Below are 144,179 nucleotides of genomic sequence, written 5' to 3'. Positions count from 1 at the left end.
AGCATTGAAAGTTGGGTGGTTTTTTGAAGTTTAGATTTTGGTCTTCTGAAGTGCTTATCTCACTGAAATAAGCATTTCAGTGAACACAGCATCGAAATTTGAGTGGTTTGGTGATGTTGAGATTTTGGTCTTCTGATGTGCATATCTGACTGAAAGAAGCATTTCAGTGAAACCAGTATTAAAAGTTGAGTCGTTTGGTGAGGTTGGGATTTTGGCATTCTGAAGTGCTTATCTCACTGAATTAAGCACTGCAGTGAGCCCAGCATCGAAAGTTGAGTGGTTTTGTGAAGTTGAGTTTTTGGTCTTCTGAAGTGCTTATCTCACTGAAATAAGCACTTCAGTGAACCCAGCAACGAAATTTGAGTGGTTTTGTGATGTTGAGATTTTGGTCTTCTGAAGTGCTTATCTCACTGAAATAAGCACTTCAGTGAACCCAGCATTGAAAGTTGGGTGGTTTTTTGAAGTTTAGATTTTGGTCTTCTGAAGTGCTTATCTCACTGAAATAAGCATTTCAGTGAACACAGCATCGAAAGTTGAGTGGTTTGGTGATGTTGAGATTTTGGTCTTCTGAAGTGCTTGTCTCACTGAAATAAGCATTTGGGAAAGTCCAGGATCGAAAGTTGGGTGGTTTGGTGAGGTTGAGATTTTTGCCTTCTGATGTGCATATCTGACTCAAAGAAGCATTTCAGTGAAACCAGCATCAAAAGTTGAGTCGTTTGTTGAGGTTGAGATTTTGGCCTTCTGAAGTGCATATCTCACTCAAATAAGCATTTGGGTAAATCCAGGATCGAAAGTTGGGTGGTTTACTGAAGTTGAGATTTGGGCCAATTGAAGTGCTTATCTGAGTGAAAGAAGCATTTCAGTGAAACCAGCATCAAAAGTTGAGTCGTTTGTGAGGTTGGGATTTTGACATTCTGAAGTGCTTATCTCACTGAAATGAGCACTTCAGTGAGCACTGCATCGAAAGTTGAGTGGTTTGGTGAAGTTTAGAATTTTGTCTTCTGAAGTGCTTATCTCACTGAAATAAGCATTTGTGTAAATCCAGGCTGGAAAGTTGGGTGGTTTGTTGAAGTTGAGATTTTGGCCTTCTGATGTGCATATCTGACTGAAAGAAGCATTTCAGTGAAACCAGCATCAAAAGTTGAGTCGTTTTTTGAGGTTGGGATTTTGGCTTTCTGAAGTGCTTATCTCGCTGAAATAAGCACTGCAGTGAGCTCAGAATCGAAAGTTGAGTGGTTTTGTGAACTTGGGATTTTGGCATTCTTCAGTGCTTATCTCGCTGAAATAAGCACTGCAGTGAGCCCAGCATCGTAAGATGAGTGGTTTTGTGGAGGTGAGGTTTTGGCCATCTGAAATGCTTATCTCAATGAAATAAGCAATTCAGTGAAACCAGCATCAAAAGTTGAGTCGTTTGGTGAGGTTGGGATTTTGGCATTCTAAAGTGCTTATCTCTCTGAAATAAGCTCTTCAGTGAACAAGGCATCATAAGTTTTGTGGTTTGGTGAAGTTGGGATTTTGGACTTCTGAAGTGCTTATCTCACTGAAATAAGCACTTCAGTGAATCCAACATCGAAAGTTGAGTGGTTTGGTGATGTTTAGATTTTGGTCTTCTGATGTGCTTATCTCACTGAAATAAGTATTTCGGTAAATCCAGGATCGAAAGTTGGGTGGTTTTGTGAAGTTGAGAATTTGGCCTTCTGAAGTGCTTATCTGACTGAAAGAAGCTTTTCAGTGAAACCAGCATCAAAAGTTGAGTCGTTTGGTGAGGTTGAGATTTTGGCATTCTAAAGTGCTTATCTCCCACTGAAATAAGTGTTTGTGTAAATACAGGATCGAAAGTTGGGTGGTTTGGTGAAGTTGAGATTTCGGCCTTCTGATGTGCATATCTGACTGAAAGAAGCATTTCAGTGAAACCAGCATCAAAAGTTGAGTCGTTTGGTGAGGCTGAGATTTTGGCATTCTGAAGTGCTTATCTCGCTGAAATAAGCACTGAAGTGAGCCCAACATCGAAAGTTGAGTGGTTTTCTGAAGTTGAGATTTTGGCCTTCTGAAGTGCTTATCTCACTGAAATAAGCACTTCAGTGAACACAGCATCGAAAGTTGAGTGATTTGGTGATGTTGAGATTTTGGTCTTCTGAAGTGCTTGTCTCACTGAAATAAGCATTTGAGTAAATCCAGGATCGAAAGTTGGGTGGTTTGGTGAAGTTGAGATTTTGGCCTTCTGATGTGCATATCTGACTGAAAGAAGCATTTCAGTGAAACCAGTATCAAAAGTTGAGACGTTTGGTGAGGTTGGGATTTTGGCATTCTGAAGTGCTTATCTCTCTGAAATAAGCACTGCAGTGAGCCCAGCTTCGAAAGTAGAGTGGTTTTGTGAAGTTGAGATTTTGGCTTTCTGAAGTGCTTATCTCACTGAAATAAGCACTTCAGTGAACCCAGCATCGAAAGTTGAGTGGTTGGTGAAGATTAGATTTTGGTCTTCTGAAGTGCTTAACTCACTGAAATAAGCATTTGAGTAAATCCAGAATCGAAAGTTGGCTGGTTTTGTGAAGTTGCGATTTTGGCCTTCTGAAGTGCTTCTCCGACTGAAAGAAGCATTTCAGTGAAACCAGTATCAAAAGTTGAGTCGTTTGGTGAGGTTGGGATTTTGGCATTCTGAAGTGCTTATCTCACTGAAATAAGCACTGCAGTGAGCCCAGCATCGAAAGTTGAGTGGTTTTGTGAAGTTGAGTTTTTGGTCTTCTGAAGTGCTTATCTCACTGAAATAAGCACTGCAGTGAGCCCAGCATCGAAAGTTGAGTGGTTTTGTGAAGTTGAGTTTTTGGTCTTCTGAAGTGCTTATCTCACTGAAATAAGCACTTCAGTGAACCCAGCATCGAAATTTGTGTGGTTTTGTGATGTTGAGATTTTGGTCTTCTGAAGTGCTTATCTGACTGAAATAAGCACTTCATTGAACCCAGCATTGAAAGTTGGGTGGTTTGGTGAAGTTTAGATTTTGGTCTTCTGAAGTGCTTATCTCACTGAAATAAGCACTTCATTGAACCCAGCATTGAAAGTTGGGTGGTTTGGTGAAGTTTAGATTTTGGTCTTCTGAAGTGCTTATCTCACTGAAATAAGCACTTCATTGAACCCAGCATTGAAAGTTGGGTGGTTTGGTGAAGTTTAGATTTTGGTCTTCTGAAGTGCTTGTCTCAATGAAATAAGCATTTGGGTAAATCCAGGATCGAAAGTTGGGTGGTTTGGTGAAGTTGAGATTTTGGCCTTCTGATGTGCATATCTGACTGAAAGAAGCATTTCAGTGAAACCAGTATCAAAAGTTGAGTCGTTTGGTGAGGTTGGGATTTTGGAATTCTGAAGTGCTTATCTCAATGAAATAAGCACTGCAGTGAGACCGCCATCGAAAGTTGAGTGGTTTTGTGAAGTTGAGATTTAGGTCTTCTTAAGTTCTTATCTCACTGAAATGAGCATTTGGGTAAATCCAGTATCGAAAGTTGGCTGGTTTTGTGAAGTTGCGATTTTGGCCTTCTGAAGTGCTTATCTGACTGAAAGAAGCATTTCAGTGAAACCAGTGTCAAAAGTTGTGTCGTTTGGTGAGGTTGGGATTTTGGCATTCTGAAGTACTTATCTGACTGAATTAAGCACTGCAGTGAGCCCAGCATCGAAAGTTGAGTGGTTTGGTGAACATTAGATTTTGGTCTTCTGAAGTGCTTATCTGACTGAAAGAAGCATTTCAGTGAAACCAGTATCAAAAGTTGAGTCGTTTGGTGAGGTTGGGATTTTGGCATTCTGAAGTGCTTATCTCACTGAAATAAGCACTGCAGTGAGCCCAGCATCGAAAGTTGAGTGGTTTTGTGAAGTTGAGTTTTTGGTCTTCTGAAGTGCTTATCTCACTGAAATAAGCACTTCAGTGAACCCAGCATTGAAAGTTGGGTGGTTTTTTGAAGTTTAGATTTTGGTCTTCTGAAGTGCTTATCTCACTGAAATAAGCATTTCAGTGAACACAGCATCGAAATTTGAGTGGTTTGGTGATGTTGAGATTTTGGTCTTCTGATGTGCATATCTGACTGAAAGAAGCATTTCAGTGAAACCAGTATTAAAAGTTGAGTCGTTTGGTGAGGTTGGGATTTTGGCATTCTGAAGTGCTTATCTCACTGAATTAAGCACTGCAGTGAGCCCAGCATCGAAAGTTGAGTGGTTTTGTGAAGTTGAGTTTTTGGTCTTCTGAAGTGCTTATCTCACTGAAATAAGCACTTCAGTGAACCCAGCAACGAAATTTGAGTGGTTTTGTGATGTTGAGATTTTGGTCTTCTGAAGTGCTTATCTCACTGAAATAAGCACTTCAGTGAACCCAGCATTGAAAGTTGGGTGGTTTTTTGAAGTTTAGATTTTGGTCTTCTGAAGTGCTTATCTCACTGAAATAAGCATTTCAGTGAACACAGCATCGAAAGTTGAGTGGTTTGGTGATGTTGAGATTTTGGTCTTCTGAAGTGCTTGTCTCACTGAAATAAGCATTTGGGAAAGTCCAGGATCGAAAGTTGGGTGGTTTGGTGAGGTTGAGATTTTTGCCTTCTGATGTGCATATCTGACTCAAAGAAGCATTTCAGTGAAACCAGCATCAAAAGTTGAGTCGTTTGTTGAGGTTGAGATTTTGGCCTTCTGAAGTGCATATCTCACTCAAATAAGCATTTGGGTAAATCCAGGATCGAAAGTTGGGTGGTTTACTGAAGTTGAGATTTGGGCCAATTGAAGTGCTTATCTGAGTGAAAGAAGCATTTCAGTGAAACCAGCATCAAAAGTTGAGTCGTTTGTGAGGTTGGGATTTTGACATTCTGAAGTGCTTATCTCACTGAAATGAGCACTTCAGTGAGCACTGCATCGAAAGTTGAGTGGTTTGGTGAAGTTTAGAATTTTGTCTTCTGAAGTGCTTATCTCACTGAAATAAGCATTTGTGTAAATCCAGGCTGGAAAGTTGGGTGGTTTGTTGAAGTTGAGATTTTGGCCTTCTGATGTGCATATCTGACTGAAAGAAGCATTTCAGTGAAACCAGCATCAAAAGTTGAGTCGTTTTTTGAGGTTGGGATTTTGGCTTTCTGAAGTGCTTATCTCGCTGAAATAAGCACTGCAGTGAGCTCAGAATCGAAAGTTGAGTGGTTTTGTGAACTTGGGATTTTGGCATTCTTCAGTGCTTATCTCGCTGAAATAAGCACTGCAGTGAGCCCAGCATCGTAAGATGAGTGGTTTTGTGGAGGTGAGGTTTTGGCCATCTGAAATGCTTATCTCAATGAAATAAGCAATTCAGTGAAACCAGCATCAAAAGTTGAGTCGTTTGGTGAGGTTGGGATTTTGGCATTCTAAAGTGCTTATCTCTCTGAAATAAGCTCTTCAGTGAACAAGGCATCATAAGTTTTGTGGTTTGGTGAAGTTGGGATTTTGGACTTCTGAAGTGCTTATCTCACTGAAATAAGCACTTCAGTGAATCCAACATCGAAAGTTGAGTGGTTTGGTGATGTTTAGATTTTGGTCTTCTGATGTGCTTATCTCACTGAAATAAGTATTTCGGTAAATCCAGGATCGAAAGTTGGGTGGTTTTGTGAAGTTGAGAATTTGGCCTTCTGAAGTGCTTATCTGACTGAAAGAAGCTTTTCAGTGAAACCAGCATCAAAAGTTGAGTCGTTTGGTGAGGTTGAGATTTTGGCATTCTAAAGTGCTTATCTCCCACTGAAATAAGTGTTTGTGTAAATACAGGATCGAAAGTTGGGTGGTTTGGTGAAGTTGAGATTTCGGCCTTCTGATGTGCATATCTGACTGAAAGAAGCATTTCAGTGAAACCAGCATCAAAAGTTGAGTCGTTTGGTGAGGCTGAGATTTTGGCATTCTGAAGTGCTTATCTCGCTGAAATAAGCACTGAAGTGAGCCCAACATCGAAAGTTGAGTGGTTTTCTGAAGTTGAGATTTTGGCCTTCTGAAGTGCTTATCTCACTGAAATAAGCACTTCAGTGAACACAGCATCGAAAGTTGAGTGATTTGGTGATGTTGAGATTTTGGTCTTCTGAAGTGCTTGTCTCACTGAAATAAGCATTTGAGTAAATCCAGGATCGAAAGTTGGGTGGTTTGGTGAAGTTGAGATTTTGGCCTTCTGATGTGCATATCTGACTGAAAGAAGCATTTCAGTGAAACCAGTATCAAAAGTTGAGACGTTTGGTGAGGTTGGGATTTTGGCATTCTGAAGTGCTTATCTCTCTGAAATAAGCACTGCAGTGAGCCCAGCTTCGAAAGTAGAGTGGTTTTGTGAAGTTGAGATTTTGGCTTTCTGAAGTGCTTATCTCACTGAAATAAGCACTTCAGTGAACCCAGCATCGAAAGTTGAGTGGTTGGTGAAGATTAGATTTTGGTCTTCTGAAGTGCTTAACTCACTGAAATAAGCATTTGAGTAAATCCAGAATCGAAAGTTGGCTGGTTTTGTGAAGTTGCGATTTTGGCCTTCTGAAGTGCTTCTCCGACTGAAAGAAGCATTTCAGTGAAACCAGTATCAAAAGTTGAGTCGTTTGGTGAGGTTGGGATTTTGGCATTCTGAAGTGCTTATCTCACTGAAATAAGCACTGCAGTGAGCCCAGCATCGAAAGTTGAGTGGTTTTGTGAAGTTGAGTTTTTGGTCTTCTGAAGTGCTTATCTCACTGAAATAAGCACTGCAGTGAGCCCAGCATCGAAAGTTGAGTGGTTTTGTGAAGTTGAGTTTTTGGTCTTCTGAAGTGCTTATCTCACTGAAATAAGCACTTCAGTGAACCCAGCATCGAAATTTGTGTGGTTTTGTGATGTTGAGATTTTGGTCTTCTGAAGTGCTTATCTGACTGAAATAAGCACTTCATTGAACCCAGCATTGAAAGTTGGGTGGTTTGGTGAAGTTTAGATTTTGGTCGTCTGAAGTGCATATCTCACTGAAATAAGCACTTCATTGAACCCAGCATTGAAAGTTGGGTGGTTTGGTGAAGTTTAGATTTTGGTCTTCTGAAGTGCTTGTCTCAATGAAATAAGCATTTGGGTAAATCCAGGATCGAAAGTTGGGTGGTTTGGTGAAGTTGAGATTTTGGCCTTCTGATGTGCATATCTGACTGAAAGAAGCATTTCAGTGAAACCAGTATCAAAAGTTGAGTCGTTTGGTGAGGTTGGGATTTTGGAATTCTGAAGTGCTTATCTCAATGAAATAAGCACTGCAGTGAGACCGCCATCGAAAGTTGAGTGGTTTTGTGAAGTTGAGATTTAGGTCTTCTTAAGTTCTTATCTCACTGAAATGAGCATTTGGGTAAATCCAGTATCGAAAGTTGGCTGGTTTTGTGAAGTTGCGATTTTGGCCTTCTGAAGTGCTTATCTGACTGAAAGAAGCATTTCAGTGAAACCAGTGTCAAAAGTTGTGTCGTTTGGTGAGGTTGGGATTTTGGCATTCTGAAGTACTTATCTGACTGAATTAAGCACTGCAGTGAGCCCAGCATCGAAAGTTGAGTGGTTTGGTGAACATTAGATTTTGGTCTTCTGAAGTGCTTATCTGACTGAAAGAAGCATTTCAGTGAAACCAGTATCAAAAGTTGTGTCGTTTGGTGAGGTTGGGATTTTGGCATTCTGAAGTGATTATCTCACTGAAATAAGCACTGCAGTGAGCCCAGCATCGAAAGTTGAGTGGTTTGGTGAACATTAGATTTTGGTCTTCTGAAGTGCTTATCTGACTGAAAGAAGCATTTCAGTGAAACCAGTATCAAAAGTTGAGTCGTTTGGTGAGGTTGGGATTTTGGCATTCTGAAGTGCTTATCTCACTGAAATAAGCACTGCAGTGAGCCCAGCATCGAAAGTTGAGTGGTTTTGTGAAGTTGAGTTTTTGGTCTTCTGAAGTGCTTATCTCACTGAAATAAGCACTTCAGTGAACCCAGCATTGAAAGTTGGGTGGTTTTTTGACGTTTAGATTTTGGTCTTCTGAAGTGCTTATCTCACTGAAATAAGCATTTCAGTGAACACAGCATCGAAATTTGAGTGGTTTGGTGATGTTGAGATTTTGGTCTTCTGATGTGCATATCTGACTGAAAGAAGCATTTCAGTGAAACCAGTATTAAAAGTTGAGTCGTTTGGTGAGGTTGGGATTTTGGCATTCTGAAGTGCTTATCTCACTGAATTAAGCACTGCAGTGAGCCCAGCATCGAAAGTTGAGTGGTTTTGTGAAGTTGAGTTTTTGGTCTTCTGAAGTGCTTATCTCACTGAAATAAGCACTTCAGTGAACCCAGCAACGAAATTTGAGTGGTTTTGTGATGTTGAGATTTTGGTCTTCTGAAGTGCTTATCTCACTGAAATAAGCACTTCAGTGAACCCAGCATTGAAAGTTGGGTGGTTTTTTGAAGTTTAGATTTTGGTCTTCTGAAGTGCTTATCTCACTGAAATAAGCATTTCAGTGAACACAGCATCGAAAGTTGAGTGGTTTGGTGATGTTGAGATTTTGGTCTTCTGAAGTGCTTGTCTCACTGAAATAAGCATTTGGGAAAGTCCAGGATCGAAAGTTGGGTGGTTTGGTGAGGTTGAGATTTTTGCCTTCTGATGTGCATATCTGACTCAAAGAAGCATTTCAGTGAAACCAGCATCAAAAGTTGAGTCGTTTGTTGAGGTTGAGATTTTGGCCTTCTGAAGTGCATATCTCACTCAAATAAGCATTTGGGTAAATCCAGGATCGAAAGTTGGGTGGTTTACTGAAGTTGAGATTTGGGCCAATTGAAGTGCTTATCTGAGTGAAAGAAGCATTTCAGTGAAACCAGCATCAAAAGTTGAGTCGTTTGTGAGGTTGGGATTTTGACATTCTGAAGTGCTTATCTCACTGAAATGAGCACTTCAGTGAGCACTGCATCGAAAGTTGAGTGGTTTGGTGAAGTTTAGAATTTTGTCTTCTGAAGTGCTTATCTCACTGAAATAAGCATTTGTGTAAATCCAGGCTGGAAAGTTGGGTGGTTTGTTGAAGTTGAGATTTTGGCCTTCTGATGTGCATATCTGACTGAAAGAAGCATTTCAGTGAAACCAGCATCAAAAGTTGAGTCGTTTTTTGAGGTTGGGATTTTGGCTTTCTGAAGTGCTTATCTCGCTGAAATAAGCACTGCAGTGAGCTCAGAATCGAAAGTTGAGTGGTTTTGTGAACTTGGGATTTTGGCATTCTTCAGTGCTTATCTCGCTGAAATAAGCACTGCAGTGAGCCCAGCATCGTAAGATGAGTGGTTTTGTGGAGGTGAGGTTTTGGCCATCTGAAATGCTTATCTCAATGAAATAAGCAATTCAGTGAAACCAGCATCAAAAGTTGAGTCGTTTGGTGAGGTTGGGATTTTGGCATTCTAAAGTGCTTATCTCTCTGAAATAAGCTCTTCAGTGAACAAGGCATCATAAGTTTTGTGGTTTGGTGAAGTTGGGATTTTGGACTTCTGAAGTGCTTATCTCACTGAAATAAGCACTTCAGTGAATCCAACATCGAAAGTTGAGTGGTTTGGTGATGTTTAGATTTTGGTCTTCTGATGTGCTTATCTCACTGAAATAAGTATTTCGGTAAATCCAGGATCGAAAGTTGGGTGGTTTTGTGAAGTTGAGAATTTGGCCTTCTGAAGTGCTTATCTGACTGAAAGAAGCTTTTCAGTGAAACCAGCATCAAAAGTTGAGTCGTTTGGTGAGGTTGAGATTTTGGCATTCTAAAGTGCTTATCTCCCACTGAAATAAGTGTTTGTGTAAATACAGGATCGAAAGTTGGGTGGTTTGGTGAAGTTGAGATTTCGGCCTTCTGATGTGCATATCTGACTGAAAGAAGCATTTCAGTGAAACCAGCATCAAAAGTTGAGTCGTTTGGTGAGGCTGAGATTTTGGCATTCTGAAGTGCTTATCTCGCTGAAATAAGCACTGAAGTGAGCCCAACATCGAAAGTTGAGTGGTTTTCTGAAGTTGAGATTTTGGCCTTCTGAAGTGCTTATCTCACTGAAATAAGCACTTCAGTGAACACAGCATCGAAAGTTGAGTGATTTGGTGATGTTGAGATTTTGGTCTTCTGAAGTGCTTGTCTCACTGAAATAAGCATTTGAGTAAATCCAGGATCGAAAGTTGGGTGGTTTGGTGAAGTTGAGATTTTGGCCTTCTGATGTGCATATCTGACTGAAAGAAGCATTTCAGTGAAACCAGTATCAAAAGTTGAGACGTTTGGTGAGGTTGGGATTTTGGCATTCTGAAGTGCTTATCTCTCTGAAATAAGCACTGCAGTGAGCCCAGCTTCGAAAGTAGAGTGGTTTTGTGAAGTTGAGATTTTGGCTTTCTGAAGTGCTTATCTCACTGAAATAAGCACTTCAGTGAACCCAGCATCGAAAGTTGAGTGGTTGGTGAAGATTAGATTTTGGTCTTCTGAAGTGCTTAACTCACTGAAATAAGCATTTGAGTAAATCCAGAATCGAAAGTTGGCTGGTTTTGTGAAGTTGCGATTTTGGCCTTCTGAAGTGCTTCTCCGACTGAAAGAAGCATTTCAGTGAAACCAGTATCAAAAGTTGAGTCGTTTGGTGAGGTTGGGATTTTGGCATTCTGAAGTGCTTATCTCACTGAAATAAGCACTGCAGTGAGCCCAGCATCGAAAGTTGAGTGGTTTTGTGAAGTTGAGTTTTTGGTCTTCTGAAGTGCTTATCTCACTGAAATAAGCACTGCAGTGAGCCCAGCATCGAAAGTTGAGTGGTTTTGTGAAGTTGAGTTTTTGGTCTTCTGAAGTGCTTATCTCACTGAAATAAGCACTTCAGTGAACCCAGCATCGAAATTTGTGTGGTTTTGTGATGTTGAGATTTTGGTCTTCTGAAGTGCTTATCTGACTGAAATAAGCACTTCATTGAACCCAGCATTGAAAGTTGGGTGGTTTGGTGAAGTTTAGATTTTGGTCTTCTGAAGTGCTTATCTCACTGAAATAAGCACTTCATTGAACCCAGCATTGAAAGTTGGGTGGTTTGGTGAAGTTTAGATTTTGGTCTTCTGAAGTGCTTATCTCACTGAAATAAGCACTTCATTGAACCCAGCATTGAAAGTTGGGTGGTTTGGTGAAGTTTAGATTTTGGTCTTCTGAAGTGCTTGTCTCAATGAAATAAGCATTTGGGTAAATCCAGGATCGAAAGTTGGGTGGTTTGGTGAAGTTGAGATTTTGGCCTTCTGATGTGCATATCTGACTGAAAGAAGCATTTCAGTGAAACCAGTATCAAAAGTTGAGTCGTTTGGTGAGGTTGGGATTTTGGAATTCTGAAGTGCTTATCTCAATGAAATAAGCACTGCAGTGAGACCGCCATCGAAAGTTGAGTGGTTTTGTGAAGTTGAGATTTAGGTCTTCTTAAGTTCTTATCTCACTGAAATGAGCATTTGGGTAAATCCAGTATCGAAAGTTGGCTGGTTTTGTGAAGTTGCGATTTTGGCCTTCTGAAGTGCTTATCTGACTGAAAGAAGCATTTCAGTGAAACCAGTGTCAAAAGTTGTGTCGTTTGGTGAGGTTGGGATTTTGGCATTCTGAAGTACTTATCTGACTGAATTAAGCACTGCAGTGAGCCCAGCATCGAAAGTTGAGTGGTTTGGTGAACATTAGATTTTGGTCTTCTGAAGTGCTTATCTGACTGAAAGAAGCATTTCAGTGAAACCAGTATCAAAAGTTGAGTCGTTTGGTGAGGTTGGGATTTTGGCATTCTGAAGTGCTTATCTCACTGAAATAAGCACTGCAGTGAGCCCAGCATCGAAAGTTGAGTGGTTTTGTGAAGTTGAGTTTTTGGTCTTCTGAAGTGCTTATCTCACTGAAATAAGCACTTCAGTGAACCCAGCATTGAAAGTTGGGTGGTTTTTTGAAGTTTAGATTTTGGTCTTCTGAAGTGCTTATCTCACTGAAATAAGCATTTCAGTGAACACAGCATCGAAATTTGAGTGGTTTGGTGATGTTGAGATTTTGGTCTTCTGATGTGCATATCTGACTGAAAGAAGCATTTCAGTGAAACCAGTATTAAAAGTTGAGTCGTTTGGTGAGGTTGGGATTTTGGCATTCTGAAGTGCTTATCTCACTGAATTAAGCACTGCAGTGAGCCCAGCATCGAAAGTTGAGTGGTTTTGTGAAGTTGAGTTTTTGGTCTTCTGAAGTGCTTATCTCACTGAAATAAGCACTTCAGTGAACCCAGCAACGAAATTTGAGTGGTTTTGTGATGTTGAGATTTTGGTCTTCTGAAGTGCTTATCTCACTGAAATAAGCACTTCAGTGAACCCAGCATTGAAAGTTGGGTGGTTTTTTGAAGTTTAGATTTTGGTCTTCTGAAGTGCTTATCTCACTGAAATAAGCATTTCAGTGAACACAGCATCGAAAGTTGAGTGGTTTGGTGATGTTGAGATTTTGGTCTTCTGAAGTGCTTGTCTCACTGAAATAAGCATTTGGGAAAGTCCAGGATCGAAAGTTGGGTGGTTTGGTGAGGTTGAGATTTTTGCCTTCTGATGTGCATATCTGACTCAAAGAAGCATTTCAGTGAAACCAGCATCAAAAGTTGAGTCGTTTGTTGAGGTTGAGATTTTGGCCTTCTGAAGTGCATATCTCACTCAAATAAGCATTTGGGTAAATCCAGGATCGAAAGTTGGGTGGTTTACTGAAGTTGAGATTTGGGCCAATTGAAGTGCTTATCTGAGTGAAAGAAGCATTTCAGTGAAACCAGCATCAAAAGTTGAGTCGTTTGTGAGGTTGGGATTTTGACATTCTGAAGTGCTTATCTCACTGAAATGAGCACTTCAGTGAGCACTGCATCGAAAGTTGAGTGGTTTGGTGAAGTTTAGAATTTTGTCTTCTGAAGTGCTTATCTCACTGAAATAAGCATTTGTGTAAATCCAGGCTGGAAAGTTGGGTGGTTTGTTGAAGTTGAGATTTTGGCCTTCTGATGTGCATATCTGACTGAAAGAAGCATTTCAGTGAAACCAGCATCAAAAGTTGAGTCGTTTTTTGAGGTTGGGATTTTGGCTTTCTGAAGTGCTTATCTCGCTGAAATAAGCACTGCAGTGAGCTCAGAATCGAAAGTTGAGTGGTTTTGTGAACTTGGGATTTTGGCATTCTTCAGTGCTTATCTCGCTGAAATAAGCACTGCAGTGAGCCCAGCATCGTAAGATGAGTGGTTTTGTGGAGGTGAGGTTTTGGCCATCTGAAATGCTTATCTCAATGAAATAAGCAATTCAGTGAAACCAGCATCAAAAGTTGAGTCGTTTGGTGAGGTTGGGATTTTGGCATTCTAAAGTGCTTATCTCTCTGAAATAAGCTCTTCAGTGAACAAGGCATCATAAGTTTTGTGGTTTGGTGAAGTTGGGATTTTGGACTTCTGAAGTGCTTATCTCACTGAAATAAGCACTTCAGTGAATCCAACATCGAAAGTTGAGTGGTTTGGTGATGTTTAGATTTTGGTCTTCTGATGTGCTTATCTCACTGAAATAAGTATTTCGGTAAATCCAGGATCGAAAGTTGGGTGGTTTTGTGAAGTTGAGAATTTGGCCTTCTGAAGTGCTTATCTGACTGAAAGAAGCTTTTCAGTGAAACCAGCATCAAAAGTTGAGTCGTTTGGTGAGGTTGAGATTTTGGCATTCTAAAGTGCTTATCTCCCACTGAAATAAGCGTTTGTGTAAATACAGGATCGAAAGTTGGCTGGTTTTGTGAAGTTGCGATTTTGGCCTTCTGAAGTGCTTATCTGACTGAAAGAAGCATTTCAGTGAAACCAGTGTCAAAAGTTGTGTCGTTTGGTGAGGTTGGGATTTTGGCATTCTGAAGTACTTATCTGACTGAATTAAGCACTGCAGTGAGCCCAGCATCGAAAGTTGAGTGGTTTGGTGAACATTAGATTTTGGTCTTCTGAAGTGCTTATCTGACTGAAAGAAGCATTTCAGTGAAACCAGTATCAAAAGTTGTGTCGTTTGGTGAGGTTGGGATTTTGGCATTCTGAAGTGATTATCTCACTGAAATAAGCACTGCAGTGAGCCCAGCATCGAAAGTTGAGTGGTTTGGTGAACATTAGATTTTGGTCTTCTGAAGTGCTTATCTGACTGAAAGAAGCATTTCAGTGAAACCAGTATCAAAAGTTGAGTCGTTTGGTGAGGTTGGGATTTTGGCATTCTGAAGTGCTTATCTCACTGAAATAAGCACTGCAGTGAGCCCAGCATCGAAAGTTGAGTGGTTTTGTGAAGTTGAGTTTTTGGTCTTCTGAAGTGCTTATCTCACTGAAATAAGCACTTCAGTGAACCCAGCATTGAAAGTTGGGTGGTTTTTTGACGTTTAGATTTTGGTCTTCTGAAGTGCTTATCTCACTGAAATAAGCATTTCAGTGAACACAGCATCGAAATTTGAGTGGTTTGGTGATGTTGAGATTTTGGTCTTCTGATGTGCATATCTGACTGAAAGAAGCATTTCAGTGAAACCAGTATTAAAAGTTGAGTCGTTTGGTGAGGTTGGGATTTTGGCATTCTGAAGTGCTTATCTCACTGAAATAAGCACTGCAGTGAGCCCAGCATCGAAAGTTGAGTGGTTTTGTGAAGTTGAGTTTTTGGTCTTCTGAAGTGCTTATCTCACTGAAATAAGCACTTCAGTGAACCCAGCAACGAAATTTGAGTGGTTTTGTGATGTTGAGATTTTGGTCTTCTGAAGTGCTTATCTCACTGAAATAAGCACTTCAGTGAACCCAGCATTGAAAGTTGGGTGGTTTTTTGAAGTTTAGATTTTGGTCTTCTGAAGTGCTTATCTCACTGAAATAAGCATTTCAGTGAACACAGCATCGAAAGTTGAGTGGTTTGGTGATGTTGAGATTTTGGTCTTCTGAAGTGCTTGTCTCACTGAAATAAGCATTTGGGAAAGTCCAGGATCGAAAGTTGGGTGGTTTGGTGAGGTTGAGATTTTTGCCTTCTGATGTGCATATCTGACTCAAAGAAGCATTTCAGTGAAACCAGCATCAAAAGTTGAGTCGTTTGTTGAGGTTGAGATTTTGGCCTTCTGAAGTGCATATCTCACTCAAATAAGCATTTGGGTAAATCCAGGATCGAAAGTTGGGTGGTTTACTGAAGTTGAGATTTGGGCCAATTGAAGTGCTTATCTGAGTGAAAGAAGCATTTCAGTGAAACCAGCATCAAAAGTTGAGTCGTTTGTGAGGTTGGGATTTTGACATTCTGAAGTGCTTATCTCACTGAAATGAGCACTTCAGTGAGCACAGCATCGAAAGTTGAGTGGTTTGGTGAAGTTTAGAATTTTGTCTTCTGAAGTGCTTATCTCACTGAAATAAGCATTTGTGTAAATCCAGGCTGGAAAGTTGGGTGGTTTGTTGAAGTTGAGATTTTGGCCTTCTGATGTGCATATCTGACTGAAAGAAGCATTTCAGTGAAACCAGCATCAAAAGTTGAGTCGTTTTTTGAGGTTGGGATTTTGGCTTTCTGAAGTGCTTATCTCGCTGAAATAAGCACTGCAGTGAGCTCAGAATCGAAAGTTGAGTGGTTTTGTGAACTTGGGATTTTGGCATTCTTCAGTGCTTATCTCGCTGAAATAAGCACTGCAGTGAGCCCAGCATCGTAAGATGAGTGGTTTTGTGGAGGTGAGGTTTTGGCCATCTGAAATGCTTATCTCAATGAAATAAGCAATTCAGTGAAACCAGCATCAAAAGTTGAGTCGTTTGGTGAGGTTGGGATTTTGGCATTCTGAAGTGCTTATCTCTCTGAAATAAGCTCTTCAGTGAACAAGGCATCATAAGTTTTGTGGTTTGGTGAAGTTGGGATTTTGGACTTCTGAAGTGCTTATCTCACTGAAATAAGCACTTCAGTGAATCCAACATCGAAAGTTGAGTGGTTTGGTGATGTTTAGATTTTGGTCTTCTGATGTGCTTATCTCACTGAAATAAGTATTTCGGTAAATCCAGGATCGAAAGTTGGGTGGTTTTGTGAAGTTGAGAATTTGGCCTTCTGAAGTGCTTATCTGACTGAAAGAAGCTTTTCAGTGAAACCAGCATCAAAAGTTGAGTCGTTTGGTGAGGTTGAGATTTTGGCATTCTAAAGTGCTTATCTCCCACTGAAATAAGTGTTTGTGTAAATACAGGATCGAAAGTTGGGTGGTTTGGTGAAGTTGAGATTTCGGCCTTCTGATGTGCATATCTGACTGAAAGAAGCATTTCAGTGAAACCAGCATCAAAAGTTGAGTCGTTTGGTGAGGCTGAGATTTTGGCATTCTGAAGTGCTTATCTCGCTGAAATAAGCACTGAAGTGAGCCCAACATCGAAAGTTGAGTGGTTTTCTGAAGTTGAGATTTTGGCCTTCTGAAGTGCTTATCTCACTGAAATAAGCACTTCAGTGAACACAGCATCGAAAGTTGAGTGATTTGGTGATGTTGAGATTTTGGTCTTCTGAAGTGCTTGTCTCACTGAAATAAGCATTTGAGTAAATCCAGGATCGAAAGTTGGGTGGTTTGGTGAAGTTGAGATTTTGGCCTTCTGATGTGCATATCTGACTGAAAGAAGCATTTCAGTGAAACCAGTATCAAAAGTTGAGACGTTTGGTGAGGTTGGGATTTTGGCATTCTGAAGTGCTTATCTCTCTGAAATAAGCACTGCAGTGAGCCCAGCTTCGAAAGTTGAGTGGTTTTGTGAAGTTGAGTTTTTGGTCTTCTGAAGTGCTTATCTCACTGAAATAAGCACTGCAGTGAGCCCAGCATCGAAAGTTGAGTGGTTGGTGAAGATTAGATTTTGGTCTTCTGAAGTGCTTAACTCACTGAAATAAGCATTTGAGTAAATCCAGAATCGAAAGTTGGCTGGTTTTGTGAAGTTGCGATTTTGGCCTTCTGAAGTGCTTCTCCGACTGAAAGAAGCATTTCAGTGAAACCAGTATCAAAAGTTGAGTCGTTTGGTGAGGTTGGGATTTTGGCATTCTGAAGTGCTTATCTCACTGAAATAAGCACTGCAGTGAGCCCAGCATCGAAAGTTGAGTGGTTTTGTGAAGTTGAGTTTTTGGTCTTCTGAAGTGCTTATCTCACTGAAATAAGCACTGCAGTGAGCCCAGCATCGAAAGTTGAGTGGTTTTGTGAAGTTGAGTTTTTGGTCTTCTGAAGTGCTTATCTCACTGAAATAAGCACTTCAGTGAACCCAGCAACGAAATTTGAGTGGTTTTGTGATGTTGAGATTTTGGTCTTCTGAAGTGCTTATCTCACTGAAATAAGCACTTCAGTGAACCCAGCATTGAAAGTTGGGTGGTTTTTTGAAGTTTAGATTTTGGTCTTCTGAAGTGCTTATCTCACTGAAATAAGCATTTCAGTGAACACAGCATCGAAAGTTGAGTGGTTTGGTGATGTTGAGATTTTGGTCTTCTGAAGTGCTTATCTCACTGAAATAAGCACTGCAGTGAGCCCAGCATCGAAAGTTGAGTGGTTTTGTGAAGTTGAGTTTTTGGTCTTCTGAAGTGCTTATCTCACTGAAATAAGCACTTCAGTGAACCCAGCATTGAAAGTTGGGTGGTTTTTTGACGTTTAGATTTTGGTCTTCTGAAGTGCTTATCTCACTGAAATAAGCATTTCAGTGAACACAGCATCGAAATTTGAGTGGTTTGGTGATGTTGAGATTTTGGTCTTCTGATGTGCATATCTGACTGAAAGAAGCATTTCAGTGAAACCAGTATTAAAAGTTGAGTGGTTTGGTGAGGTTGGGATTTTGGCATTCTGAAGTGCTTATCTCACTGAAATAAGCACTGCAGTGAGCCCAGCATCGAAAGTTGAGTGGTTTTGTGAAGTTGAGTTTTTGGTCTTCTGAAGTGCTTATCTCACTGAAATAAGCACTTCAGTGAACCCAGCAACGAAATTTGAGTGGTTTTGTGATGTTGAGATTTTGGTCTTCTGAAGTGCTTATCTCACTGAAATAAGCACTTCAGTGAACCCAGCATTGAAAGTTGGGTGGTTTTTTGAAGTTTAGATTTTGGTCTTCTGAAGTGCTTATCTCACTGAAATAAGCACTTCAGTGAACCCAGCATCGAAATTTGTGTGGTTTTGTGATGTTGAGATTTTGGTCTTCTGAAGTGCTTATCTGACTGAAATAAGCACTTCATTGAACCCAGCATTGAAAGTTGGGTGGTTTGGTGAAGTTTAGATTTTGGTCTTCTGAAGTGCTTATCTCACTGAAATAAGCACTTCATTGAACCCAGCATTGAAAGTTGGGTGGTTTGGTGAAGTTTAGATTTTGGTCTTCTGAAGTGCTTGTCTCAATGAAATAAGCATTTGGGTAAATCCAGGATCGAAAGTTGGGTGGTTTGGTGAAGTTGAGATTTTGGCCTTCTGAAGTGCTTATCTGACTGAAAGAAGCTTTTCAGTGAAACCAGCATCAAAAGTTGAGTCGTTTGGTGAGGTTGAGATTTTGGCATTCTAAAGTGCTTATCTCCCACTGAAATAAGTGTTTGTGTAAATACAGGATCGAAAGTTGGGTGGTTTGGTGAAGTTGAGATTTCGGCCTTCTGATGTGCATATCTGACTGAAAGAAGCATTTCAGTGAAACCAGCATCAAAAGTTGAGTCGTTTGGTGAGGCTGAGATTTTGGCATTCTGAAGTGCTTATCTCGCTGAAATAAGCACTGAAGTGAGCCCAACATCGAAAGTTGAGTGGTTTTCTGAAGTTGAGATTTTGGCCTTCTGAAGTGCTTATCTCACTGAAATAAGCACTTCAGTGAACACAGCATCGAAAGTTGAGTGATTTGGTGATGTTGAGATTTTGGTCTTCTGAAGTGCTTGTCTCACTGAAATAAGCATTTGAGTAAATCCAGGATCGAAAGTTGGGTGGTTTGGTGAAGTTGAGATTTTGGCCTTCTGATGTGCATATCTGACTGAAAGAAGCATTTCAGTGAAACCAGTATCAAAAGTTGAGACGTTTGGTGAGGTTGGGATTTTGGCATTCTGAAGTGCTTATCTCTCTGAAATAAGCACTGCAGTGAGCCCAGCTTCGAAAGTTGAGTGGTTTTGTGAAGTTGAGTTTTTGGTCTTCTGAAGTGCTTATCTCACTGAAATAAGCACTGCAGTGAGCCCAGCATCGAAAGTTGAGTGGTTGGTGAAGATTAGATTTTGGTCTTCTGAAGTGCTTAACTCACTGAAATAAGCATTTGAGTAAATCCAGAATCGAAAGTTGGCTGGTTTTGTGAAGTTGCGATTTTGGCCTTCTGAAGTGCTTCTCCGACTGAAAGAAGCATTTCAGTGAAACCAGTATCAAAAGTTGAGTCGTTTGGTGAGGTTGGGATTTTGGCATTCTGAAGTGCTTATCTCACTGAAATAAGCACTGCAGTGAGCCCAGCATCGAAAGTTGAGTGGTTTTGTGAAGTTGAGTTTTTGGTCTTCTGAAGTGCTTATCTCACTGAAATAAGCACTGCAGTGAGCCCAGCATCGAAAGTTGAGTGGTTTTGTGAAGTTGAGTTTTTGGTCTTCTGAAGTGCTTATCTCACTGAAATAAGCACTTCAGTGAACCCAGCAACGAAATTTGAGTGGTTTTGTGATGTTGAGATTTTGGTCTTCTGAAGTGCTTATCTCACTGAAATAAGCACTTCAGTGAACCCAGCATTGAAAGTTGGGTGGTTTTTTGAAGTTTAGATTTTGGTCTTCTGAAGTGCTTATCTCACTGAAATAAGCATTTCAGTGAACACAGCATCGAAAGTTGAGTGGTTTGGTGATGTTGAGATTTTGGTCTTCTGAAGTGCTTATCTCACTGAAATAAGCACTGCAGTGAGCCCAGCATCGAAAGTTGAGTGGTTTTGTGAAGTTGAGTTTTTGGTCTTCTGAAGTGCTTATCTCACTGAAATAAGCACTTCAGTGAACCCAGCATTGAAAGTTGGGTGGTTTTTTGACGTTTAGATTTTGGTCTTCTGAAGTGCTTATCTCACTGAAATAAGCATTTCAGTGAACACAGCATCGAAATTTGAGTGGTTTGGTGATGTTGAGATTTTGGTCTTCTGATGTGCATATCTGACTGAAAGAAGCATTTCAGTGAAACCAGTATTAAAAGTTGAGTGGTTTGGTGAGGTTGGGATTTTGGCATTCTGAAGTGCTTATCTCACTGAAATAAGCACTGCAGTGAGCCCAGCATCGAAAGTTGAGTGGTTTTGTGAAGTTGAGTTTTTGGTCTTCTGAAGTGCTTATCTCACTGAAATAAGCACTTCAGTGAACCCAGCAACGAAATTTGAGTGGTTTTGTGATGTTGAGATTTTGGTCTTCTGAAGTGCTTATCTCACTGAAATAAGCACTTCAGTGAACCCAGCATTGAAAGTTGGGTGGTTTTTTGAAGTTTAGATTTTGGTCTTCTGAAGTGCTTATCTCACTGAAATAAGCACTTCAGTGAACCCAGCATCGAAATTTGTGTGGTTTTGTGATGTTGAGATTTTGGTCTTCTGAAGTGCTTATCTGACTGAAATAAGCACTTCATTGAACCCAGCATTGAAAGTTGGGTGGTTTGGTGAAGTTTAGATTTTGGTCTTCTGAAGTGCTTATCTCACTGAAATAAGCACTTCATTGAACCCAGCATTGAAAGTTGGGTGGTTTGGTGAAGTTTAGATTTTGGTCTTCTGAAGTGCTTGTCTCAATGAAATAAGCATTTGGGTAAATCCAGGATCGAAAGTTGGGTGGTTTGGTGAAGTTGAGATTTTGGCCTTCTGATGTGCATATCTGACTGAAAGAAGCATTTCAGTGAAACCAGTATCAAAAGTTGAGTCGTTTGGTGAGGTTGGGATTTTGGAATTCTGAAGTGCTTATCTCAATGAAATAAGCACTGCAGTGAGACCGCCATCGAAAGTTGAGTGGTTTTGTGAAGTTGAGATTTAGGTCTTCTTAAGTTCTTATCTCACTGAAATGAGCATTTGGGTAAATCCAGTATCGAAAGTTGGCTGGTTTTGTGAAGTTGCGATTTTGGCCTTCTGAAGTGCTTATCTGACTGAAAGAAGCATTTCAGTGAAACCAGTGTCAAAAGTTGTGTCGTTTGGTGAGGTTGGGATTTTGGCATTCTGAAGTACTTATCTGACTGAATTAAGCACTGCAGTGAGCCCAGCATCGAAAGTTGAGTGGTTTGGTGAACAATAGATTTTGGTCTTCTGAAGTGCTTATCTGACTGAAAGAAGCATTTCAGTGAAACCAGTATCAAAAGTTGAGTCGTTTGGTGAGGTTGGGATTTTGGCATTCTGAAGTGCTTATCTCACTGAAATAAGCACTGCAGTGAGCCCAGCATCGAAAGTTGAGTGGTTTTGTGAAGTTGAGTTTTTGGTCTTCTGAAGTGCTTATCTCACTGAAATAAGCACTTCAGTGAACCCAGCATTGAAAGTTGGGTGGTTTTTTGAAGTTTAGATTTTGGTCTTCTGAAGTGCTTATCTCACTGAAATAAGCATTTCAGTGAACACAGCATCGAAATTTGAGTGGTTTGGTGATGTTGAGATTTTGGTCTTCTGATGTGCATATCTGACTGAAAGAAGCATTTCAGTGAAACCAGTATTAAAAGTTGAGTCGTTTGGTGAGGTTGGGATTTTGGCATTCTGAAGTGCTTATCTCACTGAATTAAGCACTGCAGTGAGCCCAGCATCGAAAGTTGAGTGGTTTTGTGAAGTTGAGTTTTTGGTCTTCTGAAGTGCTTATCTCACTGAAATAAGCACTTCAGTGAACCCAGCAACGAAATTTGAGTGGTTTTGTGATGTTGAGATTTTGGTCTTCTGAAGTGCTTATCTCACTGAAATAAGCACTTCAGTGAACCCAGCATTGAAAGTTGGGTGGTTTTTTGAAGTTTAGATTTTGGTCTTCTGAAGTGCTTATCTCACTGAAATAAGCATTTCAGTGAACACAGCATCGAAAGTTGAGTGGTTTGGTGATGTTGAGATTTTGGTCTTCTGAAGTGCTTGTCTCACTGAAATAAGCATTTGGGAAAGTCCAGGATCGAAAGTTGGGTGGTTTGGTGAGGTTGAGATTTTTGCCTTCTGATGTGCATATCTGACTCAAAGAAGCATTTCAGTGAAACCAGCATCAAAAGTTGAGTCGTTTGTTGAGGTTGAGATTTTGGCCTTCTGAAGTGCATATCTCACTCAAATAAGCATTTGGGTAAATCCAGGATCGAAAGTTGGGTGGTTTACTGAAGTTGAGATTTGGGCCAATTGAAGTGCTTATCTGAGTGAAAGAAGCATTTCAGTGAAACCAGCATCAAAAGTTGAGTCGTTTGTGAGGTTGGGATTTTGACATTCTGAAGTGCTTATCTCACTGAAATGAGCACTTCAGTGAGCACAGCATCGAAAGTTGAGTGGTTTGGTGAAGTTTAGAATTTTGTCTTCTGAAGTGCTTATCTCACTGAAATAAGCATTTGTGTAAATCCAGGCTGGAAAGTTGGGTGGTTTGTTGAAGTTGAGATTTTGGCCTTCTGATGTGCATATCTGACTGAAAGAAGCATTTCAGTGAAACCAGCATCAAAAGTTGAGTCGTTTTTTGAGGTTGGGATTTTGGCTTTCTGAAGTGCTTATCTCGCTGAAATAAGCACTGCAGTGAGCTCAGAATCGAAAGTTGAGTGGTTTTGTGAACTTGGGATTTTGGCATTCTTCAGTGCTTATCTCGCTGAAATAAGCACTGCAGTGAGCCCAGCATCGTAAGATGAGTGGTTTTGTGGAGGTGAGGTTTTGGCCATCTGAAATGCTTATCTCAATGAAATAAGCAATTCAGTGAAACCAGCATCAAAAGTTGAGTCGTTTGGTGAGGTTGGGATTTTGGCATTCTAAAGTGCTTATCTCTCTGAAATAAGCTCTTCAGTGAACAAGGCATCATAAGTTTTGTGGTTTGGTGAAGTTGGGATTTTGGACTTCTGAAGTGCTTATCTCACTGAAATAAGCACTTCAGTGAATCCAACATCGAAAGTTGAGTGGTTTGGTGATGTTTAGATTTTGGTCTTCTGATGTGCTTATCTCACTGAAATAAGTATTTCGGTAAATCCAGGATCGAAAGTTGGGTGGTTTTGTGAAGTTGAGAATTTGGCCTTCTGAAGTGCTTATCTGACTGAAAGAAGCTTTTCAGTGAAACCAGCATCAAAAGTTGAGTCGTTTGGTGAGGTTGAGATTTTGGCATTCTAAAGTGCTTATCTCCCACTGAAATAAGTGTTTGTGTAAATACAGGATCGAAAGTTGGGTGGTTTGGTGAAGTTGAGATTTCGGCCTTCTGATGTGCATATCTGACTGAAAGAAGCATTTCAGTGAAACCAGCATCAAAAGTTGAGTCGTTTGGTGAGGCTGAGATTTTGGCATTCTGAAGTGCTTATCTCGCTGAAATAAGCACTGAAGTGAGCCCAACATCGAAAGTTGAGTGGTTTTCTGAAGTTGAGATTTTGGCCTTCTGAAGTGCTTATCTCACTGAAATAAGCACTTCAGTGAACACAGCATCGAAAGTTGAGTGATTTGGTGATGTTGAGATTTTGGTCTTCTGAAGTGCTTGTCTCACTGAAATAAGCATTTGAGTAAATCCAGGATCGAAAGTTGGGTGGTTTGGTGAAGTTGAGATTTTGGCCTTCTGATGTGCATATCTGACTGAAAGAAGCATTTCAGTGAAACCAGTATCAAAAGTTGAGACGTTTGGTGAGGTTGGGATTTTGGCATTCTGAAGTGCTTATCTCTCTGAAATAAGCACTGCAGTGAGCCCAGCTTCGAAAGTAGAGTGGTTTTGTGAAGTTGAGATTTTGGCTTTCTGAAGTGCTTATCTCACTGAAATAAGCACTTCAGTGAACCCAGCATCGAAAGTTGAGTGGTTGGTGAAGATTAGATTTTGGTCTTCTGAAGTGCTTAACTCACTGAAATAAGCATTTGAGTAAATCCAGAATCGAAAGTTGGCTGGTTTTGTGAAGTTGCGATTTTGGCCTTCTGAAGTGCTTCTCCGACTGAAAGAAGCATTTCAGTGAAACCAGTATCAAAAGTTGAGTCGTTTGGTGAGGTTGGGATTTTGGCATTCTGAAGTGCTTATCTCACTGAAATAAGCACTGCAGTGAGCCCAGCATCGAAAGTTGAGTGGTTTTGTGAAGTTGAGTTTTTGGTCTTCTGAAGTGCTTATCTCACTGAAATAAGCACTGCAGTGAGCCCAGCATCGAAAGTTGAGTGGTTTTGTGAAGTTGAGTTTTTGGTCTTCTGAAGTGCTTATCTCACTGAAATAAGCACTTCAGTGAACCCAGCATCGAAATTTGTGTGGTTTTGTGATGTTGAGATTTTGGTCTTCTGAAGTGCTTATCTGACTGAAATAAGCACTTCATTGAACCCAGCATTGAAAGTTGGGTGGTTTGGTGAAGTTTAGATTTTGGTCGTCTGAAGTGCTTATCTCACTGAAATAAGCACTTCATTGAACCCAGCATTGAAAGTTGGGTGGTTTGGTGAAGTTTAGATTTTGGTCTTCTGAAGTGCTTGTCTCAATGAAATAAGCATTTGGGTAAATCCAGGATCGAAAGTTGGGTGGTTTGGTGAAGTTGAGATTTTGGCCTTCTGATGTGCATATCTGACTGAAAGAAGCATTTCAGTGAAACCAGTATCAAAAGTTGAGTCGTTTGGTGAGGTTGGGATTTTGGAATTCTGAAGAGCTTATCTCAATGAAATAAGCACTGCAGTGAGACCGCCATCGAAAGTTGAGTGGTTTTGTGAAGTTGAGATTTAGGTCTTCTTAAGTTCTTATCTCACTGAAATGAGCATTTGGGTAAATCCAGTATCGAAAGTTGGCTGGTTTTGTGAAGTTGCGATTTTGGCCTTCTGAAGTGCTTATCTGACTGAAAGAAGCATTTCAGTGAAACCAGTGTCAAAAGTTGTGTCGTTTGGTGAGGTTGGGATTTTGGCATTCTGAAGTACTTATCTGACTGAATTAAGCACTGCAGTGAGCCCAGCATCGAAAGTTGAGTGGTTTGGTGAACATTAGATTTTGGTCTTCTGAAGTGCTTATCTGACTGAAAGAAGCATTTCAGTGAAACCAGTATCAAAAGTTGAGTCGTTTGGTGAGGTTGGGATTTTGGCATTCTGAAGTGATTATCTCACTGAAATAAGCACTGCAGTGAGCCCAGCATCGAAAGTTGAGTGGTTTGGTGAACATTAGATTTTGGTCTTCTGAAGTGCTTATCTGACTGAAAGAAGCATTTCAGTGAAACCAGTATCAAAAGTTGAGTCGTTTGGTGAGGTTGGGATTTTGGCATTCTGAAGTGCTTATCTCACTGAAATAAGCACTGCAGTGAGCCCAGCATCGAAAGTTGAGTGGTTTTGTGAAGTTGAGTTTTTGGTCTTCTGAAGTGCTTATCTCACTGAAATAAGCACTTCAGTGAACCCAGCATTGAAAGTTGGGTGGTTTTTTGACGTTTAGATTTTGGTCTTCTGAAGTGCTTATCTCACTGAAATAAGCATTTCAGTGAACACAGCATCGAAATTTGAGTGGTTTGGTGATGTTGAGATTTTGGTCTTCTGATGTGCATATCTGACTGAAAGAAGCATTTCAGTGAAACCAGTATTAAAAGTTGAGTCGTTTGGTGAGGTTGGGATTTTGGCATTCTGAAGTGCTTATCTCACTGAATTAAGCACTGCAGTGAGCCCAGCATCGAAAGTTGAGTGGTTTTGTGAAGTTGAGTTTTTGGTCTTCTGAAGTGCTTATCTCACTGAAATAAGCACTTCAGTGAACCCAGCAACGAAATTTGAGTGGTTTTGTGATGTTGAGATTTTGGTCTTCTGAAGTGCTTATCTCACTGAAATAAGCACTTCAGTGAACCCAGCATTGAAAGTTGGGTGGTTTTTTGAAGTTTAGATTTTGGTCTTCTGAAGTGCTTATCTCACTGAAATAAGCATTTCAGTGAACACAGCATCGAAAGTTGAGTGGTTTGGTGATGTTGAGATTTTGGTCTTCTGAAGTGCTTGTCTCACTGAAATAAGCATTTGGGAAAGTCCAGGATCGAAAGTTGGGTGGTTTGGTGAGGTTGAGATTTTTGCCTTCTGATGTGCATATCTGACTCAAAGAAGCATTTCAGTGAAACCAGCATCAAAAGTTGAGTCGTTTGTTGAGGTTGAGATTTTGGCCTTCTGAAGTGCATATCTCACTCAAATAAGCATTTGGGTAAATCCAGGATCGAAAGTTGGGTGGTTTACTGAAGTTGAGATTTGGGCCAATTGAAGTGCTTATCTGAGTGAAAGAAGCATTTCAGTGAAACCAGCATCAAAAGTTGAGTCGTTTGTGAGGTTGGGATTTTGACATTCTGAAGTGCTTATCTCACTGAAATGAGCACTTCAGTGAGCACAGCATCGAAAGTTGAGTGGTTTGGTGAAGTTTAGAATTTTGTCTTCTGAAGTGCTTATCTCACTGAAATAAGCATTTGTGTAAATCCAGGCTGGAAAGTTGGGTGGTTTGTTGAAGTTGAGATTTTGGCCTTCTGATGTGCATATCTGACTGAAAGAAGCATTTCAGTGAAACCAGCATCAAAAGTTGAGTCGTTTTTTGAGGTTGGGATTTTGGCTTTCTGAAGTGCTTATCTCGCTGAAATAAGCACTGCAGTGAGCTCAGAATCGAAAGTTGAGTGGTTTTGTGAACTTGGGATTTTGGCATTCTTCAGTGCTTATCTCGCTGAAATAAGCACTGCAGTGAGCCCAGCATCGTAAGATGAGTGGTTTTGTGGAGGTGAGGTTTTGGCCATCTGAAATGCTTATCTCAATGAAATAAGCAATTCAGTGAAACCAGCATCAAAAGTTGAGTCGTTTGGTGAGGTTGGGATTTTGGCATTCTGAAGTGCTTATCTCTCTGAAATAAGCTCTTCAGTGAACAAGGCATCATAAGTTTTGTGGTTTGGTGAAGTTGGGATTTTGGACTTCTGAAGTGCTTATCTCACTGAAATAAGCACTTCAGTGAATCCAACATCGAAAGTTGAGTGGTTTGGTGATGTTTAGATTTTGGTCTTCTGATGTGCTTATCTCACTGAAATAAGTATTTCGGTAAATCCAGGATCGAAAGTTGGGTGGTTTTGTGAAGTTGAGAATTTGGCCTTCTGAAGTGCTTATCTGACTGAAAGAAGCTTTTCAGTGAAACCAGCATCAAAAGTTGAGTCGTTTGGTGAGGTTGAGATTTTGGCATTCTAAAGTGCTTATCTCCCACTGAAATAAGTGTTTGTGTAAATACAGGATCGAAAGTTGGGTGGTTTGGTGAAGTTGAGATTTCGGCCTTCTGATGTGCATATCTGACTGAAAGAAGCATTTCAGTGAAACCAGCATCAAAAGTTGAGTCGTTTGGTGAGGCTGAGATTTTGGCATTCTGAAGTGCTTATCTCGCTGAAATAAGCACTGAAGTGAGCCCAACATCGAAAGTTGAGTGGTTTTCTGAAGTTGAGATTTTGGCCTTCTGAAGTGCTTATCTCACTGAAATAAGCACTTCAGTGAACACAGCATCGAAAGTTGAGTGATTTGGTGATGTTGAGATTTTGGTCTTCTGAAGTGCTTGTCTCACTGAAATAAGCATTTGAGTAAATCCAGGATCGAAAGTTGGGTGGTTTGGTGAAGTTGAGATTTTGGCCTTCTGATGTGCATATCTGACTGAAAGAAGCATTTCAGTGAAACCAGTATCAAAAGTTGAGACGTTTGGTGAGGTTGGGATTTTGGCATTCTGAAGTGCTTATCTCTCTGAAATAAGCACTGCAGTGAGCCCAGCTTCGAAAGTTGAGTGGTTTTGTGAAGTTGAGTTTTTGGTCTTCTGAAGTGCTTATCTCACTGAAATAAGCACTGCAGTGAGCCCAGCATCGAAAGTTGAGTGGTTGGTGAAGATTAGATTTTGGTCTTCTGAAGTGCTTAACTCACTGAAATAAGCATTTGAGTAAATCCAGAATCGAAAGTTGGCTGGTTTTGTGAAGTTGCGATTTTGGCCTTCTGAAGTGCTTCTCCGACTGAAAGAAGCATTTCAGTGAAACCAGTATCAAAAGTTGAGTCGTTTGGTGAGGTTGGGATTTTGGCATTCTGAAGTGCTTATCTCACTGAAATAAGCACTGCAGTGAGCCCAGCATCGAAAGTTGAGTGGTTTTGTGAAGTTGAGTTTTTGGTCTTCTGAAGTGCTTATCTCACTGAAATAAGCACTGCAGTGAGCCCAGCATCGAAAGTTGAGTGGTTTTGTGAAGTTGAGTTTTTGGTCTTCTGAAGTGCTTATCTCACTGAAATAAGCACTTCAGTGAACCCAGCAACGAAATTTGAGTGGTTTTGTGATGTTGAGATTTTGGTCTTCTGAAGTGCTTATCTCACTGAAATAAGCACTTCAGTGAACCCAGCATTGAAAGTTGGGTGGTTTTTTGAAGTTTAGATTTTGGTCTTCTGAAGTGCTTATCTCACTGAAATAAGCATTTCAGTGAACACAGCATCGAAAGTTGAGTGGTTTGGTGATGTTGAGATTTTGGTCTTCTGAAGTGCTTATCTCACTGAAATAAGCACTGCAGTGAGCCCAGCATCGAAAGTTGAGTGGTTTTGTGAAGTTGAGTTTTTGGTCTTCTGAAGTGCTTATCTCACTGAAATAAGCACTTCAGTGAACCCAGCATTGAAAGTTGGGTGGTTTTTTGACGTTTAGATTTTGGTCTTCTGAAGTGCTTATCTCACTGAAATAAGCATTTCAGTGAACACAGCATCGAAATTTGAGTGGTTTGGTGATGTTGAGATTTTGGTCTTCTGATGTGCATATCTGACTGAAAGAAGCATTTCAGTGAAACCAGTATTAAAAGTTGAGTGGTTTGGTGAGGTTGGGATTTTGGCATTCTGAAGTGCTTATCTCACTGAAATAAGCACTGCAGTGAGCCCAGCATCGAAAGTTGAGTGGTTTTGTGAAGTTGAGTTTTTGGTCTTCTGAAGTGCTTATCTCACTGAAATAAGCACTTCAGTGAACCCAGCAACGAAATTTGAGTGGTTTTGTGATGTTGAGATTTTGGTCTTCTGAAGTGCTTATCTCACTGAAATAAGCACTTCAGTGAACCCAGCATTGAAAGTTGGGTGGTTTTTTGAAGTTTAGATTTTGGTCTTCTGAAGTGCTTATCTCACTGAAATAAGCACTTCAGTGAACCCAGCATCGAAATTTGTGTGGTTTTGTGATGTTGAGATTTTGGTCTTCTGAAGTGCTTATCTGACTGAAATAAGCACTTCATTGAACCCAGCATTGAAAGTTGGGTGGTTTGGTGAAGTTTAGATTTTGGTCTTCTGAAGTGCTTATCTCACTGAAATAAGCACTTCATTGAACCCAGCATTGAAAGTTGGGTGGTTTGGTGAGGTTGGGATTTTGGAATTCTGAAGTGCTTATCTCACTGAAATAAGCACTTCATTGAACCCAGCATTGAAAGTTGGGTGGTTTGGTGAAGTTTAGATTTTGGTCTTCTGAAGTGCTTGTCTCAATGAAATAAGCATTTGGGTAAATCCAGGATCGAAAGTTGGGTGGTTTGGTGAAGTTGAGATTTTGGCCTTCTGATGTGCATATCTGACTGAAAGAAGCATTTCAGTGAAACCAGTATCAAAAGTTGAGTCGTTTGGTGAGGTTGGGATTTTGGAATTCTGAAGTGCTTATCTCAATGAAATAAGCACTGCAGTGAGACCGCCATCGAAAGTTGAGTGGTTTTGTGAAGTTGAGATTTAGGTCTTCTTAAGTTCTTATCTCACTGAAATGAGCATTTGGGTAAATCCAGTATCGAAAGTTGGCTGGTTTTGTGAAGTTGCGATTTTGGCCTTCTGAAGTGCTTATCTGACTGAAAGAAGCATTTCAGTGAAACCAGTGTCAAAAGTTGTGTCGTTTGGTGAGGTTGGGATTTTGGCATTCTGAAGTACTTATCTGACTGAATTAAGCACTGCAGTGAGCCCAGCATCGAAAGTTGAGTGGTTTGGTGAACAATAGATTTTGGTCTTCTGAAGTGCTTATCTGACTGAAAGAAGCATTTCAGTGAAACCAGTATCAAAAGTTGAGTCGTTTGGTGAGGTTGGGATTTTGGCATTCTGAAGTGCTTATCTCACTGAAATAAGCACTGCAGTGAGCCCAGCATCGAAAGTTGAGTGGTTTTGTGAAGTTGAGTTTTTGGTCTTCTGAAGTGCTTATCTCACTGAAATAAGCACTTCAGTGAACCCAGCATTGAAAGTTGGGTGGTTTTTTGAAGTTTAGATTTTGGTCTTCTGAAGTGCTTATCTCACTGAAATAAGCATTTCAGTGAACACAGCATCGAAATTTGAGTGGTTTGGTGATGTTGAGATTTTGGTCTTCTGATGTGCATATCTGACTGAAAGAAGCATTTCAGTGAAACCAGTATTAAAAGTTGAGTCGTTTGGTGAGGTTGGGATTTTGGCATTCTGAAGTGCTTATCTCACTGAATTAAGCACTGCAGTGAGCCCAGCATCGAAAGTTGAGTGGTTTTGTGAAGTTGAGTTTTTGGTCTTCTGAAGTGCTTATCTCACTGAAATAAGCACTTCAGTGAACCCAGCAACGAAATTTGAGTGGTTTTGTGATGTTGAGATTTTGGTCTTCTGAAGTGCTTATCTCACTGAAATAAGCACTTCAGTGAACCCAGCATTGAAAGTTGGGTGGTTTTTTGAAGTTTAGATTTTGGTCTTCTGAAGTGCTTATCTCACTGAAATAAGCATTTCAGTGAACACAGCATCGAAAGTTGAGTGGTTTGGTGATGTTGAGATTTTGGTCTTCTGAAGTGCTTGTCTCACTGAAATAAGCATTTGGGAAAGTCCAGGATCGAAAGTTGGGTGGTTTGGTGAGGTTGAGATTTTTGCCTTCTGATGTGCATATCTGACTCAAAGAAGCATTTCAGTGAAACCAGCATCAAAAGTTGAGTCGTTTGTTGAGGTTGAGATTTTGGCCTTCTGAAGTGCATATCTCACTCAAATAAGCATTTGGGTAAATCCAGGATCGAAAGTTGGGTGGTTTACTGAAGTTGAGATTTGGGCCAATTGAAGTGCTTATCTGAGTGAAAGAAGCATTTCAGTGAAACCAGCATCAAAAGTTGAGTCGTTTGTGAGGTTGGGATTTTGACATTCTGAAGTGCTTATTTCACTGAAATGAGCACTTCAGTGAGCACAGCATCGAAAGTTGAGTGGTTTGGTGAAGTTTAGAATTTTGTCTTCTGAAGTGCTTATCTCACTGAAATAAGCATTTGTGTAAATCCAGGCTGGAAAGTTGGGTGGTTTGTTGAAGTTGAGATTTTGGCCTTCTGATGTGCATATCTGACTGAAAGAAGCATTTCAGTGAAACCAGCATCAAAAGTTGAGTCGTTTTTTGAGGTTGGGATTTTGGCTTTCTGAAGTGCTTATCTCGCTGAAATAAGCACTGCAGTGAGCTCAGAATCGAAAGTTGAGTGGTTTTGTGAACTTGGGATTTTGGCATTCTTCAGTGCTTATCTCGCTGAAATAAGCACTGCAGTGAGCCCAGCATCGTAAGATGAGTGGTTTTGTGGAGGTGAGGTTTTGGCCATCTGAAATGCTTATCTCAATGAAATAAGCAATTCAGTGAAACCAGCATCAAAAGTTGAGTCGTTTGGTGAGGTTGGGATTTTGGCATTCTAAAGTGCTTATCTCTCTGAAATAAGCTCTTCAGTGAACAAGGCATCATAAGTTTTGTGGTTTGGTGAAGTTGGGATTTTGGACTTCTGAAGTGCTTATCTCACTGAAATAAGCACTTCAGTGAATCCAACATCGAAAGTTGAGTGGTTTGGTGATGTTTAGATTTTGGTCTTCTGATGTGCTTATCTCACTGAAATAAGTATTTCGGTAAATCCAGGATCGAAAGTTGGGTGGTTTTGTGAAGTTGAGAATTTGGCCTTCTGAAGTGCTTATCTGACTGAAAGAAGCTTTTCAGTGAAACCAGCATCAAAAGTTGAGTCGTTTGGTGAGGTTGAGATTTTGGCATTCTAAAGTGCTTATCTCCCACTGAAATAAGTGTTTGTGTAAATACAGGATCGAAAGTTGGGTGGTTTGGTGAAGTTGAGATTTCGGCCTTCTGATGTGCATATCTGACTGAAAGAAGCATTTCAGTGAAACCAGCATCAAAAGTTGAGTCGTTTGGTGAGGCTGAGATTTTGGCATTCTGAAGTGCTTATCTCGCTGAAATAAGCACTGAAGTGAGCCCAACATCGAAAGTTGAGTGGTTTTCTGAAGTTGAGATTTTGGCCTTCTGAAGTGCTTATCTCACTGAAATAAGCACTTCAGTGAACACAGCATCGAAAGTTGAGTGATTTGGTGATGTTGAGATTTTGGTCTTCTGAAGTGCTTGTCTCACTGAAATAAGCATTTGAGTAAATCCAGGATCGAAAGTTGGGTGGTTTGGTGAAGTTGAGATTTTGGCCTTCTGATGTGCATATCTGACTGAAAGAAGCATTTCAGTGAAACCAGTATCAAAAGTTGAGACGTTTGGTGAGGTTGGGATTTTGGCATTCTGAAGTGCTTATCTCTCTGAAATAAGCACTGCAGTGAGCCCAGCTTCGAAAGTAGAGTGGTTTTGTGAAGTTGAGATTTTGGCTTTCTGAAGTGCTTATCTCACTGAAATAAGCACTTCAGTGAACCCAGCATCGAAAGTTGAGTGGTTGGTGAAGATTAGATTTTGGTCTTCTGAAGTGCTTAACTCACTGAAATAAGCATTTGAGTAAATCCAGAATCGAAAGTTGGCTGGTTTTGTGAAGTTGCGATTTTGGCCTTCTGAAGTGCTTCTCCGACTGAAAGAAGCATTTCAGTGAAACCAGTATCAAAAGTTGAGTCGTTTGGTGAGGTTGGGATTTTGGCATTCTGAAGTGCTTATCTCACTGAAATAAGCACTGCAGTGAGCCCAGCATCGAAAGTTGAGTGGTTTTGTGAAGTTGAGTTTTTGGTCTTCTGAAGTGCTTATCTCACTGAAATAAGCACTGCAGTGAGCCCAGCATCGAAAGTTGAGTGGTTTTGTGAAGTTGAGTTTTTGGTCTTCTGAAGTGCTTATCTCACTGAAATAAGCACTTCAGTGAACCCAGCATCGAAATTTGTGTGGTTTTGTGATGTTGAGATTTTGGTCTTCTGAAGTGCTTATCTGACTGAAATAAGCACTTCATTGAACCCAGCATTGAAAGTTGGGTGGTTTGGTGAAGTTTAGATTTTGGTCGTCTGAAGTGCTTATCTCACTGAAATAAGCACTTCATTGAACCCAGCATTGAAAGTTGGGTGGTTTGGTGAAGTTTAGATTTTGGTCTTCTGAAGTGCTTGTCTCAATGAAATAAGCATTTGGGTAAATCCAGGATCGAAAGTTGGGTGGTTTGGTGAAGTTGAGATTTTGGCCTTCTGATGTGCATATCTGACTGAAAGAAGCATTTCAGTGAAACCAGTATCAAAAGTTGAGTCGTTTGGTGAGGTTGGGATTTTGGAATTCTGAAGAGCTTATCTCAATGAAATAAGCACTGCAGTGAGACCGCCATCGAAAGTTGAGTGGTTTTGTGAAGTTGAGATTTAGGTCTTCTTAAGTTCTTATCTCACTGAAATGAGCATTTGGGTAAATCCAGTATCGAAAGTTGGCTGGTTTTGTGAAGTTGCGATTTTGGCCTTCTGAAGTGCTTATCTGACTGAAAGAAGCATTTCAGTGAAACCAGTGTCAAAAGTTGTGTCGTTTGGTGAGGTTGGGATTTTGGCATTCTGAAGTACTTATCTGACTGAATTAAGCACTGCAGTGAGCCCAGCATCGAAAGTTGAGTGGTTTGGTGAACATTAGATTTTGGTCTTCTGAAGTGCTTATCTGACTGAAAGAAGCATTTCAGTGAAACCAGTATCAAAAGTTGAGTCGTTTGGTGAGGTTGGGATTTTGGCATTCTGAAGTGATTATCTCACTGAAATAAGCACTGCAGTGAGCCCAGCATCGAAAGTTGAGTGGTTTGGTGAACATTAGATTTTGGTCTTCTGAAGTGCTTATCTGACTGAAAGAAGCATTTCAGTGAAACCAGTATCAAAAGTTGAGTCGTTTGGTGAGGTTGGGATTTTGGCATTCTGAAGTGCTTATCTCACTGAAATAAGCACTGCAGTGAGCCCAGCATCGAAAGTTGAGTGGTTTTGTGAAGTTGAGTTTTTGGTCTTCTGAAGTGCTTATCTCACTGAAATAAGCACTTCAGTGAACCCAGCATTGAAAGTTGGGTGGTTTTTTGACGTTTAGATTTTGGTCTTCTGAAGTGCTTATCTCACTGAAATAAGCATTTCAGTGAACACAGCATCGAAATTTGAGTGGTTTGGTGATGTTGAGATTTTGGTCTTCTGATGTGCATATCTGACTGAAAGAAGCATTTCAGTGAAACCAGTATTAAAAGTTGAGTCGTTTGGTGAGGTTGGGATTTTGGCATTCTGAAGTGCTTATCTCACTGAATTAAGCACTGCAGTGAGCCCAGCATCGAAAGTTGAGTGGTTTTGTGAAGTTGAGTTTTTGGTCTTCTGAAGTGCTTATCTCACTGAAATAAGCACTTCAGTGAACCCAGCAACGAAATTTGAGTGGTTTTGTGATGTTGAGATTTTGGTCTTCTGAAGTGCTTATCTCACTGAAATAAGCACTTCAGTGAACCCAGCATTGAAAGTTGGGTGGTTTTTTGAAGTTTAGATTTTGGTCTTCTGAAGTGCTTATCTCACTGAAATAAGCATTTCAGTGAACACAGCATCGAAAGTTGAGTGGTTTGGTGATGTTGAGATTTTGGTCTTCTGAAGTGCTTGTCTCACTGAAATAAGCATTTGGGAAAGTCCAGGATCGAAAGTTGGGTGGTTTGGTGAGGTTGAGATTTTTGCCTTCTGATGTGCATATCTGACTCAAAGAAGCATTTCAGTGAAACCAGCATCAAAAGTTGAGTCGTTTGTTGAGGTTGAGATTTTGGCCTTCTGAAGTGCATATCTCACTCAAATAAGCATTTGGGTAAATCCAGGATCGAAAGTTGGGTGGTTTACTGAAGTTGAGATTTGGGCCAATTGAAGTGCTTATCTGAGTGAAAGAAGCATTTCAGTGAAACCAGCATCAAAAGTTGAGTCGTTTGTGAGGTTGGGATTTTGACATTCTGAAGTGCTTATCTCACTGAAATGAGCACTTCAGTGAGCACAGCATCGAAAGTTGAGTGGTTTGGTGAAGTTTAGAATTTTGTCTTCTGAAGTGCTTATCTCACTGAAATAAGCATTTGTGTAAATCCAGGCTGGAAAGTTGGGTGGTTTGTTGAAGTTGAGATTTTGGCCTTCTGATGTGCATATCTGACTGAAAGAAGCATTTCAGTGAAACCAGCATCAAAAGTTGAGTCGTTTTTTGAGGTTGGGATTTTGGCTTTCTGAAGTGCTTATCTCGCTGAAATAAGCACTGCAGTGAGCTCAGAATCGAAAGTTGAGTGGTTTTGTGAACTTGGGATTTTGGCATTCTTCAGTGCTTATCTCGCTGAAATAAGCACTGCAGTGAGCCCAGCATCGTAAGATGAGTGGTTTTGTGGAGGTGAGGTTTTGGCCATCTGAAATGCTTATCTCAATGAAATAAGCAATTCAGTGAAACCAGCATCAAAAGTTGAGTCGTTTGGTGAGGTTGGGATTTTGGCATTCTGAAGTGCTTATCTCTCTGAAATAAGCTCTTCAGTGAACAAGGCATCATAAGTTTTGTGGTTTGGTGAAGTTGGGATTTTGGACTTCTGAAGTGCTTATCTCACTGAAATAAGCACTTCAGTGAATCCAACATCGAAAGTTGAGTGGTTTGGTGATGTTTAGATTTTGGTCTTCTGATGTGCTTATCTCACTGAAATAAGTATTTCGGTAAATCCAGGATCGAAAGTTGGGTGGTTTTGTGAAGTTGAGAATTTGGCCTTCTGAAGTGCTTATCTGACTGAAAGAAGCTTTTCAGTGAAACCAGCATCAAAAGTTGAGTCGTTTGGTGAGGTTGAGATTTTGGCATTCTAAAGTGCTTATCTCCCACTGAAATAAGTGTTTGTGTAAATACAGGATCGAAAGTTGGGTGGTTTGGTGAAGTTGAGATTTCGGCCTTCTGATGTGCATATCTGACTGAAAGAAGCATTTCAGTGAAACCAGCATCAAAAGTTGAGTCGTTTGGTGAGGCTGATATTTTGGCATTCTGAAGTGCTTATCTCGCTGAAATAAGCACTGAAGTGAGCCCAACATCGAAAGTTGAGTGGTTTTCTGAAGTTGAGATTTTGGCCTTCTGAAGTGCTTATCTCACTGAAATAAGCACTTCAGTGAACACAGCATCGAAAGTTGAGTGATTTGGTGATGTTGAGATTTTGGTCTTCTGAAGTGCTTGTCTCACTGAAATAAGCATTTGAGTAAATCCAGGATCGAAAGTTGGGTGGTTTGGTGAAGTTGAGATTTTGGCCTTCTGATGTGCATATCTGACTGAAAGAAGCATTTCAGTGAAACCAGTATCAAAAGTTGAGACGTTTGGTGAGGTTGGGATTTTGGCATTCTGAAGTGCTTATCTCTCTGAAATAAGCACTGCAGTGAGCCCAGCTTCGAAAGTAGAGTGGTTTTGTGAAGTTGAGATTTTGGCTTTCTGAAGTGCTTATCTCACTGAAATAAGCACTTCAGTGAACCCAGCATCGAAAGTTGAGTGGTTGGTGAAGATTAGATTTTGGTCTTCTGAAGTGCTTAACTCACTGAAATAAGCATTTGAGTAAATCCAGAATCGAAAGTTGGCTGGTTTTGTGAAGTTGCGATTTTGGCCTTCTGAAGTGCTTCTCCGACTGAAAGAAGCATTTCAGTGAAACCAGTATCAAAAGTTGAGTCGTTTGGTGAGGTTGGGATTTTGGCATTCTGAAGTGCTTATCTCACTGAAATAAGCACTGCAGTGAGCCCAGCATCGAAAGTTGAGTGGTTTTGTGAAGTTGAGTTTTTGGTCTTCTGAAGTGCTTATCTCACTGAAATAAGCACTGCAGTGAGCCCAGCATCGAAAGTTGAGTGGTTTTGTGAAGTTGAGTTTTTGGTCTTCTGAAGTGCTTATCTCACTGAAATAAGCACTTCAGTGAACCCAGCATCGAAATTTGTGTGGTTTTGTGATGTTGAGATTTTGGTCTTCTGAAGTGCTTATCTGACTGAAATAAGCACTTCATTGAACCCAGCATTGAAAGTTGGGTGGTTTGGTGAAGTTTAGATTTTGGTCTTCTGAAGTGCTTATCTCACTGAAATAAGCACTTCATTGAACCCAGCATTGAAAGTTGGGTGGTTTGGTGAAGTTTAGATTTTGGTCTTCTGAAGTGCTTGTCTCAATGAAATAAGCATTTGGGTAAATCCAGGATCGAAAGTTGGGTGGTTTGGTGAAGTTGAGATTTTGGCCTTCTGATGTGCATATCTGACTGAAAGAAGCATTTCAGTGAAACCAGTATCAAAAGTTGAGTCGTTTGGTGAGGTTGGGATTTTGGAATTCTGAAGTGCTTATCTCAATGAAATAAGCACTGCAGTGAGACCGCCATCGAAAGTTGAGTGGTTTTGTGAAGTTGAGATTTAGGTCTTCTTAAGTTCTTATCTCACTGAAATGAGCATTTGGGTAAATCCAGTATCGAAAGTTGGCTGGTTTTGTGAAGTTGCGATTTTGGCCTTCTGAAGTGCTTATCTGACTGAAAGAAGCATTTCAGTGAAACCAGTGTCAAAAGTTGTGTCGTTTGGTGAGGTTGGGATTTTGGCATTCTGAAGTACTTATCTGACTGAATTAAGCACTGCAGTGAGCCCAGCATCGAAAGTTGAGTGGTTTGGTGAACATTAGATTTTGGTCTTCTGAAGTGCTTATCTGACTGAAAGAAGCATTTCAGTGAAACCAGTATCAAAAGTTGAGTCGTTTGGTGAGGTTGGGATTTTGGCATTCTGAAGTGCTTATCTCACTGAAATAAGCACTGCAGTGAGCCCAGCATCGAAAGTTGAGTGGTTTTGTGAAGTTGAGTTTTTGGTCTTCTGAAGTGCTTATCTCACTGAAATAAGCACTTCAGTGAACCCAGCATTGAAAGTTGGGTGGTTTTTTGAAGTTTAGATTTTGGTCTTCTGAAGTGCTTATCTCACTGAAATAAGCATTTCAGTGAACACAGCATCGAAATTTGAGTGGTTTGGTGATGTTGAGATTTTGGTCTTCTGATGTGCATATCTGACTGAAAGAAGCATTTCAGTGAAACCAGTATTAAAAGTTGAGTCGTTTGGTGAGGTTGGGATTTTGGCATTCTGAAGTGCTTATCTCACTGAATTAAGCACTGCAGTGAGCCCAGCATCGAAAGTTGAGTGGTTTTGTGAAGTTGAGTTTTTGGTCTTCTGAAGTGCTTATCTCACTGAAATAAGCACTTCAGTGAACCCAGCAACGAAATTTGAGTGGTTTTGTGATGTTGAGATTTTGGTCTTCTGAAGTGCTTATCTCACTGAAATAAGCACTTCAGTGAACCCAGCATTGAAAGTTGGGTGGTTTTTTGAAGTTTAGATTTTGGTCTTCTGAAGTGCTTATCTCACTGAAATAAGCATTTCAGTGAACACAGCATCGAAAGTTGAGTGGTTTGGTGATGTTGAGATTTTGGTCTTCTGAAGTGCTTGTCTCACTGAAATAAGCATTTGGGAAAGTCCAGGATCGAAAGTTGGGTGGTTTGGTGAGGTTGAGATTTTTGCCTTCTGATGTGCATATCTGACTCAAAGAAGCATTTCAGTGAAACCAGCATCAAAAGTTGAGTCGTTTGTTGAGGTTGAGATTTTGGCCTTCTGAAGTGCATATCTCACTCAAATAAGCATTTGGGTAAATCCAGGATCGAAAGTTGGGTGGTTTACTGAAGTTGAGATTTGGGCCAATTGAAGTGCTTATCTGAGTGAAAGAAGCATTTCAGTGAAACCAGCATCAAAAGTTGAGTCGTTTGTGAGGTTGGGATTTTGACATTCTGAAGTGCTTATCTCACTGAAATGAGCACTTCAGTGAGCACAGCATCGAAAGTTGAGTGGTTTGGTGAAGTTTAGAATTTTGTCTTCTGAAGTGCTTATCTCACTGAAATAAGCATTTGTGTAAATCCAGGCTGGAAAGTTGGGTGGTTTGTTGAAGTTGAGATTTTGGCCTTCTGATGTGCATATCTGACTGAAAGAAGCATTTCAGTGAAACCAGCATCAAAAGTTGAGTCGTTTTTTGAGGTTGGGATTTTGGCTTTCTGAAGTGCTTATCTCGCTGAAATAAGCACTGCAGTGAGCTCAGAATCGAAAGTTGAGTGGTTTTGTGAACTTGGGATTTTGGCATTCTTCAGTGCTTATCTCGCTGAAATAAGCACTGCAGTGAGCCCAGCATCGTAAGATGAGTGGTTTTGTGGAGGTGAGGTTTTGGCCATCTGAAATGCTTATCTCAATGAAATAAGCAATTCAGTGAAACCAGCATCAAAAGTTGAGTCGTTTGGTGAGGTTGGGATTTTGGCATTCTAAAGTGCTTATCTCTCTGAAATAAGCTCTTCAGTGAACAAGGCATCATAAGTTTTGTGGTTTGGTGAAGTTGGGATTTTGGACTTCTGAAGTGCTTATCTCACTGAAATAAGCACTTCAGTGAATCCAACATCGAAAGTTGAGTGGTTTGGTGATGTTTAGATTTTGGTCTTCTGATGTGCTTATCTCACTGAAATAAGTATTTCGGTAAATCCAGGATCGAAAGTTGGGTGGTTTTGTGAAGTTGAGAATTTGGCCTTCTGAAGTGCTTATCTGACTGAAAGAAGCTTTTCAGTGAAACCAGCATCAAAAGTTGAGTCGTTTGGTGAGGTTGAGATTTTGGCATTCTAAAGTGCTTATCTCCCACTGAAATAAGTGTTTGTGTAAATACAGGATCGAAAGTTGGGTGGTTTGGTGAAGTTGAGATTTCGGCCTTCTGATGTGCATATCTGACTGAAAGAAGCATTTCAGTGAAACCAGCATCAAAAGTTGAGTCGTTTGGTGAGGCTGAGATTTTGGCATTCTGAAGTGCTTATCTCGCTGAAATAAGCACTGAAGTGAGCCCAACATCGAAAGTTGAGTGGTTTTCTGAAGTTGAGATTTTGGCCTTCTGAAGTGCTTATCTCACTGAAATAAGCACTTCAGTGAACACAGCATCGAAAGTTGAGTGATTTGGTGATGTTGAGATTTTGGTCTTCTGAAGTGCTTGTCTCACTGAAATAAGCATTTGAGTAAATCCAGGATCGAAAGTTGGGTGGTTTGGTGAAGTTGAGATTTTGGCCTTCTGATGTGCATATCTGACTGAAAGAAGCATTTCAGTGAAACCAGTATCAAAAGTTGAGACGTTTGGTGAGGTTGGGATTTTGGCATTCTGAAGTGCTTATCTCTCTGAAATAAGCACTGCAGTGAGCCCAGCTTCGAAAGTAGAGTGGTTTTGTGAAGTTGAGATTTTGGCTTTCTGAAGTGCTTATCTCACTGAAATAAGCACTTCAGTGAACCCAGCATCGAAAGTTGAGTGGTTGGTGAAGATTAGATTTTGGTCTTCTGAAGTGCTTAACTCACTGAAATAAGCATTTGAGTAAATCCAGAATCGAAAGTTGGCTGGTTTTGTGAAGTTGCGATTTTGGCCTTCTGAAGTGCTTCTCCGACTGAAAGAAGCATTTCAGTGAAACCAGTATCAAAAGTTGAGTCGTTTGGTGAGGTTGGGATTTTGGCATTCTGAAGTGCTTATCTCACTGAAATAAGCACTGCAGTGAGCCCAGCATCGAAAGTTGAGTGGTTTTGTGAAGTTGAGTTTTTGGTCTTCTGAAGTGCTTATCTCACTGAAATAAGCACTGCAGTGAGCCCAGCATCGAAAGTTGAGTGGTTTTGTGAAGTTGAGTTTTTGGTCTTCTGAAGTGCTTATCTCACTGAAATAAGCACTTCAGTGAACCCAGCATCGAAATTTGTGTGGTTTTGTGATGTTGAGATTTTGGTCTTCTGAAGTGCTTATCTGACTGAAATAAGCACTTCATTGAACCCAGCATTGAAAGTTGGGTGGTTTGGTGAAGTTTAGATTTTGGTCGTCTGAAGTGCTTATCTCACTGAAATAAGCACTTCATTGAACCCAGCATTGAAAGTTGGGTGGTTTGGTGAAGTTTAGATTTTGGTCTTCTGAAGTGCTTGTCTCAATGAAATAAGCATTTGGGTAAATCCAGGATCGAAAGTTGGGTGGTTTGGTGAAGTTGAGATTTTGGCCTTCTGATGTGCATATCTGACTGAAAGAAGCATTTCAGTGAAACCAGTATCAAAAGTTGAGTCGTTTGGTGAGGTTGGGATTTTGGAATTCTGAAGTGCTTATCTCAATGAAATAAGCACTGCAGTGAGACCGCCATCGAAAGTTGAGTGGTTTTGTGAAGTTGAGATTTAGGTCTTCTTAAGTTCTTATCTCACTGAAATGAGCATTTGGGTAAATCCAGTATCGAAAGTTGGCTGGTTTTGTGAAGTTGCGATTTTGGCCTTCTGAAGTGCTTATCTGACTGAAAGAAGCATTTCAGTGAAACCAGTGTCAAAAGTTGTGTCGTTTGGTGAGGTTGGGATTTTGGCATTCTGAAGTACTTATCTGACTGAATTAAGCACTGCAGTGAGCCCAGCATCGAAAGTTGAGTGGTTTGGTGAACATTAGATTTTGGTCTTCTGAAGTGCTTATCTGACTGAAAGAAGCATTTCAGTGAAACCAGTATCAAAAGTTGAGTCGTTTGGTGAGGTTGGGATTTTGGCATTCTGAAGTGATTATCTCACTGAAATAAGCACTGCAGTGAGCCCAGCATCGAAAGTTGAGTGGTTTGGTGAACATTAGATTTTGGTCTTCTGAAGTGCTTATCTGACTGAAAGAAGCATTTCAGTGAAACCAGTATCAAAAGTTGAGTCGTTTGGTGAGGTTGGGATTTTGGCATTCTGAAGTGCTTATCTCACTGAAATAAGCACTGCAGTGAGCCCAGCATCGAAAGTTGAGTGGTTTTGTGAAGTTGAGTTTTTGGTCTTCTGAAGTGCTTATCTCACTGAAATAAGCACTTCAGTGAACCCAGCATTGAAAGTTGGGTGGTTTTTTGACGTTTAGATTTTGGTCTTCTGAAGTGCTTATCTCACTGAAATAAGCATTTCAGTGAACACAGCATCGAAATTTGAGTGGTTTGGTGATGTTGAGATTTTGGTCTTCTGATGTGCATATCTGACTGAAAGAAGCATTTCAGTGAAACCAGTATTAAAAGTTGAGTCGTTTGGTGAGGTTGGGATTTTGGCATTCTGAAGTGCTTATCTCACTGAATTAAGCACTGCAGTGAGCCCAGCATCGAAAGTTGAGTGGTTTTGTGAAGTTGAGTTTTTGGTCTTCTGAAGTGCTTATCTCACTGAAATAAGCACTTCAGTGAACCCAGCAACGAAATTTGAGTGGTTTTGTGATGTTGAGATTTTGGTCTTCTGAAGTGCTTATCTCACTGAAATAAGCACTTCAGTGAACCCAGCATTGAAAGTTGGGTGGTTTTTTGAAGTTTAGATTTTGGTCTTCTGAAGTGCTTATCTCACTGAAATAAGCATTTCAGTGAACACAGCATCGAAAGTTGAGTGGTTTGGTGATGTTGAGATTTTGGTCTTCTGAAGTGCTTGTCTCACTGAAATAAGCATTTGGGAAAGTCCAGGATCGAAAGTTGGGTGGTTTGGTGAGGTTGAGATTTTTGCCTTCTGATGTGCATATCTGACTCAAAGAAGCATTTCAGTGAAACCAGCATCAAAAGTTGAGTCGTTTGTTGAGGTTGAGATTTTGGCCTTCTGAAGTGCATATCTCACTCAAATAAGCATTTGGGTAAATCCAGGATCGAAAGTTGGGTGGTTTACTGAAGTTGAGATTTGGGCCAATTGAAGTGCTTATCTGAGTGAAAGAAGCATTTCAGTGAAACCAGCATCAAAAGTTGAGTCGTTTGTGAGGTTGGGATTTTGACATTCTGAAGTGCTTATCTCACTGAAATGAGCACTTCAGTGAGCACAGCATCGAAAGTTGAGTGGTTTGGTGAAGTTTAGAATTTTGTCTTCTGAAGTGCTTATCTCACTGAAATAAGCATTTGTGTAAATCCAGGCTGGAAAGTTGGGTGGTTTGTTGAAGTTGAGATTTTGGCCTTCTGATGTGCATATCTGACTGAAAGAAGCATTTCAGTGAAACCAGCATCAAAAGTTGAGTCGTTTTTTGAGGTTGGGATTTTGGCTTTCTGAAGTGCTTATCTCGCTGAAATAAGCACTGCAGTGAGCTCAGAATCGAAAGTTGAGTGGTTTTGTGAACTTGGGATTTTGGCATTCTTCAGTGCTTATCTCGCTGAAATAAGCACTGCAGTGAGCCCAGCATCGTAAGATGAGTGGTTTTGTGGAGGTGAGGTGAGGTGGCATTCTAAAGTGCTTATCTCCCACTGAAATAAGTGTTTGTGTAAATACAGGATCGAAAGTTGGGTGGTTTGGTGAAGTTGAGATTTCGGCCTTCTGATGTGCATATCTGACTGAAAGAAGCATTTCAGTGAAACCAGCATCAAAAGTTGAGTCGTTTGGTGAGGCTGAGATTTTGGCATTCTGAAGTGCTTATCTCGCTGAAATAAGCACTGAAGTGAGCCCAACATCGAAAGTTGAGTGGTTTTCTGAAGTTGAGATTTTGGCCTTCTGAAGTGCTTATCTCACTGAAATAAGCACTTCAGTGAACACAGCATCGAAAGTTGAGTGATTTGGTGATGTTGAGATTTTGGTCTTCTGAAGTGCTTGTCTCACTGAAATAAGCATTTGAGTAAATCCAGGATCGAAAGTTGGGTGGTTTGGTGAAGTTGAGATTTTGGCCTTCTGATGTGCATATCTGACTGAAAGAAGCATTTCAGTGAAACCAGTATCAAAAGTTGAGACGTTTGGTGAGGTTGGGATTTTGGCATTCTGAAGTGCTTATCTCTCTGAAATAAGCACTGCAGTGAGCCCAGCTTCGAAAGTAGAGTGGTTTTGTGAAGTTGAGATTTTGGCTTTCTGAAGTGCTTATCTCACTGAAATAAGCACTTCAGTGAACCCAGCATCGAAAGTTGAGTGGTTGGTGAAGATTAGATTTTGGTCTTCTGAAGTGCTTAACTCACTGAAATAAGCATTTGAGTAAATCCAGAATCGAAAGTTGGCTGGTTTTGTGAAGTTGCGATTTTGGCCTTCTGAAGTGCTTCTCCGACTGAAAGAAGCATTTCAGTGAAACCAGTATCAAAAGTTGAGTCGTTTGGTGAGGTTGGGATTTTGGCATTCTGAAGTGCTTATCTCACTGAAATAAGCACTGCAGTGAGCCCAGCATCGAAAGTTGAGTGGTTTTGTGAAGTTGAGTTTTTGGTCTTCTGAAGTGCTTATCTCACTGAAATAAGCACTGCAGTGAGCCCAGCATCGAAAGTTGAGTGGTTTTGTGAAGTTGAGTTTTTGGTCTTCTGAAGTGCTTATCTCACTGAAATAAGCACTTCAGTGAACCCAGCATCGAAATTTGTGTGGTTTTGTGATGTTGAGATTTTGGTCTTCTGAAGTGCTTATCTGACTGAAATAAGCACTTCATTGAACCCAGCATTGAAAGTTGGGTGGTTTGGTGAAGTTTAGATTTTGGTCTTCTGAAGTGCTTATCTCACTGAAATAAGCACTTCATTGAACCCAGCATTGAAAGTTGGGTGGTTTGGTGAAGTTTAGATTTTGGTCTTCTGAAGTGCTTATCTCACTGAAATAAGCACTTCATTGAACCCAGCATTGAAAGTTGGGTGGTTTGGTGAAGTTTAGATTTTGGTCTTCTGAAGTGCTTGTCTCAATGAAATAAGCATTTGGGTAAATCCAGGATCGAAAGTTGGGTGGTTTGGTGAAGTTGAGATTTTGGCCTTCTGATGTGCATATCTGACTGAAAGAAGCATTTCAGTGAAACCAGTATCAAAAGTTGAGTCGTTTGGTGAGGTTGGGATTTTGGAATTCTGAAGTGCTTATCTCAATGAAATAAGCACTGCAGTGAGACCGCCATCGAAAGTTGAGTGGTTTTGTGAAGTTGAGATTTAGGTCTTCTTAAGTTCTTATCTCACTGAAATGAGCATTTGGGTAAATCCAGTATCGAAAGTTGGCTGGTTTTGTGAAGTTGCGATTTTGGCCTTCTGAAGTGCTTATCTGACTGAAAGAAGCATTTCAGTGAAACCAGTGTCAAAAGTTGTGTCGTTTGGTGAGGTTGGGATTTTGGCATTCTGAAGTACTTATCTGACTGAATTAAGCACTGCAGTGAGCCCAGCATCGAAAGTTGAGTGGTTTGGTGAACATTAGATTTTGGTCTTCTGAAGTGCTTATCTGACTGAAAGAAGCATTTCAGTGAAACCAGTATCAAAAGTTGAGTCGTTTGGTGAGGTTGGGATTTTGGCATTCTGAAGTGCTTATCTCACTGAAATAAGCACTGCAGTGAGCCCAGCATCGAAAGTTGAGTGGTTTGGTGAACATTAGATTTTGGTCTTCTGAAGTGCTTATCTGACTGAAAGAAGCATTTCAGTGAAACCAGTATCAAAAGTTGAGTCGTTTGGTGAGGTTGGGATTTTGGCATTCTGAAGTGCTTATCTCACTGAAATAAGCACTGCAGTGAGCCCAGCATCGAAAGTTGAGTGGTTTTGTGAAGTTGAGTTTTTGGTCTTCTGATGTGCATATCTGACTGAAAGAAGCATTTCAGTGAAACCAGTATTAAAAGTTGAGTCGTTTGGTGAGGTTGGGATTTTGGCATTCTGAAGTGCTTATCTCACTGAATTAAGCACTGCAGTGAGCCCAGCATCGAAAGTTGAGTGGTTTTGTGAAGTTGAGTTTTTGGTCTTCTGAAGTGCTTATCTCACTGAAATAAGCACTTCAGTGAACCCAGCAACGAAATTTGAGTGGTTTTGTGATGTTGAGATTTTGGTCTTCTGAAGTGCTTATCTCACTGAAATAAGCACTTCAGTGAACCCAGCATTGAAAGTTGGGTGGTTTTTTGAAGTTTAGATTTTGGTCTTCTGAAGTGCTTATCTCACTGAAATAAGCATTTCAGTGAACACAGCATCGAAAGTTGAGTGGTTTGGTGATGTTGAGATTTTGGTCTTCTGAAGTGCTTGTCTCACTGAAATAAGCATTTGGGAAAGTCCAGGATCGAAAGTTGGGTGGTTTGGTGAGGTTGAGATTTTTGCCTTCTGATGTGCATATCTGACTCAAAGAAGCATTTCAGTGAAACCAGCATCAAAAGTTGAGTCGTTTGTTGAGGTTGAGATTTTGGCCTTCTGAAGTGCATATCTCACTCAAATAAGCATTTGGGTAAATCCAGGATCGAAAGTTGGGTGGTTTACTGAAGTTGAGATTTGGGCCAATTGAAGTGCTTATCTGAGTGAAAGAAGCATTTCAGTGAAACCAGCATCAAAAGTTGAGTCGTTTGTGAGGTTGGGATTTTGACATTCTGAAGTGCTTATCTCACTGAAATGAGCACTTCAGTGAGCACAGCATCGAAAGTTGAGTGGTTAGGTGAAGTTTAGAATTTTGTCTTCTGAAGTGCTTATCTCACTGAAATAAGCATTTGTGTAAATCCAGGCTGGAAAGTTGGGTGGTTTGTTGAAGTTGAGATTTTGGCCTTCTGATGTGCATATCTGACTGAAAGAAGCATTTCAGTGAAACCAGCATCAAAAGTTGAGTCGTTTTTTGAGGTTGGGATTTTGGCTTTCTGAAGTGCTTATCTCGCTGAAATAAGCACTGCAGTGAGCTCAGAATCGAAAGTTGAGTGGTTTTGTGAACTTGGGATTTTGGCATTCTTCAGTGCTTATCTCGCTGAAATAAGCACTGCAGTGAGCCCAGCATCGTAAGATGAGTGGTTTTGTGGAGGTGAGGTTTTGGCCATCTGAAATGCTTATCTCAATGAAATAAGCAATTCAGTGAAACCAGCATCAAAAGTTGAGTCGTTTGGTGAGGTTGGGATTTTGGCATTCTGAAGTGCTTATCTCTCTGAAATAAGCTCTTCAGTGAACAAGGCATCATAAGTTTTGTGGTTTGGTGAAGTTGGGATTTTGGACTTCTGAAGTGCTTATCTCACTGAAATAAGTATTTCGGTAAATCCAGGATCGAAAGTTGGGTGGTTTTGTGAAGTTGAGAATTTGGCCTTCTGAAGTGCTTATCTGACTGAAAGAAGCTTTTCAGTGAAACCAGCATCAAAAGTTGAGTCGTTTGGTGAGGTTGAGATTTTGGCATTCTAAAGTGCTTATCTCGCTGAAATAAGCACTGCAGTGAGCCCAGCATCGAAAGTTGAGTGGTTTTGTGAAGTTGAGATTTTGGCCTTCTGAAGTGCTTATCTCACTGAAATAAGCAATTCAGTGAAACCAGCATCAAATGTTGAGTGGTTGGGTGAAGTTGAGATTTTGGTATTCTGAAGTGCTTATCTCACTGAAATAAGTATTTGGGTAAATCCAGGATCGAAAGTTTGTTGGTTTTGTGAAGTTGAGATTTTGGCTTTTTGAACTGGTTATCTGACTGAAAGAAGCATTTCAGTGAAACCAGGATCAAAAGTTGAGTCGTTTGGTGAGGTTGGGATTTTGGCATTCTGAAGTGCTTATCTCTCTGAAATAAGCACTTCAGTGAACCCAACATCGGAAGTTGAGTGGTTTGGTGAAGTTTAGATTTTGTCTTCGGAAGTGCTTATCTGACTGATATACGCTCTTCAGTGAACCCAGCATCATAAGGTTTGTGGTTTGGTGAAGTTGGGATTTTTGACTTCTGAAGTGCTTATCTCACTGAAATAAGCACTTCAGTGAACTCAGCATCAAAAGTTGAGTGGTTTGGTGAAGTTCAGATTTTGGTCTTCTGAAGTGCATATCTCACTGAAATAAGCATTTGGGTGAATCCAGGATCGAAAGTTGGGTGGTTTACTGAAGTTGAGATTTTGGCCTTCTGAAGTGCTTATCTCCCACTGAAATAAGTGTTTGTGTAAATCCAGGATCGAAAGTTGGGTGGTTTGGTGAAGTTGAGATTTCGGCCTTCTGATGTGCATATCTGACTGAAAGAAGCATTTCAGTGAAACCAGCATCAAAAGTTGAGTCGTTTGGTGAGGCTGAGATTTTGGCATTCTGAAGTGCTTATCTCGCTGAAATAAGCACTGCAGTGAGCCCAACATCGAAAGTTGAGTGGTTTTCTGAAGTTGAGATTTTGGCCTTCTGAAGTGCTTATCTTGCTGAAATAAGCACTGCAGTGAGCCCAGCATCGAAAGTTGAGTGGTTTTGTGAAGTTGAGATTTTGGCCTTCTGAAGTGCTTATCTCTCTGAAATATGCATTTGTGTAAATCCAGGATAGTGAAGTGTTTATCTATCTGAAATAAGCACTTCAGTGAACCCAGCATCGAAAGTTGAGTGATTTATTGAAGTTTAGATTTTGGTCTTCTGAAGTGCTTATCTCACTGAAATAAGCATTTGTGTAAATCCAGGATCGAAAGTTGGGTGGTTTGGTGAAGTTGAGATTTTTGCCTTCTGATGTGCATATCTGACTGAAAGAAGCATTTCAGTGAAACCAGCATCAAAACTTGAGTCGTTTGGTGAGGTTGGGATGTTGGTTTTCTGAAGTGCTTATCTCTCTGAAATAAGCACTTCAGTGAACACAGCATCGAAAGATGTAATGTTTTGTGAAGTTGTGATTTTGGCCTTCTGAAGTGCTTATCTGACTCAAATAAGCTCTTCAGTGAACAAGGCATCATAAGTTTTGTGGTTTGGTGAAGTTGGGATTTTGGACTTCTGAAGTGCTTATCTCACTGAAATAAGCAGTTCAGTGAATCCAGCATCGAAAGTTGAGTGGTTTGGTGAAGTTTCGATTTTGGTCTTCTGAACTGTTTATCTCACTGAAATAAGCATTTGGGTACATCCAGGATCGAAAGTTGGGTGGTTTTGTGAAGTTGAGAATTTGGCCTTCTGAAGTGCTTATCTGACTGAAAGAAGCATTTCAGTGAAACCAGCATCAAAAGTTGAGTCGTTTGGTGAGGTTGAGATTTTGGCATTCTGAAGTGCTTATCTCGCTGAAATAAGCAGTGCAGTGAGCCCAGCATCGAAAGTTGAGTGGTTTTGTGAAGTTTAGATTTTGGCCTTCTGAAGTGCTTATCTCACTGAAATAAGCAATTCAGTGAACCCAGCATCATAAGGTTTGTGGTTTGGTGAAGTTGGGATTTTTGACTTCTGAAGTGCTTATCTCACTGAAATAAGCACTTCAGTGAACTCAGCATCAAAAGTTGAGTGGTTTGGTGAAGTTTAGATTTTGGTCTTCTGAAGTGCATATCGCACTGAAATAAGCATTTGGGAAAGTCCAGGATCGAAAGTTGGGTGGTTTGGTGAGGTTGAGATTTTTGCCTTCTGATGTGCATATCTGACTGAAAGAAGCATTTCAGTGAAACCAGCATCAAAAGTTGAGTCGTTTGTGAGGTTGGGATTTTGACATTCTGAAGTGATTATCTCGCTGAAATGAGCACTTCAGTGAGCACAGCATCGAAAGTTGAGTGGTTTGGTGAAGTTTAGAATTTTGTCTTCTGAAGTGCTTATCTCACTGAAATAAGCATTTGTGTAAATCCAGGCTGGAAAGTTGGGTGGTTTGGTGAAGTTGAGATTTTGGCCTTCTGATGTGCATATCTGACTGAAAGAAGCATTTCAGTGAAACCAGCATCAAAAGTTGAGTCGTTTTAAGTTGAGTGGTTATAAGCACTTCATTGAAAACAACATCGAAATTTGAGTGGTTTTGTGAATTTCAGATTTTGGTCTTCTGAAGTGCTTATTTCACTGAAAGAAACATTTCAGTGAAACCAGCATCAAAAGTTGAGTCGTTTGTTGAGGTTGAGATTTTGGCCTTCTGAAGTGCATATCTCACTCAAATAAGCATTTGGGTAAATCCAGGATCGAAAGTTGGGTGGTTTACTGAAGTTGAGATTTGGGCCAATTGAAGTGCTTATCTGAGTGAAAGAAGCATTTCAGTGAAACCAGCATCAAAAGTTGAGTCGTTTGTGAGGTTGGGATTTTGACATTCTGAAGTGCTTATCTCACTGAAATGAGCACTTCAGTGAGCACAGCATCGAAAGTTGAGTGGTTTGGTGAAGTTTAGAATTTTGTCTTCTGAAGTGCTTATCTCACTGAAATAAGCATTTGTGTAAATCCAGGCTGGAAAGTTGGGTGGTTTGTTGAAGTTGAGATTTTGGCCTTCTGATGTGCATATCTGACTGAAAGAAGCATTTCAGTGAAACCAGCATCAAAAGTTGAGTCGTTTGGTGAGGTTGGGATTTTGGCATTCTGAAGTGCTTATCTCTCTGAAATAAGCTCTTCAGTGAACAAGGCATCATAAGTTTTGTGGTTTGGTGAAGTTGGGATTTTGGACTTCTGAAGTGCTTATCTCACTGAAATAAGCACTTCAGTGAATCCAACATCGAAAGTTGAGTGGTTTGGTGATGTTTAGATTTTGGTCTTCTGATGTGCTTATCTCACTGAAATAAGTATTTCGGTAAATCCAGGATCGAAAGTTGGGTGGTTTTGTGAAGTTGAGAATTTGGCCTTCTGAAGTGCTTATCTGACTGAAAGAAGCTTTTCAGTGAAACCAGCATCAAAAGTTGAGTCGTTTGGTGAGGTTGAGATTTTGGCATTCTAAAGTGCTTATCTCGCTGAAATAAGCACTGCAGTGAGCCCAGCATCGAAAGTTGAGTGGTTTTGTGAAGTTGAGATTTTGGCCTTCTGAAGTGCTTATCTCACTGAAATAAGCAATTCAGTGAAACCAGCATCAAATGTTGAGTGGTTGGGTGAAGTTGAGATTTTGGTATTCTGAAGTGCTTATCTCACTGAAATAAGTATTTGGGTAAATCCAGGATCGAAAGTTTGTTGGTTTTGTGAAGTTGAGATTTTGGCTTTTTGAAGTGGTTATCTGACTGAAAGAAGCATTTCAGTGAAACCAGGATCAAAAGTTGAGTCGTTTGGTGAGGTTGGGATTTTGGCATTCTGAAGTGCTTATCTCTCTGAAATAAGCACTTCAGTGAACCCAACATCGGAAGTTGAGTGGTTTGGTGAAGTTTAGATTTTGTCTTCGGAAGTGCTTATCTGACTGATATACGCTCTTCAGTGAACCCAGCATCATAAGGTTTGTGGTTTGGTGAAGTTGGGATTTTTGACTTCTGAAGTGCTTATCTCACTGAAATAAGCACTTCAGTGAACTCAGCATCAAAAGTTGAGTGGTTTGGTGAAGTTCAGATTTTGGTCTTCTGAAGTGCATATCTCACTGAAATAAGCATTTGGGTGAATCCAGGATCGAAAGTTGGGTGGTTTACTGAAGTTGAGATTTTGGCCTTCTGAAGTGCTTATCTCCCACTGAAATAAGTGTTTGTGTAAATCCAGGATCGAAAGTTGGGTGGTTTGGTGAAGTTGAGATTTCGGCCTTCTGATGTGCATATCTGACTGAAAGAAGCATTTCAGTGAAACCAGCATCAAAAGTTGAGTCGTTTGGTGAGGCTGAGATTTTGGCATTCTGAAGTGCTTATCTCGCTGAAATAAGCACTGCAGTGAGCCCAACATCGAAAGTTGAGTGGTTTTCTGAAGTTGAGATTTTGGCCTTCTGAAGTGCTTATCTTGCTGAAATAAGCACTGCAGTGAGCCCAGCATCGAAAGTTGAGTGGTTTTGTGAAGTTGAGATTTTGGCCTTCTGAAGTGCTTATCTCTCTGAAATATGCATTTGTGTAAATCCAGGATAGTGAAGTGTTTATCTATCTGAAATAAGCACTTCAGTGAACCCAGCATCGAAAGTTGAGTGATTTATTGAAGTTTAGATTTTGGTCTTCTGAAGTGCTTATCTCACTGAAATAAGCATTTGTGTAAATCCAGGATCGAAAGTTGGGTGGTTTGGTGAAGTTGAGATTTTTGCCTTCTGATGTGCATATCTGACTGAAAGAAGCATTTCAGTGAAACCAGCATCAAAACTTGAGTCGTTTGGTGAGGTTGGGATGTTGGTTTTCTGAAGTGCTTATCTCTCTGAAATAAGCACTTCAGTGAACACAGCATCGAAAGATGTAATGTTTTGTGAAGTTGTGATTTTGGCCTTCTGAAGTGCTTATCTGACTCAAATAAGCTCTTCAGTGAACAAGGCATCATAAGTTTTGTGGTTTGGTGAAGTTGGGATTTTGGACTTCTGAAGTGCTTATCTCACTGAAATAAGCAGTTCAGTGAATCCAGCATCGAAAGTTGAGTGGTTTGGTGAAGTTTCGATTTTGGTCTTCTGAACTGTTTATCTCACTGAAATAAGCATTTGGGTACATCCAGGATCGAAAGTTGGGTGGTTTTGTGAAGTTGAGAATTTGGCCTTCTGAAGTGCTTATCTGACTGAAAGAAGCATTTCAGTGAAACCAGCATCAAAAGTTGAGTCGTTTGGTGAGGTTGAGATTTTGGCATTCTGAAGTGCTTATCTCGCTGAAATAAGCAGTGCAGTGAGCCCAGCATCGAAAGTTGAGTGGTTTTGTGAAGTTTAGATTTTGGCCTTCTGAAGTGCTTATCTCACTGAAATAAGCAATTCAGTGAACCCAGCATCATAAGGTTTGTGGTTTGGTGAAGTTGGGATTTTTGACTTCTGAAGTGCTTATCTCACTGAAATAAGCACTTCAGTGAACTCAGCATCAAAAGTTGAGTGGTTTGGTGAAGTTTAGATTTTGGTCTTCTGAAGTGCATATCGCACTGAAATAAGCATTTGGGAAAGTCCAGGATCGAAAGTTGGGTGGTTTGGTGAGGTTGAGATTTTTGCCTTCTGATGTGCATATCTGACTGAAAGAAGCATTTCAGTGAAACCAGCATCAAAAGTTGAGTCGTTTGTGAGGTTGGGATTTTGACATTCTGAAGTGATTATCTCGCTGAAATGAGCACTTCAGTGAGCACAGCATCGAAAGTTGAGTGGTTTGGTGAAGTTTAGAATTTTGTCTTCTGAAGTGCTTATCTCACTGAAATAAGCATTTGTGTAAATCCAGGCTGGAAAGTTGGGTGGTTTGGTGAAGTTGAGATTTTGGCCTTCTGATGTGCATATCTGACTGAAAGAAGCATTTCAGTGAAACCAGCATCAAAAGTTGAGTCGTTTTAAGTTGAGTGGTTATAAGCACTTCATTGAAAACAACATCGAAATTTGAGTGGTTTTGTGAATTTCAGATTTTGGTCTTCTGAAGTGCTTATTTCACTGAAAGAAACATTTCAGTGAAACCAGCATCAAAAGTTGAGTCGTATGCTAAGGTTGGCATTTTGGCCTTCTGAGGAGCTTATCTCATAGAGATAACCACTTCATTGAAAACAACATCGAAATTTGAGTGGTTTGGTGAGGTTTAGATTTTGGTCTTCTGAAGTGCTTATCTGACTGAAAGGAACATTTTAGTGAAACCAGCATCAAAAGTTGAGTCGTTTGGTGAGGTTGGGATTTTGGCCTTCTGAAAGGCTTATCTCACAGAAGTGTACACTTCATTGAAACCAACATCGAAATTTGAATGGTTTGCTGAAGTTGAGATATTGATGTGCTGATCACACTGAAATGAGCAATTCAGTGAAACCAGCATCAAAAGTTGAGTCGTTTGGAGAGGTTGAGATTTTGTCCTCCTAAAGTGCTTATCTCGCTGAAACAAGCACTTCAGCGAACCCAGCATCGAAAGTTGTGTGGTTTTGTGAATTTCAGATTTTGGTCTTCTGAAGTGCTTATTTCACTGAAAGAAACATTTCAGTGAAACCAGCATCAAAAGTTGAGTCGTATGCTGAGGTTGGCATTTTGGCCTTCTGAGGAGCTTATCTCATAGAGATAACCACTTCATTGAAAACAACATCGAAATTTGAGTGGTTTGGTGAGGTTTAGATTTTGGTCTTCTGAAGTGCTTATCTGACTGAAAGGAACATTTTAGTGAAACCAGCATCAAAAGTTGAGTCGTTTGGTGAGGTTGGGATTTTGGCCTTCTGAAAGGCTTATCTCACAGAAGTGTACACTTCATTGAAAACAACATCGAAATTTGAGTGGTTTGGTGAAGTTTAGATTTTGGCTTTCTGAAGTGCTTGTCTCACTGAAATAAGCATTTGGGTAAATCCAGCATCAAAAGTTGAGTCGTTCAGTGAAGTTTAAATTTTGGCCTTCTGAAGTGCTTATCTCACTGAAATAAGCATTTGGGTAAATCCAGCATCGAAAGTTGAGTGGTTTGGTGAAGTTGAAATTTTGGTCTTCTGAAGTGCATATCTCACTGAAATAAGCATTTGGGTAAATGCAACATCAAAAGTTGAGTCGTACAGTGAAGTTCAGATTTTGGTCTTCTGACGTGCTTATCTCACTGAAATAAGCATTTGGGTAAATCCAGCATCGAAAGTTGAGTGGTTTTGTGAAGTTGGGATTTTGGCCTTCTGAAGAGCTTATCTCACTGAAATAAGCAGTTGGGTAAATCCAGGATCAAAAGTAGGGTGGTTTAGTGAAGATGAGATATTGGACTTCTGATGTGCTTATCACACTGGAATGAGCACTTCAGTCAACCCAGCATCGAAAGTTGGGTGTTTTGGTGAAGTTGAGATTTTGGCCTTCTGAAGTGCTTATCTGACTGAAAGAAGCATTTCAGTGAAACCAGCATCAAAATTTGAGTCGTTTGGTGTGGTTGGGATTTTGGCATTCTGAAGTGCTTATCTTGCTGAAATAAGGACTTCAATGAGCCCAGCATCGAAATTTGAGTGGTTTTGTGAAGTTTAGATTTTGGCCTTCTGAAGTGCTTATCTCGCCGAAATAAGCAATTCAGTGAAACCAGCATCGAAATTTGAGTGGTTTTGTGAAGTTGAGATTTTGGCCTTCTGAAGTGCTTATCTCGCCGAAATAAGCAATTCAGTGAAACCAGCATCGAAATTTGAGTGGTTTTGTGAAGTTGAGATTTTGGCCTTCTGAAGTGCTTATCTCGCCGAAATAAGCAATTCAGTGAAACCAGCATCAAAAGTTGAGTCGTTTGGTGAGGTTGGGATTTTGGCCTTCTGAAGAGCTTATCTCGCTGAAATAAGCACTTCAGTGAGCCCAGCATGGAAAGTTGAGTGGTTTTCTGAAGTTGGGATTTTGGCATTCTGAAGTGCTTATCTCACTGAAATAAGCAATTCAGTGAAACCAGCATCAAAAGTTGAGTGGTTATAAGCACTTCATTGAAAACAACATCGAAATTTGAGTGGTTTCCTGAAGTTGAGATTTTGGTCTTCTGACGTGCTTCTCTCACTGAAATCAGCATTTGGGTAAATCCAGCATCGAAAGTTGAGTGGTTTGGTGAAGTTGAGATTTTTGCCTTCTGAAGTGCTTATCTGACTGAAATAAGCACTTCAGTGTACACAGCATCGAAAGTTGATTGGTTTGTTGAAGTTGAGATTTTGTCCTTCTGAACTGCTTATCTGACTGAAATAAGGATTTCAATGAATCCAGCATCAAAAGTTGAGTCGTTTGGTGAGGTTGGGATTTTTGCCTTCTGAAGTGCTTATCTCACTGAAATAAGCTCTTCAGTGAAAGCAGCATCGAAAGTTGTGTTGTTTTGTGAAGTTGGGATTTTGGCCTTCTGAAGAGCTTATCTCACAGAGGTAAGCACTTCATTGAAAACAACATCGAAATTTGAGTGGTTTGCTGAAGTTTAGATTTTGGTCTTCTGAAGTGCTTATCTCACTGAAATAAGCATTTGGTAAATCCAGGATCAAAAGTAGGGTGGTTTGGTAAATTTCAGATTTTTGTCTGCTGAAGTCCTTCTTTCAATGAAAGAAACATTTCAGTGAAACCAGCATCAAAAGTTGAGTCGTTTGGTGAGGTTGGAAATTTGTCTTTCTGAAGAGCTTCATCTCCCAGACATAAGCACTTCATTGAAACCAACATCGAAATTTGAATGGTTTGCTGAAGTTGAGATATTGATGTGCTGATGTGCTTATCACACTGAAATGAGCAATTCAGTGAAACCAGCATCAAAAGTTGTGTCGTTTGGTGAAGTTGGGATTTTGGCATTCTGAAAGGCTTATCTCACTGAAATAAGCATTTGGGTAAATCCAGCATCAAAAGTTGAGTCGTTCAGAGAAGTTTAAATTTTGGCCTTCTGACGTGCTTATCTCACTGAAATAATCATTTGGGTAAATCCAACATCAAAAGTTGAGTGGTTTGGTGAAGTTGAGTTTTTGGCCTTCTGAAGTGCTTATCTGACTGAAAGAAGCATTTCAGTGAAACCAGCATCAAAAGTTGAGTCGTTTGGTGAGGTTGGGATTTTTGCCTTCTGAAGTGCTTATCTCACTGAAATAAGCTCTTCAGTGAAAGCAGTATCGAAAGTTGTGTTGTTTTGTGAAGTTGGGATTTTGGCCTTCTGAAGAGCTTATCTCACAGAGGTAAGCACTTCATTGAAACCACATCGAAATTTGAGTGGTTTGCTGAAGTTTAGATTTTGGTCTTCTGAAGTGCTTATCTCACTGAAATAAGCATTTGGGTAAATCCAGGATCAAAAGTAGGGTGGTTTGGTGAAGTTGAGATATTGGACTTCTGATGTGCTTATCACACTGGAATGAGCAATTCAGTGAAACCAGCATCAAAAGTTGCGTCGTTTGGTGAAGTTGGGATTTTGGCATTCTGAAGTGCTTATCTGACTGAAAGAAGCATTTCAGTGAAACCAACATCAAAAGTTGAGTCGTTTGCTGAGGTTGGGATTTTAGCCTTCTGAAGTGCTTATCCCACTGAAATAAGCTCTTCAGTGAAACCAGCATCGAAAGTTGTGTTGTTTTGTGAAGTTGAGATTTTGGCATTATGAAGTGCTTATCTCACTGAAAGAAGCATTTCAGTGAAACCAGCATCAAAAGTTGAGTCGTTTTGTGAGATTTGGATTTTGGCATTCTGATGTGCTGATCTCGCTGAAATAAGCACTTCAGTGAGCCCAGCATTGAAATTTGAGTGGTTTGGTGAAGTTGAGATTTTGGCCTTCTGAAGTGCTTATCTGACTGAAATAAGCACTTCAGTGAACACAGCATCGAAAGTTGATTGGTTTGTTGAAGTTGAGATTTTGTCCTTCTGAACTGCTTATCTGACTGAAATAAGGATTTCAATGAATCCAGCATCAAAAGTTGAGTCGTTTGGTGAGGTTGGGATTTTTGCCTTCTGAAGTGCTTATCTCACTGAAATAAGCTCTTCAGTGAAAGCAGCATCGAAAGTTGTGTTGTTTTGTGAAGTTGGGATTTTGGCCTTCTGAAGAGCTTATCTCACAGAGGTAAGCACTTCATTGAAAACAACATCGAAATTTGAGTGGTTTGCTGAAGTTTAGATTTTGGTCTTCTGAAGTGCTTATCTCACTGAAATAAGCATTTGGTAAATCCAGGATCAAAAGTTTGGTTTGGTAAATTTCAGATTTTTGTCTTCTGAAGTCCTTCTTTCAATGAAAGAAACATTTCAGTGAAACCAGCATCAAAAGTTGAGTCGTTTGGTGAGGTTGGAAATTTGTCTTTCTGAAGAGCTTCATCTCCCAGACATAAGCACTTCATTGAAACCAACATCGAAATTTGAATGGTTTGCTGAAGTTGAGATATTGATGTGCTGATCACACTGAAATGAGCAATTCAGTGAAACCAGCATCAAAAGTTGAGTCGTTTGGAGAGGTTGAGATTTTGTCCTCCTAAAGTGCTTATCTCGCTGAAACAAGCACTTCAGCGAACCCAGCATCGAAAGTTGTGTGGTTTTGTGAATTTCAGATTTTGGTCTTCTGAAGTGCTTATTTCACTGAAAGAAACATTTCAGTGAAACCAGCATCAAAAGTTGAGTCGTATGCTGAGGTTGGCATTTTGGCCTTCTGAGGAGCTTATCTCATAGAGATAACCACTTCATTGAAAACAACATCGAAATTTGAGTGGTTTGGTGAGGTTTAGATTTTGGTCTTCTGAAGTGCTTATCTGACTGAAAGGAACATTTTAGTGAAACCAGCATCAAAAGTTGAGTCGTTTGGTGAGGTTGGGATTTTGGCCTTCTGAAAGGCTTATCTCACTGAAATAAGGATTTGGGTAAATCCAGCATCAAAAGTTGAGTCGTTCAGTGAAGTTTAAATTTTGGCCTTCTGACGTGCTTATCTCACTGAAATAATCATTTGGGTAAATCCAACGTCAAAAGTTGTGTCGTACAGTGAAGTTCAGATTTTGGTCTTCTGACGTGCTTATCTCACTGAAATAAGCATTTGGGTAAATCCAGCATCGAAAGTTGAGTGGTTTGGTGAAGTTGAGTTTTTGGCCTTCTGAAGTGCTTATCTGACTGAAAGAAGCATTTCAGTGAAACCAGCATCAAAAGTTGAGTCGTTTGGTGAGGTTGGGATTTTTGCCTTCTGAAGTGCTTATCTCACTGAAATAAGCTCTTCAGTGAAAGCAGTATCGAAAGTTGTGTTGTTTTGTGAAGTTGGGATTTTGGCCTTCTGAAGAGCTTATCTCACAGAGGTAAGCACTTCATTGAAACCACATCGAAATTTGAGTGGTTTGCTGAAGTTTAGATTTTGGTCTTCTGAAGTGCTTATCTCACTGAAATAAGCATTTGGGTAAATCCAGGATCAAAAGTAGGGTGGTTTGGTGAAGTTGAGATATTGGACTTCTGATGTGCTTATCACACTGGAATGAGCAATTCAGTGAAACCAGCATCAAAAGTTGCGTCGTTTGGTGAAGTTGGGATTTTGGCATTCTGAAGTGCTTATCTGACTGAAAGAAGCATTTCAGTGAAACCAACATCAAAAGTTGAGTCGTTTGCTGAGGTTGGGATTTTAGCCTTCTGAAGTGCTTATCCCACTGAAATAAGCTCTTCAGTGAAACCAGCATCGAAAGTTGTGTTGTTTTGTGAAGTTGAGATTTTGGCATTATGAAGTGCTTATCTCACTGAAAGAAGCATTTCAGTGAAACCAGCATCAAAAGTTGAGTCGTTTTGTGAGATTTGGATTTTGGCATTCTGATGTGCTGATCTCGCTGAAATAAGCACTTCAGTGAACACAGCATCGAAAGTTGATTGGTTTGGTGAAGTTGAGATTTTGTCCTTCTGAACTGCTTATCTGACTGAAATAAGGATTTCAATGAATCCAGCATCAAAAGTTGAGTCGTTTGGTGAGGTTGGGATTTTTGCCTTCTGAAGTGCTTATCTCACTGAAATAAGCTCTTCAGTGAAAGCAGCATCGAAAGTTGTGTTGTTTTGTGAAGTTGGGATTTTGGCCTTCTGAAGAGCTTATCTCACAGAGGTAAGCACTTCATTGAAAACAACATCGAAATTTGAGTGGTTTGCTGAAGTTTAGATTTTGGTCTTCTGAAGTGCTTATCTCACTGAAATAAGCATTTGGTAAATCCAGGATCAAAAGTTTGGTTTGGTAAATTTCAGATTTTTGTCTTCTGAAGTCCTTCTTTCAATGAAAGAAACATTTCAGTGAAACCAGCATCAAAAGTTGAGTCGTTTGGTGAGGTTGGAAATTTGTCTTTCTGAAGAGCTTCATCTCCCAGACATAAGCACTTCATTGAAACCAACATCGAAATTTGAATGGTTTGCTGAAGTTGAGATATTGATGTGCTGATCACACTGAAATGAGCAATTCAGTGAAACCAGCATCAAAAGTTGAGTCGTTTGGAGAGGTTGAGATTTTGTCCTCCTAAAGTGCTTATCTCGCTGAAACAAGCACTTCAGCGAACCCAGCATCGAAAGTTGTGTGGTTTTGTGAATTTCAGATTTTGGTCTTCTGAAGTGCTTATTTCACTGAAAGAAACATTTCAGTGAAACCAGCATCAAAAGTTGAGTCGTATGCTGAGGTTGGCATTTTGGCCTTCTGAGGAGCTTATCTCATAGAGATAACCACTTCATTGAAAACAACATCGAAATTTGAGTGGTTTGGTGAGGTTTAGATTTTGGTCTTCTGAAGTGCTTATCTGACTGAAAGGAACATTTTAGTGAAACCAGCATCAAAAGTTGAGTCGTTTGGTGAGGTTGGGATTTTGGCCCTCTGAAAGGCTTATCTCACTGAAATAAGCATTTGGGTAAATCCAGCATCAAAAGTTGAGTCGTTCAGTGAAGTTTAAATTTTGGCCTTCTGACGTGCTTATCTCACTGAAATAATCATTTGGGTAAATCCAACGTCAAAAGTTGTGTCGTACAGTGAAGTTCAGATTTTGGTCTTCTGACGTGCTTATCTCACTGAAATAAGCATTTGGGTAAATCCAGCATCGAAAGTTGAGTGGTTTGGTGAAGTTGAGTTTTTGGCCTTCTGAAGTGCTTATCTGACTGAAAGAAGCATTTCAGTGAAACCAGCATCAAAAGTTGAGTCGTTTGGTGAGGTTGGGATTTTTGCCTTCTGAAGTGCTTATCTCACTGAAATAAGCTCTTCAGTGAAAGCAGTATCGAAAGTTGTGTTGTTTTGTGAAGTTGGGATTTTGGCCTTCTGAAGAGCTTATCTCACAGAGGTAAGCACTTCATTGAAACCACATCGAAATTTGAGTGGTTTGCTGAAGTTTAGATTTTGGTCTTCTGAAGTGCTTATCTCACTGAAATAAGCATTTGGGTAAATCCAGGATCAAAAGTAGGGTGGTTTGGTGAAGTTGAGATATTGGACTTCTGATGTGCTTATCACACTGGAATGAGCAATTCAGTGAAACCAGCATCAAAAGTTGCGTCGTTTGGTGAAGTTGGGATTTTGGCATTCTGAAGTGCTTATCTGACTGAAAGAAGCATTTCAGTGAAACCAACATCAAAAGTTGAGTCGTTTGCTGAGGTTGGGATTTTAGCCTTCTGAAGTGCTTATCCCACTGAAATAAGCTCTTCAGTGAAACCAGCATCGAAAGTTGTGTTGTTTTGTGAAGTTGAGATTTTGGCATTATGAAGTGCTTATCTCACTGAAAGAAGCATTTCAGTGAAACCAGCATCAAAAGTTGAGTCGTTTTGTGAGATTTGGATTTTGGCATTCTGATGTGCTGATCTCGCTGAAATAAGCACTTCAGTGAGCCCAGCATTGAAATTTGAGTGGTTTGGTGAAGTTGAGATTTTGGCCTTCTGAAGTGCTTATCTGACTGAAATAAGCACTTCAGTGAACACAGCATCGAAAGTTGATTGGTTTGTTGAAGTTGAGATTTTGTCCTTCTGAACTGCTTATCTGACTGAAATAAGGATTTCAATGAATCCAGCATCAAAAGTTGAGTCGTTTGGTGAGGTTGGTATTTTGGCCTTCTGAAGAGCTTATCTCACAGAGATAAGCACTTCATTCAAAACAACATCGAAATTTGAGTGGTTTGGTGCAGTTTAGATTTTGGTCTACTGAAGTGCTTATCTCACTGAAATAAGCATTTGGGTAAATCCAGCATCAAATGTTGAGTCGTTTTGAGAGGTTGGGATTGTGGTCTTCTTAAGAGCTTATCTCGCTGAAATAAGCACTTAAGTGAGCCCAGCATCGAAAGTTTCAGTGAAACCAGCATCAAAAGTTGAGTCGTTTGGTGTGGTTGGGATTTTGTCCTTTGAAGTGCTTATCTCGCTGAAATAATCACTTCAGTGAAACCAACATCGAAGGTTGTGTGGTTTTGTGAAGTTGAGATTTTGGCCTTCTGAAGTGCTTATCTGATTGAAAGAAGCATTTCAGTGAAACCAGCATCAAAAGTTGAGTCGTTTGGTAAGGTTGGGATTTTGGCATTCTGAAGTGCTTATCTCGCTGAAATAAGCTCTTCAGTGAACCGAGCATCGTAAGTTTAGTGGTATGGTGGAGTTGGGATTTTGGCCTTCTGAAGTGCTTATTTCACTGAAAGAAACATTTCAGTGAAACCAGCATCAAAAGTTGAGTCATTTGGTGAGGTTGGGATTTTGGCCTTCTGAAGAGCTTCTCTCACAGAGATAAGCTCTTCATTGAAAACAACATCAAAATTTGAGTGGTTTGGTGAGGTTTAGATTTTGGTCTTCTGAAGTGCTTATCTGCCTGGAAGGAACATTTCAGTGAAAGCAGCATCAAAAGTTGAGACGTTTGGTGAGGTTGGGATTTTGGCATTCTGAAGTGCTTATATCACTGAAATAAGCATTTCAGTGAACCCAGCATCCAAAGTTGAGTGGTTTGGTGAAGTTGAGATTTTGGCCTTCTGAAGTGCTTATCTGACTGAAATAAGCATTTTAGTGAAACCAGCATCAAAAGTTGAGTCGTTTGGTGAGGTTGGGATTTTGGATTCTGAAAGGCTTATCTCACAGAGGTAACCACTTCAATGAAAACAAAATCGAAATTTGAGTGGTTTGGTGAAGTTTAGATTTTGGTCTTCTGATGTGCTTGTTTCACTCAAAGAAACATTTCAGTGAAACCAGCAACAAAACTTGCGTCGTTTGTTGAGGTTGGGATTTTGGCCTTCTGAAAGGCTTATCTCACAGAGGTCAGCACTTCATTGAAAACAACTTCGAAATTTGATTGGTTTGCTGAAGTTGAGATTTTGGCCTTCAGAAGTGCTTATCTCGCTGAAATAAGCACTTCAGTGAACTCAGCATCGAAAGTTGTGTGGTTTTGTGAAGTTGAGATTTTGGCCTTCAGAAGTGCTTATCTGACTGGAAGGAACATTTCAGTGAAACCAGCATCAAAAGTTGAGTCGTTTGGTGAGGTTGGGATTTTGGCCTTCTGAAGAGCTTATCTCACAGAGATAAGCACTTCATTGAAAACAACATCAAAATTTGAGTGGTTTGGTGAAGTTTAGATTTTGGTCTTCTGAATTGCTTATCTCACTGAAATAAGCACTTCATTGAAAACAACATCGAAATTTGAGTTAATAAAATGTGAGGCTGGATGAACACAGTAGGCCAAGCAGCATCTCAGGAGCACAAAAGCACATCAGATGAAGGGTCTAGGCCCAAAACGTCAGCTTTTGTGCTCCTGAGATGCTGCTTGGCCTGCTGTGTTCATCCAGCCTCACATTTTATTATCTTGGAATCTCCAGCATCTGCAGTTCCCATTATCTCGAAATTTGAGTGGTTTGGTGAAGTTCAGATTTTGGTCTTCTGAAGTGCTTATCTGACTGTAATAAGCAATTCAGTGAAACCAGCATCAATAGTTGAGTCGTTTGGTGAAGTTGGGATTTTGGCATTGTGAAGTGGTTATCTCTCTGAAATAAGCACTTCAGTCAACCTAGCATCGAAAATTGAGTGGTTTGGTGAAGTTTAGATTTTGGTCTTCTGAAGTGCTTATCTCACTGAAATAAGCATTTGGGTAAATCCAGCATCAAAACTTGAGTCGTTTCGTGAATTTCAGATTTTGGTCTTCTGAAGTCCTTATTTTCACTGAAAGAAACATTTCAGTGAAACCAGCATCAAATGTTGAGTCGTTTGGTGAGGTTGGGATTTTGTCTTTTTGATGTGCTTATATCGCTGAAATAAGCACTTCAGTGAAGCCAACATTGAAAGTTGAGTGGTTGGGTGAGGTTTAGATTTTGGTCTTCTGAAGTGCTTATCTGACTGAAAGAAGCACTTCAGTGAACCCAGCATCGAAAGTTGAGTCGTTTGGTGAAGTTGAGATTTTGGCCTTCTGAAGTGCTTATCTCGCTGAAATAAGCACTTCATTTAACCCAGCTTCGAAATTTGAGTGGTTTGGTGAAGTTGAGAATTTGGTCTTCTGAATTGCTTATCTCACTGAACTGAGCATTTCAGTGAAACCAGCATCAAAAGGTGAGTCGTTTCTTGATGATGAGATTTTGCTATTTTGAAGTGCTTATCTCAATGAAATAGGCGTTTCACTCGAACCTGCATCAAAACTTGAGTGGTTTGGTCAAGTTGAGATTTTGGCCTTCTGAAGTGCTTCTCTCACTAAAATAAGCACTTCAGTGAACCAAGCATCAGAAGTTGAGTCGTTTGGTGAAGTTCATATTTTGGCCTTCTGAAGTGCTTATCTCGCTGTAGTAAGCATTTCAGTCAAAGCAGCATCGAAAGTTTGTTGAAGCTGAGATATTGGTCTTCTGAAGTTTTAACTCACTGAAATAGCCATTTCAGGCAAACCAGCATCAAAATTTGAGTCATTTGGTGAAGTTGAGATTTTGGTCTTCTGAAGTGCTTATCTCACTGTAATATGCATTTGGGTAAATACAGCATCAAAGTTGAGTCGTTTAGTGAAGTTCAGATTTTTCTCTTCCTTCGTGCCTATCTCACTGAAATAAGCATTTCAGTGAAACCAGCATTAAAAGTTGAGTCATTGGTAAAGTTGAGATTTTGGCCTTCTGAAGTGCTTATCTCACTGAAATAAGCACGTCAGTGGACTCAGCATCAAAAGTTGAGTGGTTTGGTGAAGTTGAGATTTTGGTCTTCTGAAGTCGTTATATCACTGAAATAAGCATTTCAGTGAAACGTGCATCAAAAGTTGAGTCGTTTAGTGAAGTTCAGATTTTTGTCTTCTGAAGTGCCTACCTCACTGAAATAAGCGTTTCAGTGAAACAAGCATCAAAAGTTGAGTCGTTTTGTGAAGTTGAGAGTTGGGTCTTCTGACATGCTTATCTCACTGAAATAAGCAATTCAGTGAATCCAGCATCAAAAGTTGAGTGGTTTGGTGAAGTTGAGATTTTGTCCTTCTGAAGTGCTTATCTCACTGTTATATGCATTTTGGTAAATACAGCATCAAAGTTGAGTCGTTTGGTGAGGTTGGGATTTTGTCTTTTTGAAGTGCTTATCTCACTGAAATAAGCACTTCAGTGAACCCAGCATCGAAAGTTGAGTGGTTTGGTGAAGTTTAGATTTTGGTCTTCTGATGGGCTTATCGCACTGAAATAAGCACTTCAGTGAACCCAGCATCGACAGTTGAATCGTTTGGTGAAGTTGAGATTTTAGTCTTCTGAACTGCTTATCTCACTGAAATACGCTCTTCAGTGAACTCAGCATCAAAAGTTGAGTGGTTTGGTGAAGTTGATATTTTTGTCTTCTGAATTGCTTCTCTCACTGAAATAAGCATTGCAGTGAACTCACCGTCATAAGTTGAGAGGGAGGGCAGTGTGGAGCGAACAAGGGAGTCACGGAGAGAGTTGTCTCTCCGGAAAGCAGACAGGGGTGGGGATGGAAAAATGTCTTGGGTGGTGGGGTCGGATTGTAAATGGCGAAAGTGTCGGAGGGTGATGCGTTGTATCTGGAGGTTGGTAGGGGGGTGTGTGAGAATGAGGGGGATCCTCTTAGGGCGGTTGTGGCGGGGGCGGGGTGTGAGGGATGTGTAGCGGGAAATACGGGAGATGCGGTCAAGGGCATTCTCGATCACTGTGGGGGGAAAGTTGCAGTCCTTGAAGAACTTAGACATCTGGGATGTGCGGGAGTGGAATGTCTTATCATGGGAGCAGATGCGGCGGAGGCGGAGGAATTGGGAATAGGGGATGGAATTTTTGCAGGAGGGTGGGTGGGAGGAGGTGTATTCTAGGTAGCTGTGGGAGTCAGTGGCCTTGAAATGGACATCAGTTACAAGCTGGTTGCCTGAGATGGAGACTGAGAGGTCCAGGAAGGTGAGGGATGTGCTGGAGATGGCCCAGGTGAACTGAAGGTTGGGGTGGAAGGTGTTGGTGAAGTGGATGAACTGTTTGAGCTCCTCTGGGGAGCAAGAGGCGGCGCCGATACAGTCATCAATGTACCGGAGGAAGAGGTGGGGTTTGGGGCCTGTGTAGGTGCGGAAGAGGGACTGTTCCACGTAACCTACAAAGAGGCAGGCATAGCTGGGGCCCATGCAGGTGCCCATGGCCACCCCCTTAGTCTGTAGGAAGTGGGAGGAGTCAAAAGAGAAGTTGTTGAGGGTGAGGACGAGTTCAGCTAGGCGGATGAGAGTGTCGGTGGAGGGGGATTGGTCGGGCCTGCGGGACCGGAAGAAGCGGGGGCCTTGAGGCCATCTGCATGTGGAATGCAGGTGTATAGGGACTGGACGTCCATGGTGAATATGAGGTGTTGGGGGCCAGGGAATTGGAAGTCCTGGAGGAGGTGGAGGGCGTGGGTGGTGTCACGGACGTAGGTGGGGAGTTCCTGGACCAAAGGGGAGAAAATGGAGTCCAGATAGGTGGAGATGAGTTCGGTGGGGCAGAAGCAGGCTGACACGATGGGTCGACCAGGGCAGGCAGGTTTGTGGATTTTGGGAAGGAGATAGAAACGGGCCGTGCGGGGTTGGGGAACAATGAGGTTGGAGGCTGTGGGTGGGAGGTCCCCTGAGGTGATGAGGTCGTGAATGGTGTTGGAGATGATGGTTTGGTGCTCGGGTGTGGGGTCATGATCGAGGGGGCGGTAGGAGGTGGTGTCGGAGAGTTGGCGTCTGGCCTCGGCGATGTAGAGGTCAGTGCGCCATACTACCACTGCGCCACCCTTGTCTGTGGGTTTGATGGTGAGGTTGGGGTTGGAGCGGAGGGAGCGGAGGGCTGCCCGTTCTGCGGGGGAGAGGTTGGAGTGGGTGAGAGGGGTGGAGAGGTTGAGGCGGTTAATGTCTCGACGGCAGTTGGAAATGAAGAGGTTGAGGGAGGGTAGGAGGCCTGGGGGTGGTGTCCAGGAGGAGGACTTGTGTTGGAAGCGGGTGAAGGGGTCAGTGGAGGGAGGGTTAGGTTCCCGGTTGAAGAAGTAGGCATGGAGGCGAAGACGGCGGAAAAACTGCTCTATGTCCAACTGTGACTAGTATTCGTTGATGTGTGGTTGTAGGGGGACAAAGGTGAGCCCCTTACTAAGGACTGACCGTTCGTCCTCAGTCAGTGGGAGGTCCGGGGGGATGGTGAAGATGCGGCAGGGCTCGGTGTGGCTGTCTCCTCTGGGGTTGCTGGCTGTGGAGGTTGTGGGCGGAGCAATGAGGTCGTTGGCCATGGGCGGGGTTCTGTCGGCCGTGGGCGGGGTTCCAAAGTTTGGTCTGAGGAGCATTTGTTTTACTGCAAGAAGTGTGTAGTGAGCTATCAACGCAAGGTAGCTCAACTGTGGGGTCCTTACAAAAGTAATGTCAAAACTGAACAAGTTGAACTGCTGGGACAGGACAGATTTAGCAAATATCATGTGTGGCACAGCACAATTTTTGACAAAAAAATCTGAATTCTCAGATAAAGATGCATGAAAACTGATGCTATCATAAATCATGAACTATATTCAGAATTTTCATAAAGCTCAATGATAAACTGTATTCATCAAGAACTACAGTAATATTTATATTTTATTATCAACAATTTGACAATTTCACGAACAACGAAAATGCATATTTTTTTCACATTTTTCATTTCAATGGTTCAGCCAATTATTTTCTAACCACCATCTTTATCAGGCCAGAAAGCCATAACTCGTGGAGTGCCACACGGATCAGTCCGAGGACTACAATTATTTACTATCTACATTCATAACTTAGAGGAGGGGACAAGGCATAAATCCATCCAAATTTGCTGATGCTACAAAAATAGTGGGAGGGAATGTTCTCATGAGGACAAAGAATCTGCAAGGGGATAGACAGGTTGAGCAAGTCGGAAAAAGTTGGCAGATAGAGTTTAATGTAGGAAAGTACACTTTGGTAGGAAGAATCAAAAGACAGACTATTACTTAAATAGGGGGAAGACTCTAAAAAATTGCAGGTTAGGGGACTTGGATGCTGTAGTCCATGAAACACATACTAGCATGCAGGTGACTGATTGATTTATTGCTGTCACATGTACTCAGATACTGTGAAAAGTGTTGATTTGCATGCTGTAGAGGCAAATCATACCGTACAACGTGCAGAATACAGTGTTACAGCCACAGAGAAGATGCTGATAGAGAGAGATCAGAATTAACATTTGAGAGGTCCGTTCAAAAGTCACAACAGAATAGAGGCTGTTCTTAAATCTATTTGTACGCGTTTTCAAACTGATGTCCTCTGCCTGACAGAAGAGGACGGAAGAGAGTATAACCAGAGTGAGGGGGTATTTTGATTATGTTGGTTGTTTTCCCAAGGCAGTGGGAAGTGTGGATGGAGTCAATGGATGGAAGGCTAGTTTGCGTGACGGATTGGGCTGTGCTCATGATTCTCTTCAGCTTCTTGCAGTCTTGGGAACAGCAACTGCCATACCACACAGTGATGCATCCAGATAGGATGCATCTACAAAAATAGGTAGGGTCCTCATGGACATGCTGAATTTCCTTAGCCACCTTGACCATTGCGTCGACATGGGTAGACCAGGACAGATTGTTGGTGAGCAACATTCCCAGGAACTTGACACTGTCAACCATCTCCACTTCAGCACCATTGCTGCAGACAGAAGCTTCCTGAAATCAATGACCAGCTCCTTCATTTTGCTTATGTTGATGGAGAGACTGTTATCTTTCCATCATGCCAGCAAGCACTCAATTGTTTTTCCTGTAATCTGACTTATTGTTGTTTGAGGTCCGACCGACAATGGAAGCGTCATCAGCAAAATTATAAATAGAGTTGGGACCACACAGTCATGATTGCATAAGGAGTATAGAGTAGGGGCCTGAGTATGCAGCTTTGCTGGGCACCGGCGTTGAGGCTTACGGTGGAGGAAGTGTTGTCACCTATCCTTACTGATTGCGGTCTCTGGGTCAGGAAGTCGAGAATCCTGTTACAGAGAGGGATGCTGAGGCCGAGGTCTCAGAGTTCAGAGAGGAGTTTGTTTGGAATTACAGTGTGGAAGGTGGAGCTCTGATCAATAAGTAACAGCCTGATGTAGGTATCCTTGTTATCCAGACATTCCAAGGATGACTGTCAGGCCAGGGATCAGCTGTAGACCTGTTGCAGTGGTAGGTGAATTGCAGAGGATCAAAGCACTTTGGTAGGTTGGAGTTGGTGTGAGCCATGATTATGGTGATGCAAGTAATTAAGAAGGCAAATGGAATTTTGGCCTTTATTGTAAGGAGGTTTTAGTTCAAAAATGGGGAAGCTTTTTTGCAACTGATCAGGCTATTGAGGAGGTCACACTTGGAGAAATACAAGAAAGAATACACAGCCATGGGAAGCAGTTCAAAAGAGATTCACCGGGCTGATTCATCGGATCATGATTTATCAAGAATGGTTACACAGAAGGTCTTTATTCATTCAAGTTTAGAAGAATGAGGGGTGATCTTACTGAAACACAAAATTTTGAGAGGGCTTGACAGGCTAGATGTGAAGACAATGTTTCCATTAGTGTGGAAATCTCAAACTCAGCGACATAGTTACAGAAGAAGGGAACATTTATTGAAACCTGAGATGCAAAGGAATTTCTTCTTTCAGCAGGTAGTGATTGTTTAGAATACAAGAGAATTGTGAAAGGTAGATCACTGAAAGTATTTAAAGAAGGTGGTCGATAAGATTTTTGAAATAGAGAAGTTGAGGGCTCTGAGAAGCTGGTATGGAAGAGGAGTTGAATCCTGGGGCGGTCAGCCATGTTCTTATAGGATGGTGAGGCAGGGTCGAGAGGTAGAACATCCAGATCCTGGTGCTATTTCTTATGTTTTTGTCTGCTTTCTAGAACCAGTAAGGAGTTTTATTGTGCTACATGGCCAAGCGAGCTACTGACACAGAACAAGACTGAAATAATTTGCTCAATAAAACATTTCATGAGGCTTTATGGGATAAAGGAAATTTTCATGTACTACTTTGCTGACATCAATCAAAATCTGCTCAATTGAAAGAAATACATGCAGTTCATAAAATTTTATGTTGTTCTTCCCTTCAATGCATCAAGTATATCTTTGTTGTAATTCATTAAAGTTTGTCTTTCTCAGGGACTTAAAATATATGAAACAATACATAATACTGAAGTGCACAGCAGTTATCACAATGTTCCAATTCCAAATTCTTTTAGATGGATCGGGAAAAATATCTGCTACCTGCAGCTTCATCCTGAATATATTCAAATTGTCCAGTCCTGAACCATTTCAGACTGTGGTTTGGATGCTCACATCTCTCACTATTTGGATTTTGTTTTGCGAATACATTCTAAAGTGCAGACTGCAGACCAGAACATTGTATTTTTGAAAAAGAAATATTATAAAATTGAATAACTTTATAAACCATGATAATAAAATATTAATTGCTTGCTTAAATTGAAAGGGTTCTTTATCTTGCTCATCTGTTTGAAGCCAAATTATTTGTACATGCTTTCTACAACAGATTGGCTGGCTTTGAAAATGTTTTCACTGTTACCTGTATGAATTTCCACCTCATATTTCGGTCATCAAGCTGATGAGAAATCCTTGGAGATAAAGAGACATCAAGTGGAGATAACTGATTGGCCAGATCATTTAATATTTTGACTTCTTGTTTCACTGGGGCAATTTCTTCTTTAAAAGCCTAATAGAGAGGAAGCATATAAAATCTGAGAAACATCCTGAAATTAATGATTAAATGTTAATAAGAAATTAAGTTAAAACTAACATCCTAATATTAAATACAAAATACAAAAGCATCTGCTGGAAATGACATTCAATTAATGAAGATTTCGAGCTAAAAGTAACAGTGTCGATGAGAGAAAAAATGCTCTGCTCATCTGTCCTTGAGTGGCAACTTCAAATTTTGCATGTGTCCCTCGTTCTGCGCTCGCCAAAGTATAGGAAAAATCTTTCTACATATTCCTTGTGAAGACCATTCAGAATCATATATAGTTCAAGGAAATCACCTCCTTACTCTTCTCAATTTCAGCAAAAACAAGTCCAGTCCTTCTAAGATAACAAAGTGTGGAGCTGGATGAACACAGCAGGCCAAGCAGCATCTCAGGAGCTCAAAAGCTGATGTCTCGGGCCTAGACCCTTCATCAGAGAGGGGGATGGGGGGAGGGAACTGGAATAAATAGGGAGAGAGGGGGAGGCAGACTGAAGATAGAGAGAAAAGAAGATAGGTAGAGAGGAGAGTATAGGTGAGGAGGTCCTTCTAATTCCTTCCCAGTCCTTCTGATCTTACTTCATAAGACAACCCATAACCCTAACCCTAACCCTCTCTGATGAAGGGTCTAGGCCCGAAACGTCAGCTTTTGTGCTCCTGAGATGCTGCTTGGCCTGCTGTGTTCATCCAGCCTCACATTTTATTATCTTGGAATCTCCAGCATCTGCAGTTCCCATTATCTCTGAAGCTCTCTGATGAAGGGTCTAGGCCCGAAACGTCAGCTTTTGTGCTCCTGAGATGCTGCTTGGCCTGCTGTGTTCATCCAGCCTCACATTTTATTATCTTGGAATCTCCAGCATCTGCAGTTCCCATTATCTCTCTCCCCCATTAATTGCAAGTATTGTTCTTGTAAACCTAAATCTGAACTGCCTCCTTAAATGAGGCAACTTATATTATATGCCATAATTGAGGTACGGCTTCAATGCTATGTGTAACTGTGGCACAAAATCCTTACTTGTACGTTCATTTCCTTTTGTAATAACATATAGCATCCATTAGCATCCTTAATCACTTGCAGTTAATCAGAAAGCCTGGTACAAACACCAGATAACATGACAGTCCTCACAGGATGCATTTTCCAATGCTTTCAATATATAGTCATGTGTGTCTCAGTGAATAAAAATCCTCCTCATTTTACCCCAATTAAATCTCACAATAAAGGAAGTATGTCTGAAAGTCATCTCATCCTGAGGAAAACAGACTTGCTCCAGGAAAGCTGCTAAAATATATCAAGAAAAATATATATGAAATGGTTCTAGAAATTTCTGCAACACAAAGATCAAAGGAAACAATAGTTTGATGAACACACTGTTAAGTGTTGCACTTGCACATCACATTTTGGAAAACAAACAACACAGATTTTCTGCTTTTTTAAAAAAAGAATGTTGAATGTCTTCATTATGCAGCACTGCAGTGAACTGAAAAAGGTATAGACTTTTAACCTGCAAAGAAAGTATGTGCAGAAGTTAAAACAAACAAAAAAAAAGCCACTTCTGCCCTAAAAAGACAATATTACATCACAAAAAGACAGGGAAGTTGGAGAATGCAGCATCATGCTACCTGCAGAGATCAAGTTTTGTCTGTGTCATAAAAAACAAAAGAACTGTGGGCACTGTAAATCAGGAACAAAAGCAGAAGTTGCTGGAAAAGCTCAGCAGGTCTGGCAGCATCAGTGAAGAGTGAGATCTGAGGAAGGGTCACAGGACCCGAAATGTTATCTCTGGCATTGTCTACGTCAGAGTGAGTTATGTCTATTGCTTCAGCAAAATCCAACCAACTTTGAATGAAAATCAATGCTTAAGAAACATCCAAAACATCCGCTGTACCCATTGTGGCTTCCTCTGCATTGGGGAAACGATGCTTGGGGACTGCATTGCAGAACACCTATGCTCAGTTTGCAAGAAACAACTGCACCTCCCTGTCACGAACCATTTCAACTCCCCCTCCCAATCCTTAGATGACATGTCCATCCTGGGTCTCCTGCAGTGCCATAATGATGCCACCCGAAGGCTGCAGGAACAGCAACTCATCGTCCGCTTGGGAATCCTGCAGCCCAATGGTATCAATGTGGATTTCACAAGCTTCAAAATCTCCCATCCTCCCACTGCATCCCAAAATCAGCCCAGCTCGTCCCTGCCTCCCTAACCTATTCTTCCTCTCACCTATCTGCACCCCCCACCTCATGCTGCACCCCCATTTCTTACCTACGAACCTCATCCCGCCCCCTTGACCTGTCCGGTCTCCCCAGACTGACCTAACCCCTCCCTACCTCCCCACCCATACTCTCCTCTCCACCATCTTCTCCTCTATCCATCTTCAATTCGCCTCCCCCCTCTCCCTATTTATTTCAGAACCCTCTCCACCTCCCCCTTTTCTGATGAAGGGTCGAGGCCCGAAACGTCAGATTTTGGGCTCCTGAGATGCTGCTTGGCCTGCTGTGTTCATCCAGCTCCACACGTTGTTATCTCGCATTCTCGAGCATCTGCAGTTCCCATTATCTCTCTAAAATAAAGGCTGATGTCTTTCAAAACCCAATGTCAGATTTTGCAGGTCATCCTTACCCTGAAAAAATACCAAATAGGCATAAAGAAGAAAACTGGAGGTGAAACCATTCAAAAAATTTTCATTAGCACAATAAATGTTCAAACTGTAAAAGCAGGTTAAGCACCTGTACAGAAGGAAACTGTACTCAAACTTTACACAGACACTTAGAGCTAACAAATGCGAGAAACCAATATCCATTTCTTTCTGGATTACCAATTTTGCTGTTGGGAAAATAGGCCTCTACTGAGCAATGTAAATTCAAACAAGATAGCAACCTCTCAGAACTCAACACTCACAGTCGTAGAGTTCTGTTTTCACAGGTTGGAGTATAATAGGGTAAAGTACAATACACCAAATCTTCTTTGGTACCCTTTTCCTTCCATAAAGCTGCTTTTAGTAGATGCGCACAGAATTCATTTTATACACATTTAAAAGTTTCTAAGTTCAAGAGGCCAGTTCCAGCACTTTGACTTGCATCTTCTTCATCATCACAACAGAACAAAATAAACTCTCTCTTTGTAAGTCACGTTTTCAATTTTTAGTGACAAGGTGAAGTGCGAGAACTGCTCACTTGATGTTAAAATGTCCTAAGTATGTACCTATATATTTCAATTCTGTGAAATAGGTGGAATGAGTTCGAGAAAAGGATTAATTTTGTTGCTCTGGGAGAGAGCTGGTACAGATAAAATAGGCTGAATGGCCTCCTCCCATGCTAAAAATGTCCATAACTGTTCTTGGCGCTGCTAAATTGAAGTGGGCATCCTTTCATTATGACTGTGAGACGTAGCATGTTACAATAGATGGCATAATGGAGAAATCCTTTGTTATTAATGAATTTGTCGACACGAGGCATCCTTCCGAAGTCAAATGTTCGACATATACCTGTTGCACTGACTTAGTTCCAAACACTTACAATATGGAGGTGCTGGTGTTGGACTGGGATGGACAAAGTCAGAAGCCACATGGCATCAGGTTATAATCTGACAGGTTTATTTGAAATCACACAAGCTTTTGGAATGCAGTCCCTTCATCAGGTGCAGTCAGAGAGGAAAACACACAGACACTCAATTTATAAGCAAACAGATCAAAAGATCATACAACTGGTGTGAGTGGAGTGTCAGATAATAAGTCTTCATCCAGGATGTCTGTTTATTTGCAGATGTTTTGTTGAAGAAACACACAACTTGTAGTTACAGTCAGTGTGGTATCTTATAAATTCCTGCTTTGGAAATAAAGCTTAAAACTCTAAGACAGATTCTGAACACAAGCCTCTAAACTACAAGTCAGAGTCTGACCTGAGATGTCACCTTTTGTACATTCCTGTTGTGCTGCCCGATTATCATGACAGCACAGCACTGACATTGACTTCATAAACACTTTACTTGCCTCTAACACTCTTGGTCACCTGTAGAGAGTTATTATCTGACACTCCACTCAGGCCAATTCTATGATCTTTTGATCTTTCTGCTTATAAACTGTGTGTCTGTGTGGTCACCTCACTAACTGCACCTGATGAAGGGGCTGCACTCCAAAAGCTTGTGTGACTTGAAATGAGCCTGTTGGACGACAAACTGGTGTCATGTGACTTCTGACTTCAAACAGTTATAGAATATGTTTTCAATCCTACCTTGACTTGATAATAAGACAACTTCCTAAAATTTATAAAATGAGAAATATGTCTAACCCTGAGCCTTTTAAAAAGGAAATATTACAACCATAGTACAGTCAGACAGTAAAGACAGAAGGAACTGTGTCTGACACCACACAATTAATCCCCCTTATGGAAGAAAGGTTGGCTGCGTTCTCTTTCTTCAGGAACATCCAGCTAATACCACCTTACTACTGCTTGTTTTATTCAGCTGGTGTTCCATCTAATTCCTTTCGGTCTTGGTCAAACCCTCATGTAATTTATTTAAATTTTCAATAAAATAAATTTAACTTTATATTCCACAATTTGAACATGTCCTTTTAAGGTTTGAATGGTTCACTTTGTACAGTGCACATGTGGTGTTCATAATTGGAGAACATGGTGGAAAAATCAAGATATATTGACAAGCTAACTTCTGCGTTCTTGTCAGTAATGCCCTTTGAACAGAACATGAAGTTGCGGAACGATGTGGAGACAACAATTTAAAACTGGGAAGACCACTGTTTGTGGTCCGACCACACATTCATGCAATCCCTAAAGCTGTCTCTTTACATCTTTTTAATACTCTCTACCTGTCTCTTGTCTTGGCTCATTGGCAGTGAAACCTTCATCTGGAACTACTTCACTTCTGGACCTGACAATTCCAATGCATTCCCTGCTGGAGTCCCACATTTGCCCATGGCATCTAAAACACTCTAAGGCTCAGGGTTAGACATACTTCTCATTTTATAAATTTTAGGAAGATGTCTTATTATCAAGTCAAGGTAGGATTGAAAACATATTCTATAACTGTTTGAAGTCAGAAGTCACATGACACCAGCTTGTAGTCCAACTGGTTCATTTGAAATCACACAAGCTTTTGGAGTGTAGCCACCTTCACCAGGTGCAGTTAGTGAGGTGACCACACAGACACACAATTTATAAGCAGAAAGATCAAAAGATCATAGAATTGGCTTGAGTGGAGTGTCAGATAATAACTCTCTACAGGTGACCAAGAGTGTTATGAGGTCATCTAAAACTCCACTGCCTGAGTCTCATCTTGAAACAAATCCTATTCTCCGTACTTTCTAACTCACTGATACTATTAACAGTAAATTTATTAAATTCTCATTTTTGTTTACACATCGTTCCTTGGCTACGCCTATCGCTATTTTGGTAATCTCCACCAGTCCAACCATAATTCAGGATATCTGCACTCGTCTAATTATGTCCTCTTGCCCACTCTTGATTTTAAATGGCCCACTACTGGTTGTCAAACATTTAATTGTGTAGGCTTCAAACCCAACAAGAGACTTCCTCCACCTCTTAGCCGCTGTACCTTTCCTCTTTTAAAGGCACTTTTTAAAACAATCCTCTTTGATCAAGCTCTTGATCATCAGAACTAAGAACTTAATAAGGCTCAGTTGTATTCAGATGCCATCAAAACTTTGCCTCCATTAAAGAGATATAAAGTGGTTGAAGACATTGCACAGCAGACAGGGATGAATTGGGGAGTTATTTCAAAGAGCTATGATATGCCAGAAGACCTCCTTCCACACGCCAACTCTGATTCTACGTAACAAAAATGATTTTCAGACTTGGGAAGAGCCTTCAAAAATGTCACTGGTAACCAGCTTTTGGGCAGAGTAGAGCTGCTGAGATGATAGACCAGGAAAGAGGGGTACCAGTAGTGATAATATGCTGAACACAATCAAATTTTGAGGTTGTAGAATGATGTGGTCTTCAGCATTTTTGAAACTTTGACCCTTTTCCTTCCTCTTCACGGAGCAAGTCAAATAGCGGCAGCACAATGTTGCATGGCTGCTCAAGCCTGCTCCACCGTTGATGATGATTGTGGCTGGTCTTCTCCATCAATTAAACTTTTGCTCGTATCTCATCCTCTTTTCAAAACATCGGTCTATTCACGTGTAGTATCCCTCTCGCTAATTTAATGAGAATTCATTCCAATCACTGAACTCCTAACGCTGACCCACCCCAGATCAAAAAATTCAGCTGAGATCAGGAACTCATCTAACCTGTATGGCTGAGCTGGCTTTTAAAAAGTTTGCCAGTGAGAGAGTCCCAGTTAGAAACATTCATTCAAAAAAATACAATTGCATGGATTACTCTACAATCCTAAGCTCCATTCAAATTCAGTTGGCTGAACGGTTGGTTTGTGATGCAAAGTGATGCCCTGCAGAGAGGGCTCAATTGCCACACCAGTGAGCTTACCACAAAGGATCTTTGCCTCAACCCCTCTACTTGCCCGAGGCATGGTGATCTTCAGGTTAAATCATAACCAGTTGTCTCTCTCTAAGGAGTGGCCAAATGGCGTGCTAAGACTTTACCTTTAATCCTGATAACATAGCAACAAGCAGATAACTCAGCTGATGTCACTGACTAATAGAATCCTCAATTATACTAATATTACCGATGTGATATCATCAGAAGGCATGCTCAACTAAGTTTTAATTTTCAAATTAAGTTAACAACCATTCAATCAATATTACTTAAGTACTCATATTACTGATCGTCTCGATACAACATTGCAGTTACATCTGTTCATAAGTGAAGTGCAATGTAATTGCACTTATTTTGGTTTTATCAATGTGATCCTGCAATGAGTCAATAAGCAGGTCACCCACAGGTTGCCAATCAGTGTGGACCCCCTCAGCTGTTATCACGAGCCTCAAGATCATCCAGAGCTTTCTGCAGTTCTTGAAGTTTCTCCAATGCCTTTTCCACCTGTTTCTGCCAGTTGCTTGCATGGATTTTCAATTGCTCCCAATTTTCCTTCACTTCTGTTGACTGTTTGAGGACAGCTTTGGCAATTCTCTGGGCTCTCTCTTCCGGGTTAGGTTCTGGAAATATGAAATGCAAATAATTTATCAACTATTCATGACTTTGATCGATGGAACTGAAGTTTTCTTTCGAAACCCCTTTCCTTTAAAAGGTCTCTCTGGACTTTATCCTGAAATTGGGAATATATAGTATAAGACTAAAGATTTTGTTACAGGCACATCAATGATAAATTCTGTAATGAGCTAGCAGGTCATGGAGCCATTAACAGAAAATCTCAGAGAACCAATACAAAGCCAAATAAAATTGTGCAGATATTTGAAATTTATGACTACCAAGGAAACTTTAAAAAAGGAAAAAGATTAGAGCGACTAAATGGGTAAAATTCTCAACAAAAGATTTGACATATCCTTTCAGGATATCTTTCATAGCTATTAAAACAAACATCCAACACAAACCAAGTTTCATCTTTCAGGACTGGCAAGTTAGAATGATAAACCCTAAGTCTACCCTGCACAATTCGCTCTAGAACTCACTCAATGAGGTTGTTACGAGATATAGAGATAACAAAGTGTGCAGCTGGATGAACGCAACAGGCCAAGCAGCATCTTAGGAGCACAAAAGCTTACATGTTGGGCCGAGACCCCTCATCAGAAAAGGGGGAGGGGGAGAGGATTCTGAACTAAATAGGGAGAGAGGGGGAGGTGGATCGAAGATGGATAGAGGGGAAGATAGTTGGAGAGGAGACAGACAAGTTGAAGAGGTGGAGCTGGTAGAGGTGAGTGTGGGTGGGGTGGTAGGGAGAGGATAGGACAGTCCGGGGAGGATGGACAGGTCAAGGGGTGAGGTTAGTAGGAAGGAAATGGGGGTGTGGTTTGAGGTGGGAGGAGGGGATAGGTGAGAGAAAGAACAGGTGAGGGAGGCGGGGACGAGCTGGGCTTGTTTTGGGATGCAGTAGGGGGAGGGGAGATTTTGAAGCTTGTGAAATCCACATTGATATTATTGGGCTGCAGGGTTCCCAAGCAGAATATGAGTTGCTGTTGCTGCAACCTTCGGGTGGCATTGTTGTGGCACTGCAGGAGGCCCAGGATGGACATGTCATCGAAGGAATAGGAGGGGAAGTTGAAATTGTTCGCGACTGGGAGGTGCAGTTGTTTGTTGTGAACCGAGCATAGGGACTGCTTTGCAGAACACTTAAGTCTCTCCTTGGTTTCCCCGATGTTGAGGAGTCCACAACGGGTACAGCGGATGCAGTATACCAGATTGGTAGATGTGCAGTTGAACATCTGCTTGATGTGGAAAGTCTTCTTGGGGCCTGGGATGGGGGTGAGGGAGGAGGTATGGGGGCACGTGTAGCACTTCCTGCAGTTGCAGGGAAAATGTCGGGTGTGGTGGGGTTGGAGGGAAGCGTGGAGCCGACAAGGGAGTCATGGAGAGAGTGGTCTCTCCAGAAAGTAGACAAGGGTGGGGATGGAAAAATGTCTTTGGTGGTGAGGTCAGATTGCAGATGGTGGAAGTGTTGGAGGATGATGCGTTGTATCCAGAGGTTGGTAGGGTGGTATGAGAGGATGAGGGGGTTCTCTTTTGGTGCTTATTGCGGGGATGAGGTGTGAGGGATGAGTTGCAGGAAATGTGGGAGACATGGTTCTTGACCACTGTGTGTGGTTGGGTGGGGGGTGGGGGGTTGCGGTCGTTGAAAAACAAGGACATCTGACGTGTACGGGAATGGAATGCCTCATCCTGGGAGCAGATGAGGCGGAGGTGAAGGAATTGGGAATAGGGGATGGAATTTTTGCAGGAAGGTGGGTGGGAGGTGGTGTATTCTAAGTAGCTGTGGGAGTCGGTGGGCTTGAAATGGATATCGGTTTCTGGGTGGTAACCTGAGATGGAGACAGAGAGGTCCAGGAAGGTGACAGAGGTGTTGTAGATAGTCCAGGTGAACTTGAGGTTGGTGCCTGAGATGGGGACATATATAGCTCCATTCATATTCACAAATCTCTGTTTCAAATCTAATCTTCTGAAGCACGTACGTAATTTTTCATTGTCAATGAATGTTGTTATGTTGATTGCATAGAGAAAGTGTTTCAAGAGACTGATTGGCCTCATACTTTTCATCCAATTGTATTTGGCAAGTTGACGTTCAGCACTTCTGTAACAAGTCCAATTCCAGTAAGTGGAGCAAATGGCATGGTCAACATTTCAATATAAATACAAGAGAGAAAAATTAAGACAATGGCCTGAGTGTTTCGCCCGATTACAGCAGAGGCATTAACACATACTAGGTTACATTAATTTATCTCTGAATCTACCAAGGAATGAATTCTTTGACAATGTCATGACAACATTGAGACATTTGGCAAGCTCAGGGGCAAGGGGACTGGTTCAGAACTGTGCACAGAAACGTAATGAACAGAAACACTGTATGGTGAGAATGGTACTAAAAAGGAAATGGTACAATTTCATCTGTATCAATCTGTAGTTGGAAAACACATGGTTTGAACCGGCACCAATGCAAAATTGAATTGCCATTGCGTGACATACCATGTGTTCAGAATCAGAATGAGGAAGAGATGAAGCTTAGTTATGATTCATTTCATTAAAATGAATCTTAACTAACTAATCTAATTAAACGAAGCAGTTTTACATACAGAACGCTTGTTTACAAACAAAATCTGCACTGATTGACTTCCAGATAGTAAAATGAAAGCTGTTGATCTCAGACTTTGATTATACACAGAATTGAAAGATGAAGTGACAATCTTGGATTCAGGATTGCAAACTGACATCGGGGATTAAGCAACTGATAGAGACCATCCATGTAGTTAATCTTGAATTGGCAGCATTACAAGTGACCAGGACAATACTTGCTCTATAAAAATAAGAAAAATTAGAAACAGAAGACAACTAAGATACAAAAATGCGACATTCAATTCGAATTACAAAATACTTTAAGCAAACAATTTTATTTAATTCACATATATTATCTGCAATAATATCCATTTAATATTGGTTCTTCCAAACTGTTGCAGCATTTTGACATTAAAAGAATATTCCATCACAAGTATTGCTTGCTATAAAAATCCCAGCATGTTCTGAAATTCTTAGAATAAAAGTATTTCAATCCGATGGTGCTCCTGCATTATTCGTCAGTTCCCCACTCAATGGGTATGTTCTGATATGCAGGAAACTTCTATTGTTCGATATGGGGACGGGTATTTACTTGGCATTGTTCTAATGGAGGCAGCACTGACAGATTATAATTTTCTTCCTGTGGGCTCTATAGTCCAGATTTTTCTCTCCTCCATTATATTGCATTAAAGATCAACAACATTCACCATTTCCTCAGTCTGAGAACCTGCCATGTTAAAAAGTGACCAATTAAAGTGTTGCATTGCCTTCAATTTCACAAGGACTGAACTAATCTGCTGCTTACGACACTGATTGCAAAATTAAAAACCATGAATTGATAACAAAAACAGCGGGATTTTGTACTTTCCCTTGTGGCAAGTTTGAAAATAGAGGACATTTAATCAGGTGGAAGGATGGCACCACCTACAATTCTGCTTAGAGCCAGATTAAATCCATGGTGAGAAGACTTGTGCATAACTTCCCAACTTCGTTGCGAGTTAAAGTCCCCAATTGAGCAACTGACGTACACATACATCATCCCACAACAACTGGTATTGAGTCAACAGTGGGCAGGGGTGTCACCATTAAGAAATGTAACAGGCTTTCAAAGGCATTCAATGTGCAACATCAAGAAGGGGAAGTGGCGTGCTAATGGTGTTTCACTCAATCCTGGTCCGAGATCGAGCAATAATCGTAGGTTGGTTGCCAATGGTAACAGAGATCATCACCTCCCAAGTGACACTGCTGCTTAGTACACATGCTGGGTTCTGGTTAGCCAACCGCTCATGGAAAGTGACATCCCACCAGGTTTGCCACCGGTCTATTATGTGCCAGAGGGGAGAAAGATGTAGCTGCCTACGCATGAGAGGAGCAAGGTCAGGATGACATACCCCTTGAGGGGAGCGACCTGAGGCTGGCGTTCCCCTGAAGGGAAGCTGGTTGGGGCAAGCCGTTCCCTCATCAGTTCTCGAGTCAATGACCTAGACCCTCGTCGCTTCCACAGGATTCCATCCAGAGGCTAAATAGCTGCCTATTCATCAGTGCTTGCAACTACTTCAACTCCGATTCACAGCTGGACCTGCAGGTAAATCTGAAAAACCACTGTCCCAGAGTACAGTTTCTTTGCATAAAAGGCACATTTTCAAGCTAGGAAGTCAAGGTAAACCAATCTCTTCCAACCTTTAGAACTTGTGATGTTGGAAATCAGTCAAGTACAAAGTCGCAGCTCATCAGGAACTAAAACAAAGTTGCTGGAATAGCTCACCGGGTCTGGCAACATCTGTGATGGAAAACAAAAACAGCGTTAACGTTTCGGGTGCGGTGACCGTTCCGCAGCTCATCAGGGATGTTTATTACTGGAATATTAATTAAGTAGAAACTAAACAAAATTGGATAAAAGGCAGGAGATGGAGAGTGGTGATGCAAGGAAGTTTTCCATACTGGAGGCCTGTTGCCAGCGGTGTTCCACAGGGATCATTGCTGGGTCTGCTTTTGGTTGTCATTTATATAAATGATTTAGATGAGGATATAGAAGGCCTGGTTAGTAAGTTTGCAGATGATACCAAAATCGGTGGTACAGTGGACAGCAAAGAGGGGAAATGCCAGTTTTGAGGAAAGGTCACCAGACCCGAAACGTTAACTTTGTTTTTTCCTTCAAAGAAGCTGCCAGACTTCCTGAGATTTGACAGCAACTTTGTTTTTGTTCGCGATTTACAGCATCTGTAGTTCTTTCGGTAGTTAAGAAGGTGTTTCATGACTCAGACCTTTGAGGAGAAGAGTTGGAATGCCATGTTGAAGTTGTACAGGATATTGGTGAGGCCTCTTCTAAACTGTTGTGTCCAATTCTGGTCGGTGTTCAAGGAAGGATATTATTAAGCTGGAGAGGGTTCAGAAAAGAATTACCAGGATGTTGCCAGAAATGGAGGTTTTGAGATTTAAGGTGAGAATAGACTGGGGCTTTTTTCACTGCATCTTAGGAGGTTTCGGGGTCACCCGATGAATGTTTATAAAATAATGAGGGATCTAGATAAGGTGAACGCCAAATGTCTTTTCCCTACTGTGGAGGATTTCAAAACTATGGGGCATAGTTTTAAGATGAGAGGAGAAAGATTTAAAAAGGAAACGAGGGGCAATATTTTTATACAGAGGATTGTTCATATGTGGAATGAACTTCCAGAAGAATTGGTGGATGCGGGTACAGTTTCACTATTTAAAAGACATCCAGGTAAGTACATGAATGGAGGGATATGGCCGAGCGCAGGAGGCAGGCAGGACTACTTTAGTTTGGGATTATGGTCAGCATGGACTAATTGGACTGAAAGGTCTGTTTCGTGTTGTATCACTCTCTGACTCTATAAATACAATTTTATTTAAATGCTAGTGTATCTTCTTTAGCATTGATCAAGGGTAGGTTATGGACAAAATAGAGCTTTGTAATTAGTCTGATCTCAGCTGTTTAAGGAGACTGGTGAAGTCTTTGTTGTCAGAAAAGTGGCCTAAAAAGGAAACAAATACAAGATTGGGTTGCCTCTTGAGGTTAACCACAGATCTATGTAAATGTCTGGCTCACATTCAGGAGGACTTTGCAATGTGTGACTTACTAGTGTTTTATACCACTACAACAATCGAATATGATGGATTTGCTTTACAAGAAAAATGGTGAAGGGCTATTTTGTTTCACTTTATAATTTACAACACACTATCAAGGTCATTCATGTATGACAACTGAATGAATCAAATTCCATTTTAGTTGAGGAATCGAGTGGTAATATCAGGTTTGGCCTTTGAAATGACAAGTGTTATGATCCCAGTTGATGGTGATACTGGACAATTCAGATTCCAGGGTGAGATAAATTTTCGTTCTCTTTACTGTGGTATTCAATTACTGAAAATGCTCACAAACGGATGCCTATGTATATTTATAACAGAAGAACATAGAAAATTATTAGATTAAAACCCACGTCTTGTCCTTCTCACTACACACGGTATAGGTGTACAATTCAAACTTAAAACTTGCGCAGCATTCCTCCAGTATAGAATCCAAGCTCACAAATAACATTATTATGTGAAGCCTGTTCAATATTGCTCTCCAGAGAGAGAAAAATGTTTTCATTTTCTATTAATGTCCTCTTATCATTATTTTAATTTTACTTGGATGGATTTCATTTTAACAGCATTGAAACCTTCATTTTTTTTAGTTTTATGAATCACAGAAACTCAGTAAGCAGGTACAGCAGGTATTAAGGCAGGGAAATGGAATTTTGGCATTTGTTGCTCAAGAAAGAGAGTATACAAATACAAAAGAAGGTCGCTGCAACTATGCAAGGCATTAGTGAGTCCACACCTGGAGCCCTGTGTACAGTTCTGGTTTCCTTACTTAAGGAGAGATGTCATTGTATTGGAGGCAGTCCAGTGGAGGTTCACCAGGATGATTCCAGAGACGAGAATGCGTCTTAAGACAGACAGAGTAGTTTCGGCCTACATTCTCAGGTGTTCAGAACAATGAGAAGGGATCTAATTGAGGGATATAATATGTTCAAGCAGATTGATAAAGTTGACGTGGAAAGGATGGTTCCTCATGCGGGCAATAGAACAAGAGGTCATAGTTTTAGCATAGGGAAAGAAGGTTTAAAGGGATGATGAAAAATTTCTACACTGGAAGGGTCATGAATCTCTGGAATTCACTCCCTGAGAAGGCATTGGAGGGCTGTGACATTGAGCAAATTTGAAGAGGAGATAGAACGATTTTTGAGTTCATAATGGGTTCAAGAATTATGGAGAGCAGGTAGGAAACTGAAGTTGCAGCAGAGATAAGATCAACCACAATCATATCAAACAGCGGGGCTCAAGGAGCTGAATTGTCTTACTCCTCCTAGTACTTAAGTTCATTATCATTTTTGGTTTGGAGCTGTGAACTGTGAGCTGAGAGTGACCTTTGGACTGTGAGCAGCAGCTTATGTGAAAAAAGAAGAAACAATTTGATATTTGTTTATGAGGCTAGGTCTGGATGTTAATTGCAGGTCAATTCTTCTTCCAAGAAAACTCTATTGATGAGTCATTAGCAAAGAGAAACCAATATTGAACTGTCTTTAAATCAGAAGGATTGTCCCTGCAAAAGCTACAGGACAGAGATTTGATTGCCAACTGGTTGTCCTCCCATTATCAACTTATTCTAAGTTAAGAGGTCCTCTGTTACAAGTAATAATTAAATATCCCCCAAAGCCTACTGAAAGGTATTTGCATAGCTCAATGTTTTCAGAAACCAAGACAGAAGCTCAGAAATTACTGGAAATGCTCAGCGAGTCTGGCAGCATCTATGGACAGAAGTTAGAATTAACGTTTCAGATCCTGTGACACTTAGAAATAAGGAATTCTGAGGAAGGGTAATACGACCCAAAATGTTAACTCTGTTTTCTCTCCATAGATGCTGCCAGATCTGCTGGTTTTTTACAGCAACTTCTGTTTTTGTTTCTGATTTACAGCATCTGTAGATTGTTCAGATTTTAACTTAACATACAATCTCATCTGACTGTGAGATTTTAGATGATGGACAAAAACAAAATTTCTGGAAAAGCTCAGCAGGTCTGAAAACATCTGTGAAGGCAAAAAAGAGGTACGATGTCAGATCTGGTGGCCCTTCCTCAGACCTGATCAGAAGAAGGGTTGACAGATCTGAAATCTTAGTTCTTTTTTTCCTTCACAGATGCTGCTGGACCTGCTGAGCTTTTCCAGCAGCTTTGTTTTTGTTCCTGATTTGCAGCATCCACAGTTCTTTCCATTTTAAAGATCATGCAGTCTGGTTAAGTAAACTGGCCAGTTACACTTGATTTAGTTTTTTCTCTTTGATACATTCCTTAATTATAATCTGTTTGTCTGTCTTTCTGTCTTTGCTAGAATTGGGGCTAGAATCAAAAAAGATGATGTTTAAGTCATAGGCGTTCGTCAGAATACCTTTTTGCTTAACTTTTTTTAAAAAAGATACTATATTGTTCATAAACTGTAAAATCTTTTGTTTTAGCTATGAACCTGGTGTCAGGTATTGTTATTCACAAAGTCTGGCACTGGCTTTTCAAAAAATCTGATTAGGAAACATTGGGATCAATTTTGAACGTCACTAAATACTTTATGTCAATGAGTTGCAAATATAGACAGTGAAGCTGATTGAATACGGCTGTGACTTCAGGTCATAAAATCAGTAATAACATACTTATATTAAATAAATAAAGACATTCCATCACATTCTCTTACTAATCAAGTTCACTTTGATTGTGACATTAATTTCTCTCCGTATTTGTTCTTGATAAAGCAACCACATTGATATTGTCTCTAATTCAGATAAGTGGGCAAGGTAAGGGCACTGTGACAGTCAGCCAGTGTTACTCAGAACAGCGGATGAGGGCTCTGTGACAGGCAGTGTTACTGAGAGGAGGGAGTGAGAGGCCTGTGACATTCAGTCAGTGATTCTGAGAGGAGGGGTTTAAGGCCGGGAGATAGTCAGAGTTACCAAGAGGAGCAGTTGAGGGCCCTGTGACGGGCCGTGTTACTGAGAGGAGTGGGTGAGGGCCCTGCGACAGGCAGTCTTACTCAGAGGAACGGCTAAGGTCCCTGTGACAGGCAGTGTTACTGAGAGGAGCGGGTGAGGGCCCTGTGACAGTCTGTCAGTGTTACTGAGGGCAACGGGTGAGCACCCTGTGACTGGCAGTGTTACTGAAAGGAGGGGGTGAGGGCACGGTGGCGGAGTGTGTTAAAGAGAGGAGGGGGTGAGGGCCCTGTGGCAGACAGTATTACTGAGAGGAGTGGGTGAGGGCTCTGTGACAGTTGTGTTACTTAGAGGAGTGGGTGAGGGCGCTGTGACGGGCAGTGTTACTGAGAGGAGCGGGTGAGGGCCCAGTGACAGTCAGGGGATGTTACTGAGAGGAGTGGGTGAGCGCCCTTTCCAATCAGTCAGTGTTACTGAGACGAGTGGGTGAGGGCCCTGTGACAGTCAGTCAGTGTAACAGAGGAGCGGGTGAGAGCCCTGTGACAGTCAGTGTTACTGAGAGGAGCAGGTAAGGTCCCTGTGACGGGCAGTGTTACTGAGAGGAGCAGGTAAGGTCCCTGTGACGGGCAGTGTTATTGAAAGGAGCGGGTGAGGGCCCTGTGACAGGCAGTGTTACTGAGAGGAGCGGGTAAGGTCCCTGTGACAGGCAGTGTTACTGAAAGGAGCGGGTAAGGTCCCTGTGATGGGCAGTGTTACTGAAAGGATCGCGTGAGGGTTCTGTGACAGGCAGTGTTACTGAGAGGAGCACGTGAGGGCCCTGTAACTGGCAGTGTGACTGAGCGGAGCGGTGAGCGCTCTGTGACAGTCTGAGGGCACTGTGACGGAGTGTGTTACTGAGAGGAGGGGGTGAGGGCCCTGTGACAGTCAGTCAGTGCATAACTGAGAGGGGCAGGTGAGGGCCCTATGGCAAGCAGTATTACTGAGAGGAGTGGGTGATGTCCCTGTGACGGGCAGTGTTACTGAGAGGGGGGCGCGAGGGCCCTGTGACGGGCAGTATTACTGAGAGGAGGGGGTGATGTCCCTGTGACGGGCAGTGTTACTGAGAGGGGGGGGGGGGGCGAGGGCCCTGTGACGGGCAGTGTTACTGAGGGGGGGGGGGGGGGGGCGAGGGCCCTGTGACGGGCAGTATTACTTAGAGGAGGGGGTGAGGGCCCTGTGACGGGCAGACAGTGTTACTGAGAGCAGAGGGTTGGCCCAGTGACAGTCAGAGAATGTTATTGAGAGGAGTGGGTGAGATAAGGCTCTCCCTGAAAAGCAGGCATACCAGCAGAGACCTGAGAGTGAACACCGGTTTTTGTCCCCTACAATTAAGCAGGAGAATGAGTAAATTAAAAGCAAAGATCCGTGTTCTGTTGAGTTAAGGTATGCCTGGAATTAAGATCTGACCCATGATTGGTGCATCCTACGCTACATGTCAAATGCTGAGTGCTCCTGCTGGTCTGCATGACCATGTGTACAGCAGGTGCCTCTTATTGGAGCAATTTGAGCAACAAGTTGGAGCATTAGAGAGCATTGATGAGTCTGACAGGTTTAGTGATAAAAACCACAAGAACTGCGGATGCTGTAAATGACGAGCAAAAACAAAGTTGCTGGAAAAGCTCAGCAGGTGTGGCAACATATGTTGGAGGAAAAAACAGAGTTTACATTTCCAGTCCAGTGACCCTTCCTCAGAACTGATGGTGGCTGGGAAAACATCAGTTTCTATGCCGAAAATAGGGAGGAGGGTGGGGGAGGGAGTAAACAATAGGATAGAGCCCAAAGAGAGAGAAAGACAGGTGGACAGATAAAGGAGTTGCTAATGATCAGGCTGGGAAGTCGTCAATGGGGACTGTTAGTCACTAACAACAGGGAGTGTGTGGTGGCAGGCTGCGTGGTAACAAAGCCTGGTGTGTGGGGTGGGGGCGCTGGGATATGGGAGAGTTTAGGCCCTAAAATTGCAGAACTCAATGTTAAGTCTGGAGGGCTGTCAGGTCCCCAAGTAGAAAATGAGGTGTTGTTCTGTCTGCTTGTGCTGGGCTTCACTGGAACACTGTAGCAAGCCGGAGACAGAGATGTTGGCCAGGTTGGTTGATAGTATATGTTTCAGGGTGTTGTTTTGTGATTGAATGCAAGTTTTATGAGGAGAAACTGGTAGGCTAATTGCGTTTTCCATGCAGCAGAGGAGGCTGAGGGGAAATCTGATCGACGTATACAAAATTATGAGAGGCATAGATTGATTGTGAGAACCAGTAGACGAGTTTAAGTCAGGGGGCATAGATTTCAGGTAAACTGTCAGCTATTTAGAGGGGATCTGAGGCAAGTGTTTTCACCAAAAGTGATACAAACATGTAATATGCTGCTTGACAAGGTGGAGAAGGCAGATACGCTTGCAATATTAAAGAAGCAACAGATGAGCATTTAAAGGGCCAGGGTATGGTAGGTAATGACTCAGTGCAGGTAAATGGGATCAGTAGTTTGATGTTTGTTAGTTGGCATTGATGTTGATCAAGTGAGCCTGTTTCTGTACTGCATGACTTTATGAAGCAGGGGAGGAGATATCAAAAGGTCCTGGCAAAGATTTTTCAAGTCATTTCTGGCCACAGCTAAGGTGCCAGAGGACCGCTCATACTTTTATATAAAAGAAGAAAGGACAGATCCAGAAGTTACAAGCCAGTCTAACCTTGGTGGTAGGGAAGTTATCAGAAAGAATTTTAAGGGACAAAATGTCGCTGCACTTGGAGAAACATGGAATGTTCGGGGATAGTCAGCATGGCTTTGTTGAGGTAATGCCATGGTTTGCAAATTTTATCTAATTTTTATTGAGGAGATATCAGAAGTGTTGAAGAGGGAAATTCATCTGATGTGGTCTATATGTTTTTGATAAGGTCAGTGATAGCAGACTGGTCAACAAAACAAGAGCTCATGGGATCTAAGACTCAGTGGAGTGTTGGATCCAACTTTGCCTGAAAGGCCAGAAGCAGAGGGCATGAACTCTTGCTTTTGGACATCAAGGTCCCTTTGTTTCTCAGTGCTCTCTAGGGATCTACTAGTCATTGTGAACATCTTTCACTTACCAGAGCTCCCAAAATGCATCACTACACATTTGCACTCTATCAATTGAGATTACCAGATCAAATTGTTATCCATTCAGATGCCACAAAGCTGTCAGATCAGAAAGTAACTGGATTCATGAATGATTCTCCATTTCCCCAAAGTCAGTTGATCTTCCCTGTCTCAGGCAAAGGCAGCATTTTGGTATGGCTGATATACATCTCGTGGCACGCAGAAAAGTGTCCTCTGAAAATGAGACACATCAATACATCACCAAAATATGGTAGGACAGTAAACACATGCTTTTTGCTTTTGAATATGGTAATTAAGAACACATTGCAGAACGTAAAGTCATGTAACGTTTTGTGAAAATGAACAAAAACATATTTCAAGATGCTGATCTATAAATTTTCTAATAATTTGAAGTTACCACGATCACTAGGTGAGTGGAAACATTTTCAATTGTTCCCACAACAAACAATTCTAAGTAACTGTCACAGAATCTTCTGTCATGCGCTGTAACATGTTTCTTTAAATAACATACGAGTCCCTGCATTATTTCTCACTCTCCAGCTTAGCATTACTTTATTTCTAAAATCTTACTCCTCTATAAAGCCAAGTGTTCTGCAGAAAAGTGGTTGTTCCTGCAATAGATTAAGTGGCTGACCTGTTTAAACATGAAGGTGTCAGCGCGGCTCCTCTGGCCCTTCTATGGGCTGAATCCAAAGCAGTTATGATTGTCTCCTCCTTATCCATTAGTTCATGTCTGAGTGCCTGCACGTGAAATTCCATTGAGAAATTATCACCATTTGAAAGCAACACTGTACATTTCCATTTAGTAAATCCAATCAATCAGCACTGTCAAAAAAAAACACTGATAATTGTATTAGGTTCCAATGAAGTAGTCAATCACTTAAGTTTCTAATATTGAAAGTACATTTAATGCAGAAAGACTAATTACCACCGCAACCTTAAGCAACAGTCAAGCAATGCTGACACAACATGTTAATGCCCATTAGAAGGCCTCTATTTATCAGATATCAGAAGTATTGAAGAGGGAAATTCATCTGATGTGGTCTATATGTTTTTCATATTATGTTCTTCATATTAAATGTGCTAATCTGTGGATGGGGACAAAGGATGAAGATGGGCATATTTACAGAAAAACACCGTGACTGACAAATCACATCACTGGTTGGAAATGAGAATTGAGAGGAAGATACAAAGATGCTTCAAGAGGATTTGGAGTGACTAAGAGAGAGGGCAAAAAAAATTGTTTGATTCACTTTTTTTTTGAGCAGCTCATGCTGGGTTCATCCTCACCTTCACCAGCTCTCACCTGTGGCTCCAAATAGTTACTAGAATCTGACAGAAGCCACATAATTGTAAAAAAAATTTCAATAGTAAGGTCAAATGCAGGGAAGGTAAACACTGCATCTCTTACAATTGGTGACTTTATGATTGGTCTATTCTAGCAGGCAAAGGCTGATTCTCCAATACTGGACAGATGAGACCAATCTCAAGGCCAATGGTCACGAGCACAGAACCATGTTGTGGAACATCTGGTTTCCGGGACAATTCACTCTAGATCTCCCAAACATACTGAAGAACTTGCAGCTTCTAATGTTGCTGTTCCAGTTTCAGAAAAACAGAGCTTGATTTTTGTTTTTTCATGAGATAAGACCCCTAACAAACAAAAAAAAATTCTGAAGAGACACAGTTTGTTTCTTGTGATTCAGGCCAGGATTTGTTCACACAACAATGATGGGAAAGTTAGAGGAAAAGTTTCCATATAATGGAATAGGGAATGCTTTTACTGCAAGTGATTATTCAAGCAAAATCTAGTGCTTCACTTAAAAGGGAACTGGGTGAAATATTTACAAGAAAAGAAAATTAAAACAAAGGAAACAAGTAGGGAATTTGGATGAAAAGTCCCCCTTCCTCCATTAGGAGGGTAGCACCAGCACATGCAAGACTAAACTAATCATCCTCAGGGCAAATTTTGTTTTAAATCAATTAGAGAAGGAATATAAATGTGGTTCCATTGTTTATAAAGGGTACGAAGGAAATGCCAAACAATTAAAAGCCTGCTTGTCTTACGTTAGTGGTGGGAAAATTTTAAAATCGATCTGAGAGATCAAATAAACTAACTGAGAAAGGCATGGACTAGTCATGGATAGTCAGCACGGCTTTGTCAAGGTAAGGTCATTACTTACAAATTTAGTTGAATTCTTTAAGAAAGTGGCAAGGAGGATCGATGAGGGTTGCGCAATGAATTTGTCGACATGGATTTTAGCAAAGCAATTGATAACGTCCCACCTGAGAAGTGCAAAAAAGTGAAAGCTCATGGGTCATGGGATACGGAGTAATGTGTTGACTAATCGGCTTAGTGGCAGGAAACAAGGGTAATTGTTCATGGCTGTGCTTATGAACAGAAAGCAATTTCCATTGGTGTTTCACAGGGCTTGATTTTGGGGCCCCTTTAATTTATTTTATAGATGAACGATTCAGACTTGAACATGGGGGGCACAATTGGTAAATTGGCAGACAACTGAAAAATTGGATGTAAGGTGGCTAGGACAGAGGATAGCTCCAAGTTCCAAAATGATATTAGATGGGTTGGCGGAGAAGGCAGGAAAGCAACAGATGGAGCACAACTCTGACAAGTGTGATGCATTGCTTTTCATGAGGACATAAAGGGAATACACAATAAATAGGAACATACTGAGAGGGGTAGATGAAGTGGGGGATCTAAGCATGGAAGTGAACAGGTTCCTAAAGGTAGCACTACAGGTCAGTAATGTTCTGATGAAGGCACAGGGAATGCTTTGCCTCATTGGGAAAAGTGTAGATTACCAAAGTAAGGACATCATGATAAAACTGTACAAGATACTGATGATGCCACAACTGGAGTAGTGTGTGCAGTTGTGTTCATCACAATCCAGGAAGTATATAATAACTCTGGAGACAGTGCAGAAAAGATTTACTCAAATATTGCCAAAGCTGGAGAATTGTAAATATGAGGCTGTTTTCCTTGGAACAGAAAAGTCTGAGGGATGACATGATTGAGGTATACAAAACAGTGAAGGGCAGAGATAGGGTAGAGTTAGTGTAGACAGGAGGAAGCTGCTTCCCTTGGCAGAGAATTCAAAAATCAGCAGTTACAGAGTCAAGCTAAGTGGCAGAAGGGTTAGAGGGGATGTGGGAAAATCCGTTTTATGCAGAGGGTGATGGGTGTCAGGAATTTGCTGCCTGAATTGGTGTTGGACTAAGAGATTCTAAACTCTTTTAAGAAGTACCTGGATCTGCACTTTAAGTGCTGCAGGTCCATGTACGTTTGTAACAATTTGGGATTAAAAAAGGCATCAGATGTCTATGGGTCAGTATGGACAAAGATGGCTGAATGGCTCCCTTCTGGTTTATATCATTTGTATGGCTCTATGTTGGTCCTGCGCAAGGCCAGCATACATTGGTCACACATTATCACTGTTGCAAAGGCACTGAACTAACTTCATGGACCGCAAGTGTTCATCTGGGATAGATACCCTGCACAAGGCTGATAGATAGGGATGGCCAGGATTCTGGCCCAGCATTTGATCTGATTTATTTGATTTATTGCAGTCACACGTACCCAATACAGGTGAACTACCCTTGTTTTTCCAGTGGGAACTGCTGTCAGATGAGTTATTGCAGTGCATTTTGTAGATGGTACACAATGCCCCCATTGTCAATCAGCAGTAGACAAACATCAATGTTGAGGTGATGGAAATGGTGCCAATCAAGCATGGATGGCATCAAGCTTCTTGAGTGTTACTGGAGCTGCGGCATCCAGGCAATCATATTCCATCACACTCCCAACTTTGCCTTGTCAGAGATGGACAAGCTTTGGGGAGAAACGAGAGGAGATACTAACCACATGATTCCCAGACGTGCTCTTGTAGCCACAGTATTTATATGGCTTATCTCATGCAGGTTCAAGTCAGTAGTAACGCCCATGAAGTTGATAACAGAATTTCAGTGTTGAAACTCAACAAAGGAAGATGGTGAGATTCTCTCTTGTTAGAGATGATCATTGCCTGGCACCTCTGTGGTGCAAACATTATTTGGCACTCATCAGTTCAAGCCCGAGTATTATCGACATCTTGCTGTTGATGCTAAACACTGTGCAATTATTAGTAAACATCCCCAAGATTCATCCTTGAGTTGACCATTTTGCCATCCTTCCACTGTGTCCTTCCACTGTGAAACAGTGAATAAATATAACTTAGATACATAAATGGAACTGTCCTGTTCAAAGGTCAAATCCAAAACTTCCAAAATATACAGCTTCTGTCTCACTGAGCTGAACCAGACACTTCATTCTTCCTCCTTGTAACCATGCAGCCAATGCACAGGAAGGGTCATGTGCTGGCTGATTGGTGACCTCAGTGCAATTGTTTCACTTATTTAATTTTGATCAGCAAACAAGCAAGCATACAAGCATCCAAAGTTGGTGTATTATGTGATTTTATGAAGGGAAGGTCGTGCCTCAGAAACCTTATTGAGTTCTTTGAGAAGGTGACCAAACAGGTAGATGAGAGTAAACCGTTTGATGTGGTGTATATGGATTTCGGCAAGGTTCGATAAGGTTCCCCACAATAGGCTATTGTACAAAATGTGGAGGAAGGGAATTGTGGGAGATATAGCAGTTTGGATTGGAAATTGGCTTGCTGAAAGAAGACAGAAGGTGGTAGTTGATGGGAAATGTTCATCCTGGAGACCAGTTACTAGTGGTGTACCGCAAGGGTCGGTGTTGGGTCCACTGCTGTTTGTCATTTTTATAAATGACCTGGATGAGGGCGCAGAAGGATGGGTTAGTAAATTTGCAGATGACACTATGGTCGGTGGAGTTGTGGATAGTGATGAAGGATGCTGTAGGTTGCAGAGAGACATAGATAAGCTGCAGAGCTGGGCTGAGAGGTGGCAAATGGAGTTTAATGCAGACAAGTGTGAGGTGATGCACTTTGGTAGGAGTAACCGGAAGGCAAAGTACAGGGCTAATGGTAAGATTCTTAGCAGTGTAGATGAGCAGAGAGATCTCGGTGTCCATATACACAGATCCTTGAAAGTTGCCACCCAGGTTGACAGGGCTGTTAAGAAGGCATACAGTGTTTTAGCTTTTATTAATAGAGGGATCGAGTTCCGGAACCAAGAGGTTATGGTGGAGCTGTACAAAACTCTGGTGTGGCCGCACTTGGAGTATTGCGTACATTTCTGGTCACCGCATTATAAGAAGGATGTGGAAGCTTTGGAAAGGGTGCAGAGGAGATTTACGAGGAGGTTGCGTGGTATGGAGGGAAGGTCTTACGAGGAAAGGCTGAGGGACTTGAGGCTGTTTTCATTAGAGAGAAGAAGGTTGAGAGGTGACTTAATTGAAACATATCAAATAATCAGAGGGTTAGATAGGGTGGATAGGGAGAGCCTTTTTCCTAGGATGGTGACAGCGAGCACGAGGGGGCACAGCTTTAAATTGAGGGGTGAAAGATATAGGATAGATGTCAGAGGTAGTTTCTTTACTCAGAGAGTAGTAAGGGAATGGAACGCTTTGCCTGCAACGGTGGTAGATTCGCCAACTTTAGGAGCATTTAAGTCGTCATTGGACAAGCATATGGACGCACATGGAATAGTGTAGGTTAGATGGGCTTAAGATCAGTATGACAGGTCAGCACAACATCAAGGTCCGAAGGGCCTGTACTATGCTGTAATGTTCTATAAAAACTCTGTATTGCAAGAAAAGACAAACAAAACATTGTATCGTATTATCCTACACGACAAGGCAAAGGGATCCTTTTATCAAATGGAAAGAAAGAATAGATATAATGTTGCAAAGATTAATCACAAGCCAGAGGATCGAGAAATTCTTAAAAGGCAGAAAACAACCAAAAAAAGAAGGGGATTAGGTAAACTTTGAGGATGGACTTGCAAATAATATCAGGACAGGCAACTGGAACTTTGTTAAATATATAGAAAGGAGGACAGGCCAAAGTTAATTCAAGCCCCTAAGAGAATGAGGTTGGAGAAATAATATTGGGGAACCAGGAAATGGCTGAAGAGTTAAATAAATTCTTTGCATGAGTCCTCAAGGCCTACTGGTATTATCATTAACCTATTAATCCAGAAACCCAGAAAATGTTCTGGGGACCTGGGTTCGATGGTGGAAGTTTAATTTTTAAAAGAAGTCTGGACTTAAGAATCTACCGATCACCATGAATCCATTGTCACTAATGTCCTTCAAGGGAGGAAATCTGCCAACCTCACCTGGTCTGGCCCACATATGACTCCAGACCACAGCAATGAGCTTGACTCTCAACTGCCCTCTAAAATGGCCTCGCAAGCCACTCAGTTGGACCAACCACTACTTAGACTCAAAGAAATGAAACTGGATAAATCACACAGCATTGACCTAGGCACCAGAAAAGACAATGGCAGAAACTGCCCTGTCGACCATGCAAAGTCCTCCTCACTAACATCTTGGGGTTCGTGCCAAAATTGGGAGAACTGTCTCACAGATTAGTTAATCAACAGTCTGACACAGTCATAATATCTTTCACACAATGTCCCAGACTCCACCATCACCATCACCATCCCTGGATATGTCCTCTCTCACCGGCAGGACAGAGCCAGCAGAGGTGGTGGCACAGTGGTGTACAGTCAGGACAGTGTTGCTCTAGGAGGCCTCAGCATTGACTCTGGACCCCATGAAGCCTCATGGCTTCAAGTTAAACATGGCCAAGGAAAGCTCTTGCCGATTACCACGTACCGTCCTCCCTCAGCTGCTGAATCAGTACTCTGCAATGTTGAACAACACTTAGAGGAAGCACTGAGGATGGCAAGGGCACAAAATGTATTCTGGGTGGGGGATTTCAATATCCACTGCTAAGAGTAGCTCAGCACCAGTGCTACTGATCGAGCTGGTCAGATCCTAAAGGACACAGCTGCCAGACTGGGTTTGCGGCACGTGGTGAGGGAGCCAACAAGAGGGAAAAACATACTTGACCTCATCCTTACTAATCTGCCAGCTGCAGTTGCATCTGTCCATGTCAGTATCAGTAAGAGTGACCATCGCACAGTCCTTGTGGAACAACGTCCCGCCATCACATTGAGAACAACCTCCATCATGTGTGTGGCACTATCACTGCAGTAAATGGGACAGACTTCACATAGATCTAGCAACTCAAGGCTGGGCATCCATGAGGTGCTGTGGGCCATCAACAGCAGCATTGAACTCTAGCACAATCTACAACCTTCGTGGCTCAGTATGTCCCTCACTCAACCGTTACCATCAATCCTGGTTTAATGGAGAGTGCAGGAGGGCATGCCAGGAGCAGCACCAGGCTTACCTGAAGATGAGGAATCAACTTGGTGAAGCCACCAAACAGGACTACTTGCATGCCAAATAGCGAAAGCAGCAAGTGATAGGCAGAGCTAATCAATCTCACCATGGATCTGATGTAAGTTCTGCAGCCCTGCCACATCCAGTCATGAATGGCAATGGACAATTAAACAACTCACTGGAGGAGGAGGAGGCACCACAAATGTCCCCATCCTCAACGATGGAAGAACCAAGCACATCAGTGCAAAACATGAGGCTGAAGCATTTGCAGAAATCTTTAGCCACAAGCGCTGAATGGGTGATCAAACTCGGCCTCCTCCAGTGATCCCCACTATTGCAGATACCAGTCTTCTGTCAATTCAATTCACTCCATGTGATATCAAGAAATGGTTAGGGACACTGGATACTGCAAAGGCTATGGGTCCTGGCAACATTCCAGCAACAGTACTGAAGATTTGTGCTCCAGAACTTGCTGCTGCCCGAGCCAAGCTGTTCTAGTTTGTTTCAACACTGGTATCTACCTGACAATGTAGAAAATTGCCCAAGTATGTCCTGTACAGAAAAAGCAGGACAAAACCAGGCCAGCCAATTACTGCTCCATTAGTCTACTCTCAATCATCAGTAAAGTGATGGAAGGTGTGATCAACAGTGCTATCAGGCAGCACCTGCTCAGAAATAACCTACTCAGTTACGCCCAGTTTGGGTTCTGCCGTGGCCACTCAGCTCCTGACCCCATCACAGCCTTGGTTCAAACGTGGACAAAAGAGCTGAATTCCAGAGCTGAAGTGAGAGCGACAACCCTTCACATCAAGGCTGCATCTGACCGAGTGTGGCATCAAGGTGCCCTAGCAAAATGGGAATCAATGGGTTTCACAGGCAAACTCACCGGTGGTTGGAGTTATACCTGACACATGGGAAGGTGGTTGTGGTTGCTGGCAGTCAATCATTTCAGCTCCAGAAGATCTCTGCAGGAGTTCCTCAGGGTAGTGTCCTCGGCCCAACCATCTTCGGCTACTTCATCAATGACCTTCCCGCCATCATAAGGTCAGAAGTGGGGATGTTCGCTGATGTTTGCACAATGTTCAGCACCATTTGACTTCTCAGACACTGAAGCAGTCCAAGTTCACGTGCAACAAGATCCGGACAATATCCAGGCTTGGGCTGACAAGTGCCAAGTGACATTTGCGCCACACAAATGCCAGGCTCTGACCATCTCTTGACATTCAAGAGTGTTACCATCAATGAATCCCTCACTGTCAGCTGGGCGTTACCATTGACCAGAAACTCAACTGGTCATCACATTAAGATAGTGGCCACATGAGGAGGCCAGATGCTGGGAATATCACATCAAATAACTCACCCCCTGACTCCTCAAAGCCTGTCCGCCATCTAAAAGGCACAAGTCAGGAGTGCGATGGAACACTCCCCACTTGCCTGGATGAGTGCAGCTCCATCAACACTCAAGAAGCTTGACACCATCCAGGACAAAGCAGCCAGTACAACATCTACAAGTATCCACTCCCTCCATCTGCAATGCTCAGTAGCAGCGGTGGGTACTAACTACAAGATGCACTGCAAAAATTCACCAATGCTCCTCAGACAGCACCTTCTAAACCCAAGACCACTTCCATCCAGAAGGACAAGGGCAGCAGACATATGGGAACACCACCGCCTCCAAGTCCCTCACCATCTTGACTTGGAAATACATTGCCATTCCTTCCCCTCAAAATCCCGGAATTCCCTCCCTAATAGCGCTGTGGGTCAACCCACAGCAGGAAGAATGCAGTGGTTCAAGAAGGCAGCTCACCATCACCTTCTCAAGAGGCAACTCAGGATGGGCAAGAAATACTGGCCAGGCAGTGACACACATGTCCCACAAATGAATACAGTCACAGTAAAAGACACTGACAGTGTTCCAAAATTCCTGCATAATCAAAGGGCAAATGATAGGACAGGATATAAAACAGCAACTATCCCTAAAGAAAAGATATGAGGGAAACTAACTGGGTTAAAGACCATTAGGTCCCCTGGGCCCGAAGTGCTGCATCCCAGGATATTAAAAGTAATAGCTATAGTGATAGTTGATGCACTGATCACAATCTCTCCAGTATCCTTGGCTTTTCAAAAAGTCCCAGTGCCCCACAGGGCAGTATGGTGGCTCAGTGAGTAGCATGCTGTTTCACAGTGGCAGGGACCTGGATTCAATCCCATCCACAGGTGATTTTCTGTGAGGAATCTGCACCTTATCCCCGTGTCTGTGTGGGTTTCTTCGAGCTGCTCCGGTCTCTTCCCACAATCCAAACATGCACAGATTAGGTGGATTAGCCATGGGAAATGCAAGGTTGCAGGGGCTGGGCAGCTGGTTGAATCTGGGTGCCATGCTCTTCCGAGAGTCAGTTTGGACACAATGGGCCAAGTGGCCTGCTCTCATGCTGCAGGGATGCTATGACTAGTACCTTTATTTTAGAAAGGAAAGGAGACAAAAAAGATAACTACTGGCCAGTTAGCTTAATGTCTGTTATTGGAAAATGCAAGAGCCTATCAGAAAAGATGTAATTGCAGAGCACTTAAAATACGTAATACAATCACAGTCACTACGGCTTGATAAACAGGAAATTGTGCATGACAGATTTATAAGAATTCCATGAGGAGATTACAAGTAGTACAAATAAAAGGGTGTGACATTCAAAAAGGTATTTGTAAAAATAATCACACTTCAAGCAGATAAGACTTTTAATAAGACCACATAGTTTTGGGGAAATATATTAACATGGATAGGGGATTGACCAAATAATAGAGAACAGACATTTGGTACAGGGGGAGTCATTTCCAGGTTGGCAAGCTGTAAAAAGTGAACTGCCATACGGATCAATGCCACGGCCATTCTTGTTGCGAATAAATATTAATGACATAGTGATGAAAGTGAATGTACTATTACTGAGCTTACAGAAAACACAAAAATAGGTATGGAAGACAAGTGATGAGACTGCCAGACTGCCTGCAGAGGGATGTACAAAAGTTAAGATGCTCAGACTGGAGTATTTTTAACAGTATGGGAATGAAACGCTATAGGGAAACGGCAGGAAAGTGGTATCGAGGAATATCAGTATTTTATGATCTCATTGAGTGGCAGACTCAATGGACTGAATAGCCTTCTGCTCATTCATCATATTTCAAGAGTAAAACCTAGAGTCAATGAAATTCTAATTGAATTAAATATGGAAAATCAGCAAGGACATGTTACATTGCTTAACCCAAAGTCAAAGTACAAAAGCAGATTCCACAAAAGCACAGATAGCACATTCTTTGAGATGCCTCTTACTTCGAGACCAAAACGTTGCAACAAAAACTCACTAATGTAGAACCAAGAATACAAATATTCATGCAGCTACTTTCATGATGTGAAATGTCAATGTGATCTGTCACCCGCCAGCGACACAATAAGCAATGCTGCAGTAAGGTCAAGACAGACAATTAGGATGATTATTATTGATCAGTTTGGGTATTCAGAGACAGTGAGGGGGTTCTCAGACAATGTTGAACCTCAAAGCACTTACAATCTGGGATTATGGTTTCCCTCCAGCACTACATTACAAAAGAAGAAGAAATGCTGAGAAATCAAAGGTCGAAAAACATGGCATACGTTTTAGGCAACACAGGAAGAAACCAGAGTGTGTCCAAATTCTGTGACAGAATATAATTTTCATACAACGCTTTCCTTAACATTTGGAAATGAGAAAGTATCTTTCATCAATGTTGTGTATATGGCTGCATTATTTTCTCTCAAACTGTGTTCTGTCATTGCTGTGAACAAAACAAAAAGTGTTCTGGAGAGATAGCAGGAACTGCACATGCTGGAGAATCGGAGTTAACGAGGTGTACAACTGGATGAACACAGCAGGCCAAGCAGCATCAGAGGAGTAGGAAAGCTGACGTTTCGGGCCTAGACCCTTCTTCAGAAACATCAGCTTTCCTACTCCTCTGATGCTGCTTGTCCTGCTGTGTCCATCCAGCTCTCCACCTTGTTGTCTCAGAAACAGTGTTACAGTGATTAGTATGAGTCCTAGCTCTGACCAACTTTTTGTGCGAAAGGTTGAATATTCATCATTCTAGTTCTTGTACTCATTTTGCAGGACCTAAATGCCACAGCACAGTGGCTGAGTGGTTAGCACCACTGCCTTACAGTGACAGGGCCCCAGGATCGATTCCAGTTGTGGACAACTGTCTGTGTGGAGTTTGCGCATTCTCCCCTTGACTGTTTGAGTTTCCTCCAGTTACTCCCATTTCTTCCCACACTCTAAAAGATATTGCTGCTACGGGATTGTACGACATAATAAATGTGTTAGTGAGAATGGGGGGAAAAGAGTCCCTTAAGACACAAGGGTAGCCTTGGAGAAAGTCTCAAGGGCAACAAGGTGGTGCAGTGGTTGGCACTACTGCCTCACAGTACCAGGGACCTGGGCTCAATTCCACCCTTGGGTGACTCTTCGTTTACACATTCTCCCCATGTCTGTGAGGGTTTTCGCTAGGTGCTCCAGTTTCCTACCACAGTCCAAAGATGTGCAAATTAGGTGGATTGACCACACTAAATTGTCCATAGCTACCAGGTTTGTTAGCCTTGCAGGGGTAGGTGTGGACCTGTTGGGCTGAATGTTTCTACACTGTAGGGATTCAGTGAACCCTCTTTCTACCGATGTCGTTGGCAGAAATGTGCACAATGAGCTACGTAGGAATCCTGCTCATTGACTGCAGCTCCACCTTCAACACTATTATCCCCTCCAGACTGATCTCAAAACTCTATGACCTAGGTTTCTGCTCTGCCCTCTGCTACTGGATCCTTAACTTTCTGACCCAAAACCACAGTGAAGATAGGTAACTGCCCCTCCTCCACAATAACACTAGTGCCCTCTAAGGATGTTTCCTCAGCCCCCTACTGCACTCCTTGTGCACCCATGACTGTGTTGCCAAATTCCAAATTAACGCCATCTGCAAGTTAACTGACGACACCACTGCAGTGGGATGGATATCTAACAATGAATCAAAATACAGAAGGGAGGCAAAGGGTTTGGTGACGTGGTGCAGAGAACAACCTCTCTCTCGATGTCGGCAAAACTAAAGAACTGATCACTGATTTCAAAAGACAGGAGGAGAACACGCCCTGATGTATATCAATGGAACTGAGGTTGAGAGGGTGGAGCGTGTCAAGTTCCCCGGTATGACGATAATCAACAACCCGTCCTGGACTTTCCACGAAAATACGTTGGTCAAGGCGGCACAACAATGCCTCTCCTTCCTCGGGCGGCTCAGGAAATTTGGCCTGACCAATTTCTACAGATGCACCATTAAAAGCACATTGTCCAAGTGTATAATGGCCTGGTATGGCAACTATTCTGCCCAGGACTGAGAAACTACAGAAGCGGGTGTGCACAGCCCAGATCATCACGGAAGCCAACCTCTCATCCAAGGACTCCATTTACATGGCTCACTGCTGCGGAAAGGTAGCCAGCATCACCAAAGACCCATCGCACCTACGTAATGATCTCCTACATCCTCTTCCATCAGGCACCAGGTACAGAAGCCTGAACACATGCACACCAACAGTTTTAGGAACAGCTTCTTCCCAGTTGTTATCAGACTGATAAATAGACTCTCTAGCCTGAAATAACGCTGATCTTGCTAACATTGATCTCACTGAGCGCATGCTCTGTTCAATGTAACCTGCATGCCTCTGTCATTTTCATCTGTATATCCTTCGCTTACTATGATCTGCCTGTACCACTCATAAATAAAGATTTTCACTCTACTTTGGTACACGTGACAATAAATCAATCAATTAGTCAACAACCTTAATACAAGTTTGAGGAACAAGACTTCATCATCTGTCTTGTCACTTTCTAGCCTTCTGGTCCAATATTAAGTTCAACCAATTTAGATCAGAACCTACGCTTCCATCTTGCTCCTGTATCCCTTTTTGCATTCAGATGCCTATGTAGCTATTCACACCTCTTCTGGACACAACCTTTGATTTTTTTTAAAAAAATTACCATTGTGTTACCAAGCTTTTGCAAAAAATAATGTTTCGTAACATAATTTCTTCTACCCTCCACCTCATCACAAGCATTCCCTTGAGAATTTTTGGGAGTTTTCCGACCTCCTGTCTACCAGCCGGAAATACCTTACATTTGTGTCTTTCATTTCAGAGAGACTTTTATTACCAAAGCAGTTTTGTCTTACACCCAATGGAACAAACGCAAGAACATGATATTTCAAACAATTGGAATAATTTATACGAGAAGAAAAACATGTCGTGTGGTTGACAAGTCCACTCTTGTGGACTGAATGAGGGTGTACCGCAGGATAATCACCTAATCAATGTATCATTTCCCCTTTGCAGAGAAAACACTGGAAAAATTGAATATACCTGTATGTTTGAACAGATGAAGTACGGGTAAATCGCTGTTTCACTTTACAAGTGTATTTGGGACCTTGCTTGGTGACTGAGGAGTGGACTACAGAGGGAATGGTCACTTTGGAATGCTGAAAGGGGATACTGGTGAAGATGCTGGAAGATAATCTGTTGAACGCAGAGGTTGATGGAGGGACAAGCTGAGAATAAGGAGAATTTATGATTCTGGGATAGGTGGAATGGATGAGGGCCGAATTTTGTGAAATGGATCAAAGTGAAAGTTCTGCGAACCATGTTGGGGTCCTTGGTTGTGGAAAAGAGAAAGCATCTCACACGTGCCGGTGCGGTGTGCTCTGCTCATGACAAACAAGCAGTTTTCAGTCGGCCAATCATTATCATATATGACCTATATGTCTGGCATAATACTGGCTGCAAATTTCATAGACAATGTTGGTCAATGCAATGAGGATTATTTTTGGACTGACAACAGCATCCTGCTAGGGGAAAATACCATTCACATAACCACTATACAGCAGCAGCATGAATTACTTGCTTAAGCTCAAACTTTTGAGAAGCTTTGGTTTTCCATGGCAATTTGAGGTAGACCAGGCACTTTTCAGTTCTAAAATTTGAACCATTTGACAATGCACAGTATACACATCAGTCATCTACTTGTGATATCCATTATAGAACATAGAACATAGAACAATACGGCACAGAACAGGCCCTTCGGCCCTCGACGTTGCGCCGACCTGTGAACTAATCTAAGCCCCTCCCCTGACACAATCCCATCATTATCCATATGCTTATCCAAGGACTGTTGAAATGCCCCTAATGTGGCTGAGTTAACTACTTTGGCATGCGGGGCATTCCACGCCCATAGCACTCTCTGAGTAAAGAACCTGCCTCTGACATCTGTCTTAAATCTATCACCCCTCAATTTGTAGCTATGCCCCCTTGTACAAGCTGAAATCATCATCCTCTGAAAAAGACTCTCACTGTCCACAATATCTAATTTTCTGATCATCTTATATGTCTCTATTAAATCCCCCCTTAGCCTCCTTTTCTCCAATGAGAACAGACCCAAGTCTCTCAGCCTTTCTTCATAGGGCCTGTGCTCCAGACCAGGCTGCATCCTGGTAAATCTCCTCTGCACCTTTTCCAATGCTTCAACATCCTTCCTGTCATGGGGCGACCAGAACTGCACGCAATATTCCAAATGAGGCTGCACTAGCATTTTGTACAGTTGGAGCATGACATCATGGCTCCGGAAGTCAATCCCTATAAATCCCGTGACTGTACAAAACGCTAGTCGAGTAGCCTGTATCTCAGTATTCTCCTCGACAACATTGTCGTTTTCCAGAGTGAATACTGTCAAAAAATATTCAATTAGTGCTTCCCCTATCTCCTCTGACTCCACACACAACTTCCCACTACTGTCCTTGATTGGCCCTCATCTTACTCTCGTCATTCTTTTATCTTTTATCTTATTTATCTTCATGATGTACTTTATGAACAATACCACACATCCCCACATCACTTTAAACCTTTGGAACCTTAACAAGTTGTAGATATCTCCAATTAGCTCACTTCTTCGCTTGAAGCAGAGCAAGGACTAAGTCCTGCACGGTGAAAATGTTAGAAACAACAATGAGCACTGTCCTGCCGAGCCTTACCTAACTTCGTTACTGACCAAACTACCAGCACCCAGTTCAAAGTTGCACAATTGCTCAAGCTTTGCATTTCAGAGAGTGACTATTGTAAACATGGAAGCTAGGAGGAGGGAGGAGGCCAAATGGCTCTTTGAGCCTGCTCCACCATTCTTCATGATCATGACTGATCATCCAACTCAACAGCCTAATCCTGCTTTCTCTCCATAACACTTGATCCCATTCACCCCAAGTGTTATATCTAGCCATATCTTGAATACGTTCAATGTTTTGACATGAACTGCTTGCTTTGGTAATGATTTCCACGGACTCACCATTCTTTGGGTGAAGAAATACCTCCGAAATCGTCTATCCTGAATCCTCATACTGTGACCCCTGGTTCTGGACACACCCACCACTGGGAACTGCATCTATCCTGTCCAGTCCTGTTCGAATTTTATAAGTCACCTCATTCATTTGAATTCCAGCGAGAACAATCCTAACCGAGTCAATCTCTGATCATACATCAGACCTGCCATTCCGGGAAACAGGCTGATAAACATGCGCTGCACTGATAAACTATGAGAGCAACAGCATCCTTCCGCAGAAAAGGAGCACAAAACTGCACACACTATTTTAGGTGCGGCTTCACCAAGGTGCTGCGTAACTGCAACACCACATTCTGGCTTCTGTACTCGAAACCTCTCGGAACGAAGGCCAACAGACCATTTCAGAGACGGGAGGAACTGCCAATGCTGGAGAATCTGAGATAACAAGGTGTGGAGCCGGATGAACACAGCTGGCCAAGCGGTATCAGAGGAGCAGGAAAGATGACGTTTCGGGTTTGGGCCCTTTTTCAGAAATGGGGGAGGGGAACGGGATTCTGAAATAAATAAAGAGAGAAGGGGAGGTGGATAGAAGATGGATAGAGGAGAAGATAGGTGGAGACAGATCAAAGAGGCGGTGCTGGAGCCAGTAAAGGTGAGTGTTGTTGGGGAGTTATGATGGAGGTTCATCAGTCAAGGGAAGACAGACAGGTCAAGGAGGAGGGGATGATGCTGGTAGGTAGGAGGTGGGGTGGAGATTAGGGTGAGAGTTCGGGTTAGGGTTACACCCTAACCCCACCCCACCTCCTACCTACCAGCGTCAGCCCTGCCTCCTTGACCTGTCTGTCTTCCCTTGACTGGTCAACCCCCTTCCTAACATTTGTCTTTACCAGTCTCTTTCTCTTCACGTATCTATAGAAACTCTGTCAGTCTTTATGTTCCCTGTATGCTTACTTTACTGCATTTACCCCTTCTTAATCAATCCCTTGGTCCTTCTTTGCTAAATTCTACTATGCTGCCAATCCTCAAATGTTGTTTCCATGGATCAGATACTATCGCTAATTGCCTTTGTTAAGTCATGGATTGGTCCTCTTACCCATTTTGCTTTCATGCCAGACAGGAATAAACAGTTGTTGTAGTCCGCCCACGTGCTCCTTAAATGTTTGCCATTGCCTATCCACTGTCATCCCTTTAAGCAACTCTTTGTGATCTATCAAGGCTAATTTCATGCCTCATATCTTCAGCTTTCATTATTAAGATGCAGCACCCTGGTCTCCAAGTCAACTCTCACACTCTCCATCTTGATTGAAAAAATTCTATCATGTTGCGGCCACTCATCTCGAAGAAATCTTGCACAGCCAGATTGGCAATGATTCCCTTCTCATTACACAGCATCCAGTCTTAGATGCACTGCTTTCCAGTTGGTTCCTCAACATATTGCTCAAGAAAACCATCCCGTATCCATTCCAGGTCTGTTCTAGTTCTGTTATAAACTAGTAGAGCTCTCAACAATAAATTAGAAGGTTATGGCTTCAAGCTGTAATTTATATTTAAGCATAATTTTTAGGGTAATACTTCAATGAAGTACTGAGGAATTTGGATTGTCGGAGATGCCAGCATTCAGAAGAGGCATTAACTTGAGGCTCCACCTGCTGTTAAGAGCTCAGATCAACTGAAGTCGTGACACACTTTGCCTGGGTAATAAATTCTAGTGACAAACCAGTCCATATCAATAGTGCAAGATAACAAAGTGTGGAGCTGGATGAACACAGCAGGCCAAGCAGCATCTCAGGAGCACAAAAGCTGACGTTTCGGGCCTAGACCCTTCATCAGCGAGGGGCATGGGGAGAGGGAACTGGAATAAATAAGGAGAGAGGGGGAGGCGGACCGAAGATGGATAAAAAAGAAGATAGGTAGACAGGAGTGTACAGGTGGGGAGGTAGGGAGGGGATAGGTCAGTCCAGGGAAGACAGACAGGTCAAGGAGGTGGGATGAGGTTAGTAGGTAGGAAAAGGAGGTGCAGCTTGAGATGGGAGGAAGGGATGGGTGGGAGGAAGAACAAGTTAGGGAAGCAGAAACAGGCTGGGCTGGTTTTGAGATGCAGTTGGGGGAGGGGAAGAACTGGGCTGGTTTTGGGATGCAGTGGGGGAAGGGGAGATTTTGAAGCTTGTGAAGTCCACATTGATACCATTGGGCTGCAGGGTTTCCAAGCGGAATATGAGTTGCTGTTCCAGCAACCTTCGGGTGGCATCATTGTGGCACTGCAGGAGGCCCATGATGGACATGTCGTCTGAGGAATGAGAGGGGTAGTTGAAATGGTTCGCGACTGGGAGGTGCAGTTGTTTGTTGCGAACCAAGCGGAGGTGTTCTGCAAAGTGGTTCCTAAGCCTCTGCTTGGTTTCCCCAATGTAGCGGAGGCCACACCGGGTGCAATGGATACGATATACCACATTGGCAGATGTGCAGGTGAACAAAACGAAAATGAGCTCAAAATTCATACTGGCAAGTAGACCCGCTTGACATTATGAATTGGTGCAGAGCACACTTACATGTTGGAAGCAACTGCGGACACTTGGTTCAATGGTGCTGCCTCCAAATGAAGCTACCTCACCCAGCTGCCGAGGGATCTGGACTGCATCGTGAAGCAAAAGGCTCAGGCTTCGTTGGTCACATAAATCTGTGGGTTCAGCTACTTGTTTGAAGATATCTGCAAAAGTTATCCAGAAGAAAAATACTGACATTCCTAAACTTAAGGGAGGTAGTTGAGAGTTCAATACATCCAATACATCTTCCTCAATTGCCTTGCTTTGTAAATCATCTTAAAACATTATTTTATGATCTTGATTGGCTATTTGCAAACAACTGTGGAAACAAAAACTTCTGTTTGTTTACAACAATGGACAATGTATGTTGTATGATTCTCCAAGGAAGTCATTTTGTCAATTTCTTTCTTGATTGTAAATCTCAAACCTCTCTAATAGCTCCTCGTTCATTTCACAGAGGTAATCTTTGTGTGGACCTGGAAAACATCGGCACGGTCCTCAATGAATATTTTGTGTCAATCTTTACAATGGAAAAGGACACTGCAAGTAAGATATCAGGGCAGAGGACCTCGGAGCATCAGAGGTTAAGATACAGGGAGATGCAGCTGGTTGAGCAACTTTAAAAGTGGATACATCTACAGGGCGAACTGAAACGTATACCAGCTAGCGGGGGAAGTGAGGGAGGAGATATCTGGGCCGCTGGCAGCAATTATCAAACCCTTGTCAATCACACGTGAAGTAATGAAACACTATTAACATTGTCCCACTATTAATAAACGGAGAGAGGAACAGACCAGGAAATTAAAGGCCAGTCAGAATAATCTCAGCACTGGTGAAGCTATAAAGAGGCATTCTTAGGGGTAGAATGTACTTGCAAGAAATAATCAGGGATAAACACTATGGATTTGTTAAGATGAGGTCACATTATGCATTTGATGTGGGCTTAGTAAAGTCCCCCTTGGCAGATTGAGCAAGAAAACAACAGCCATGGGATCAAAGGCAAAGAGGCACACTGGAGCCAAAACTGGCTGTGGCAGAGAGCACAGGGTGATTGATGGTAGAGGGATATCTATTTGACAGGATGTTTGCTTTGAGTGGGGTTGTGCAGGGCTTTCCACAAGGACCCTTGAAATTTGTCAAGTTAATTCATCATTTGGGCTTAAACACAGGATGTATGACTGTATTGCTAGCGAATGGCTAATTTAGTGAGGAGGATATCGATGGAATGGCCATGTAAATAACAGCCATGGGATCAAAGGCAAAGTGGCACACTGGATCCAAAATTGGTTGACAGACAGGAAGAATAAACTTCAGGAGGAGATCAACAGACTGGTCAGCTGAGCACAGCAATTGAACTCAACCAGGAAAAGTGTGAGCTAATGAACTTGGGACGGCGAACAACGCAAGGGATCACACTATGAAGGGTGTAATCCTGGAGATGACTGAAAAAACCAGCTGCCTGGGCTGGGGGTTGTCATGGAATCATATAGTACAGAAGAGGTCCTATGGCCCACTAAGGCTGTACCTCTAAAAATACACTGCAACATATACTAGTCGCATTTTTACACACGAGACCATTCTCTTAAATATTACGACATGTCAACTGCTCATCCAAGTACTTTTCAAAGGTTGTGAGGTTTCCTGTTTCAACTTCCCGCCCAGGCAATGCGCTCCAGACCTTCACCACACTCTGGATGAAAACGATTTTCCTCAAACCTCCTCAATATTCCCGTCTTTCTCTTTAAAATTATGCTCTATTGTTATTGATGCTTTAACTAAGGGGAACAATGCTTTCTATTCAACCCATCTATACCTCTCATAATCTTATATGCCTCTGTCAGGACCTCCATTCACCCACCAAACCTTCTCTGCTTCACAGAAAATAATGTGATTTTTTCCAGTCTTTCTTCACAGCTAAAATGCTCCAACACATGCAACATCCTTTTCATTCCCTCCAGTGCAATTACATCCTTCCTAATGGGTGGTGACCAAAATGCCACACACGACTCCAGCTGTGGCCTAACCAAACTTTTAAACAACTCCAAAGTGACCTTCCCACTCTTACAATTTATGCCACAACTGATAAAGGGAGGTGTCCCATATGTCTTTGTAACAACCCTTACTAGCCTGACCTGACCCCTTCAGGAATTCATGAACAAGCACTCCAGGGTCCCTTTTCTCCTCTAAGCTTCCCAGTGTCCTGCTATGCATTAGAGTGAGATTTTATTATCACATGCATTCAATACAGGGTACAAGAGTACAAAGAAAAGAGTACAAAGTTGCCTTAGACGGTGCCATCTCAGGTACAAAGTACCTTGGTACGCAATTTTAGTTGCAGAAGTACAAAATTTATCCATCCTTCTTTACTCAGAGTCGTAGGGGAGTGGAATGCAATGCCGGAGAGGGGAGTGGAGTCAGCCTCAATAGGGGCATTTCATCGGCTATTAGACAAGCACATGGATGATAGTATAAGGTAGGGGCGGAGGTTAGATTGACCACAGGATTAGGGTAAAAGTTCGGCACAACATCGTGGGCTGAAGGGCCTGTACTATGCTGTACCGTTCCATGCTCCATGTGATAAAAATAAATGAATAAGTTAAAAAATTCAGCACTACAGTCTTCTTAGTATAACAGTAGAAGAATAAAAACAAAAGTTTAAAAAGTCAAACATCACTCTCCACTGGAGTCGTACCTGAGGACTGGAGGGAGGCAAATGTAATTCCTCTCTTCAAGAAAGGAAATAGGGAAATCTCCGGCAATTACAGACCAGTAAGTCTCACGTCTGTCGTCTGCAAGGTGTGAGAAAGGATTCTGAGGGATAGGATTTACGACCATCTGGAAGAGCATGGCTTGATCAAATACAGTCAACACGGCTTTGTGAGGGGTAGGTCATGTCTCACAAAACTTATCGAGTTTTTTGAGGATGTGACTAGAAAAGTTGATGAGGGTCGAGCTGTCGATGTGATGTATATGGACTTCAGCAAGGCATTTGATAAGGTTCCCCATGGTAGGCTCATTCAGAAGGTCAGGAGGAATGGGATACAGGGGAACTTAGCTGCTTGGATACAGAATTGGCTGGCCAACAGAAGACAGCGAGTGGTAGTAGAAGGAAAATATTCTGCCTGGAAGTCAGTGGTGAGTGGGGTTCCACAGGGCTCTGTCCTTGGGCCTCTACTGTTTGTAATTTTTATTAATGACTTGGATGAGGGGATCGAAGGATGGGTCAGCAAGTTTGCAGACGACACAAAGGTCGGAGGTGTCGTTGACAGTGTAGAGGGCTGTTGTAGGCTGCAGTGGGACATTGACAGGATGCAGAGATGGGCTGAGAGGTGGCAGATGGAGTTCAACCTGGATAAATGTGAGGTGATGCATTTTGGAAGGTCGAATTTGAAAGCTGAGTAAAGGATTAAGGATAGGATTCTTGGCAGTGTGGAGGAACAGAGGGATCTTGGTGTGCAGATACATAGATCCCTTAAAATGGCCACCCAAGTGGACAGGGTTGTTAAGAAAGCATATGGTGTTTTGGCTTTCATTAACAGGGAGATTGAGTTTAAGAGTCATGAGATCTTGTTGCAGCTCTATAAAACTTTGGTTAGACCGCACTTGGAATACTGCGTCCAGTTCTGGGCGCCCTATTATAGGAAAGATGTGGATGCTTTGGAGAGGGTTCAGAAGAGGTTTACCAGGATGCTGCCTGGACTGGAGGGCTTATCTTATGAAGAGAGGTTGACTGAGCTCGGTCTCTTTTCATTGGAGAAAAGGAGGAGGAGAGGGGACCTAATTGAGGTATACAAGATAATGAGAGGCATAGATAGAGTTGATAGCCAGAGACTATTTCCCAGGGCAGAAATGGCTAGCATGAGGGGTCATAGTTTTAAGCTGGTTGGTGGAAAGTATAGAGGGGATGTCAGAGGCGGGTTCTTTACACAGAGAGTTGTGAGAGCATGGAATGCGTTGCCAGCAGCAGTTGTGGAAGCAAGGTCATTGGGGTCATTTAAGAGACTGCTGGACATGCATATGGTCACAGAAATTTGAGGGTGCATACATGAGGATCAATGGTCGGCACAACATTGTGGGCTGAAGGGCCTGTTCTGTGCTGTACTGTTCTGTTCTGTTCTATGTTCTATTACAGTCCTTTCCTAAGCCACGAGTTTGCAGACACTCTGAACGAGGCTTCCCCCGTGATGGTTTGTATTCCCTGCGCTGGGCTAAAACCCGCCCATCCTTGCCAGTGGACTTCACTGCTGACTGCTGTAGCTGACCTCCATCGGGCACGACAGGCTTTGCCACATTAAGTACTCTCTTATCTTATTCCTTCTTCAGGCTATATCAATCTGCCACTGACCTGCCCATCTGACTGATGACAAGATTGGAGCAGACAAGGGGACCTGGTAAAAGGTGTTTAAGATTTTGAAGGGCATAGAAAGGATAACTGGAAGCTGCTTTTTCCATTAGTTGACATGAACTCACTGACTGAAAGTGTGGCTGATTCAGAAAGTGTCTGAATATTTAAGCAGTATTTAGATATTCACTTGTGTTGCTGTAGGCTCCAGGGCTATGGGTCAAACAATCAAAAAGGAAATAAATGCCATGTGAGTTCAATGTAGACAGATCTTTGTTGAGTAGTGCAGTAACGACAGACCGCACGGCCTCCTCCTGTGCAACAAACATCCATGACTCTACAATTACACAGCTTTTCTTTGAGACATTTCTCCACTTGACTGATTCTTTGTAAATGCAAGGCCGACAAAATAAATCCTTTTATTAAAAGCTTCCATCTCACTGAGAAAGCTTCAGGCCAATTTGATAATCTGCTCTGAAAATTCTGCTCATATTTTGATAGTTATGAAAAATTCTACTATCAGGGCTGTCACAATCCACAACATTCTAAATCAATCAACAATATTCTAGAAAGATGATCATTTGCCTATACAACAAATTTTAACTGATGTTTTTAAAAAAATAGAGAAATAAATCTAGATCTGTCAAAAACTAATCAGTTCTTCCTTGGACCATACCTGTACAGACCAGGTTTCAATGAAATATGCCCATTAGTTGTGAGATACATTGTTGACAATAGAACATCAAATGGGGAAAAACATGACCTCACATTAAGTGTTATCACTGCTGCAAGTGAGCAGTAGAGTCATACAGCACTTCTGAATATTTTCCAAGTATTCTAATGATGAAAACATTATTGGTAACAAAAACAGCTGCTAAGATGGTGTCGTTGAGAAGCAATGGCATCAGACAGATGTAGTGCATCATTTATCCAGCAGGAATGCACTGTGCAGATTCTGCAAAGACCACGCTATAACTTAACATTAATAGTGGCAGTGACTAAATAGAGAAATATACTAAGACAGCAAACCTTTTGTTAAACAGTACCCGTGGTACCAGGAATGGGCTGAATAATCAAAAATTCCAGTTGATCAATAGGTCCACACACACAAAAAACACACACTCAATAACAGGAACATAATGCATGGGATATACACATTACTGTTCTCCTTCATTTACAGCATAAATAACTTCAGTAATGATGCAACTTCGCCTTAACTCAAACTTACTGGCAGGGAGCCTTCTCACTTGCACCCTCACCAGACATCACAGAGATGATGAGAATACAGTAAACATCTGGTGTGTAATTTTTGTCAGTTTATTGAGTGGGCTAGTTTGTTAAACAAAGTTTACGTACAGTTAAATCTACAGTTTACATGTGTATCAGCAATGATAGATTTAGTACTTACACTTGTATTTTTTCCTCCAGATGACCCTTGGACAGACACATCAAGCCAATTTTCAAAGAAACACTCTGATTCTTCCACTCCTACCCCTGGAAAAGGAAGTTACAGAATGTCACTGACTGACTTTACTTATTTGAATACAGCATAAGATACATAGAACATAGAACAGTACAGGCCCTTCAGCCCATGATGCTGTGCTGAACTTTTACCCTAAACCTCAGGTCTATCTAACCTCCACCCCTATCTTGTACTATCACCCATATGCCTGTCAAATAGTCACTTAAATGCCCCTGATGAGGTTGACTCCACAACCCACTCCAGCTGAAACAAAGATCTCTTTGAATTGTCATTTGTCAGACATGTATTGAATCAAAAAACAAATTTCTCACTTCCACAGATTTCTACAGCATGTTAATATGATTTGTGAAAGTTAATATTTCACCCTTTTATTTTACAAATACAACTTTAAACAAAATGCTACTGTAAAGAACTTCTACGCTGGTATTTGTGCATATGCCATTTCAGTTTTGTGATCTGTTTCTATGCAACGAGTGATAAATACTTCGATTAAAACGGTTGAGAGCAGTATATGTGAGATTTAATACCATGCTTTATCTGCAGATAGTCCATCTGCAGGTAGTTATTCATGAGGCTCAACTAACATCATGTCTCAGAGGAGCTTGTGACCTCTGGGTTAGGTACTGTTTGACCGTTGCCTACTGGTCACTAGTTGAGACGAAAGAGAACTACTAGCTGCTATCCATTTTCAACAAGTGATCACGATAATCTACCTGCATTTCAACGTCCCATCAACATTCAAGAATAATAAAATGTGAGGCTGGATGAACACAGCAGGCCCAGCAGCATCTCAGGAGCACAAAAGCTGACGTTTTGGGCCTAGACCCTTCATCAGAGAGGGGGATGGGGTGAGGGTTCTGGAATAAATAGGGAGAGAGGGGGAGGCGGACCGAAGATGGAGAGAAAAGAAGATAGTTTGTGGAGAGGAGAGTATAGGTGGGGAGGTAGGGAGGGGATAGGTCAGTCCAGGGAAGACGGGCAGGTCAAGGAGGTGGCATGAGGTTAGTAGGTAGGAGATGGAGGTGCAGCTTGGGGTGGGAGGAAGGGATGGGTGAGAGGAAGAACAGGTTAGGGAGGCAGAGACAGGTTGGACTGGTTTTGGGATGCAGTGGGTGGAGCGGAAGAGCTGGGCTGGTTGTGTGGTGCAGTGGGGGGAGGGGACGAACTGGGCTGGTTTTAGGATGCGGTGGGGGAAGGGGAGATTTTGAAGCTGGTGAAGTCCACATTGATACCATTGGGCTGCAGGGTTCCCAAGCTGAATATGAGTTGCTGTTCCTGCAACCTTCGGGTGGCATCATTGTGGCATTCAAGAATTGTTGCTCAAAGAGGCTTCTGTGTAACAAGTAGGAGTAGAATCAAGATCAACCATGTTGTTTTCCCAATGTGAACCAGCTGCCAACACCATATATATGGGACCATCTTAATCATTCTTCTACAATTAACTTTTACAACAGACAACAGGTGCAGGAGTAGGCCATTCGGCCCTTCAAGCCAGCACCACCATTCATTATAATCATGACTGATCATCCACAAACCGTATCCTGTCCCTGCCTTATCCCCATATCCCTTGATTCCACTATCTTGAAGAGATCGATCCATCTTTTTCTTGAAACGATCCAGAGACTTGGCCTCCACAGCCTTCTGGGGCTGAGCATTCCATATATCCACCACTCTCTGAGTGAAGAAGGTTTTCCTCAACTCTGTTCTAAATGGCCTACCCCTTATTTTTAAACAGAACCTCTGGTTCTGGACTCACCCATCAGCGGAAACATGCTTCCTGCCTCCAGAGTGTCCAATCCTTTAATAATCTTCTGCATCTCAATCAGACCCCCTCTCATCCTTCTAAGCTCGGTCCCTGTACAGCTGCAGAAGGACGTCTTTGCTCCTATACTCAATTCCTCTTGTTATGAAGGCCAGCATGCCATTGGCTTTCTTCACTGTCTGCTGTACCTGCATGCTTGCTTTCATTGACTAATGTACAAGAACACCAAGATCACATTGTACTTCCCCTTTACCAACTTGACTCCATTGAGATAGTAATCTGCCTTCCTGTTCTTGCTACCAAAAAAGTGGATAACCACACATTTATTAACATTAAACTGCATCTGTCAGCCATCCGTCCACTCACCAAGCCAATCCAAGTCATCCTGTATTCTCATAACATCCTCCTCACATTTCACACTGCCACCCAGCTTTGTGTCATTGGAAAATTTGCTAAGATTACTTTTAATGCCTTCATCTCTATCATTAATGGATATTGTAAACAGCTGTGGTCCCAGCACCGAACCTTGTGGTACCCCACTGGCCACTGCCTGCCATTCCGAAAGGGACCCGTTCATCACGACTCTTTGTTTCCTGTCAGCCAGCCAATTTATAATCCAAGTCAGTATTTTGCCCCCAATAACATGTGCCCTGACTTTGCTCACTAGTCTCCAATGTGGGACTTTATCAAAGGCTTTCTTAAAGTCCAGGTTCACTACATCCACTGGTTCTCCCTTGTCTATATTCATAGTTACATACTCAAAAAATTCCAGAAGATTCGTCAAGCACAATTTCCCCTTTGTAAATCCATGCTGACTCTGACCTATCCTGTCACGGCTATCCAAATGAGTTGTAATTTCATCTTTTATAATTCACTCCAGCATCGTTCCCACTACTGACATCAGTCTAACCGGTCTACAATTTCCTGTTTTCTCTCTCCCTCTTGGACTCACCCATCAGCAGAAAAATGCTTCCTGCCTCCACAGTGTCCAATCCATTCATAATCCTATCCGTCTAAATCAGATCCCCTCTCATCCTTCTAAACTCGAGAGGACACAAGCCCAGTCGCTCCAATCTTTCAACATATGATAGTCCCGCCATTCCGGGAATTGACCTTGTGAACCTACGCTGCACTCCCTCAATAGCAAGAATGTCATTCCTCAAATTGGGAGACTAAAACTGCACACAGTATTCCAGGTGTGGTCTCACCAGGGCCCTGTACAGCTGCAGAAGGACCACTTTGCTCTTATACTCAATTCCTCTGATCTGATTGAGGCATAGAAAATTATGACAGGCACAGGCAGAATACATTGTGAGAATCCTTTCCCCAGGGCACATGTGTCTAAGACCAGATGGCACAAGGTTAAGGTGAGGATGAAACCAGATGGCACAAGTTTAAGGTGAGGAAGTCTGAGGAAAAGCTTTTTCATGTCAAAACTGGTAGACGTATGGAGCACGCTGCCTGAGAGGGCAGTAGAGGCAGGTATTCTCAACATTTAAAAAGCATCTGGGATGAGCATTTAAAATGCTAGGTCAAAGTAGGCTCTGGACCAAGTGTAGATAAATGAGATTAGTGCAGTTTGGTGTTTGTTGGTAGGCATAGATATGGTGTTTCTATGCTGTATGACTCTACGAGATTGACGGTCACAAAATTTTATTCAACATCTGGCCGTTTATTCCTTGACATTAACTGGATGATGTTCATATTGTGCGCATTATACACGTCATTCTCCAGCACTAACATTTGTAACCGTGAAGAACCGTGAGGAAGAAAGGCTGAGGGTCTTAGGTCTGTTCTCATTGGAGAGAAGGAGGTTCAGAGGGGATTTAATAGAGACATACAAGATGATCAGTGGACTAGATAGTGTGGACAGTGAGAGTCTTTTTCTGAGGATGATGGCATCAGCTTGTCTGAGGGGGCAGAGCTACGCATTGAGGGATAATAGATTTGAGATAGATGTCAAAGGCAGGTTCTTTAGTCAGAGAGCGGTAAGGATCGCCCTGCCTGCTGATGTAGTTCACTCAGCCACATTGGGGGCATTTAAACAGTCCTTGGATAAGCACATGGATGATGATGGGATAGTGTTGGGGGATGGGTTAAGATTAGTTCACAGGTCGGCGCAACATCGAGGGCCAAAGGAACACTGGCTTTGTGTCCCAGAAATAGGTCCAGCATTGCACTGTCCCTTACAAGCTCATCTCCATGTTCATGTAAAATAATCTATCAAATGTATTTAAAGAATTATTTCCCAAGTCAAACTTTTATCTAATCTCAATTAATGTTGTGCAGTTGAAATCCCAGAATATAATTATTATTTTATTAGCTTCTCACCCCTCAGTGAATTCCCTGCTCTTCAACTGCCCACTGCTTGCAAGGCCGATAGCTTAAATTCCTCACAACATTAGCAAACCCTTGTGCAAGGATTTTGGTTCCTTTCTGCTTCAGCTGCAGACCAGCCCACTTGTAGAGGACATACCATCCTCACAAATTCTCCTTCAGATCCAGGAGTCTAAATCCCTCCCCAAACACAAACACTTGAGCCAAGCATTCATCTGTTTTCTTCCCCTTTTTCTTGCCTTCTCAGCATGTGGCACCAGGAATAATCCAGAGATTACAACTTTACAGGTCCTGCTATTTAATCCACTGCCTAGCTCTCAGAACGCTTGGTGCAAGCGTTACCCCAAACCAAATCACTCATCTTACCAATGTGTACATCGAGCTGTGTCTTACGGTCCTCCTCCTTCAGGATCCCCTTAATGACATTGTTGACCTGGTTAATATGCCACAATGGAGTCACAGGTACGACTGTGAAAAATCTGGTCCACCCAGATCGTTGCAATGGGCAAAAAAGCACACCATTTGTCTCTACTTGCCAGGGGGCTAAGGCAGTTTGGTGTGTCCACAAGGACAACTTTCATTGATGTACCAGAGAAAGCATCCTATCTGGATGCATATCACAGCATGGTTCCTCTAGCTGAACAATCCCTATTTATTATGGCTCTTGCCTTTCTTCTTCCAGGCAGAATTGGAGAGAGCGAGCGCGCGACAGACAGAGCGAGAGAGATGGGCAATGAGGGAGAGAGAGACAGACAGACAGACAGAATGGGCGACAGAATGTGAGTGTGAGCACGCCTGCATCAGACAGTGAGAGAGATGTTGCTGAGGTGGAGATAGTTGAGAGTGTTGATCACCAACGATCTCTCCTGGTCCACCCAGATCGTCACAATGGGCAAAAAAGCACACCAATGTCTCTATTTCCCCAAGAGGCTAAGGCAATTCAGTGTGTCCACAAGGACAACAATTATTGATGTACCATAGAAAGCAACCTATCACGGCATGGTTTGGCAACAGCTCTTCCTCAGGTCATATGAAACTACAGAGTCGTGAACACAGCATAGTCCATTATGCAAACCAGCCTTCCATTCTTCTGTTTGTGCCTGTGAGTCAAGTGATGGGGGATAACAGGGAGAGGAGAGATAATGACAGGGAGAGAGAGAGGGAGAGAGGGAGAGAGGGAGAGAGGGAGAGAGGGAGAGAGGGAGAGAGGGAGAGAGGGAGAGAGGGAGAGAGGGAGAGAGGGAGAGAGGGAGAGAGGGAGAGAGGGAGAGAGGGAGAGAGGGAGAGAGGGAGAGAGGGAGAGCATGAGAGAGAGGGAGAGCATGAGAGAGAGGGAGAGCATGAGAGAGAGGGAGAGCATGAGAGAGAGAGAGAGCATGAGAGAGAGAGAGAGCATGAGAGAGAGATGAGATGAGGAATAAGAAATGATGAGTGGTCAATACCTGGAGGAAAAAAAGAACCGTGTGTGAGCATTAAGAGAAGCCGCTGGCTGTAATATGGAGGCTATTGTTTTACTGATTGTACGAAACGAAAAGCAAGTGTCACCTCTTGGTGTTAGGGGACAGGAGATGCGCATTAGAGAAGGAGATATAGTCAGCCTTGTTAGAGACAGCAGACACGTTGCAAATGCATAGAAACTGAAATTAAAGCTTTCTTGTCAATGTGTAAAGAGGTGAGACAAATATGACCGGCTAATATTGTACCTTTGCGCTCAGTAAAATGATAGAATCATGATTCAGGGAATCCTTACAGTGTGGAAACAGGTCCGTCAGCCCAACACGTCCACACTGCCCCTCAAAGCTTCCCACCCAGACCCATCCACCTATAACTCACCTAACCTACACATCACTGAACACCTTGGGAAATTTAGCATGGCCAATCCACCTAACTTGCACATCTTTTCACCGTGGGAGGAAACTCGAGCACCCGGAGAAAACCCATGCAGACACATGGACAATGTGCAAACTCCACACAGACAGTGACCTAAGGGCGGAATTGAACCCAAGTTGTTGGTGCCATGAGGCAGCAGTGTTAACCAGAGCCCCTGTGCTCTTTATTATGCCAATTAAGCTGCAAGCATTTTTTTTTAAGAAAGTAAACTTACCATCGTCACAGGATGCGAGTGCTTTCAATTTCTGTCAGCTTGGAGAACTTTATCCGCATCTGCAAGGGCAAGGTGATGGCAATGGTGTGAGACTGGTTAATATTCTGCAGCTCGCCGTGCAAAAAATTAACAGCATCTCCAATGCTTTTTACCTCGGGGCATAACAGAAAGACAAGAACATGAAAAAATCCTGAAATCTTCCTCCAATTTCAATCTCAGTTGGACCATCCCTTCATCAAAAGCCACAACCAAACTGAACAGTAACTTGGTTCACTCCAAATCAACTATAACACTAATTTCCAAAACTCAATGTCCTGTTTTTCGAAGATATCTGCATGTTCCATGGAAAATCATGTATTTTCCACTGCCTACCAGGCCAATCATTTGTTCACTATGATCTCTGTCTCTCTCTCTCTCTCTCTCTCTCTGTATCTTGCCCTCTTTGATTTCTGTAATTCACGCCCTCCCTACCCTCAGCTACCTGTGCTCATATGCTCGAGGCTTCTCCAATTTTCTGATGTTCGTGCTAATGCTTTAAGATCCCCGCACTGAATGTCAGCAATTTTTTTCAAAAGCCTCAATGACTACTGCCCAGTGGCTCTGACATCCATATTTATAAATATGAAGTGCTTTGAGAGGTTGGTCATGGGCCACATCAACTCCAGCCTCCCACATTACCTTGATCCACTGCAATTCACCTACTGATGCAGCAGATCCATGGCAGATGCCCTCTCCTTGGCTTTACACACATCTCTGGAACGTCCAGATAACAAGGGCATCTACGTCAAGCTCCTACTTATTGAGCACATCTCCACCTTCAACACCATAATTCCATCTGCCCATCCTGGGCCTCCTGCAGTGCCACAACAATGCCACTCAAAGGTTGCAGGAACAGTACTACTTATTTTGCTTGGGAACCCTGCAGCCTAATTGTACCAGTGTGGACTTCACAAGCTTCAAAATTTCCCCTCCCCACCTACATCCCAAAACCAGCGCAGCTCATCCCCACCTCCCTAACCTGTCATTCCTCCCACCTATCCACTCTCCCACCTCAAGCCCTACCCCCATCTCCTACCTACCAGCCTCAGCTCCACCCCCTTGGCCTGGTCGTCCTCCCTGGACTGACCGATCCCCTCCCTAACTGCCCACATACACTCATCTTTACTGGCTCTATCCGCCGCCTCTTTAACCTGTCTGTCTCCTCTTCACCTACCTTCTCCTTTATTCAGAGACAAAGGGAACTGCAGATGCTGGAGAATCCAAGATAACAAAGTGTGAAGCTGGATGAACACAGCAGGCCAATCAGCATCTCAGGAGCACAAAAGCTGACATGTTGGGCCGAGACCTTTCATCAGAAAAGGGGGAGGGGGAGAGAGTTCTGAAATAAATAGCGAGAGAGGGGGAGGCGGACCGAAGATGGAGAGAAAAGAAGATAGGTGGAGAGGAGAGTATAGGTGGGAAGGTCGGGAGAGGATAGGTCAGTCCAGGGAGGACAGACAGGTCAAGGAGACGGGATGAGGTCAGTTGGTGTGAAATGGAGGTGCAGCGTGAGGTGGGAGGAGAGGATAGGTGAGAGGAAGAACAGGTTAGGGAGGCGGGACAAGCTGGGCTCGTTTTGGGATGCAGTGGCGGGAGGGGAGATTTTGAAGCTTGTGAAGTTCACATCGATACCATTGGGCTGCAGTGTTCCCAAGTGGAATATGAGTTGCTGTTCCTGCACCCTTCGGGTGGCATCATTGTGGCACTGCAGGAGGCCCATGATGGGCATGTCGTCTAAGGAATGGGAGGGGGAGCTAAAACCGTTCGCGACTGTGAGGTGCTGCTGTTTACTGCGAACCGAGCGGAGGTGTTAGCTTGCACTCACTGGAGCACTGCAGCAAGCCTGAGACAGAGATTTTGGACAGGGATCATGATGGGGCGCTCAAGTGACAGGCAATTGGAAACCTGGGGCCATTCTTACGGCCAGAAAAAAGGTGTTCTGCCAAGCGGTTGGTCAGTCTGTGTTTCGTCTCCCCAATGCAGAGGGAGACCATATTGAGAGCAGTGAATACAGTAGACTAGATTGAGTGAAGTGTGGGTAAATCGCTGCTTCCCCTGGAAGCCTTGGATAGTGAAGCGGGAGGAAGTAAATGGGCAGATGTTATGCCTTCTGTGGTGGCATGGAAAGTGCTGTTGGGTTATGGGGAGCTGTTGGGAATGGATAAGGAGTGGATCGAGGTGTCCCGATGGAATGGTCCCTGCGGAAGGCTGACAAGAGAGGGGAGGGGAATATATGCCTGGTGGTGGGATCTTGTTAGAAATCGTGGCTGATGTTCTTCTCGATGTGGATATTGATGGGTTGGTCATTGAGGACCAGGGAACCTCATCAGGGGTGAGGCCAAAGTGTAGGACATGGGTTGGACATGGCTGAGATCTCTGTCAACCACGAACGCAAGGATGCTCAGGTGAGGAAGAATGTAGACATTTCAGAAACCCTCCAGCAAAAGATGATATCATGAGTTCAAGTGGATCTGTCTGGACAGTCCTGTCTGAAGATTTTGTGATGTAAGACTCTGTTGTTTGTCATAAAGGATATGGTTGAGTGATCATATTCAAATAGAAGAGACCAAGAATGTGAGGCTGGAGAATGGGTTGAGAACCATGCCTCTAGGATTCCTCTGCATGTCTATGCTTGGCTTGGGCTACTATGGTTACCTTGTCCCAGTTTTGTATGAGAGGCGTGATTCTCCACCCATAATGCAACCAACAAGCAGATACAATTGGGCCCCCACATACAAACCCATATAGATCAAAACCGGAAGTGACAGTACTCATGGTAACAGACCGGACAGTATAAATTCCAGACAGAGTAGAGTAACATTGTTTTGTTGGAGGCTCTAGTGATGATGTCATTGATCATGGTGACGAAACGTCTGAATGAAAACAAGCCAACTCGGCGAGCAAGTCAACAACCGCAATTTGAACTATCTTGTTCAAGTGTTTCATTTTTGATCTTGAATGTTAAATCTCGCTCCAACACAGGGATGGAAGATGACAGTCAACAGCTGCATTCTAACTAATTCATATCGAATCATTGTTTTGACCAGTCCAGAAACATGTAGGTTAGGCGGATTGGGAATGCTGAATTACCCACATTGCCCACATACGTGTAGGTTAGGTATATTCGCCATGGGAAATGCAGGCTGACAGGGATAGAGTAGGGAATGGGGATGGGTCTGGGTGGGATGCTCTTTGTAGGGTTGCTGCGGACTTGTGGAACTGAATGGCCTGTTTCCACACTGGGGATCCTATAAACCTAGGTTTTACTCAATTCAAGAGAGAGTGAGTTTATCAATTGCTAAACGCAAGAAGTCATAAGGCACCACAAATATGCACAAGTTAGACACAAGAAATTAGCTCAAAAAACATAAAAGTTAAGAGGGATACGGATAGTTCAGAATTTGGATTGTTTGTGAAGAATAGAAAGTGGGATGTTGTGGCCACTAAGTTGGGCGATCCCTGTAATGCTGATATGAATTCAGCAGTTAATTTTGAGATTCTTGTTGAAATTCTTTTGACCTTGTTTCCTTTTTGACATCGCCCTGGTTTGCAGAGCTCAGAGCAAAAGATTGTCTTTTCTTCTAACCTGCAGCGTAGGCCTATGAAATGGCTGTCCTAGAACTGCGACCTCCACAACTCCGTAGACCACATGAGCGTATTCGCCCAGGAATACACACACACTGACATTAAAGAACTATTGGGATAACAATACTCAGCATGGGACTGGAAAAGACAGCATGTAGAAACAGAAAACAGCTGTAAATAATGTCAAGAGGTCAAATAAAGTTATAAAGCAAAATTAATGGCTCTTTGCTTGCGTGCTCATTGTATTCAGAACAAAATCAACAAATTAAGAGCACACATACAGGTTGACGGGCATGATTTGAGAGCTATTACAAAGACATGGTTCTAAGGAGATCAACACTGGAGGTAAATGTGCAGGGCTACGTGACATTCAAAAAAGACAGGCAGGAGGGAAACTGACTGTAAGCGATGAAATTACTGTGAGAATAAGAAACAATCTTCAATCAGAAGATGTAGAATCCAATTTTATTTATTTGTTAATGGGAGGAGGACATCACTAGCTACGCAGTGTTTATTGTCCATCCCTCGTTGCCCAGGGGACAGTTCAGAGTCAATCATATGGCTGTGGGTCTGCAGTCACAAGTAGGCCAGACCACGTAAGGATGGCAGTTTGCTTTCCTAAAGGGCATCAGTGAAGCAGTTGGGTTTTTCTGACATTTGGCAATGATTTCATGGTCATCATTAGATTCTTCATTCATGATTTTCTTTTATGTTCAATTCAAATTCCACCATCTGCTGTGCTGTGATTTGAACACAGGTCCCCAGAATGTTATCTCAGTCTCTGAATTAACAGTCCAGCAATACCACCACTGGGCTATTTCCTCCCCAATCTTGGAACAAGAAAACCTGTAGCTGACTCCCACATGGGGAAAAACACTGAACCAGGAGCTTCTTCAAACGGGGTGATCGCCTCTCCTTACATTTTAAAATAGCTATGAACAATCAGGAACTTGTGGGAAGCTACTAAATTGGGGGAAGGAGTATTAGGTAGGAGCTGAGCAGTATTCATTGGGAGGAGCTTTTATTGAACAAGTCGACATTTGATACGCGGGAGTTATTTAAAGACCTACTGATCAGCATTCAGAACTGGCCTATTCCAGGGAAGGAGGAATGACAAGGATGGCAATCTAAGGACATACGGACATAAGAAATAAAGCAGGAGTAGGTCATCTGTCTCTTTCAGCTCACTCTGCCATTCAATAAGGTCATGGCTGATCTTTGTGCGGACTCAGCTCCACTTAGCCGCCATTCACCATAACCCTCAATTCCTTTCCTGTTCAAAGATCTACCTGTCTTGGCCTTTAAAACATTCAATCAGGGAACCTCAACTGTTTCACTGAGCAGAGAATTCCACAGATTCACAACCCTTTGGATGAAGCAGCTCATCCTCAACTCAGTCTTAAATCTGTTCACCCTTATTTTGAGGCTGTGCCCCCCAGTTGTAATTTCACCCATCAGTGGAAACAACTTCCGTGTTTCTTTCCTATCTATTTCTTTCATCATTTTAAAAGTTGCTATTAGAACACCCCTCATTCTTCGAAGTTTCAGTGAGTGCAATCCTAGTCTCCTCAATCTCTCCCCATACAGCAACATTTTCAATTCTGGAATCATTCTTGTGAAGCTCCTTTGCACCCCCTCCAGTGCCAGCACATCCTTTCTAAAGTGAGGAGACTAAAACTGTACAAACTACTCTACATCAAGCTTTACCAGCACCCTATACAACTGGAGCATCCCCTCCCGATTTTTAAACTGCATCACTCGAGCTATAAGGGACACTATTCCATTTGTTGCCTCAATTACCAGCTGCATCTGCAAACGTTCTGTGATTCATACACAAGGTTGCCCAGCTCCCTCTGCATAGCAGCATGCTACAATTTTTCACCATTTAAGTAATACTCCATTTTGCCCTAATTGCTACCAAAATGGACAGCCTCACATTTACCATCATTGCACTCCATCTGCAAGACCCTTGTCCATTCATTTAAACTTTGTGTCCATCTGCAGATTTTCATTATCCTCTTTACTCTACCACTCATTTTAGTGTTAAATGTGATCTGTGAACTGTAATAGTACATGGAACAACACAGCGCAGAACAGGCCCTTTGGCCATCCATGTTGCGCTGACCTGTGAACTAATCTAAGCCCATTCCCCTACACTACCCCATCAGCATCCATATGCTTATCCAAGGGCTGTTTAAATGCCCTTCATGTGGCTGAGTTAACTACATTGGCAGGCAGAGCATTCCACCCCCGTACCACTCTCTGAGGAAAGAACTTGCCTCTGACATCTGTCTTAAATCCATCACCCCTCAATGTGTAGCTGTGCCCCCTTGTACCAGCTGAAGTCATCATCCTCGGAAAAAGACTCTCACTGTGCACCCTATCTAATCCACTGACCATCTTGTATGTCTCTACTAAATCCCCTCTCAGCCTCCTTCTCTCCAATGAGAACACACCCAAGTTCCTCAGCCTTTCTTCATAAGACCTTCGCTCCAGACCAGGCAACATCCTGGTAAATCTCCTCTGCACCTGTTGCAACGATTCCACATCCTTCCTGTAATGGAGCGACCATGCAATATTCAAAGCGAGGCCGCACTAGCGTTTTGTAGAGTTGCAGAATGACATCACGTCTCCGCAACTCAATCCCTCTACCAATGCAACCTAAAACACCATCAGACTTCTGAACAGCACTATCAACCTGGGGGGCAGTTTTCAGGAACCTATGTACATGGACACCAAGATCCCTCTGTTCATCTCCACTACCAAGAATCTTTCTGTTGACCCGGTGTCCTGCCTTCCTATTATTCCTCCCAAAGTGAATCACCTCACATTTATCCGTATTAATCTCCATTTGCCACCTTTCGGCCCAATTTTGCAGTTTATCCAAGTCTCCCTGCAACCTGCAACATTCCTCCACAATGTCCACCACTCCATTGTCTTTAGTGTCATCTGCAAACTTACTAACCCATCCACCAATGCCTGCATCCAAGTCATTTATAAAAATGACAACAGCAGTAGTCTCAAAACAGATCCTTGAGACACACCACGAGTAATCAGACTCCAGGCTGAATATTTTCCATCAACCACCACTCATTGCCTTCTTAGTGAAAGCTAGTTTCTAATCCAAATGGCTAAATCTCCGTCAATCCCGTGCCTCTGTATTTTCTCCAATAGCCTACCATGGGGAAACTTATCAAAGGCTTTACTGAAGTCCATGTACACCACGCCAACTGCCCGACTCTCATCCACATGATTGAGTTTTTTGAGAAGGTGACCAATGAAGTTTGTGAGACACGACCTGCCCTTGACAAATCCATGTTGACTATCTCCAATCACATTGTTGCTTTCTAGATGATTATAAATCCTATCTCTTATAATCCTTTCCAAAATTTTTCCTACAACAGACGCAAGGCTCACAGGTCTTTAATTGCCTGGGTCATTCTTACTGCCCCTCTTGAACAAGGGCACAACATTTGCACTTCTCCAGTCCTCTGGTACTAAACCTGTAGACAATGAGGACTCCAAGATCAAGGCCAAAGGCTCCACCACCTCCTCCCTAGCTTCCCAGACAATCATCATTGGGGTCATTGGGGTCATTTAAGAGACTGCTGGACATGCATATGGTCACAGAAATTTGAGGGTGCATCCATGAGGATCAATGGTCGGCACAACATTGTGGGCTGAAGGGCCTGTTCTGTGCTGTACTGTTCTATGTTCTCTATGTTCTAATCCTCGGAAAAATCCCATCAGGCCCAGGGGTTTTATCTACCTTCACACGTTGTCGAATTGATAACACTTCCTCCTTACTAACCGTAACCTTTGCAATTCTAGTAGCCTCTAACTCAGTCACCTCCTCTGCAATATTCTCCTGTCGCTCAGTGAAAACAGATGAGAAATATTCATTTAGCACCTCTCCAATCTCCACAGCGTCCACACACAACTTCCCACTTCTGTCTTTGACTGGCCCTTTGCCTAGCCCAGTCATCCTCTTATTCCTCACATACCTATAGAGAGCTTTAGGGCTCTCCTTTATTTACCTGCCAATGTCTGCTCATGTACCCTCCTTGCTCTTCTTAACTCTCTCTTTAAATCCTCCCTAGCTAATCTGTAGCTCTCCATCACCTCATCTGAACCAACTGGTCTCATCGTCACATCAGCCTCCCTCTTCTGCTGAACAAGAGATACAATTTTTTTAGTAAACCACGGTTCCCTTAGCTGATCGCTTCCTCCCTGCCTGACAGGGACGTACCTCTCAAGGACACGCAATATCTGTTCCTTAAACCAGCTCCACAATTCAATTGTCCCCATCCCCTGCATTTTGCTAACCCATTCTATGCCTCCTAAGTCTTGCCTAATTGCACTACAAGGGAGGAATGGAGAAGCAGACAGTGAAGGGGACTATCAGAGATTACAACAGAACAGAGATAGACTGGAGAGTTGGGCAGATAAATGGCAAATGGAGTTCAATCCAGGCAAATGCGAGGTGATGCATTTTGGAAGATCAAATTCAAGGGCAAACGAAACAGTAAATGGAAAAGTTTTGGGGGAAATTGATGAACAGAGAGATCTGGGTGTTCAGGTCCATTGTTCCCTGAAAGTGACAATGCAGGTCAATAGGGTGGTCAAGGCGGCATATGGCATGCTTTCCTTCATTGGACAGGGTATTGAGTACAAGAGTTGGCAGGTCATGTTGCAGTTGTATAGGACTGTGGTTCGGCCACATTTAGAGTACTGTGTCCATTACCAAAAGGACGTGGACGAGAGGAGGAAAATTTAGGGGAGATATGCATGGCAAGTTCTTTACACAGAGGTTGGTGGGCACCTGCCAGCAGAGGTGGGCGACGCAGACACACTAGCATCTTTTAAGATATATTTGGACAGGTACACGGACGGGCAGGGAGCAAATGGACACAGACCGTGAGAAAATAGGTGACTGGTCAGACAGAGGATCTTGGTCGGCGCAGGCTTGGAGGGCTGAAGAGCCTGTTCCTGTGCTGTAATTTTCTTTGTTGTTTTGACTGACTGGAGTGAGGGAGGGAGGGTGCGACGGCTGGAGCGAGGGACAAATGGATGGCTGGAGGGACCGAGCGAGGGAGGAATGGATGGCTGGAGGGAGGGAGCGAGGACTGACAGGAGGAAGGAATGGATGAATGGAGGGAGGGAGCAGGAGGACGGGGCGGGGGGGTAGGAGGAGGGGGTTGGGGGGGGAAGGAGGAGGGGCGGGTAGGGAAGGGAGGAGGGGGCAGGGAGAGAGGAGGGGAGGAGAGGGGGTGGGTTCGGTGCCAGGCAGCTGTTCAGGCAGGTACCAGAGATAGTGGGAACTGCAGATGCTGGAGAATCCAAGATCTTGGCCTGCTGTGTTCATCCAGCCTCACATTTTAGTGTTCAGGCAGGTAGCTGTGCCCAGGAGCCGGGCGAAGAGGCCTTCTCCCACCTCGGATCCCCGCTCCCGGCCAAGGCGGCGCAGGGCCGAGCCACTGAGCAGCGAGCTTTCCAGCAGCCTGGATGCCTGCTCCTCGCCCAGTGGTCATGCCGGAGGCTGTAGGGGTCCGGGATCGTGGTACGCTGATCCCGATGCAGAACAGCTGGGTCCTCAGTCCCCTCCCGGGAAAAGGGTTCCAGACAGCGGACTCGTCACCGAGGCAGAGGGGGGGGGAAAGGCGTGAGTAGGAACAGGAGAGGAAGGGGATTGACTGAGAGGGAGAAAGAGACAGACTGTGTGTGTGAGAGAGAGAATTAGAAATGCAGTCTGATTGCGGATGGGTTGGGTTTAAACAGATTTTTAAACTTTTAAAAAAAAACTCAATGCTCCCTGCTGAGCGGGTGGAGATGCACGGATAGATAAACACACGGCGAGAGGAAGAGAGACACAGAGAAAGACAGAGCGCCGGGGGCGGGGGCAGGGGAGAGGGAGAAGTTCACAGGGAGAGACGGAGAGAGAACGGCAGAGCACACACAGAGGGAGGCAGAGACAAGACGAGAGACAGAGAGGAGCGCGCGCGCGCGCGCACGCGCACACACACACACACAAGAGACAGAGTGAAAGAGAAAGAAAGAGAGACAGAAGTGCACAGCGAGGTGGCAGAGACAAGACAACAGAGAGAGAGAGAGACGTAGACACAGAGTGAGGCACACACAGAGATGGAGAGACAGAGATTGTGGGTGTGGCGAGGGGTGGGTTTTTGAGAAAATGGGAGGGGGGAGCGAGGGCGAGAGAGAGAGACACAAAGAGACAAAGACAGAGTCGTAGAGTTGTGCAGCAGGGAAACAGACCCTTCAGTCCAACTCCTCCATGCCAACCAGATATCGTAAATGACTAGTTCCATTTGCCAGCATGTTGCCCATATCCCTCCAGACCCTTCCTATTCATGTGTCCATGCAGGTGACTTTTAAATACTGTGATTATAATAGCCTCTGGCACTCCTCTGGCAGTTCATTCCATACACAAACTATACTAGGGAGAACACATTGGCTCCAAATCCATCCACCATCCTCGGAGAAAAAGAACAGGAAATAACATGACCAACACAAGGAAACCTAAACACTTGAATAGAAAGCGGGACCGAACACCAGCGCTTCACTGGAGGCTCACTGATGATTTTGCCTGGAATGGTGACGAATCATCTGAAAACTAACCTTCCAGCTCAGTGAGCAATCTTACATCCAAAACCTCAAACCTGAGCTAAAAATCTTCTCAAAACTCGATAATACTTGGCCACTTGATTGACAGATGCATCCTATTTTCTTTTAAAAATAAACTTTTTTTGTTTGATGTATGACTGACCAGTGTTTGTTGTCCTTCCTTAACTGAGGCTTGGGAACTCTGCAGCCCAATGGTATCAATGTGGACTTCACAAGCTTCAAAATCTCCCCTCCCACCACTGCATCCCAAAACCAGCCCAGCTCGTCCCCACGTTCCTAATCTGCTCTTCCTCTCCCCGATCCCCTCCTCCCAGCTCAAGCCAAACCCCCATTCCTGACCTACTAACCGCTTCCCGCCCCCTTGACCTGTCTGTCCTCCCCAGACTGACCTCTCCCCACCTACACTCACCTCGATTGGCTTCATGTCCGACCCTTTAACTTAAGACCATAAGATATGAGTGTAAGTAGGGCCATTCGACCCATCAAGTCCACTCCGCCATTTAAATCATGGCTCATGGGCATTTCAACTCCACTTCACTGCACGCTCCCCGTCGCCCTTGATTCCTGTGAGATCAAGAATTTGTTGATCTCTGCCTTGAAGGCATCCAACGTCCCGGCCCCCACTGCACTCCGTGGCAATGAATTTCACAAGCCCGCCACTCTCTGTCTTCAGAAAAGTCGTCTCATTTCCGTTTTAAATTTACCCCCTCTAATTTTAAGGCTGTGCCCACGGGTCCTAGTCTCCTGGCCTAACAGAAACAACTTCCTAGCGTCCACCCCTTCTAAGCCACACATTATCTCGTAAGTTTCTATTAGATCTCCCCTCAACCTTCTCAGCTCTAATGAGTACAATCCCAGGATCCTTAGCCGTTCATCGTATGTCAAACCTACCATTCCAGGGATCATCCGTGTGAATCTCCGCTGGACACGCTCCAGGGCCAGTATGTCCTTTCTGAGGTGTGGGGCCCAACATTGGACACGGTATTCTCAATGGGGCCTAACTAGACCTTTATAAAGCCTCAGAAGCACATCACTGCTTCGAAATTCCAACCCTCTTGAGATAAACAACAACATTACATTCGCTTTCTTAATCATGGACTCTACCTGCAAGTTAACTTTTAGAGAATCCTGGACCAAGAATTCCAGATCCCTTTGTACTTCTGTTTTACGAATTTTCTCACCATTTAGAAAATATTCCATGCCTGTATTCTTTTTACCAAAGTGAAAAACCTCACATTTACTCACATTGAATTTCATCAGCCATTTCCTGGAGCACTCTCCTAAACTGTCTAAATCTTACTGCCGCCTCTCCACCTCCTCAGTACTACCTGCCTGTCTACCTATCTTCGTATCATCGGAAAACTTCGCCAGAATGCCCCCAGTCCCTTCATCCAGATCATTAACATATAAGGTGAACAGCAGCGGCCCCACCACTGAACCCTGCGGGACACCAATCGTCACTGGTTGCCATTCTGAAAAAGAGCCCTTAATCCCAACTCTCTGCCTTCTGTCAGACAGCCAATCCTCAATCCAGGCCAGTATCTCACCTCGAACACCATGGGCCCTCACGTTGCTCAGCAGCCTCCTGTGAGACACCTTATCAAAGGCCTGTTGGAAGTCTTGATAGATAACATCTGCTGGGTTTCCCTGGTCTAACATACCTGTTACCTCTTCAAAGAATCCTAACAGGTTTTTCAGGCACGACCTCCCCTGACTAAATCCATGCTGACTTGTTCTAATTTGACCCGGCACTTCCAGGAATTTCGAAATCTCATCCTTGACAATGATTCAAGAATTTTAATCAACTACCGAGGTCAAGCTAATCGGCCTGTAATTTTCCATCTTTTGCCTTGATCCTTTCTTAAACAAGGGAGTTACAACAGCAATTTTCCGAACATAGAACATAGAACAGTACAGCACAGAACAGGCCCTTCAGCCCACAATGTTGTGCCGACCATTGATCCTCATGTATGCACCCTCAAATTTCTGTGACCATATACATGTCCAGCAGTCTCTTAAATGACCCCAATGACCTTGCTTCCACAACTGCTGCTGGCAACGCATTCCATGCTCTCACAACTCTCTGCGTAAAGAACCTGCCTCTGACATCCCCTCTATACTTTCCACCAACCAGCTTAAAACTATGACCCCTCGTGCTAGCCATTTCTGCCCTGGGAAATAGTCTCTGGCTATCAACTCTATCTATGCCTCTCGTTATCTTGTATACCTCAATTAGGTCCCCTCTCCTCCTCCTTTTCTCCAATGAGTCAACCTCTCTTCATAAGATAAGCCCTCCAGTCCAGGCAGCATCCTGGTAAACCTCCTCTGAACCCTCTCCAAAGCATCCACATCTTTCCTATAATAGGGCGCCCAGAACTGGACGCACTATTCCAAGTGCGGTCTAACCAAAGTTTTATAGAGCTGCAACAAGATCTCACGACTCTTAAACTCAATCCCCCTGTTAATGAAAGCCAAAACACCATATGCTTTCTTAACAACCCTGTCCACTTGGGTGGCCATTTTAAGGGATCTATGTATCTGCACACCAAGATCCCTCTGTTCCTCCACGCTGCCAAGAATCCTGTCCTTAATCCTGTACTCAGCTTTCGAATTCAACCTTCCAAAATGCATCACCTCGCATTTATCCAGGTTGAACTCCATCTGCCACCTCTCAGCCCATCTCTGCATCCTGTCAATGTCCCGCTGCAGCCTACAACAGCCCTCTACACTGTCAACGACACCTCCGACCTTTGTGTCGTCTGCAAACTTGCTGACCCATCCTTCAATTCCCTCGTCCAAGTCACTAATAAAAATTACAAACAGTAGAGGCCCAAGGACAGAGCCCTGTGGAACTCCACTCACCACTGACTTCCAGGCAGAATATTTTCCTTCTACTACCACTCGCTGTCTTCTGTTGGCCAGCCAATTCTGTATCCAAGCAGCTAAGTTCCCCTGTATCCCATTCCTCCTGACCTTCTGAATGAGCCTATCATGGGGAACCTTATCAAATGCCTTACTGAAGTCCATATACACCACATCCACAGCTCGACCCTCATCAACTTTTCTAGTCACATCCTCAAAAAACTCGATAAGGTTTGTAAGGCATGACCTACCCCTCACAAAGCCGTGTTGACTGTATTTGATCAAGCCATGCTCTTCCAGATGGTCATAAATCTTATCCCTCAGAATCCTTTCTAACACCTTGCAGATGACAGACGTGAGACTTACCGGTCTATAATTGCCGGGGATTTCCCTATTTCCTTTCTTGAAGAGAGGAATTACATTTGCCTCTCTCCAGTCCTCAGGTACGACTCCAGTGGAGAGCGAGGATGCAAAGATCTTCGCAAGTGGCGAAGCAATTGCATTTCTCGCTTCCCAAAGCAGCCGAGGACAAATCTGATCCGGGCCTGGCGACTTGTCAATCTTAATGTTTGACAAAATTTTCAGCACATCAGCTTCGTCTATCTCTATCCATTCCAGCATGCACACCTGCTCTTCAAAGGTTTCATTCACTACAAAGTTCGTTTCTTTCGTAAAGACAGAAGAAAAAAACTCATTTAGGGCTTCCCCTACCTCCTCAGGCTCCACACACAAGTTCCCTATGCTATCCCTGATCGGCCCTACTCTTTCTTTGACCATTCTCTTATTCCTCACGTAAGTGTAAAATGCCTTTGTGTTTTCCCGGATTCCTTCTGCCAAGCCTTTCTCGTGCCCCCTCCTGGCTCTCCTCAGACCATTTTTGAGCTCCTTCCTTGCCTGCATGTAATCCTCTCTAGCTGAACTTGACCCTAGCTTCCTCCACCTTATGTAAGCTACCTTCTTCCTTTTCACTAGAAGCTCCACCGCTCTCGTCATCCAAGGTTCCTTAATCTTACCCCTTCTTGCCTGTCTCAGAGGGACATATTTACTCATCACTCCCAACAACTGTTCCTTAAACCGTCTCCACATGTCTATAGTTCCCTTACCATGGAACAACTGCTCCCAGTCCATGCTTCCTAACTCATGTCTAATCGCATCATAGTTTCCTCTTCCCCAATTAAATATCCTCCCATTTTGCCTAATCCTCACATTCTCCATAGCTATCTAGAACGTGAGGCAGTTATGGTCACTATCACCAAAATGCTCTCCCACCACAAGATCTGATACCTGCCCCGGCTCGTTTCCGAGCACCAAGTCTAGAATGGCCTCTCCCCTCGTCGGCCTGTCAACGTACTGCGTTAGGAAACCCTCCTGAACACACCTTACAAAAACAGCTCCATTCAAATCTTCTGCTCGAAGGAGGTTCCAATCAATATTAGGAAAGTTAAAGTCACCCATTACAACAACCCTACTGCGTGCACACTTTTCCAAAATCTGTCGACCTATGCTTTCTTCAATCTCCCTGCTGCTATTGGGGGGCCTGTAGTAAACCCCTAACGAGGTGACTACTCCCTTGCTGTTCCTAATTTCCACCCATACTGACTCAGTAGGCAGATCTTCCTCGACAAAGGAAGCTTCTGTAGCTGTGATACCCTCTCTGATTAGTAGTGCTACACCCCCTCCTCTTTTTCCCCCCTCCCTATTCTTTTTAAATGTTCTAAACCCTGGAAGATCCAGCAACCATTCCTGCCCATGAGAAACCCATGTCTCTGTTATGGCCACAACATCATAGCACCAGGTACTGATCCATGTTCTAAGTTCATCACTTTTATTCCTGATACTCCTTGCATTAAAGCAAACACACTTTAACCGATCCCTTGGTTCCTTCCCAGGAAAATCCTTCCCACTAGCTGGTCTACCTCTTGCTACTGCCTCACCTGCATCAATGCTCACCTCTGGTATACAGCTCAGGTTCCCACCCCCCTGCCATACTAGTTTAAACCCTCTCGAACTACTCGAGCAAACCTTCCACCCAGGACATTGGTCCCCTTCCAGTTCAGATGCAACCCGTCCTTCTTGTACAGGTCCCACCTTCCCCAGAAGGCATCCCAATTATCAACCTATCTGAAGCCCTCCCTCCTACACCAGCTGCGAAGCCACGTGTTCAGCTGCGCCCGCTCCCTGTTCCTCACCTCGCTATCTCGTGGCACCGGTAGTAAACCAGAGAACACTACTCTGTTCGTCCTGCTCTGCAGCTTCCATCCTAACTCCCTGAAATCACTTTTTATATCCTCAAACCTTTTTCTGGCTATATCATTTGTGCCAATATGTAACACGATTTCTGGCTGTTCGCCCTCCCCTTTTAGAACTTTATACACCCGATCGGAGACGTCCCGGACCCTGGCACCAGGGAGGCAACATACCTTCCGGGAATCCCGATCTTGCCCACAAAATCTCCTGTCGATTCCCCTAACTATCGAGTCCCCTACCACGAGTACTTTTCTATTCTGCCCCCTTCCCTTCTTTGCCACAGTGTCAGGCTCAGTGCCAGAGAACTGACTACTATGGCTTTCCTCTGGTAGGTCATCCCCCCCAGCAGTATCCAAAACGGTATACTTATTGCTGAGGGGAATGCCCACAGGGGATCTCTGCACTGTCTGTCTGTCCCCTTTCCTCCCCCTAACTGTAACCCATCTATCCTCGTCCTGAGCCTTAGGAGTGACCAACTCCCGGTAACTCCTCTCAATTAACCCCTCTGCCTCCCGAATGATCCGTAGTTCATCCAGCTCCAGCTCCATTTCCCTAACACGCCTTGCTGATATATATGGTCACTGCTTTCCTTCCCGGCTGCCCCTCTGGTCCTCGTCACTTCCTCTGCTGCTCCCGCTCCTTCTCTGAAAGAGGAAAAACACCGCTGCCCGCTACCGGTAAGTAATTTTAAAAATAAACTGCTTTACCTTAGCTGCAGTCTTCCGGGTCCATCTTGCCTCTGCTGCTGCTCGCACTCATAATGGCCGTTGGCGTCGAAGGGTGAGTATTTATACTCACTGCTTTCCTTCCCGGCTGCCCCTCTGGTCCTCGTCACTTCCTCCGCTGCTCCCGCTCCTTCTCTGAAAGAGGAAAAAACACCACTGCCCGCTACCGCTAAGTAATTTTAAAAATAAACTGCTTTACCTTAGCTGCAGTCTTCCGGGTCCGTCTTGCCTCCGCTGCTGCTCGCACTCAAAAAAAAAACTACACTGACTTTTGAAAGATCATAGCCAAAGCCTCTGCTATTTCCTCAGCCACCTTGTTCAGAATTCTAGGATATAGCCCATTGGGGCCAGGAGATTTATCAATTTTTAGACCTTTTAGCTCTTTTAGCACTTGCTCTTTTGTAATTCCTACCATCCTCAGCTCTGCCCCCTGGCTCTCCCTAATTGTTGGCATATTACTCATGTCTTCCACTGTGAAGACTGACGCAAAGTACTTATTAAGTTCTTCAGCTACTTCCTTATCTCCCACCACTTGCCTTCCAGCATCAATTTGGAGTGGCCCAGTGTCTACTTTTGCCTCACGTTTGTTTCTTATGTATTGAAAGAAGCCGTTACTATGATTTCTGATATGACTAGCTAGCCTACCTTCATATTTGATCCTCTCCTTCCTTATTGCTTGTCTGTCTCCTCTGCACCTATCTTCCCCTCTATCCATCTTCAATCTGCCTTCCCCTCTCCCTATTTCTTTCAGAGCCCTCTCCTCCTCCCTCTTTTCTGATGAAGGGTCTAGGCCCGAAACGTCAGCTTTTGTGCTCCTGAGATACTGCTTGGCCTGCTGTGTTCATCCAGCTCCACACTTTGTAATCTTGGATTCTCCAGCATCTGCAGTTCCCATTATCTCTGATGCCAATTGTTTTTATTTTGTGGACAGCTGCTATCAATAGCAAACCAAACAAAAGCTTCATTTGTCATTGTCAAAATTGGTAATAGCCCACGAGCTGCAGAGTGAACAAAAAAAAGTTACCCATTTGCTTGTGACTCTCAGATGGATTTCTTTCCGATTTATTTATTCTTTAATGAGACATAGCTGTTGCTGATTGTCCAGCACAAATTGACTTCTTGAACAGCTTCATGTTGCTGTACACAGACCCACAATGCTGTTCCAAAAGAGATTACTAATATTGACTCAGGAACAATCATTCATTTCCAAATAAGTTTGAGAGTAGCTTGGAGGTGATTTTTACTGGGATTAGTGCTACCATGTCTGATGTCCTTGACCTTGAAGATGAGTTTTCTAAGTCTGGAAAGGCGGGTGTAAGAATAGTTGGAAAAAAATGTGGCAGTGCATCTTGTATATGGACACATTATTGTGTCTTGGAGTTGGTTGTGGAGAGAATGGATACGGTGCCAATCAAGGGGCTGCTTTGGTCTAGACTCAAGATCGTTTCCAGTGTTGTTGGATCTGCACCATCATTGGCACACTTCTGACTTGAGAATTGGAGGGCGGCTGCAGGCTTCGGAGTCAGGAGTTTCTACATCAAATCGCAGAGTCGTTTTGCTTTGTTCCTTTGTCTGTTAGTCTGGGGTCCCAAGTGATATCTAAAACCAAGCTCTTGTGAGCTTGTTATTCTAAACTTAAAATTTATGTTGAATATCAGATGGAATTTGTTTTATTGACTCCATTCTGCAATCATGTCGATCTGAAAATGTTAACTGCATTAATTAATACTAAGCAGAAACAGACTTTGTAGTAAATGGTTTGACGATTTTCTGTGTCTGGAACATCCCTCTTCCTTCTCGAACGAAGATCGTACCAACCTATGGTACCAAACTGCGGGTCAAACGGACGGGGCTCATAATCTTTAAATTCCTCATCAAAATTAGTGTAATCATATGGTTCTGTGCAATAAAAGAGAAAGAATAAACAGGTTCCCACAATTTTGCTGATGTTTATGAACAGAATGCACAAATTCAAAAGTTTGCGCTGGCATGTCTGCTTCCTCCAGCCTGTTTAAACTGTTCCATTCAATGTGAAATTTGTGATAAGTTTTAGCACACAGGTCTGTTTCATCTGTGCCACCGCCTTCAGAGTGTATTCAATTCTAATAGACATACATGCTTTCCCCCTTTTCCAGTAATACATTTCTTGAAGAGTTCAATGATATTTGGATTTTAAATCTTATCCTCATATTCTTTAGATTCTCAATCATCACTGAATCTGATGTCACCGCCATTCCATCCAGTGTCAAACAGGAGTCAACTGGCATATCCAAATTTTAATTTGAGTTTAGTGCTACACAAATATATTACTTTTTTAAAAATTATATTCAAGTCAACATTAACATTTCATTCCCTGACACCGGGTGAACTTACTTTTAAACTCCAATTTTCCTTCAGTATTAACAGAGAGGTGAGCCTTTTTGCAAGCGCCGAAAGTCTCCACCAGTTTATGCTAAAGCTTGAGGAACTGTAAGTTTCACAAATATGTTCCTATTAAACACTAATTCCGATTGAAGCAGTATTCAGCTACACTTGTTTAACTAGACAGCAGAAATGGTCAAGATTTTAAAAGCGATTAAGTACTTTGAAGAGGAGTCACTCTTTGAATTAAATTCCATGTTGGTGTGTGTGAGTCCATAGGTTCCTCACTCTCAATGAACCATTCAAACTGACATGCAATTACTGAAACACACAGACAAAAAAAACATGAACGGTCACTAGGATTTTGAGAGTGATTTGGAACTTGTATTCAATACCTTCTGGGGTAAATCTGTTCCAATCTGGATAGTACTCATTTATCACCATCCCACCTACCTTCCCCAGCACCTCCTCCCTCTCCACACTATTTGTTTCTGAGCTCCCGTCCACCCTCCATTTTGGAGGAAGGGTCCTGACCCAAAACATCAACTTTCTTGAGCCTCTGATGCTGCCTGCTTTCCCCCAGCTCCACAATGTGTTATCTCAGACACCAACTTTGGCAGTTCTTACTATCTGGATAACTCATTCTCACCTTGTAACAAGTGATTTATCGTCATTTTCTTTTCAGATTACACATGTACATGTATATACATAAATATACATGTGACACCTTTATGCCTGAACCACGAACCGAGAGGATTTTTAAAATAGTCTCTTCATATCTGCATGCAAGAGAAATCAAGGTCATAATTTTCATTTTAGGAATCACTTAAACACTCAAAGTACTCACAGTCAGTGTCCCATTTCCTTGACCAGTCAATTTGATGAGAATATTTCGTCCAAGAGGAAACCGTAACAGTAATTATATTTTATCATCAAACTCTTCATTGCATCACTAATATTTCCTCGTCTGTTTGAAATGTAAGACAATGAAATAATCATGGACAGATTGGCCAACAATGTAATTTAATGTGTGTTATGGCAACTGAAAATCACAACCATTGAAGAGTGTTCTTTAAAATGCTGTTATCATACAACAGAGTACTTTTTGAGATGCAGTGATGAATATAATTCCTGAGATGCAAATAATATATGCTTAATTAATTCCAGAGAATAACTTTACAATTAAAAAGAAGCTAAGAATCTCTTTACATCGTGATGCTTGTCAGATTGCCACTAGTCAATGGAAATCGTTCAGAACGATTATTTATTGCCAGATGAAAAGGAAGCGTACACATTTCATTTTTACATCTCATCCAAGAGACAAAAACAAACACCTTTACGAATTCATTGTCAAACAACAAGACTCACTCAACAAGTCATTTGGCCCATTGAATTTCCTCCACCATTCGGTGAGATCATGGTTGATCTCATTACATTTATTATTATACAACATTTCCACCAAGCCCTCCTGAAAGCTAATACATTCCAATCCAAGTAACATCCTGGTAAATCTCTGTTTCTGTTCCATGCCTTGTCTTTCCAAATATTTTTGAGTCATCTAAAAATTTAGCCACAGCACATTCACCTCTTCCTCCAAGTCATTAATAAACAAGCTCAAGACCTGTGGTTCCTTCAGCGCTGCCCCATTTCTTACTCACAAGCCAACCCTGGCATCTCTGTCCATTTGTCTGTTCTTTCTATAGGACATGTATCATTGGATATTTAGTTCCCAACACTTATCCCCTTACAACCACATGTCTGTGATACCCAGAACAATACATCTGTCAATTTCCATCTGCACCACAAACTCATTCACTTTGTTTTATACACTCCCTACAATTAAATAAAAGACCTTCAGTCTGGCATTTACGGCCACCCTTCTTATCTGCTGCACCTGAAATGAGACTCCTGACTATTTCCATACTTTTTGTCCTATTACTTGCTCTGGAAACTTTGCTGAGCACTTACTAGCTTCTAACTTTTTCCATAATTTTCCATGCAACTGGACTCACCCGCTCCACACTTTTCACTTTGATGCCCTACCCCAGACCTAGCTATGTCTTTTGCCAGGATATTTGTCCCAATATGATTCTCATCAAGCCTATGCCACCGGAACAACTCCCTCCTTCCCCATACCAATGCCAATGTCCCATGAATTCAAACACATTTCTGCCATGCCATCATTTGAACAATGCATTTACATCTTCAGTTTTGTTCACACCGTGCCAAATTGCTCAGATAAGAATCCCGAGATTATTACCTTTTGGTTCTGCCTTCTCACTCAGCACCTCAGTGCTCGTAATCCCTCAGCAGAACCTCTTTCCTCTTTCTTCCATATCAATGGTACCTGTGTCCACCACGATAGCTGGATTTCTACACCTCCCACTTCAAATTCCTTGGTAGCCAAGACGGAATATCCTAAACCTGGGCGCCAGGCAGGCAACACTACTTTCGAGACTCTCGATCCTAGTCACAACCAACAATGTTCATTCTCCTAACTATACTACCTCTGATTATAACTACATTTCACTTTTTATCCCCTCTTGAATGTCCCCCTGTACCACCGTGCTATAGTCAGTTTACTCATCTTCCATATACCCTGACCTCTCATCCACACAGGAAGAAAGAATCTCAAACCTGTTCGATAAGATCAAAGGCCAAGGTTCCTTCTGCACGACATCCTGGATCCTTCCACCTGCCCTGTTCTTAGTCACAGTCTCACGTCCCTGGCCACTGACCGAGCTTCAGGTAGTTAATCTAAGGTGTGTGACTGCCTCCGGAAACAGAGCATTCCCTGGTAACTCTCCCCCGCATGATTTGTTGATTGGTCGAAACTGAGATTCCAGTTCATCAACCCTGAGCTGGAGTATGGTGTCTGACCACTCCCCCGTCATGTAGGTTTAAATCATCATTGGCCCGGCATCTCCATTTCAATTACTTATATCTTAATTTGATTTCAAAACATTAGTTTGTAGCCTGTATATATTTCTCCGATTTACTTTCAATCTGAAAGTTACCGATAATAGATTCTTAAACCAGTAGCTATCACCAACCAATGAACCGGGTTCACCTTCTGGGTCCCCGCTTCTGGCTTCAATTTGCCCTGTCTCAAAAAAAAAGCTTACCAACTATCAGGCAAAAAAAGCAAGCAAATAGCACCTCTTACCCTCTGCACTGACTTACCACATGGCCACCAAATTCCCCAAAATATCTATTCACTTGGTGCATTTCACTGTCGATGTGATCTCTCCTTCCTGGCCATGCAAAGCACACTGATCCATAGCAATATACTACCTTCAAAACCTCAGCTCTTAGCTTATTACTTTTGAGTACATTCTCAAATGCTTGCTCAAAGTCCAAATACAACACATTTACTGGTTTTCCTCTACTAATTCTGGTTGGGACTTCCTCCAAAAACCCAAACAAATTAGCCAGACATAATTTCTCTTTCGTCAGGCTATGGTGATTCTGTTTGATTAGATTCTGATTTTCCAAATGTCCTGCTATTATTTTCTTCACAGTTGATTGCCACATATTTCCAACAATTTGCCTTTCTCCTTTTTAAATAGGGATGTCACATCGGCAGTTTTCCAGCCCTCAGATGCTTCTTGAGAATCGAAACCTTTTTCAGAAATTACAATCAATGCATACACCAACTCTGAAGCTCCTTTGTTTGGAATCATAGAAAGTAAACCATCAGGGCAAAGAGTCTAATCTGCTTTCACTCCATTAGATTGTCTACTACTACTTCTGTAATGGTAGTGATGGTGTGGTAGTGATGTATTTAATTCATTACTAAAGAATACAGGGATAAGGGGATCCTTGAAGTAGCTTCCACTGTGAAAACTACCCTTTTCTCATTATTGTTGTTTCTTGATTTGAAAATTAAACTGGCCATCTCAGCCTAGCATATAATTGATGGCATTACCTCGAAAACCTTCTCTGCTAAAGTGTTGAATAGATTGCTACCACCTGAAAGAAGTAATTCTTCCCCTGAATTAACAGGCAACCAATATGAAAATGTGGCCTCTGTGGTCATAAAATATTTCACAAATGGGAGCATTCTCTACGGATATACACTATCAAGCCTCTTAAGAATCTTAAATGCTGAAAAAATAAGATTTCTTTCAATCTTATAAATCCCATCCGCCCAACATTCCTAAGCATGGCAATCCCCTCCTCCATTTCCAAAATCAACCCAGGGAACATTAGGTGTACGGCCTCCGCAGCAGGGACCCTGTGGCCGGACACCAGTTATAAGTTACCATCCTGCTGCCCCTTCTCTACTTCTGTTTGCGATGCAGTCCTCTGTCCATCCTAATATACTACCCTTGAACTCATGGGCTGCTTTCTTTTGAGTCACCTTATGAGTTGTAATTTATCAAATGCTTTTTTGAAATCTAAACGTACTACATCAACTGGTGGACCTTCATCAGTCATGTTTGTTTCCATCTCAAAGCACTGTAGCAGGACCGCGGGGGCACATCGCCGCGAGCGGCTCAGGACCAGTGAATTCAAATATGAAATTACACGAAAGACAGCATTGAATTTAAAGCATCAAGAGAAAAGGGATTTGGAATCGAGCATTAGTTTGTGGGGATGGAGCAGCGCTTGGAACATTGAGTTCAATTCTGGTTGCTTCATTATAGGAAGGATGTGGAAGCTTTAGAGAGGGTGTAGAGGAGATTTAGCAGGATGCTGCATGGAATGGACGGCAGGTCTTATGATGAAACATTGAGGGGGCGAGGACTTTTTCCATTGGAGCAAAGAAGAATGAGAGGTGACTTGATAGAGGTATGCAAGATGATGAGAGGCATAGCTGGAGTGGATAGTCAGATTTTGTTTCCCAGGGCAGAAATGACTATTACGAGGGGGAGAAATTTTAAGGTGACTGGAGGAAGGAATAGGGGAGATGTCAGAGGTAGGTTCTTTACACAGAGAGTGGCGGGTGTGTGGAATGCGCTGCTAGCAGTGGTAGTGCAGTCAGATACATTTCAAGACTTTTAAACAACTCTTGGATCGGCACATGAAGGATAGTAAAATGAAGGGTATGCAGGGTAGTTTGATCTGAGTGGGATAATAGGTCGGCACAACATCGTGGGCCGAAGGGCCTGTACTGTTCTTTGTTCTCTGTTCAGCCAAAGGTTCTTTCCTTTTAAGGAGAGGGTAATTGATTGTAGTTTTTAAAAGACAGAACTGGAGGACAGAGAAAGATATCAAGGAAGGTTGCACGTTAGTGACAGTATCAACAAGTCCACAGCAGATGCACTCTGAGTAACTACACTGTTTTGAAGGCGAGAGGACCAATGATATCAGTTAAGCCCCTCTTGTTCTTGTATTGTGTACTTCTGATATCGGCGCAAATGGACAACCTCACTCTCCTGCTCAGCTGCAGAGCGAATAATGCTGCAATATTTGTCAACTCCCAAATGGGCATTGATACATTAGTAAATCTCACATCAATAAACTTATATCTCAAGGTTCTCACCTTCTAGGACTGTTTGTAGTGGTAAATAACCCAAGCGAGGATGTTTGGCAAAGTATTTCTTTGATCTGAAGTTATTTTTCAGCACCTTGGTGAAATCACGCACATCTTCACCTGATGTTGTCTAAAAATGTAAAATAAATCAAATTTAGTTAAGAATTAATAATGAACCAATCTACTCAACTCACTCTATAATCCATGCTATTCCTGCTAAATGTCTTTGAGGATGTAAAATTGAAGAGTCTGCAACTCTGAGGGATAAAGTCGGCTATCTTTCTGTAAGATTATGATCGAGGTTAGATATGTCTGAATGTGAGTTTCGGACAATTAAGCTTGAGTTTCATAGAGTCATACAGCATGAAAACAGATCCTTTGGTCCAACCAGCCTTTGCTGATCACAATCCCAAACTGAACTAGTTCCACCTGCCTGTGCTTGGCCCATATCTCTCCAAACATTTCTATCATCTTTCTATCTTCTGGGTACATCACCTCAGCAGATTTCTCCATCTTGTGGCCAAATACTGAAACTATCCAATTAAATAATTTCAAATGATACACAGATCCAGGATTCACATTAGTGGCCTTTCTGGTTGAATTCCTAATTATTTTAACAATAGTGCATTTCGTTGTCCAATTATGCCATGTAATCCAGTGATCCAAAATTCATCTCATTGGGTTTAATTTGTTTGTTTTTTTGTCTTGTGTCAAAGATGAGATCAATACATTGGTGAGAAATTATCTTGGTTTGGAGATTCAAAGTCACTATAGTCCCAGATGGGACCACAGGTCTGCTCTCACAGTCGAGAGATATAACTGGAGGTGGTTTAAATTGAAGGTTACCGCACCTCAGATGAGGAGAGAGGTTGAGAAGAAGATTCCTTCATTAACTTCAGACAGTGTCGGATCCCAGGCTGTTGGTATCACTCTGAATTACAAACCAGCCAACTGGCTCCCAGGCAAAATAGGCAATCAGTTTGGGTAGAGATAAGGAACAGCAAAGGAAAGAAGTCACAGCTGTGACAGTTTCAGATTCATAGATCCCCTGAC

General features: G+C 42.4%; 2 long non-coding RNA genes across 4 annotated transcripts; both read right to left on the bottom strand.

Annotated features, from left to right (window-relative positions):
* Positions 1-76,817: 76,817 nt before the first annotated feature.
* LOC132207881 (uncharacterized) lies at positions 76,818-84,982 on the bottom strand. The gene is made up of 2 exons (XR_009443950.1): positions 79,045-84,982; positions 76,818-77,226 (listed from the first exon to the last, which is right to left on the bottom strand). It is a non-coding gene; the product is annotated as an uncharacterized LOC132207881 (long non-coding RNA).
* A 1,969-nt stretch (positions 84,983-86,951) lies between these two features.
* LOC132207882 (uncharacterized) lies at positions 86,952-143,252 on the bottom strand. 3 transcript variants are annotated; one of them, XR_009443951.1, is made up of 8 exons: positions 143,136-143,252; positions 138,297-138,614; positions 135,269-135,421; positions 119,187-119,245; positions 112,909-112,994; positions 107,165-107,322; positions 89,530-89,636; positions 86,952-89,108 (listed from the first exon to the last, which is right to left on the bottom strand). It is a non-coding gene; the product is annotated as an uncharacterized LOC132207882 (long non-coding RNA). The 3 variants fall into 3 exon arrangements; XR_009443952.1 differs by having other exon boundaries at positions 138,495-138,614; XR_009443953.1 differs by lacking the exon at positions 138,297-138,614 and having other exon boundaries at positions 135,269-135,442.
* Positions 143,253-144,179: the final 927 nt, after the last annotated feature.

This window comes from Stegostoma tigrinum, unplaced genomic scaffold (assembly GCF_030684315.1).
Source record: "Stegostoma tigrinum isolate sSteTig4 unplaced genomic scaffold, sSteTig4.hap1 scaffold_194, whole genome shotgun sequence".
NCBI classification, from domain to species: domain Eukaryota; kingdom Metazoa; phylum Chordata; class Chondrichthyes; order Orectolobiformes; family Stegostomatidae; genus Stegostoma; species Stegostoma tigrinum.
This window is presented reverse-complemented; position numbering and strand designations above follow the sequence as displayed.